This window comes from Pelecanus crispus, chromosome 8 (assembly GCF_030463565.1).
Source record: "Pelecanus crispus isolate bPelCri1 chromosome 8, bPelCri1.pri, whole genome shotgun sequence".
NCBI classification, from domain to species: domain Eukaryota; kingdom Metazoa; phylum Chordata; class Aves; order Pelecaniformes; family Pelecanidae; genus Pelecanus; species Pelecanus crispus.
In genome coordinates this window covers 21,713,840-21,847,888 of record NC_134650.1, presented here as the reverse complement: position 1 = coordinate 21,847,888, position 134,049 = coordinate 21,713,840, and the positions used below count along the sequence as shown (strand labels likewise).

The following is a 134,049-nucleotide window of genomic DNA, read 5'->3' as shown; positions in this document are numbered from 1 at the left end:
CTTGTGCACCTAGCAGAGCATGGGAATCTGAAGAAGTCCTTGACTAGTGTAAGCAGTACTTAGCAACAACTAAAACATTGTGTGTTACCAACATTCTTCTCATCCTAAATCCAAAACACAGCACTATGCCTGCTACTAGGAAGGAAATTAACTCAGTCCCAGCTGAAGCCAGGACACTATCCACCCCTTATTCTATAACATCTACGTCATGCCCAGTTCTTACCCTTTCCAATGTGTTCTAATTAATCACCACCACTTTTACTGTCTTTTGATATATACACACAGATATCATTCCCTTAGTCTGTGGGCCATCCCTCTAAAATGTCTGTTGCATTCATTTAGTCCATGACTTTGGGCTCGATCTGTCATAACAGCCTTTTGGGGTAGGAGAGGTGGTGTGAGGTGTTGGATTGTGGCATGTTGAAGCCAGTTCTGGTTCCATCACTGCTGCACTTTGCTTGGTTTTATTAAAGTTCATTCTTCCTTAGTCTGGGTGATTTTTATTGTAATACTGCTGATATGGTATATAGCACCCATAAAAGTGATAACATACAGTATTATATAGCAATTAATATCATACAATTCAGTTCATTGGCTATTTTCACCCAAAATCAAATCCCCTTGAGGTACACATTGGACTTCCCCATCCTTCCATGTTACCTACCAAGTGCATCTAGGTCCTTGAGCAAAAGTAATCCCACAAATGGGTTTGCCTTTGCCTGAGGCAGGAGTAACCCAGACTGTCTTCCCCAGCATACTTTTTACGTGCACTACAGGGACTTTATCACTTTCTACAGTATGTATAAGTTTTGATTGGGTGGGGCCAGCTTGATTGGCAGATCCCCTAGTGTTGACTAACCATGTGGCTTTTGCTAAATGTGTATCCCAATGTTTAAATATCTTGCCACACATTGCTCTCAGGGTAGTCTTTAATAGTCCATTGTATCATTCAATTTTCCTAGAGGCTGGTGCATGATAGAGGATGTGATACACCTACTCAATGCCATGCTCTTTGGCCCAAGTGTCTATGAGGTTGTTTCAGAAATGAGTCCTGTTGTCCAACTCAGTTCTTTCTGAGGTGCCCTGTTGCCATAGTGCTTGCTTTTCAAGGCCCAGGATAGTGTTCCAGGTGGTGGCATGGGGCACAGGGTATGTTTCCAGCCATCCAGTAGTTGCTTCCACCATTGTAAGCATATGGTGCTTGCCTTGGTGGGTTTGTGGGAGTGTGATGTAATCAATCTGCCAGACCTCCCCGTATTTATATTTCAGCCATCATCCTCCACACCATAGAGGCTTTAACTGCTTGGCTTGCTTGATTGCATCACGTTTCACATTCATGGATAACCTGTGCAATGGTGTCCATGGTTAAGTCCACCCCTCAATCACAAGTCCATTTATATGTTGCACCTCTTCCTTGATGGCCTGAGGTGTCCTGGGCCCACTGAGCTGTAAATAATTCACCCTTATGTTACCAGTCCAGATCCATCTGAGCCACTTCAATCTTAGCAGCCTCATCTGCCTGCTGGTTATTTTGATGTTTTTCAGTGGCCTGACTCCTGGGTATGTGAGCATCTATGTGATGTACTTTTACAACCAGGTTCTCTACCCGGGCAGCAATATTTTGCCACAATACAGCAGCCCAGATGGGTCTGCCCCTGCACTGCCGGTTGCTCTGCTTCCATTGCTGTAACCACCCCCACAGAGCATTTGCCACCATCCTTAAGTCAGTATAAAGTACTGGCCATTTTTGTCATTCAGCAATATCTAAAGCCAGCTGGATGGCTTTCACCTCTGCAAACTGACTCAATTACCCTTCTCCTTCAGCAGTTTCTACGACTTGTCATATAGGACTCCATACAGCATCCTTCCACTTCCAATGTTTTCCTACAAGATGACAGGACCCATCAGTGAACAGGGCATATTGCTTCTTATTTTCTGGCAGTTTATTATATAGTGGCACCTGTTGAGCACATGTTACCTACTCCTATGGTGATATTCCAAAATCTTTGCCTTCTGGCCAGTGCATGATTACTTCCAAGATTTCTGGATGACTGGGGTTTCTGATTCGAGCCTGTTCTGTGATCAGTGATGGCCCACTTACTCCACATAGCATCAGTTGCATGACGTGTAGAGGGGACCCTCCCTTTGAACATCCAGCCCAGCACCGGCAGTCAGGGTGCCAGCAGAAACTGTGCTTCAGTACCAACAACTTATGAAGAAGCTCAAATCCCTTCATATGCTGCCAATATCTCTTTCTCAGTTGGAGTAGAGCATGCCTTGGATCCTCTGTATCCCTGACTCCAAAACCCTAGGGGTCAACCTCGAGTCTCCCCTGGTGCTTTCTGCCAGAGGTTCCAGGTAGGGTCATTCTCCCCAGCTGAGGTGTAGAGCACACTTTTTACATCTTGCCCTGCCCGGACTGGCCCAAGAACTACTGCATGAACTATCTCCCGTTTAATTTGATCAAAGGCTTGTTGTTGCTCAGGGCCTCATTTGAAATTGTTCTTCTTCCGGGTCATCTGGTAAAGAGGGCTTACAATCAGACTGTAATTTGGAATATACATTCTCCAAACCCCCACACCACCTAAGAAAGCTTGTGTTTCCTTTTTGCTAGTTGGTGGGGATGTAGCTGTTATTTAGTTGATCACATCCATTGGGATCTGATGATGCCCATCTTGCCATTTTATTCCTAAAAACTGGATCACCTGTGCAGGTCCCTTGACCTTGCTTTGTTTTATGGCAAAACTGGCTTTCAGAAGGATTTGGACTATTTTCTCCCCTTTCTCAAAAACCTCTTCTGCTGTGTTGCCCCATACGATGATGTCATCAACGTACTGCAGGTGTTCTGGAGCTTTACCCTGTTCCAGTGCAGTCTGGATCCGGTCCATGGCAAATGGTGGGTCTGTGTTTCCACCCCTGGGGCAGTCGATTCCAGTTGTACTGAACACCCCTTCAAGTAAAAGCAAACTGTGGCCTGGACTCTGCTGCCAAAGGGATGGAGAAAAATGCATTAGTGATATCAATTGTGGCATACCACTTGGCTGCCTTTGACTCCAGGTCATATTGAAGTTCTAGCGTGTCTGGCATGACAGCACCCAGCGGTGGCGTGACTTCGTTCAAGCCACGATAGTCTACTGTTAGTCTCCGCTCCCCATTAGACTTTTGCACTGGCCATATGGGACTATTAAAGGGTGAGCGAGTCTTCCTGATCACTCCTTGGCTCTCCAGTCAATGATTCAGCTTATGGATGGGAATCAGGGAGTCTTGGTTGGCGCGACGTTGCCACCGGTGCAGTGTTGTGGAAGCGATTGGTGCCTGTTGTTCTTCGACCCTCAGCAACCCCACAATAGAAGGGTCCTTCAAGAGACCAGGCAAGGTAGACAGCTGTTTAATTTCCTCCATCTCCAAGGCAGCTATACCAAAAGCCCACTGATACCCTTTTGGGCCCTTGAAATACCCTCTTCTGAGGTATCTATGCCAAGGATGCGTGCAGCCTCTGGGCCAGTCACAATGGGGTGCTTTTGCACTCATTCCCAGTTAGACTCACTTCAGCCTCCAAAACAGTTAGCTGTTGGGATCCCCCTGTCACTCTAGAAATACTTCTTCAGGGTTCTGCCCCTTTATAACTTCATAGGATTAGGGTGCATGGTGCACCAGTGTCCACTAGAGCCTTACACTCCTGTGGGTCTGATGTGCCAGGCCATTGAATCCACACAGTCCAGTAAACCTTGTTGTCCCTTTCCTCCACCTGGCTGGAGGCAGGGCCCCTCTAGTCCTGGTCACATTATTTGTTACTCACTTGTAAATATGAATCAGAGATCAGGGGTATGATCAGCCCTTCTACTCTGTCTGGGGAATTGCCCACTGGAAACTGGAGCAGCAATTTTCCTGGAAGACCTCCCTTTTGTGACTGTTTTTCCTTGCAACTCACATACCCATGCCTCTAGGGTCGAGGTAGATTTTCCACCCCCTTCCTCATGACCTCTCTGTGGTCATGCAGGTAAAACCACAGGGTGGCCTATGGTGTGTATCCACTATATCCTCTCTCTTGAGGAGAGGGACGCTTACTCCTAATGGCTGAGATACTGGTCCGTACAGGTGGAGAGTAGGACATACCCTCTTTGAGTTGCTGGAACTGTCGGGACAGTTTTTCGGACGGTTGTTCCACAGCTGAGACACAGGCCCACAGGGAGGAAGAGAGACTTTCTTCGTATTGCCAGAGTTGGCCAGCCAATTCACCCACTGTTGGTTCCTCTCTGTCTTTCCAGATCATTACTGCCAATGAGTTTGCATGTGACAATAGTGCACTCTGTACAAACATCTGCCACATGGGTTGTGTGCACCTGACTTCATCTGGATCTTTGGATAACTGCTCATTGTTCAGGTCACTATAAATCACCTCCACCACAGCTAATTCTCTCAGGTACTGGATACCTCTCTCCATGGTGGTCCACTTGCCTGGGTGACATATAACATCTTCCTTAAAGGGATGCCTTCTCTTCGCGCCTGACAAGAGTCATCTTCAGAGGCTGAGGGCTTGTACCCCTTTTCCAATTGCTTTGTCAATGTCCCCTTCCCTAGAAAGGGATCCCAGCTGCTTGGCTTCCCTACCCACTAATTCCAGACTACTGGCCCTGCTATCCCAGCATCGGAGCAGCCAGATGACAATGTGCTCACCTGGACAATGCCTGAAATCTTTTTGCGTATCTTGCAGTTAGGGATAGGGATCAGGTAGTTACCATCTGTTGTGGTTTAACCCCAGCCAGCAACTAAGCACCACGCAGCCGCTCGTTTGCTCCCCCTGCCCCGGTGGGATGGGGGAGAGAATTGGAAGAGTAAGAGTGAGAAACACTCCTGGGTTGAGATAAGAACAGTTTAATAATTGAAATAAAGTAAAATAGTAATGATAATAATAACAATATAATAATAGTAATAATAATATACAAAGCAAGTGATGCACAATGTAATTGCTCACCACCTGCCGACCGATACCCAGACAGCTCCCGAGCAGCGATCGCTGCTCCCCGGCCAACCCCCCCCAGTTTCTATACTGAGCATGACGTCATATGGTATGGAATAGCCCTTTGGTCAGTTTGGATCAACTATTGTGGCTGTGCCCCCTCCCAGTTTCTTGTGCACCTGGCAGAGCATGGGAAGCTGAAAAGTCCTTGACTAGCATAAGCAGTACTTAGCAACACTAAAACATCAGTGTGTTATCAACATTCTTCTCATCCTAAATCCAAAACACAGCAGTGTGCCAGCTACTAGGAAGAAAATTAACTCTGTCCCAGTCAAAACCAGGACACCATCTCATTTATGGGTTCTGCCTCTTCCTCCTCTTCTTGTGATGGTCCTGGTTCATCTTCATTCCTTACTAAATGAGCTGATCTTGTGTATTTCTTCTTGTGTATAGGGGCAACTGATACCAGCATGGGTTGGTTCTCTAGTTCAGCCGCAGTGCCTGTCACTGGAGTTTGAGTAGCTGCAGTGTTTGTCACTAGGGTTAGATTCAGCCACAGTGCCTGTCACCGAGGTTTGAGTAGCTGCATTGCATATCGTGGGGGTTGGAGTAGCTGCAGTGCCTGCTGCCAAGGTTTGATTAGCCGCAGTGCCTGTCGTAGGGGTTGGAGTGGCCACAGTGCCCATCGTGGGGGTTGGAGTGGCTGCAGTGCCCATCCCAGGGGTTGGAGTGGCCACAGTGCCTGTCACGGGAGTTAGAGTGGCCGCAGTGCCCAACACAGGGGTTGATCTCTGGATGATTTTCTTAAATAATTGTTTAACCCTAAACAAGGCCTGAACTGCATTCAGGAGACATAGCAGTAGGAGCATGCTGGTTTGAACATCCCAAGGATAGTCAGAATTCTCAAAAGCTGTTGTAACTAGCCTGAAGGAGAAAGGGATGGTGAAGGAGCAGGAGAAAGTGTCCCTCTCTGTCTCCCCCTTAGATTGGTTCTCTGAGAAGAAGAGGTAAAAAGTGTAATTATTAATAGTTTCCAAGAAATGGCTCCCAAAGCTCCTGAAGTATGGCAATGATGTCAGTGCTGAGTACAATCTCACGACCCATAATTTTATCATTCCATAAGCCAGTGTTACACAGTACAGCAAAGCAATAACTTTAATCCAGCTCCCACAGGGGATAAACAACACCACAGGGAGGGCATACGGCAAGTAAGGCGTTACATAGCACAACTCTGAGAACAAGTACAGCTCTGAGAGCAAATGAATCGACATTGCAACCTTAGACTAATGTAATGAATGCTTATCACAAATTTGTTTTAACATGCTCTGGTCAGGTCTGTCGTTATCTTGAACCCTTCATGCCCCATGTTGGGCGCCAAAAAGAAGTCTTGTGGTTTAACCCAGTAGGCAGCTAAACACCACACAGCTGTTCTCTCACTCCCCCTGCTCCCTAGTGGGATGGGGGAGAGAACTGGGAAAAAAAAAATTGTGTGTTGAGATAAAGACAGTTTAATAGTACAGAAAAAGAAGGGAAAATTAATAATAGTATACAAAATAAGTGATGCACAATGCAATTGCTCACCACCTGCTGACTGATACCCAGTCAGTTCCTGAGCAGTGATCGCTGCCCTCCCAGCCAACTTCCCCCAGTTTATATACTGAATATGATGTCATATGGTATGGAATACTCCTTTGGTCAGTTTGGATCAACTTTCTTGGCTGTGCCCCCTCCCAGTTTCTTGTGCACCTAGCAGAGCATGGGAATCTGAAGAAGTCCTTGACTAGTGTAAGCAGTACTTAGCAACAACTAAAACATTGTGTATTATCAACATTCTTCTCATCCTAAATCCAGAACACAGCGCTATGCTGGCTACTAGGAAGAAAATAACTCTATCACAGCCGAAAACAGGCTTAATGTCCTTAGTGGAGGAGTGTGCTGGGTGTGCCCTACTTTACAGAGCTGTGTGATGATGATGGGAGAAAAGGTGTGACTTCTGGGATGTGAAATGTATCCTCTAGTAGGTTTCCATTGGATAAAATACTCTTGGGCAGTTCCTGGAGGAGAAGGTGGTGCTGGGCTGCAAATGTGAGATAGATGTTGCTAAAGTGTGGGTAAATGCTTGAGGATTGCAGAGATTTTTTTTTTTTTTTAGACTTAAGTTTAAGCCTTTGGTTTATCATAACTGAGATAATAATTAACTAAATCAGGCCATTTTAAAGTTACAGGATTTAGCAAAAATATTAGGTTTCATGTTTGTGCCTACAGTATGGACCAAGTGTGCTTGTCTATAAAAAGCGATGTTCTTGGACATTTATTGCTCAGTCAAAATTAGTGCAGTGGAGATTGGGGGAGGGGAGGAGAATGGGTTAATGTAGCAAAAGTTTTTAGCAACTGGGTATTCTGTGAGAGGATGATCTATCCATAGGATCTGTGGTGCCAAGGAATTTCTATCTGAAACATCACATTCCATAGACTTCTACGACAGTCAATTTTTGCTTGTATGTACTTAAGGGAATCTTTTTTTGGACAGAAAAGGAAAAACAAAACCAAACCCAAATCCTCAATTACGTGTTTGCTCAGGGAGACCTTTTCTGTGTTTTTAATTTTCACTTGTATTAAGATACCAAAGTTACCAAGAACTCAAAACATCTGATATTTGGTTAGGCCTAAAAGAACTGCAGAATTTGAGTTTTGTTTAGTACAAAATGGGAAATTTATGAATACTGATAAACGCCAGTAAAAACGCCACTCAGGGTAATTGATGAGTTGAATGTTCAGTGACTAAAATCTTGTAAAAGGCCATGGATCTTGCAAAGAGCACAAGAATGCTAAAGGTGCTGAAACAGGACTGACTTAATATTTTATATTGTAAACCCAATGACCCCTGCAACAATGCAGGCTAAAATGGTGGGGTTTTTTCTTATAAGGTTTTCAGATTTGTAGCCAGAATTCCATTTACTTGCATTACTCATTCTTCCCATACCCCTCACACCCCCAGCCCCCAAAAAAGGAAAAAGAAAATCTAGGCAAATTTATTCAAATAATTTTAATTTTGATCTATATGTCAGCCTGCTATTTATCTCCAATATGTTTACATAAAAAGAAAATTTGTAATATTTCAGGAATCATTAAAATGTGATGTTGTAAACACATTACCTTCTGTTGACTCAGTTTTCTGCTTTGTAGAATCCTAGTCTCATGGAGCATGGTCTATATCAGTTCTGTTGTCTGCATATATTCCTTGAAGTGAATCCTTCACTTGTTTGGCTTTTTTTGTTGTTGTGCATTTTTTGTTTTTGTTTTTGTTGAGCAATCATGAATACCCTAAAGAGAATTAAACTCTAAAGCTATTTGTTTTCAATATAGTATTGGTAGGAAGGAAATCTGGTGGAAAAAGAAAGTGATTTCTTCCCTCCAATTAGAGGAAATATAACTGCCACCTTGTCTCGCCTTTTTTGGGCTGGTGAAGTAAAATCACCCCTAGTAAATGATTTGTCTAATCTGAGTTGCCAGTTGGAATACCTTCAAAGGATTCTGGGCTGTTGTTTTAGGGTGGCTATTTGCATTTTCATCTTTGTTTTAATTTTATTATGTATTTGTCTAGGGATTAGCATTAGTGAGTTCCTATCTTCTCTTTTACAACACCATGCTTCTCTACAAGGCATTCAATCTCTTTAATGCCTCTCACCTTATTTGAAAAACTACAAGAAAAATTAACCTGAGCTAATGCAGAACATGGAAAGATGCCAGTTTGATCATGGGCAGAACATAGGTGTAGAATACAAATCTGCATTGAAGAATATTACAATTTTGGAGCTCTTAATCTGGTGAGGCCCTTTACTATTGCAATGTTATGTCTCATGAAAAAGCTTTTCTTCACTCAAGCTGCTCGAAGAGGATCCAGGTGTTTTTGGATAAAATCTGAACTATTGAGCGAGCCTTGGTACTGTAAGTCCCCATTGTATGAATTAATAGTTCATCAGCAAGTGGTTATCTTTTGTATTGTTTTTATTATTGTCTAGGATATAGGGTCAGTGTTCTTTAATGTAGGTAATTTTGGTGCTTGGAAAACAGCCAATATTGGTGTTAAACTTGGATGGGAAAAAAAATAAAAGCCAACCAAACAAAAACCACCACCTCACACACAACCGACAAAAAAACGCCACCAAAAACACAAGGTGGGAATTAGTAGTAGTTTTCCGCTACCTAATGGGCAATGCAGTGGTAGAAAGGGAGGAAATGGTTACAGACTGCAACAGGGCAAATTCTTGCTGGACATGAGGAAGAAATTCTTCTTTATGAGAATGTTGCAACCCAGGGATAACACCCAGAGAGGTGTTGGAATCTCCATCCTTGGAAATACTCAAAGCTTGACTGGACAAAGGTCCTGAGCAATCTAATCTACCTGTCTGGTTAGCTCTCCTCCCTTTGAGTAGGAGGCTGAAGTAGAGATCTTCTGAGGTCCTTTTCAACCTAATTTTTTTCTGTGATTCTTTGAATGTGGCAAAATGTAAACATTTAAAAGTTGTAATAGACTTTCCAAAAATGATGCTTTATTCCATTTTCAAAAGCTGTGCGGAGGTGTTTACAGGAGTTCTGAACCTACTGTATATTTCCCAATAGATACTCAAATCCCACTGTGAAAGATATGAAAATCATGTCAAAACATCTGAATTCCTTTCCTGTTAGATGCACAGCTGGTGGCATCCCCTGTCATGGATCCTAATGCTGGGTTGTACCCAGCTGTCTCCAGCGACAACTACAGTGATGATTGTATTCAAGTAACACAAGTTTAGGAAGCTATGCTTTGCCACACAAGCATGAGATCAAAATCATACATACCAAGCTTTAGGGAAAGTTTTGGTATCTAAACCAGTCAAAATTACTTTTGACTGCAACCTTGAGTTCTCTTCTGAAATAATCTTTTTCTGCAATAGAATAGCTATTTTCCTTTTCTAGAAAGCATTTATGCTAATAATTCAACTCCTATAGGAAGCCTAGATCTTACCTTTATCCTCAGGTACATGTAACTGAGATATAATTGAGAAGATTTTAATTTTCTTCTCTCTCTCTCCCCCCTTATAAAATAAAGATAGATAAAACAGCACTATATAAACAATAAGCCTGATGACAGAGTTGAAATAACTGTTGGTCGTGTGCGCACACTGTTCTAGGATAACTGTAAACAGGGAAGAGGAGAGATGCTCCATGGTGTAGTATCCTGTGGAAATGGCTTTACTGCAGCTATTAGTTTGTGGTGTACTATATAAGAATCTGTAGCTCAAATCCTACTCTACCTTTCAAATTTCTACTCTAAGAAAAAAGAAAAAAAGAGAAGTGGTGTTTTTCTTTTTCTAGTGCACTTAGATTACGTATCGCTCTGATTTAATGTAAAATTCAGTTTACTGGAAATCATTGTTAATACTTCAAAATGAACCTGTACCTACCTAGACCTATGCCTGCACTGTATCATTGATACCAGCTGAAAGCTAACTATCTGTGGTAGTGGCAACCGCACCAATCCTTCCAAACTGAAGTCCTGTAAGGAGTTTTTAATTCCTTTTCCCTTCTGCCAGATAGCAAGGAGTTTTTTGGAATAATTCATAAATCTCTCTTTGAAAATATGAAATGACAATGCCATCCATAAATTTCCTTTGTAATGCCCTTTTGAATGCTTACTTATCTACTTGCAGTCAAGATTCTAATTAATTTTATCAGAATTTATTCATTCATTGTACTACTGACCACAAGATTGTTAAAAGTACAAAGTACACATGGGGGAAAGAAAGAAACATCTGAGCACCTGCAAGCATATTTCGCCTCACTTCACAGCCTTATTATCGCCCCCTCACAGCAGATCCTTATCTGAGATTAACTATTATAAGACTCATGGAGAAGTTTAACTTTTACACTGGATTTAGTATTCAAGATTAGACAGCTTGCAGGTTTTCAGGACTACTGTTGATGCTATTCTGCCATTAGAGAAGGGAGATGGTAACTTGTTTAATGAGACAGCACTTCTGGACTTGGAGGACTTTGGGGGGTCTTGGATTCCATCTCATAGCAGTCCAAAACATTGAAAAAGCCAATGATACCTTTAAATGTCCTTATTCCCTCCTAACTGATTCTGTAGAACAGAAGTCATGTTAGAACAGAAGTAGCAGAAAAAAGGAGTTACAATAGCTATGGTTTTGTTGTGGGTTTTTTTACTGAAAACATAGCCATATTTTTTTCTCATTTGTTAAAAAAAATACATTGGCTTTAAATAAATCATTGTCTTGGCATAAGCGTTTTTCACGTGCACTCTGGAAAATCTCCATAACTTGTGGCCATTTAAAACACATTAAAAATCCCAAACAAATGTATATTACATTATCTCATAATGTATTTCATCTCTCTATACCAAGGGCTTCCAGCCACCAGAGATAGCAGAATTATCCTTTTTATCAGCCATGATGCTGTAGAATTAGACTGTTCCAAGTATATGTTTGGCTGCTGCTAATGCTCAAGCCTGGTTTGCTTCCAATAAAGCTGGAAGAATTTTATATATATAAGTGTTCTGCCTGAAATACACTTTTTAGTTGCTATTATAGGTAGTGTTGAGTCACGTCATAGTGTTGAGTCATGCATTTTTAATGTAATCTTAATTTTTCCATAAGGAATGTTTTTCAAAATACTTCAACAGAGAGAAACTGGACAGTAGTAATTACTGTATATAGTAGCATCTTGTGTTCAAATTGAATTTGCTTCTAGCAGCAAACCTATGTTGTTTATATGGGGGGTATTTTGCTTAAACCAAAGGATAGGTTAATGTGTCATCTGAAGAGAACTTGGTCACCTCAGTAACAGATGGAAGGAAATTCAGCAGTGTGAGCAACTTTCAAATTACTCTTTTTTTTTTTGTTTAATGAAAGCAATTGCAATTGGTTATCTTGGAGCTATGGACTTACATATTTCCAGCTCTGTCCATTATTGAATGAATGAAAACATTTCAGTTTTTCAGGCTGTGTTCATACCACTGCTTACTATAAAACTGGTCTGATGCTATTCATTATAAAACCCTCTAGTCTCTCAGGGTGGTCATATGTGTGAACCAGGGATTGCCCATTAGGCAAGTTCGACTGAACAGCTTGGTCATTCCTCAGACTGATGGTAGTGAAAAATACTCTTTTTCCCTATAATAAAAATATGTCTTAACTTTCTTTTAAAAGTCTTGCTGAAGTATATTTTGGAAAAAGGACTGGATATTTGTTATGAAGTCATCTTTGTGTCATGTTTGATAGCCATTAAGATATGCTAAGGTTGGCTGAATTACAAGCTTTTGAGAAATTCTTGTTCATTGTACCTGGTGGATACTCGGCAAAAGCTGGAAAGCCCAGTTCCCTCCGTGTTCTGCCAGAACAGAGCCCTGCTTCAGCCAAGAGCTGGCAGGACCTTCCTGTAATTGCTGTTGTATGATTGTGGCCCAGACCAAAGTTGGGTCTGGAGCTGAGAACAGGAAAACTGGGAGCAAAAAAGAAATGCCCAGTCCAGGACCAGGTTGCAGGCAAGGGGAGGGTCCCTAATTTCAGTGCAGAAGGTGTATAAATGCATTGCACAGGAGGAGACAAAGTAATCCCATGAGAAGAGCACTGAACTGGGTTGTGGGAGACAGACAGGATCTATTCTTGGTTCTCCTGCATGGTCTTGACATGTCCTTCTGCCATTGTGAGTAATTTTCACATTGTAAATTTGTATCAGTTGTGCTGACTGCTCCTTTGTGAAGTACTTTGAGATGTTCCAAAGTGAAGTACCAAATACAAGCCAAGTGTTGGTGAATATTACGCATTTCAGGGAAGTCAGATGAGAACTGGCAGGAGGAAGAGAAAGCTGGGAGATGACTTGGAGATGATAAAAAAGAAACTGCTGAAGGGAGAAAAGAAAGATGTGGAACAGGTGGCTAAAAAAAATTTGACAACATGAGAATCCAAATCTAATAGCAAATTATGTTAAGAGTTTCATCAAATCAAGAGTAGTATGTGTATTTGGAAAGCTGTTATATATATTGTCTTCTTATGGAGTGGAAGGAAAGAGGCTTTATGAAGATTTCATTGTCTGACTGCAGTGGTGTGAGTGGTGGGTAGAACTTTAGAAGAAGGGCTATTTATTTAGACATCAGTGAAGAATATTATAAAGTGCCACATGGGAAACCGTTACAGAAGCTAGAGATGATGACAATGAAAAGAGAAATAAAGAACTGAGTTTAAATTCCAGAGACATGTACTAGAGGGGAAACCATCCACAGGGATTTTTCTAAAGTAGATCCATATGAAAGTTCACAACAAAAAAAGGTAAAAGTATGGTTTGTTCAATACAGAAATATAAAAGATGCAGTTGCTACAGAGGAAGGCTGGCATGTCATAAAGGAAGGAGTACAAGTCTGGATGACTCAAGTGAAATGTGGAAGGAGAGGGTGTGGTCCTTTAAAGGTATCTGGTCAAAGGAACCATAAACAAGAACATACAGACAACCCTGATGGACAAATGATAAGGGAGGTAGTGATAAGAACAAATATAGTCAGTCACTTTAATTGGTAATGATATGTGGAGTGTAAGAATATTTGTTTTTTCCAGTGTCGTTGTTTAGCCTCAGCCAGCAACTAAGCACCATGCAGCCGCTCACTCACTCCCCCTACCCTGATGGTATGGGGGAGAGAATCGGAAGAGTAAGAGTGAGAAACACTCCTGGGTTGAGATAAGAACAGTTTAATAATTGAAATAAAGTAAAATAGTAATGATAATAATAACAATATAATAATGATGATAATAATAATATACAAACAAGTGACGCAAAATGCAATTGCTCACCACCCACCGACCGATACCCAGACAGTTCCTGAGCAGCGATTGCTGCTCCCCGGCCAACACCCCCAGTTTATATACTAAGCATGATGCCATATGGTATGGAATACTCCTTTGGTCAACTATTGTGGCTGTGCCCCCTCCCAGTTTCTTGTGCACCTGGCAGAGCATGGGAAGCTGAAAAGTCCTTGACTAGCATAAGCAGTACTTAGCAACAACTAAAACATCAGCGTGTTATCAACATTCTTCTCCTACTAAATCCAAAACACAGCGCTATGCCAGCTACTAGGAAGAAAATTAACCCTATTCCAGCTGAAACCAGGACATCCAGTAAGATTTTGTGACTAAGGACCTTGCCAAATTGGGATGATAAGGAAAGGGAGGGAGGCAAACACATGGAGGCATAAAACCTGACCAATAAGCATAACAAAGACAGTAACAGAAACAAATCTAGTCAGTCCCATTAACTGATGGGCTATCAAGAAACTGCAGGCAAACTGGGACTTTACACCTGTTAAGGATGTAAACCTGAGGTCCTAGCATCAGCAGTTCAAGGGGCCGTAGCCCTCTGGGTCTTGGTGGGTCCTACAGACTTTGTACTTGGAGTATTGGCTACTGGGGGGACCAGCATGAGTGGACTGGGTGCCAGTTACTAGAGTCAGAGCGGGGCTGTAGTTGCCCCTGGCCTGTGATGTGAGCAGCTGGAGTGAGTGGGGGTCTCCATGCCAGCTAGTGGGGTGGGAATGGTGTGTGTCTCAGAAACCAGCTTACTGCAGGAGTGGCATGAGTGAGGGGCTCAGCACCAATGGCTGGAGTGGGATGGCAGCTCACAGCCCACATGCCTGGTGCTGGCTGCTGGGGAGCGAGTGTCTTGTATCTTCCCCAAATGGGTGTATGTGGGGTATGCATGTATATTCACCAGCAAACTTCAAGCTGGACAGTACAGGGGGCCTTAGATCTGGGCAGGCAGGGGCCTGGTGTATCCAGAGGGACCCATGAGTGTGGGGCACCTATTGGACGAGTGTGTGAGTGCTGCATGTTTGCAGCAAGCATCAAGCTGTACCAGCCAGAGAGTAGGGGACCTGTGGGGTGGGTCAGGGGGCTGGGAACTGGGCAGTGGTGCCAAGCAGCAGAGGGGCCATGCTGGTACTTGAGGGATCCATGAATGTGTGATCCCAGAATGTTGTGAATCCTTTGGGGGGGGGGGGGGGGGGGCAGGAGTGTGTGTGTGTAATTTCACTAGTGACCTCCTGTCTCTGCCAGCCAAAGAGGTGAAGGGGACTTGGCTGTCTGTGCTTGTGTCTTATGCAAGTCCTGCATGTGGGTGGTGTTGAAGGCAGTGCCTGGGCTGTGGCAGTCTGTGGGACCATCTGCGTCAGTGTCATGTGTGTGTATCTGCATGTGTCTCTGGGATATGTGCTCAGCTTTGCTACTGGTTGAACCTGTAAACGGGAGAGCAGCAGCTGGGTCTCTCAGCCTGGGCAGAGACCCTGTTTTCCAGGACGTTGTGCTGGGTTCCAGCAGCCAAGCAGGAGAGGTGCTGATATCCCTTAACAAAATGTAATAAAATTTTGGGATAGAATTAAAATAGTTTATTTTAATACAAGTGAGGTTTCATGAATGGACTGTGGTTGAGGAGGAAAACACATGGACTCATAAGATGCCCAGAAGGTGTCTCCATCAGTGAGAAAATGTATCGGAGGATACATTAGTCAAGGTACTTGGGGGAGTATTGACAACATGGTACAAGGAATGGCAAGTTCTGATTTTTGCCACATGTGTTCAGAAAGAACAGCCAGAAATTTTAAGAGATGTTGCAAAGGGTTGTGTGTGGGACTGAGGAAAGAAGAGTCTGTCAAGCGAGAATGCAGTAGAAGGACTTGGGATGTTTAGCAAGTACTGTTTTATTCTCTAGGAGAAACTCCTTTAGCTACTTAGGCTAAATGGCAGTGCTTCTCAACTACAAATGGGCATAAAATAGCCATGATGCATGTAGACTGGTAAGAGAAAAAAGATCATAATAATTAGAAAGAGCCTTCCACTGGGGTTCAGCACCTACCAGCTTTTAAGAATGAGTTCAGTAGGAAAGGTGTCATACCAAGTGGTACCTGGTATCTCAGGAGATGGTGTTGAAAGGCTCAACCTCTCCCTCCAGTCTTATGTTCCTACTGCATGTAGAAGAGAGTTGAGTTCATACAGAACAAGAGTCCTTGATCCCAGGATAGTTCTGTTCTCCAACTTTGCAGAGCTTGGCATTGTTACTTTCAAAGATTTGTTTGCTGTATATTTTCTAATGGGTTACTTTTATAAGGTATATTAGAAACACATGTTTAGGTCATGTAGTATTTGAATTTTAGATCAATTGCTAACCAAAAATCCAATCCTTAGGAATATGCAAATGGAGGACAGTGGTGTAGTGAATACTTAATTAGATTAACTGAATATTTACTACCATTGTCCTCTATTTGTGTCTTCCGATGATTGGACATGTGTTTTGGCTGGACAAGGAAAATTGTTTTTTAAAATCTATCTTAGGAGGAACTTTGGCTCAAAATTTTAGAGGCTAGTAAGTCTTGAGGGTCAGTTACCACATGGAGATTCATCAGTAGAAAATGTGACATTACTTCTTGAACAAATAGGCCATTTGAAGCTTCATGTGAGGGACTACTTTCACAGTATCACTAAAAACACATTAAAGGAGTGTAAGAAACTAAGAATAGAGAAGTGAACAAATTGGAAGTATCAAAGATGATAAGAAATAAACAGAGCTTAACTAAGTCATTGCATGATGCAACAGTATAGTAATTAAACAGAAGTATCACAATGGAAGATAACAGCTAAAATGTTTGATAGCTCAGAAATCTAATAGCTTCTTATAATATTTTTACCTGGAGTGAAGATGCTTTGTTTCAGAGAGATTCTAGTAAGACTGAAAAGTGTAAAGGCTTTTGTATTGCAGCAGTATAAAAACCAGAAAATAACTCAGCAGTATTAACATTTGGCAGAGTTTCCATTGTGGGTGGTTTTATGTGCCAAAATTGTTGAATGAAGGACTAAAAATGAACTGAACGTCTTTGGTGAAAATACAACATCAAGATTGCTCCCAGTATATGTACAGCAGGAAGATAACTATGGTGTTCATGGTTGCAGGACTAAGTACCCACAGGAATACTGATTGGGTTGTGCCTCCCTGTCTTTCCAAACTGCTTTTTGTCTCTTTCTGCTTTCATTTGGTCCTCCCCAGTGCTTGTCCCTCTTTCCTCACCTTCTCCTGAGATCTAGTTCTTACTCCTAGAATTTTTTCAGATTGTACTCTGATTTAAAATATATAAACCCCTGAGAGAGGGACCAGGCCCAGTTTCCTGTTCCTAATGTGTCCTTTCCAGGTCATGGAACCAGGCTGCCTTTTTTGATCTCATGAACCTTGACTTTGTTGGCTGGAGACTGGCTCTGTTTCCACAGAAATGCCTCCCCTGACCACTGTAGTAATGGTTTGGGGGAATACGGCCTTCTTCTCAGTGGACTGGACTTAAAGGCCTCTAAACTTTTTGCTTTCAACCACTGTTCAGTGTGATAAAGCAGCTGAGGAAGCACACTGGTGCTGCTGCTGGATATTATTTTAGTTTTTTCCTAACCATGCGGACAGTAATAGTTTGTATTCCAAATGCTCAATCCTGAAATCTGTCTCCAAACAGGACAGTTTAAAAAGAATATTAAATAAGAAGAATCATGCTGAGACATTGCAGGTCTATCTGGTTGTGGAGGACCATGTTTTGATTAGTACAAGGAGTGGGGATTGATTTCAGTGGGTACATTTGATATCGTCATCACTGCTTATCACTCAGTCTCACATGTCCTGCTGTGGTTTCTCTGTTCAAGGATGGAAGAAATACACTGAGCTCAGCTGAATTGTTAAAAGCTAGAAGTCTAGTGTCATTTGAGGTATACTAGGGCTGACAGATGTATCCCTGGAAGGTTGGCAGATATGACCTGTGGGAGATCTGTGCCCTTCTGGAGGACCAGCTGAGGACCAGGCAGGATACCCTGCCCTCTGCATCACAGAACCATTGCCTACTGTTGCAGGAACAGGTACATACAGTGTGGGTTTCCCTCAGTACTAAAGAATGAGTTTGCCATGTGTATGATCCATGCAAAATGCATAAGGTAAATGTGCATTAATACTTAGTACTAACTAGTGCTAAACACTGCATATAGTCTAGCTTTTAAAAAAATAGTGTGTTAGGTCAACCACTCTGGCCTATTCAGTAAGAACTCTTGTGCTCAAGGAAAGAAATACTGAAGTCTTACTAAATTCAAAATGTAAATATTTTGTGTCACTGAGGTTTTCAGAATTCTGAAGAGAAGTTTGAAAACAGATTTGCTTAATGTATACTTTAAAAACCCAAACAGTTCTCTCCCTTCAGCACCCATTACAAATAATAAATTATACATATGTATATGTACCTTCTTCCTTGAGAATATCCAAGTATCCTTTACAGTAGTGCTTTAAACCTTGCAGTGGGCATTTGAGCCCAGATATTGCTGACATCTTAGGAGCCAATTAAGATACTTGCCAAAAATCATTAAGCCCTTGATGTAACAGTGAACAGAACCCACTTCTCCTGACTTCCTGCTTTTATGGCATGATCAACTGCTTCTGTCACCATCTCACTTTTGCCTTGTCCCATTTTCAAAAGCCCCAACTTAGCTCCAGGGAACTTTTTTCCCCTTCTTGTTATTGCGTGAGAGCCATTGCTTCTCAGTTCTTCCTCTGGGCTTCTGGTCATAATCTGGCCCACCACATACATTGCATCTCCCCTTTTCATCGCTTCCCCTTCCAAGTACTCTCAGATGCTCTTATGTGCTGTAAATCAGAGGTGAACTTGTTGCACTGGTGAATATGAACAGAACTATCTCATCAGTGCTGAAGCTGGGCATACAGGCCCTGAACTGGGCAGCTGTGGTCAGTGGCTTTCTGTCATCTTCTTAATAACTTGACCACTGTTTCACCCACAGGTGTGCCTGTCAGCCTGTGCAACACAGGATTTTTTTCATGCCATACTGCCAAATCCTTTTTTAATACTCTGTGCAATGTTCTTGTATTTTCTAAGCTCTGATCACCACTGCCTTATTCTCTGCTGCTGTTCCCATCCAGGTAGTGAGTTGAGAGATGTTGCTGACTGCTCCCATCTCATCTCCCTCCTGCTCTGCTCCTTGCAACCCCTCCAGCTACCTGGAGCTAGTCCTGTTCTCCAGCACCAACAGCAGCAGTGAGTGCTAGAGGCTGTGAGGAACTGTGAAGAAGGATACAGGAGCTGGTGCTGATGTCTGTATGTAGGTGGGGAAGTGGACCTGGAGCAGAGAGTTAATATGGCTGTGCCCTCAACCCTTTCTTAAAGTCTCTCTTGGTCGCAAAAGTTATTGTTGCTTGTTCTTCTCTGGGCCTTTCCACATAGTGTTGTCTGGTTTTGTTTTTTCTTTGTTCCTCACAGCATCTTTTGGCTATTGCTATGTCTCATCCTTTCTGACTGAACCCTTACCCTCTCAGGATCTGACCTTGGGTATGAATACTCTCTCATACAGAAGAATCTGGAGTTATGTAGGAAATTAGTAAAACAGAACAGAATGCAAGATCTTGTGGAAGGGAAAAGTGATTTTCTTCTGGAAAAAAAAAAGTTTCCCACTCTCACTCATTCCCTTACAGGTTTTGCTCACTCACACCCAGGTACTTAGAAGCATCAGCTCATGTGCCTGATGGTCACTGGTGACCAGGGTTACTTGTGTGCAGTGCAGAAGACAAGGGACACTGGCTATCTTGGCTCATAGGTTCTATTTCATTGGAGACAATAGACTGATCTGGGACTTGCCGTTGATTCCCTTTAGGAACGGGTGCTGTGGGATCTTTTGTGTCATTACTTTGTGTCACCCCTTTATAAGTCTTAGGTAAAATTCTTTAATTTCACAGTTCTCTTGTATTCCTCAGCTGTGCGTTTTAAGGCACTTAATCTTAAGTTCTCTTCTACATCTTCTTGACACCGTATTTTAGGTCATTTTATTCCTCTTCATTCATTTGGATTAAATCCACATATAGAGTGCTCTGTAGCAATTAATGCGTACTTTTCCTGTTAATCCTTATTTTGTATTTTCTTTGTGTGCTTTCACATGTACACATACTTACATTCATACTTCCTTTACAGTAATCTTAACTATATGGGTTTTTGCAAGTCTCTACATGTAAAAGGAAAGATATGGGTACAGGTAAAATACCATGGATTACGGAAAGGAAAAACTCAGATTAGTTACGGGTAATGAACTCAAACTATATTCACAAGAAGTGAGAAAGCAAAATCGGTGCTGGTTTTTTGCATAGAATTATTGGCAGAAAATCTTTTGGCATGTTATCAGCTACTACTTGTAAGTGTACAGTTAGAAACCAGTTCTCTGTGCTGCTCTGATAACCTTATTAAAGGGAAGATACGACTTAGATTGTAGAAGTACAATAAAGGGCATAAAATGTCTAGAACATAGATTACAAGTCAACAGAGAAAAAAGAACCAAGTTTTTGCCTGTTTATTTAGGAGAGAGTTGGGGGACAAGGAGGGTGTGGGATTCCATTGTGTGCCAGGACCCTGAAGAGAAACACAAATATGAACCAAAATCATTGGCAGAGAGTGTAAATCAGGGTCAAATGCTGTTCCTGGTTCTGCTGAGTAAGAAAATCAATGGGACTTGTCCTGAGGTCAGATAATATCAGTAGAATCTGCAGTATTAACATTTTGCCTATCATATATGTGGTTATAGGTTAAAAATAGTCCAAGCACAGCACAGTTTGGGCAGATGGACTTTTTTTTCTTTTTAATAGGATTTGAGGTAAAAATCTTCTAAGCTTAGAAATGCCTGCTGAGAATTAGCAGACAAACCAAAATATTTTGCTGCCCTACTTTCCCTGCTCAGCCATTCCTGTGCAGACACGTGAAATACAGAAAGCCATGGAGCAGCATACTGGTCTCATAAAAAATCCTCACAGACTCAGTATGTTTTATGGATCCTGTGCTCTAATCCATTCCTGCCTCTTTTATGGTTCTCAGCTGATCTTTAAAATAGTTGAAGGGTTTTCTTTTTCTGTCTGTGTACTTGAGATCATGGTACATGTACCAGAACTGTAGGCAAAGACCTGCAGCTGAAAGCGCAACCACAAGGGTGGTAAGAGTAGAGGGTTGTTAGGTATTTGGCCATGGTGCTGAGCAAAGTCTTTCCCATTTGTGCTAAAAGCTGGGTAGATTCTGTGATGGAGATTTTCCTCAATCATTTGTTTTCGGGGTGAAGTTTCTTCCTTCCCACCATATAAAGAATTGCAAGTCTAAACAGTGACTAATCCTAAGAGCACTGTGAAAGGCTGAAACCAGATGTGCAGAGGTTCACTCCACACCATATCTGGCTCTTCTGTCATAACAGGTATGCTGAATACAACCTGTACCAAACCTATGTTTGTTGTGGTGAAGTCTGGAAGCCCAGAGCAACACCTTAATTGCTCCTTTGGTTGCTCATCCATTCTGCAGCAAGGAACTTCCATGATATCTCTAGACAGTTCTGCCTACTCTGGCTTGGGGACAGTACCATAGTGCTGGCTGAGCCTCTGGCTGCAGAAAGCATGGGAATTCTGTCTGAGTGTGACAGCCAGAGGTAGAGGTGATGATTTGCCTCACTTCCATGTTTTAAAAAGCACAGGTCTAATGATTTTGATTTCCCGGCAAATTTGACATTGACTTTTTCCAGCATCAAGAAAACATCAATTACACAGTTAATCCTAAAATACAACCTTGAAAAGGAAAGTCATGTCTATACTCTTAACTCTGATTAAGTATATTTTGTTCTACTCATTTGAGAAATTGCTGAAATTTAGGGCAGCTCTGTACAACTCGGTACAGTAGCATTTTGGGTCTGATTTTAGATTGAGAAAATCTGTCCTTCATCATTTCTGTGCTGCTTTACATATTTAGCTTCAGGAGCAAGTTGTAGCTTGCTGCTGTGTAAGGATATCATGGTGGTTTGGAACAGACACTTGTAGCTCAGTACTAACCTCCCATATAGCTTTGGAGTGGAGATGTGCCAGGGAGGAAGGAAGGACTGTGACTCAACTTTCAGCTGCTAGAACAAATTTAGAGCAACCTGAAGGCAGCTTACCTGAAACCATTGGATGATCCATCCATCTTCACATTGTGCATCTTAGACTTGTGTCTTGGGCTGTCTGGGGTGGCTGCAGGCAGTATGTTCAATGTATATTGGAATGTATTCCTGTATAAATAAACACAAAACACTTAAGTCACATTTAAGATGTCACATGGGACTGAAGTTGCACATAGGTCTGCTTTCCTGAGAAAATGCACTTGGTATTGGCGGCCCAGTGCGATAGGTTAATACATGCTTCAGCTGGTGGTGTATATTTTTTGAAAATACCAGGAAGCAGCGTGGCAGCAGGTGTGAGACAGGTGAGTCTGGTTTGGATTTTTTTTTCTTTTTTTCTTTTTTTTAAATTTTTTCTTTAGTCAGCAGAAGGTCTGCAGCATTTTAGGTAACTTGAAGGTGTGTTAAGGATGGGTTAGTCAGGCTTGTAAAAGAAAGTTGCAGTGAAAGAATCTTGGAATAACAAAAGCGTAAGTTAAGCATTCAGTACAAGTGGTAATCCTGTTAATACCTTAGCAGGGCAACTCTGCTGAGGAAAAGAGATCTTCACTATGTATTTTTGTGTGGTTTTGTGGCTCTGAATTGAATATGATTGCCCAGATACAGGACTCAATAAATTAATCATTGAAATTAAAGCTTAAGGTATGCTTTTATGTCCTGATTTTATCATTTTCTAACTTGATATACTTTCACAGATTAAGAGAATTCATGGAGATACTATTAGGAAATGCAACAAACCTGGAAAATTCATTAGGTGAGCAGTAGAGCAAGAAAGAAAAGTGCAAATGAAGGAGGAGAAACACTGACCTTCCAAAATGCAAAATCTGATCTAGCACAAGGTTATAGTTAGGGCACTGACAGTCAATACTTCTAACATGCTCAAAGGCAAACTTAGGTCGTCATTAAAACAGTGTGACAACAATCCTATGTGATTGCCAGCTCCTTTTTCAGATCCAAATAGGCAGTTTCAGACTTAGGTGGTTAACTTCTAAGAGACACTTAAGAGTGAGCAGGGAGCAGAAACAAAGTTAATAGATGTAACTCAGTATGTTTTCAAGAGAGTGAATACACAGTACTCGGGTACTTGTGTAGTCTTTTATAATGCAAACCTGACCTCTTTTGCCTATTAAAGAGAGGCACTGACAGGCTGTAAAGAAAATGCTGTCAGCCTTTCCCAGCAGTGAAGAAGGTGACTGTTCCTCATATTACTCTTTGCCTGTACTTTTGATTCTCACTATCTATTTTTGTACCTAGGTCTCTGTTTCTATTGGTTCCGTGCCACTGTTTGGTGCTTAGCTTCCTAATTTATCTGAGTTGTGTAGACAAAAATGAAGGGAAAAGGAGACATCAGCATCCTTTATCAGCATCATTTGGGACACACAGTAAATTTCTTGTATATCCAGGAGGACAAACACAAAAGCCTTAGGACATTGAGGGAAAATAAATATGGGAAATCGACGTAAAGAGAGGAAGTGAGTGAGTGACCCACAAAAAAGGAAAGAGGTAGGAGGACTGATGGAAAATGGAATAGAAAATAAATGAATGAACTAGAGGTAGAAGATGGAAAGCAAAGAGGAGAATATTCAGTAGAAAGAGAAGATGGAGGAAGGAATAGAAAACAAAATGAAAAAAAGGGAGGATAGTATAAATAAAAGATGGAAAGTTGAAGTTAAGCTGTGGCTAGTAATAGGAAAAGAAAAAAAAAACCCTACATGGAACAAATATTTAAGAAGGAGAATAGATAGACAAGAAAAGAAGAAAACGATGGGTTTAAGAGCCAAACTGTGAACAGGAAGACAACACTGGCAGATTTAGAGCTGTCAGTCCAACTTGGATGTCCAGTTAGAAGAGCACAGGAGTCATCAGCAGAGACTTGGACTGATAGGACCATCCAAGTCTAGTAGAAAATCTTGTTAATAGGATGAAGCAGTGTTTGAAGTGACTGTGCCAGAACATATCTGTTCCTCAGAAATATGGCTTACTGGCAGGTATATACATGATGTTGGACAAGTTAGAAAATCTTCCAGGAGAACTAGCTTTCAGGAGAAAAAGATGGAAAACAGACTCTTCAGATTTGAGATCTTCTCATAGGAGGTGTAAAGTTAATAAAATACTAATACTGCTGAATGTGAGAATCATATGTATGAAATGCTTCATGTACAGGTATGAATGGGGCTCCCCAAAATATAGCTCAAGGACTACTTGGCTAATAATTAAATTTCATGGATAGGATAGGAAAAAGGTGACATAAGTAAAATTTAACTCAAACCATAGAGCTCAACATTTATGTAGTAATAAAAAGACTAAAAACACAGCAAAGAATAAAAGGTGCTATTGCAGATGTAATGATACTGGTTATACATTGTCTATGACACCATGTCATCAGGATCTGGTCTGTGAGCATGAAATGGGAGGACTTATGCTGTGAAAGTAGTTTATCATCACTAACAAACACAGATGTGTGTGCATAAGAAGTAACACAAAAGCTATAAAACATTAGAACTAGTTATACTGTGAATTATATCCCAAAGTCGTTTAGTATAAAGTTAAAACTTCTTAGAGCAAAACCAGGTTTCTACCATCATCTTCTCCTTTCCAAGTATTAGGATACAGGATGATACTTCTTATATTGCTGTTCTTTTTGACCTAGAATGGCATAAATTTTTGCCTTGTTTCAATAAGGAGGTAGAGGACATCCTGTGGCTTATGATGAAGGCAATTTCTAGGGAGATGAGGAAAGAAGTTTGAGCTCCTTAAAGCAGAAAGTGAAATTGAGTCTTCAGTTTCTGGGCAACTGCTCTGACACATTTGTATACAGTTTCAAGAGGGAGACAGCTACCTTGTAACTTTATCCCAGTTCTCAAACTCCAAAAAAGGGGTGTGCAACACATGTGAAGAAAAGCATGGGGTGAGGCAGTAGCCAGAACTAGGGAAACAAATGAAGTTATAATAATCTGGAAGAGATTTGTTTGACTAGAGTGTATCTCACAACCAGCTCACTGAGCTGAAATTTAGTGGAGATGGCTTGAGTTGAAGAATTACAGCCTGCATAGAAGAGTGACAAAGACTGTGGCTCTGAAGAGAGACAGTGGTGATAAAGGAAAACACACCAATGAAAACCTTCAAGAAAACATTTGGCAGTAGAAGTAGCACTTACAGGCTTTGTGGTGACTTTAGAAAGGTGAAAGTTATTTTGTCAACATCCAAGTTGTTAGTGTAATTCCATTTAGAATGGCACCGTATGTGACATTATGGTCAAGAAATTACTGAAAGGATTTTGAAGTCATCAGAAAAATATAGCAGAAGACAAACAAAATGAGTCAGAGAGATATCCATCCTTAAATTTTAGGCTAGAATTGAGAAATAATTGAATGTACACTGTCAACCAGGAGAAGCAAAGAAATGTTTTTTCTGTGTATCTTTGTTGTATGTGGTTTGTCTGAATTCAGGTTTACAACATGGATCCCTCTCCACACCCTGACCCACCACACCCTTTTTCTTCACATGCTATTTTCTAGAATAACAGCAAGTGCACTACTGCAAAGATATTGTGACCTGAATACAAATAGGATTTTTTCTGGCTGTTTAGCAGCCTTGGTTCCCATAACAGCAATGTTTTAAATAGTCTGGCTTCAGATGTTTGTGATACAAAATAAAATTTGCAACAGTTAGATTCATACGAATGTGAAAAATGGATTTAGGGAAACAAAAGAACAGGGCCAATCCAACTGAGCAATTTGGCACCATACCTATCTATTTCAAACAAGGGAGAGGCAGGTTGCATGTGAAAAAATGACTTCTCAACAAGTGATTCAAGTGTGGAAGATGACTTGAACATAGGAGCAAAGAAGTTGGGCATAGAAAAAGAAATTTACATTGCCTTGGGGAGGCATTTTGCAGTATTTTTAGGAAGAGGGAGAATCCTGTGTCCCCAGAAAATCCCATCCAGAGAATGCAGACCATGTACTGAAAGAGGTCTGGTTCAACTGCAGGCCTCTGTTTAAGAGGTTGCTCAGTGGCTCTGTTCTGACTGCAGACCCTGCTCTCTCATATTTTGGGATCTCTAAGCTCAGATTGCTAAATTGAGACTGATGCAGGCTTGTCAGGCAGGGAGCCATTGCAGGGTATGAATCCCTTTCACTCCTGCCTTTACATTGTCCTATCATCTCTAGGTAGTATCTTCCTCATCAGATAGTACTTGAGACATGGGAACTCACCAGAAACAATCCTGTACATATTCTCCTTCAGAGAAGGGGGCAGGGGCGGGGGGTGGGGAGCAGAGGTGTGACTAAAGTAATTAGGGTGAAGAAGAATGCAGGAATCCCAAGAGAGTGAAGTGAAAGATGGGGTTGGACTGAAGAAGTAGTGTGAGCATTCCCTGAAATTATGAAGATGTTTTTTCGATAGATGTCATGAGTACCCATGGGCTAGAAGATGGTGCTACAGTCCACCATCTCACTGGAAAAAAACTGTATGTAGGAAACTACACAAATTTGAGTCATTCCCTTACAGTTTATGGGTATTCTTTTCCACTGTGGTTGACGTAATCTGGCCTGTGACTGATGGATGTTGCTTTCCTCTGGACTTGATTTACTTCTAAGTAAGGCAGACAAATTGTAGGCACCACATGCAAGCAGGCACATAGAAAAAAATCTGTTTTTTTTCTAGAGAATGACACAGCTTACATGCTTGTTAATGGCTAAGCTACGTAGATTCTCTAGACTTGTCTCCATATTTTTTTGCACACTGTTTTATCAGTAGGCAGAAATTGTATGTGCATTTATATGGTATGCAAGTAATCTCATTGTTGCTAAAAACCTACATGCTAACAAGACCAGATGCAAAAATCTAGAGCCTGGTCCTTGGAACTGGTGACTTGCCACCAGTTCAGGAAGGAGCTACATCATGATATTGAATCGTTGGATATCATGTTTAAGGGATGTGATTTACTGAAGGTGAAATTATTTACAAAGCAGCAAAATGTCTTTTCAGATGTCAAAATACCTTGGAGTTCTTCAGTTAACATGTACTTTCACATCTTCCTATTTTCTAATATGTCTTTCTCTCTCCTTTTGCTGTGTGAGACTCAGAAATAACCAGAGAAGGACTCTGCATGATGTTCTGCAATGAAGCAAATTGAACACAGATTTATTTCTGCTCAAGCAAATCTAGGTGATTCTAGTTACAATGTTATATAAAAACATTCCTTGTACAGGTGTGATTTGAAATGGATAAATTTTGAAGGCCCTAAATACCTACAGGACTATATTGTATAATTGTATACATATATAAGTGTATAATTGTATCACTCCCAAGAGAAATATCTGCACAGAAATATTTCTGTGGCACTGCATTACACTGCTACTAATTCAGGCATATCTCTATTTAGAACTGTTTCAAGGAAGGCTTGCATAGGAATGTGAGGACTTTTCATACTAAAATAGTTGTATTATTACAACCTCTAGCATAGATGTTTGTCACTGTATTACTATCCTGATATATACTTAATTTTCTTCTGCAGGACTTGGTAAAATCAGTGTATTCTTTGCTACACCCGTATCTTTGTACTCACATTAAAGGACTCATACCATTTAATTTAACCAAGCTAATTAAAGTGGTGCAATTTTTGTATGTCAGCAAAGCCCAATAGGCTTGTGTATATAGATACTGCATATAGGCAGTATCCAATCACTTCAGGGGTTATCAGATTTATCAGCAAATGGATATTTGGGCCTGGTATGTTTTATCAGCTGTTTTTGCTGCAGGGATGGATTCTGATGGTCTTGCTCATGTGGATTGATCTGAACCCTCTGGGTACATTTTTATTTAGTGAGCTTTGAAGGTGTTTCAAAATTTGATGCTTAGATGAAATTTCAAGAAATTACTGGAAAACAAAACTCTGGGAAAAAGAAAATTAGAAAGCCCCTCAGCCTCAATTCAATTGAAACTGAAATTAAGTTTTTCTGTGTTTCAATTTTTGCCTTTCACTAGAAAAATCAATATTACTATAGACCAGATCCTGAAGTGTTTTATCAATGGAAGTTTTTCTGAATTAAAAAATGAGGCCAGCAGGACTGACTTAGCATTACAACTGAAGCTGATGGAAATAACTGAAATTATTGTGGCCATCAATGAATTTTATATAGATTTAAGGGGACTCGGAGAACATTTAATCAGAACAGAACTACAGAACAGAGACGTCTATCACTTATAAACTGTGTAGCCAGCATAAACTGTATAAAGCCAACATTTTGAGAAAGACTGTTACATTTGTACAGTGCTACTATATATAAGCCAAGCTACAGTATTAATTTGTAAAATGAAAATCAGAGTACCTGTTTTATTGGTGCTGTAAAACTTACAAAAAGGCAAGAAGCGAGACAATCCTAGAACTTACAGTTCTGAAATTAGGAGAAAAATTTTCTAAGAACCTGAGGTTTAGAAATAATGTTTGATGGGAATGCAAATATTATGGAATATGTTCTAGAGTGGCTCAATTAAGTGTGTGTGTTATCTCTGTTCAGTTTTACGTTCTGTGGTGTTTTGCAAAACTTTGGATGTGCACAGTCTTAGCTGTCCAGAGAGTCAGGATGTGAGGAAAGATGAACCTAGGTAGCATGTAAATAGTGAGGTGGGCCAGGATTTGAGCATTCATCAGCCCCTCCTTGCTGGGGCACCCAGCTGGAATGCACTAGAACAGAGCCTGAATGTCTATCGGAAGTAACTCATTGGGGTCTAGGAACAGTGTGAAAGATTCCTCGCTGGTATTAAAAACCCCTGGATGTGTGGTTGGTGTGTTTCATTCACACACTGTAAGTAAAATCAACTTGTGGCTAGAAAGGCATTGCCTACAGAGATGAGGGAGATTTTTCCCATCACCTTTTAGCATGGGCATTGTCTGTTTCCAGGACAGTCTATACCAACATGTTCCTTAAGGTAGGGCCTTAGATATTACCAATGTTGCTGTGGCTTTGGGCCTTTTATTGCTGTGCTGTATGTTTGTTAGAGGACTTTTTGGCTGTACATGTGGGAGGTGTGGGGCAAAGATGATCTGTGGACAGTCTGGATTAAATCACTATTTGATTGTCTGGAAAACTGAGGGTGTGTCCCTTCAGGCTTCTGTTTTATATGAAGACTGCCAGTTGTTTTGACACACAGCCACGTAATCCATGCATGTTAGTGCTGCTATAGCTTTTTAACAGCTTTTAATAGGGTGTTGTTTTGGGGGTTTGGGTTTTGTGGGTTTTTTTGTGAGGCTGTTGGGGCATTTTGGTCTGAATCCCTGAATATTGTGATCTTGAAGGTGGGTAGCTAGCCAAAAATTTGAAGCAGTGTGTTTTTTTTTTTAAGTGTTTGGCTCCTGTTTAGACAACTGGATGAAATAGGCACATTTCCACATGTTCTGGGCACTTGGCATCTCTATCTGCCCTTCTTGGTCTGCACAGACCTACCTTTATCCTACTTAAAAAGATAAGGAGGGTTGGATGGTTCCACAGCAGTATTTGCAGACAGTGGGGCACTGGGCACATTAAAATAAACATGAGGGCAATTATTTGGGCCACAAAAATGGACTAAGAAGTAAATTAAACCATCAGCCGAAAGATAAATGGGGTAATCCTGCTCTTAATGTTGTCTCTTCTGATACTAGTGGCCACTGATAAAAGCTGATAGACTGGTAATCATTCTTAGCAGTGCTGAGTCAGAATTAGGGCAATTGTTCTCTGGGTTTTGTGCATCAGGTACTAATGCTTACCATCAGTAAAAACTTTTGGGATTTATAGAGTAAGGTTTTGCTCTCAAAAGTTATCTCACATGGTAAAGAGTGCCCAGACCCACAAAGGGCAATGAGAGGGGTTTTAGCTGAATGTTGGGGTCACCCTCTCCCCTTGACAGACCAACCCAATCCAGAGAGGATTCATTGGACATGGCAAAAGACTTTGGGGGTAAGCAAGGAAAAAAAAAAAAAACCCAACCCCAAAAACCAACAGTGAGAGCAGTACTAGCAGAGAAGCAGTTTCTGCACTGGGTAGTAGGTACAACATAGATGCATCCCTGGAGGACTATGTCCTGTGGTTTGTCTCATTAAATACGTCAGGTTACTGACTTAGGGGTTGTACGAATGAATGCTTAAGTTTATTGTCTTTCCTGGGACAATTTGTGGCATTGGGGTAAAACTCACTGCAGCTGCAGCACCCTCATCCCCACTGCTGAGTTTGTTCAATTTCGTGGCCCTGGTTTTTGTCAGTCCTCCATCACCAGGGTAGAGGAGGAAAAAAACTAACTGGAAAACAGATTGTGTTGCATTTCTCCATCTTCTCTCCAGCTGCACTTGATCACCTTGAGCCTGTCTGTTGCATTGGATGAGAAACTGGAGCCCACCTTAAATGCTCATAACTCGTGGGTGTGACTTGCAGAATTCTACCAGCCGAGCTGCTGTCGGGGCACGCGGCTGCAGCAAGGGCGAGAGGGACCTGAGTGGGAGGAGGGTGGAAGTGGGGCAGGGAGCCCGCAGGGGTTGGGCAGAGGGATGGTGCTGCAGCAAGGATGAATCTCCGAGGGAGCAGAGGGGCAGGTCTCCAAGAAAGAGGCCGTCAAACATACTGCAGCAACACACAGACGGCACTAGACCTGGCTGGAGGCCCATTTTTTTTCGGAGCCCTGCGCTGATTTAACCCTCCCAAGCGGATGTACTTTAGCACTGCAGCAGCAGGTCCAGAAGTGCAGGCTGTTTGCGGCCCTTCCCGCGCCCCCGAAGGTTCAGCAGCAAACCGGGGCGGAGACGAGGGGAGGTGGCGGGGCGGGATCCCCACCCCTCCCGGCTCGGCGGCGAGAGCCACCCGGCTCACCGAGGGGCCGCAACACGTGGGTGAGGACGGTGCGGCGGGGCGGGCAGCGCGGGGTCCCGCCAGCAGCAGCGCGCGGGGGCGGCTCCCGCCGGCAGCCGTGTCGCTGTTCCCTGCCCAGGTGCTGAACCGGAGCCAGCCGCGGCTTAGCGTCCTCCCCCGCCTCCTCCCGCGCAGCAGCTGGAGCAGGAGAAAGCGGATCCGGCGAGTCCCGGTCCCTCCTCCTTCCTCCTCCTCCTCCTCCTCCTCCTTCTTCTCTTTCCCTCAGCCGCCGTCTAGGGCAGCCGGCGAGCATGGACCGGGCGGCGGCGCGGCTGGAAGCGGCCAGCGGCTGCTGCTCGCCGCTCGCATGAGGCGACCGGGCGGCGGCGGCGGCGGCGGGGAGTGAGGCCGGGTGAGGCGGCTCCGGCAGCTCCCCACCCCCCGCCGGCCATGGCGGCGGCTGCTCGGCGGAGCCGCGGCGGGGCGGTGGTGCTGGGCCTGCTGCTGCTGGGGCTGTGCGCCGGGCGGGCGGCGGGCGGGCCGCTCCGCTACTCCGTCCAGGAGGAGCTGCCACACGGAGCCTTCGTGGGCAGCGTGGCGAGCGACCTGGGCGTGGATCCGCGGCGACTGGCGGCGAGGGGAGCGCGGCTTACCTCGGGCAGCGGCCGGCAGTACCTGGAGCTGGAGCTGGGCCGCGGGGCGCTGCTGGTGCGGGAGCCCATGGACCGCGAGGCGCTCTGCGAGCTGAGCCCCACCTGCTTCCTCAGCCTGGAGCTGGTCATCGAGCAGCCCATCGAGGTGCACAACGTGGAGGTGGAGGTGCTGGACATCAACGACAATGCGCCACGCTTCCCCCGCCAGGATTACCATCTGGAGATCAGTGAGTCCGCCTTGCCCGGGGCCCGCTTCCACATCGAGAGTGCCCAGGACCCTGATGTCGGCACCAACTCTGTGCAGAGCTACCAGCTCAGCCCCAGCCACCACTTTGCCCTGGACCTTAAAGGTTTTCAGAGCGGCAGCAAGCTCCTGGAGCTGGTGCTGCAACAGCCACTGGACCGGGAGCAGAGTGCCCTGCAGCAGCTGGTGCTCACTGCTGTGGATGGTGGGGATCCCCCCAAGTCTGGTACAGCCCAGATCTCTGTGCGAGTTATGGATACCAATGATAACCCACCTGCCTTTGACCACTCCACCTACACTGTGAGCCTTCTGGAGAATGCCCTGCCTGGCACACTAGTGGTCAAACTCAATGCCTCAGATCCCGATGAGGGCTCCAATGGGGATGTGATCTACTCCTTTGGCAGCTACACCCCACAGAAGGTGAGGCAGCTCTTTAGTGTGGACCCACACTCGGGGGAGGTACGGGTTAATGGTACCTTGGACTATGAAGAGGCATCCTCCTATGAGATCTATGTGCAAGCCACTGATCAGGGCCCTGTCTCTATGGCTGGGCACTGCAAGGTGCTGGTCAACATTGTGGATGCCAACGATAATGTTCCTGAGGTGGTACTGACCTCCTTGTACAGCCCAGTGCCAGAGGATGCAAAGGCAGGAACTGTGGTGGCCCTGATGAGTGTCACTGACCAGGACTCAGGGCTGAACAAGCAGGTGAGTCTGCGTATTCCCTCTGGCCTCCCCTTCACTCTCAACTCTTTCAAGAACTCCTACACCTTGATCACCCACGGCAAACTGGACCATGAGAAAGCAGCAGCCTACAACATCACAGTTACGGCTACTGACTCTGGAAGCCCCCCTCTGTCCTCCCAGAAGGTGATCTATGTGGAGATCTCTGACATCAATGACAATCCTCCACACTTCGAAGAACCTGTGTACTCGGTTTACATCCCTGAGAACAACCCCCTTGGGGTCTTGCTGTGCACTACCAAAGCCACTGACCCAGATGTTGCCGAAAATGCCTATGTATCCTATTCTCTACTAGATGGGGAGATTGAAGGGCTACCTGTTGCCTCCTATGTCTCCATTAAATCTGATAGTGGCAACATGTATGCTGTCAGGTCCTTTGACTATGAGACACTAAGGGAGTTCCAGGTGGTTGTCCAGGCTCAGGATGCCGGGATCCCACCACTGAGCAGCACTGTCACTGTCCACATCTACGTAGTGGATGAGAATGACCATGCTCCACAGATTCTGTATCCTACCTCAACCAACACTTCAGCAGCCCTGGAGATGATCCCACGCTCGGCTTATGCTGGATATTTGGTAACCAAAATTATAGCCATTGATGGGGACTCAGGACAAAATGCCTGGTTGTTCTTCCACCTGGTGCAAACCTCAGATCCAGGTTTGTTCAGGGTAGAGCTCCATACTGGGGAGATTAGGACTACTCGCAAACTGGGGGAGGACAGCACACCTACTTTCAACCTGACGGTAGAGGTGAGAGACAATGGAGAGCCACCGATGTCCTCATCAGTAGCCATCACTGTTGCCGTAGTGGACAAAGTTTCCAAAATCATCCCTGATACAAGAAGGCACTTTAAAAGTCCAAGCAATTACTCAGAGATCACTCTTTATCTCATTATCGCTTTGAGCGCCATCTCCTTCGTTTTCCTTTTCACAGTCATTGGGCTTACTGTTATCAAGTGCTACAGATATAGTCTGTATGGGGACTCCTGCTGTGCAGGGTTCTGTGGGGTCAGAGAACGGTGCCCTGCTGAATTGTATAAGCAGGCCAACAACAACATTGATGCTAGGTTGCCCCATGGTTTAAAAGTACAACCCCATTTCATTGAAGTGAGGGGCAATGGGTCTCTCACTAAGACCTACTGCTATAAGGCATGCCTAACTGCAGGATCAGGAAGTGACACTTTTATGTTTTACAATACCTGTGGCCCAGCAGGAACTACTGGTCCCTCTGCAGTGATGACTGAGAGGCATCTGACAGGACAGAGTGGGCAGAGTGCACAAAACCTGATCATATTTAAAAATGACTCCATTACTCCTAATGAGGTGAGGCTACGTTGATAAATGGTCAGCACAGTGCTCTGAGCAAATCTGTACTTAAGCAGACGTTCAAACTGGAAAACTCAGGTTAAGTGTATTACCTTTTGGGCTCACTGACAGCTACAAAACATGGTGCTAATGAATCTAATATGTGTAATGCATTTTGTTTCTAGGTAAATACTGGGACTTTCAGGGTCCATTTGGTAAGTTCAGTATATGCATCTGTTTGAGATTTGCTTAGTTTTTGCAGTGTATGCTGTATAGAGTATTGCCTCCTTCCCTTTTCTCTTACAGATCTAAAATTGGTTGCTGCCACAGAGTGCTAGGGAGTGACATATGTGGTCTTAAAGTTTTAATGTTAAAACTAATATTGCAGGAAAAAACTTTTTAAAAAGTGATTAGCCTGGAAATCATTACATTACTTTATGGCAGTTACAGATGTTTGCTACTTCATTGATTTCATACCTAGGCAAAGCGGTTGAATTTAAATCATTGCAATAATATGCTTTGCTTACTAATGTCGGCATGCTTTAGTTGTCTGAAAACTGCAATCCCTCCTTTGATAATGTTTGTTATACCCAATGCTACATTTCATGTTTTCTGGACAGTGACAATCCAGTGACCTCTTTGTAGAGAATTACAGCAAGTTACCATTGTTATGATACAGTGTGACAACTTCTAACCTGCTGGGTTGCTACTGAAAATTGTTTAATGCCTATGGTTTGACCAGCAGTATATTAACCTTTTCAATATTTTCCCACAGTGAAGAATTAATGGTTGCTTTATGCTAGCATACAGGCAGTCTGCAGTTAGTGTGTGGTTTGCATGCACTGTAGTTTCCTTTCTACACATATTGGAACTAAGCTGAGAAGCACTCACAGGAGAGACTAATTCTGGTTCACAAAAGGAAAATTTTGTAATTACTATGTATTGTTTGTACCCTACAATTGTGGCAGACATAAGATCAGTTTGTACATTAGTGTGTGCTATGCCTCCAGACGTGGGAAAGCTAGGGGAGTAACTGTGGTGGGATAGAAAGGAGCCTGACTTGTGTATTCCTGCCACAGAAATATAACTTATTTCTTTATAGTTGTTCATATATGAAGATGTTAGCATCTTTTGCAACTGTTGTTTAGTTACACAAAGATGTTCAAATTTTATGGAAGACTTGCCAGTCCTTAAGAATGCTTTTAGAGAGTAATGATCATCTATTCAAAACTAATCCATTTAAAATTAATGCAGTGTTTTCCTATAAATCACAGTGGCAGGGTATGGGGGAGGTATTTTTTTTCTTTTTCTATACAGTTTTTGTACCTTAAAATCTTTCTGAGTATTAAAAAATGCCTGGAATCTGTTTGATATAAGAGGGAACATGAGACATACTCTATAAGCATGTATGCTGAAGAATCAGAGTGGAATATACACCTTAAATCTGATTTTCTGGGGAAAAAAAAGAGAAGCAATAATTGAAAATGGCTTCACTTTGGATGCAAGACCGGTAGGAAATTAGTTTAACAGACAGATTCCTATCTCATTTTAGGGGTTGCTCCATTGAATGCAATGAATTAGCAAATTTTGAACACCAGTGCAGATCAAACAGTGGCAGCAAAGCCAGCCCAAACTTGGAGTACATGTACATAGAGTACATGGAGTACATAGAAAAATGTATAGAACAAACTAATGAATGCCTGCCTTTGTGGAGTTATGATCCAAAAGAGGAATCGATTATTCAAATAGTTCTGTATGATATAAAAAGAGGTGAAATTCTGACAAGTTCTACTCATCACAAATTCTTTTCTTAGGTCTGTGCTTCTTAAACTGTCCTGTGGTAGTACATGCTATAAAGATGTACATAAGAAATGGGTGAATGTAATGGTATTCACTGATTACTAGTTCCTAGCTAATTACATGCTGTAAAATCCTGTCTTTCTCTTGTTTCAAGCTCAGCATATGCACTTAAAATGCCATCTGTTGCTTAGCAACACCAATTCTACTTTTTAAGGATAATGATCTTTGTATTACTAGATCTTCAGAGAACTGTGTTTCTCTTTTTAGTTAAAGTGAACTTTTAATCAGTCTTTAGAAGCCCATGCCTTCACCTGTGAAGCACAGCAACAGACATCGTTGTCCTTGCGTTGATTTAGAAAGTTAATCTGTGATGTCTACATTACTTTTGGATAATGTGAACAGGTTTGGGTTTTTTGGTTTTTTTTTGGTTGGGTTTGGGGTTTTTTTCCAGTTTTTGGAAACTGATCTGGTATTAGTCAGTGATGAGGATGGAACCAGGTGAATGGGCTTTTATGCATGCATATCATACATAGGGTTTCACAGAGGCTAATACTTCGCAAATGTTTATACAGTGAGAGGAAAAATATTTCAAAGTTATTTGGGATTAATCTCAGTAACATTTGGTGCAATAAGGTCTTAGTCCTTTTCATATTTATTAATGAAGTCAAAAGTGCTAATAATTACTTTACACTAAGTTCTGACTGACTTCATTCGGTCATTAGAAGGGTGCAGTGGAAGGGAAAACCCAGTGCCTTAAAGTTAGGTAGTGAATTCTTTGTATCTGTTGAAGCTCTGACACCTGTATGACTATCCTGACTTGTCCTGCTAGTGAGATGGTGGAATGGCAGCTTGTTTCTGCAAGACAGCCTGTGCTTCTGCATTCACCCAGCTTGCCTGTATGATCCTTTATAGATTTATAAGAATATCTCAAACCAAGGGTGTTTTGTAAAAGAAGAAATGTACTAACTCAGCTGCACTTAGAAACAGTTATTGCTGGCAGGAGTCTGGTGATAAGGATCAGAATGTGAGGTTAATGGGTATTGCTGTCTCATCAGCTAAATAACTACTGCAGGGTGACAAGGCAAGCAGGGTAGGCAAAATATAGAGATAGCAAAATACTGTGGCTTCATTTCTGGCACTGTGTAAGGTTATGGGCAGCCTGGATTCCTGCCTTTCAAAAGAAGGGTACATGCAGGTGTGAAGGGGGTGCATGAAGATGTGATTTTTTTTTTTACTGGGCACTGCTGCAGTGATGATCCATCATTTTCACGAAAGGTTTCGGTGCTTTAGTCTGGAGTCCCTTTCCTCATATGCCTGTGAAGATTCCAAGTGGTGTCTGAGTAGTTAGTATTTGTTCCTTGGTTTGTCTTTTCATCTATCCTGTCTTGTTCTTAATGTTCTGTGTGATTAAGCTCACTCATTATGTCTTGCATCTCATGACAACCTTTTCCCTTCAATGCAGGGAATAACAATCAAACCAACATATGTTTTAACTGAAGTTTTCTGCCCCAGAACGCAGCCTGGCACATTCCTAATGATGAGTGGGCAGTCTGGATACTTGATAGAAATAGATGCCAGCTCTTCTGATTATACATTTCCTTGTACCCTTTTTTGTGTGGTGACATATGTAGCTGACAAAATACAATGTTTCATGTGATGTTTGTAAATGAATTTGCATGGTGGTCTATGCACGCTTTTCAGAAAGAACAAAAGCTGCACATTAGTGATGGTAAGACCCAGGGGTTCCTTTGAGTTTTACGTCTGTTTGCTCTGCTGCTGGCTCTTCCTCTATTTTGCACTTCAAAACCAGCTTGCTAAACACATGGAAAAAAACAAACAACATTTGAGTTGAACACATCTTGATACTGCTGTAAAATGCAAGCATGTTATGAAGTGTCTAAATCTAGCAAACCCACAGCATTGTCTGGAGCAGTCTTTCCAAGAGATTTCTCATAGAGGCTTTAAAGGTATTAATGGTGGAATATCTTACAGTCTCAGTTCAAGAACTTAAGCCTGTAGGAAATTCTCCAGCCCCACTGACATTGTAAAGGTTAACTATAAATGTTTGTTCTTTTGTTTAGTGGCAGCATCTGAACCTGTTCTGCTAAGCAGAGACAGTGCTCTGTGAATCAGGGCAGTCAGACTCGGTCTGATGCTTACTGCTGTGCCAGCAGAAATTTGCATCCAGTATTAAGCAGAGGAGTTTTCCTTCTCTTGGAACTCATTAAATGTACTTTACAGTGGACAAGGGAAAAGTAATGGATGTCATCTGTTGGGACTTCTGTAAAGCCTTCGGCATGGTCCCCCACAACATTCTTCTCTCTAAATTGGGGAGATATGGGTTTGATGGGCGGACTGTTCAGTGGATAAGGAATTGGCTGGATGGTCGCATCCAGAGGGTCGTGGTCAATGGCTCGATGTCCACATGAAGACCAGTGACAAGTGGAGTCCCTCAGGGGTCCGTACTGGGACTGGTGCTGTTTAACATCTTCATCAATAACATAGACAGTGGGATCGAGTGCACCCTCAGCAAGTTTGCAGACGACACCAAGCTGAGTGGTGTGGTTGACATGCCAGAAGGATGAGATGTCATCCAAAGCGACCTGGAAAAGCTGGAGAGGTGGGCCTGTGTGAACCTCATGAGGTTCAACAAGGCCAAGTGCAAGGTCCTGCACCTGGGATGGGGCAACCCCCGGTATTGATACAGGCTGGGGGATGAGTGGATTTAGAGCAGCTCTGCAGAGAAGGACTTGGGGGTACTGGTAGATGAAAAGCTGGACATGAGCCAGCAATGTGCACTTGCAGCCCAGAAAGCCAGCAGAATCCTGGGCTGCATCAAAAGAAGCGTGGCCAGCAGGTCGAGGGAAGTGATTCTGCCGCTCTACTCTGCTCTGGTGAGACCTCACCTGCAGTACTGCGTCCAGCTCTGGACCCCTCAGCACAAGAAGGACATGGACCTATTGGAGCGGGTCCAGAGGAGGCCACAAAAATGATCTGAGGGCTGGAGCACCTTTCCTACAAGGACAGGCTGAGAGAGTTGGAGTTGTTCAGCCTGAAGAAGAGAAGTCTGTGGGGAGACCTTATTGCGGCCTTTTCAGTACTTAAAGGAGGGGCTATAGGAAGGATGGGTGTAATCTTTTTAGCAAGGCCTGTTGTGACAGGCCAAGGAATAATGGATTTAAGAAGAATAGATTTAGACTAGACATAAGAAAGAAATTTTTTACAATGAGGGTGGTGAAGCACTGGAACAGGTTGCCCAGAGAGGTAGTGGAGGCCCCATCCCTAGAAACATTCAAGGTCAGGTTGATTGGGGCTCTGAGCAACGTGGTCTAGTTAGAGCTGTCCCTGGTCACTGCAGGGGGTTTGGGCTAGATGATCTCTAAAGATCCCTTCCAACCCAAAGCATTCTGTGATTCTATGATTCTATGCACTTGCCTGTTCCCTTCACCTTAGTTTTCTCAGAGTTAGGAATGCAAATGAACACTGCCAGGAAGAAAATCTTTGGGCTTCTGAATTACACCCTTTTCCAGTTTCCACTTTGATTTCTTATAAGGAAAACACATGTTCAGTCTATAAATAGATTGTTCTCCACATCAAATTAGTTCTAAACATTTACAGAAGGAAATCAGGAATAGAAGTCTCCGTTTCCCCACATCTGTCAGCATTGTCTCACTGGAAAATAAGCAGAGCTGTATGCAGTCAGGGGTTCTAAAAGGCCTTTTATTATTGCTTCAAAGTGGATATATTTGATAAATATACCTTATGTCATTCTGGTGTGCATTTGTGTGAAAATAGGAATGGAGTGGGATGTGGAGTGGGATGTTTTTAGCAGTCTCATCATCTGGTAACTGTTTGTAAATGTTTGATTCACACTTCTCTACCTCAAGCAGGCCGTTATTCTAACACCCACTGAAGTGAATGGTAGGCTTTGCATTGATTTTCATGAATACGGGATCAGGACAACATTAACAAAATTTTAGAAATTCCTTCTATACTAGGGACAGATCCTTACTGTGTTAAAGTATTAGCTAAAATAGTCAACTGAGCAAAATGTTTGTAACAATGTATTTTCAACTAAATTTATTCTCCAAGAACCAATGAAATGATTCTTAAATTAACCCATGCTGTGCAATTTGAAAATAACCCTGTGAAATTTTGCATGAGCTTTTTTGCTACTAAGGGGGCTCTGTTTTATATTATACATTCATTTTGTTTATCAGACTTTCAAATAGGGTTTGTTGTCTATGACTAGTCACATTAATGCTTGTGGTTATGTGGTTGGCAGAATGTGACCCTGGTGCCTGGAAGAACCAGCAGGAGCAAACTGAGGTGTTCACCTAGTACAGTGACAACTGCTTCTGTAGGCACCTGGACAAATTTTGACTCATCTCACAACTATGATGATGTGTGCTGTTAATGAATCAGAAAAAGCAGATGATGAGAGACACAGGGAATGGTTGATTACTTCTGTGCTGGATCGTGTGATTTCCCTCACCTCCGTTGATGAGTGATAAGGACAGGACCCCTGAACTTGATACATGACCTCCAAAAATCTCTGAGGGAAATGGTGGGCTAAGATTACCTTAAAGTTAGTAGAATGGGCTGGCATGTGATAAAAAGGGTCTTGTAATGACTTGGGAGCTGGGAAGGTAAAAGGAACAATATTATCTTCATCAGCATTGTGTGACATAGTGAGAGTATGGGGATATACAACTGGGAGGCGTCTGGACCACTTCAGAGTCTGTATTCTCTTTGTGCTTCCTCTCTGTACTCATGCTTCCTGGCCAGCTGTACCTTGTCCTGATGGTGCTAATTTATGACACAGCTAAACTTCTCACAGCAAAGCCTGGGACAGGGCTTTGCAGAGGAGCCCATTAACAGCTGCTGTGCAGACTCCTGTCCCTGGGACTGTGCTGAAGAAACTGCTTTACTTTGAGATGGACCATATTGTGTCATGACACAGTGACTGTGTGCTGTGTGACAGCACATGTCAATGTAGCAGGTTTCAGTAAGTGGTCTGGTAAAGGTGGACTGTTTGTAGCTGACCCATGCATGCAGACTGTGAATGCCTGATGGATCTATAAGAAGCAACACTGCTACATCTGAACTAGGGAAAGATATTACTGAACAGGTTTGCTGCTTCTACTATGCTGTCACTTCTATTATTGGTCAAGCTTTCTTGCTTTTCTCACTTGTAATTGCCCAATCTCATTTAAAGGTGTATTGAAACAACTTTTCTCTTAAGAGATCTTAAAGAGGGTCTTAAAGAATTATAGCTTGTAGCAGAACAAAAGGAGAAGCCAGTTACACTGACAAAATTGGAATTTCACTGATTTTGCCAGTTGCAGGACATTAGCCTGTGATAACACAAGTGTGGGATAAAGGTGCATCTCTTGCTGAGGTCTGAAAGTTCCCAGTCAAGGAGTGCACATGCAGTAAAACTGGGTGATAATAGGTTTAGACAAAGGCAGACTGCTGCCCAGCTGCTTCCTCCTCCTCTTCTTCCTGTGAAGACTTCAAAAAGTAGAGAAGTCCCAGACATTGATTTTTTCACAGTTAAAAACAAAAAAAACCCAGCCTCTGAAAGTGTCTTGAAGTCAACTGTGGCAATAGATCTTTGCATCTCCAGAGTATATTTTTCCAATCCTGTCCCCTCCTTCCTTCTTCTGCTCCTCTGAGGGCGGTACTACAGCTCTGCCTAAAGAGTTATAGCAAGTAGAGAACTGTCTGGGAGTAGCCACAAGATGCCACAGCCTCTGTATAGTAACCTTTGAAAATACCACAGTCTCCTAATTGCTGCTGTTTCTGTTATATTGACATGGTAAATGTTGGTCTGTGCATGTGGAGTCAATGAATGATGAATTTCTCACTGATGAGTTTCTCCTGCCATCATCACCCATTTATGATCTGGTGTCTGAAAGTTCCCACTGCAACAAAACATAGGGTTTTGTCTTCTAGCCAAGAGCTGGAAAGCTCTCAGCTGAAACCCAAAAATCTATATGCTCTGAGCAAGTGGCCATTTTTCTCTTTTCTCATTCCTACCCAACTCATGTCAGACTTTTTCAGCTCTTTGGTGTAATCTCACTTCATCTGTGTTTTGCCTGGGACTGTGATAAGATTCCTCCTCCTCACACTGCGTATAAGCCTGTACAAATTAGTAACCTGCGCCTCTCCCATTGCAAAAAGAGCAAAGGGGCTTTCCCCCCACTCCCAGTCCAGCAGTTCCCCTGGTATAATAAAATCCCCAGCAGAGGAAAAGCCAAATCTTCTGGTGTCAGCACCCTTTGTACATCAAGAAAGGCAAACTCAGGAGAGGGTCTGATCAGGGTGTGTTATTTTCTATCCTCTTTCATTGACTGTTACAACATGGTTGACTTTAGAGTTGCTTTGACATCCCTGGGACTATGGCCAAAATGGAATGAATCAGAAAATAGTGAAACCATGCATAATGGGCTCCTTATCAAGCCACTTTCTGCTGAACACAGCAGAAACTGAGCATGCCAGAGAACAGGGGGCTAAATGGGAAGGAAATTGCTAGCACAGATGTTTAATGTGTGGTTGCAAATAGCAGCCTCCTCCCTTTTGTGTAACTCAGACCATAAAGAATATTAGCATGTGCATCATGCAAGAGCAACTCTTGAGTGATGCTGGACCCGGGAAATATGGTGATAGAGTGATAGCGTAAGTTGTAATTGCTACATTTTTATTTGAATAAAACCCATTGATCCAGGAAAAAGCACACCCCACAACTCACAAGGAAAGACAGAGTTGTCTTTAAATAATTCAGAATATTCAATGTTTTCTTCTTCTCTTTCAAGTAATGGGACAAAATTCATTTCTGATCTGCCTCCAATAGCTTGAAGAGAATTAAACCATTACTGTCATATATTATTTGTGTGTTTGGCACTGTACAAGACACACCAGGAATGAGCGTAGTCCATTATGTTTCTGGACATAACTTCTCTCTTTGAATTCAAGTGCCTGAAGTTAAGCACTGGCTGCAATATCACCTACAGAATAATGTCTTGAGAATCCTGAGAAATAACCTTGTTATGTGTTCAGGGCTTAATTTTAAATGACCTGAGCTTGCATTCATTGGCTGTAGTTGAAAATTATTGTGATAGTCCCCTGACAATGCAAAAGAGATTTTCTTGAGCAATTTTTGGTCAGCAGAGGATTTCTTTATCTCCCTATTTAGCAAGCCATTCTGCAGCAGATCAGCATATGCTGAGGTTTGTTAGTCAAAGAGTATTGCTGGCTATTTTCCCCTTCCATCTCTTATGCCCTCTCATGAATATGGAGAATGTAGTAGTTCTTGGTATTATGAAAGAACATGTCTGCCTTTGATAAAAGACTTGCTGCAATCTGCAAATCTGATACAATCTAGTGCAGTCCTCTGCAGTACACTAAATGCCAGCAGAAACCTCACAGCAGACTACCCCACATATCCCCTTCACAGTGGGCTATATTTTATACATTGTCAAGCAGATGCTATTCAGTGCAGGATTTCAAGTTTCCTTGGCTTATCAGGTAAAAAAAAAAAAAGTGTATTATAGATTTCTGATGGGTTTTTTTCCTATGCCCAGAATCTTGATGAATGTATGAAATAACTGTCCACCAGTTTCCAGCATTAGATGTCATTCCACAGAGATCATCTCTAGCCAAAGGCCTTGGCATGCAAACAAGTTTCTTTGTTACAGAGACAATCTCTGTGTCCATTTCAAAGTTTCTTTAGATTTGTAGAAGGATTTGGCAAGTTCTGAATGTTCACAAAAATTGAGTAGCTCCATATAGACTCTTCTGACAAAATTAGTCAGATGCATATGCTTTTCAGCATGTTTAACATACATTAACAACTATTATCCTGGGCTTTTGTTTCTACAGCCAAAACACCCCAATCCTGACTGGCGCTACTCTGCATCCCTAAGGGCAGGAATGCAAAGGTAGGTATGGTGTTTCCCCACATGAAGGGGAATTCTGTCTTTGTCCTCTGTGAAAAGGACAAAGTTGTCTTGCTCCTCTGATGTCCTAGACTGATGATATCTGTACACCGAGATGGAAGGCACCTGAGTTCTGCTGCTGTCGCTTCCAGTCTCCGAGTGTTACAGATTCAGCCGGACTGCATTTTATGCTATTATTATACTACCATAGATCTGTGGGGTTTTTGTGTTTGCCTCCTGCCTTTTTATACATGGACTGTCAAGGTATAATTGCTCCAATTATTTAATTGTAATTATACACTTTTTGTTTACTTTAAAGCTCCTAGTAATAATCTATGCTGATATGCTTCAATAGACTGCAGCATTGATGCGTTTTCCATCTTCTTGTCTCTCGTTACCATAAAAAGTATGCTGCTTCTGCAGTCAGTTTATTAACCATGTGGTGCAATCAAGATGATTAACACAGTTTAAAGGACATTTTGAAGACATGAGATGCATTTTCAAAGAAGGAAAAGTGAGGCTGTGTCCAAATCTCTTTAGACATCTTTGAAAGTCCTCTGCCTAACATCACAAGCAGTGTCTGCTATAATTTGCTACTCAGTACACCTGGAAAAAAGGAATTCTAATAAAGTTGGTTTTGTAGAGCCTAAATAAAATAATATCTTTGCTCTCCCTTCCTGAGCAGATTAGAAAACTGGTTATATATTCAGGTGTAATCTGACATGATTAATAAGACTACCTTACAGGTTTAGGTGCAATTATAAGGCTGCAGTAGTTCCTAGTGGCACTACAAAGTGCAGGATGATATGCTTTTCCCAAAATTGTTGGTGCAGTGGTACTATAGTCGTGACCTTTTATCCATTATCCACACGACTGAAGAGTCTTCATAAGGTTGAAGTCCAAAACTCAGATTAAGACTGTCCCTCCCCTGAGACTGTGCTTCATGTGGGTGAGGGCACAGTGTACCTCTGCAGCTGAATTTGGGCTGCTGTGTAAAAAGGAACCTAAACCTCAGGGACCAGAAGGAAAGGAAGAAGGAGCAAGCTTGATTCTGGCCTGTTGGGCAAACTGTTTTCTTTCTTTTATATTCCTGCTGTTATTATTATTATTTTTTTTTAATCCCTGACTGCTTGCTTCAAAATGAATAAACAGTCTGGGGAGCAGGATCCTGAAGCAGGACTGTTCCTGTCTACCTGAGCATCTTATCTACCAGTCCTCAGAGTCAGGCCTGCTCTTGTATATTCCCAACGTAATCCTGTGGATCTGCTTTTGTTTCTATACAGTGTTCAAGATCTTGCCTGAAGTTACTTGAAGAATTAATGAAAAGTCAGAGCTCATTTAAACCAATTCATCCCACAAGCAGGGGAACTAATGAAGCCTTTCTGGGAAATTGTATGTGTTCCTCTGTTCTGTCACATTGGCAGCCCCTGTCCTTACCTGAAATCTCAGGTTCTGACCAAGTGTGACCTGCCCAGCTGATGATTTTCATAAGATGCTAATTTTTAATAAAACTTGTAGAAATTTTGTATCCATAGGACCATTGACATCTGACACATTTGGTTGAAACTGCCCATTAAGTTCAACTGGGAGTGTGGAAGGGAGCTGAGAGGAGGGACAGAGTCACAGAATCCTGTTTCTCTAAGGAATTGCACACAAATATGTGCTTAGTTTTGCTTTAAAAGTAGCAGATTTTTTCTTTTCCTTCCATTTGAGTTGCTGGCTAATAGCAAAATTGGTGTTTTCAAGGCCAAGTGCTCATGATGTGACACTGTAAAATTTGCTGTGTTAGTTTCTGCATTTGAGAAAATGTATTTCTCTTTCTGAATTGCTCACGAGAAGCGTGCAGTAACCCAGGAAAGTGGGATCTGATGAAGCAGCATAATGACAAAATTTCAGAACTAACTCTGCCAGCTTTTTATCATTTGCTTTAATGCTAATACATCATAACAGCAAAGAAGGTGTGTAACTTCCTTGTTAGCAACTTCCAGTCAATGAAACTAAAGTGTCCTGCAGGTATGTTTGTTTTATAAATTATGCCACAACTGTGTTTTAGTAAATAATCAAAGATAACTTTTGCAAGTCAAAATAGCTAGTTCTCCAATGCTCCAGCAGAATTTGTTAGCATCATGCAATACTATAGTAGTAGTTGCAGAGCAACAAACAGTTATGACCTTTAAAGAGCAGCAAGAAAGGAAATGTTATAAAGCCCAGGGCAGAGGGGAACTGTATAATCTAACTATGATATATACTTATTCAGTGCTGTGCATATGGAGGAGGCAGGAGTCCTACGTGGAGGACCAGGAGGGCCTGATCAGCAGTGGCCAACAGTCTCCAGTGCTACTCCAGGTAAGAGTGTGAAAATCCAGAATATATGTGAGGAACTAATGTTAACTGAAGTAGACTTCCTAATGCTTCCATCTTAGTTTTTCTTCTGTTTTCTGTCTCTGAGTAAAGTTCTTGTAAATTAGTCTGTGGAATCTAGAGTGGAATAATAAAGCATAAAATACATCTTTTTCTTTATTCAGTCTCTGATGAGCACTGGAGATAAGAGTCCTTGATTCCAGCTTCTACCCTGCCTTTAGAGGTTATTGTTTTGTGTAGTGAAAGGCCTTTAGTTCTGATGTGTGTTTTCAGATTCAAAATGCTTGGGTCTAGAGCTGATTTGCCCTCCATTTCAAAAGAACAGTAAAACTGGGGTAGGAGGTTATCAGTTGTCCCTTTGTAATTTTTACAAACCTAGTAAGTCTCCTTGAATGTCTCTTCTCATTTTCTGTGGTGAAATAAGACCTATTTTTTTTTGCTAGCACTAGTACACGGTGATGGAAACTAAACTACTATTTGCTTGTCAAAATAAATGACCAAAAATACGTTTTAGAATATAGCTTCATTTACTCAGTCACTGACTGATGACTTACACAACAGTCAATAAGAATTGGCAAAAGGTCCTCATTGATTTAAGAAAATAAAATTGCCTGTATCTTTTGCAGTGCAGGCAATAAAATAGTCTCACTTTTTATGTTGGAGCAGGAATAATACAGAGAGGTAATGGAGCAGCCGGCCACTGGTGTGATCAGTGGTTTCAGTCATGGCCAAACTAAGCTGTCAACTTAGTGAGTGGATACCCTGAGTAGGGATGTAAGCCCTGTATGACAGTTCTGTGAGCATTGAGTCCTCCAGAAATTCAAATGAGGAGTGATGCTCATACCACAGAGGCAGGTCAAAGGCCGAGAAGTGGGGTCTCCAGCAGAAAAGATCTGAGAGCTGCTTTATTTAATAATTTTTGGTACAAAATTTTCCCTTGGAGGAGCAACTTCAGTATTTGCAGTCACAGTTACAACATATCTGTGAATTAATGGTGCCCAGCAAAACCTGCACTGGTGTTGCAGAAGGGTTGTCTGCAGAAACAGATTTGGAAATTAATATAATATATAATGGGCCCCTAGGCTATAATTACCTGGGTTTTGTGTGCTCTTCCTTCTGTTGCAGGCTTTTCAGGAAGACACGGCTCATGCATGTTATGAAGGGCATGTAATTGTTGAGCTTGCATTTGAAAATGTCGCCACAGGTACACTCTAACCTTTACAAGGGGTTCCCTCAGGCTTTTCAGCTGCACTAATCATCCTTGACTGAGCGCTTAGTGTATTACCTTATACCAAGTTCAGTATGGATGCAAATATTCACCCAGATGTTTCCATGCTGGTAATGCAGATTTCTAAGTACCTGAATGTAAATGCAAAGATAGGATGGTCGTGTCTTGTGATGAGGTCCATTGGCATTTGGGTCCCTTTTGAGTCTTAACATTTTAGACTCACTTTGGGAACCTGAACATCTTTTTGTTTGAGGAGCAGCAGTAATCCTTGGCTCTTATTGCTCTTTCCCTCCATGGCCATGCAATGAGGCACTTGTAAAATAAATGCACCCCTGTCACACATGCTGCTCTCTATGTTGGTGGCTATGTAGGGTGGAGAAAAGTGTAAGGCATAGTGAGAGGAGAAGCTGGCAGGAGGCCCCATGGAGCTAGGCAGCTGGAGAGGTGACAGTCCAAGTGCCAAGGCTGTTTACTTTGGCCCTTGGGCTGAGCATTGTAGATCATTGTTTCTCTGTGGTTTTTATTTCTAGGTAATGTATTCTAACAGGTTTCAAGAAGTATCTTCAGCAACAGGAAGTTTTCCTGCCATACAGGAAAATGTGACTAATTAAAATTGCATTATGGAATATCCACACTAGTTACAGCTACCTTTAAATCCAATTTTTGTGAATCAGGTTCCTCATAAATGAATATTTTTTCCTGCACAATGAAGACTCATTTGTTTTGTCTTTGTCTACTCCCAAGGGATTAGTGACCCTGACATAACATTAACTAGCCCTTTTTTTAGTGGGTTTCAGGTAATATTCTTCTCTTGTAAGCAAAAGCTACAGATATGCCTGGTCCTTAATAGCAAACAGGCGATTCATAGGGAAATCTCAGTTAGGATTAATGATTGTGTTAATTCTCATAGCTTAAGTAGATCATCATGCATCACATTTTCACCAATTTGCTACCACTGTTTTAGACTCCTCTCTGCAGTTTCCCACAAATATATCTTTCAGTGATTCTTTCTTTTTCTGGCTTAGGTTCAAGACCTGTAATATTTTTCATCAGGTTAACATACACAACTGATGCTTTTCAGAAGAGATTCAACTCATTATAGTCAATTGCAGATGATTGAGTCAACCAATCCATTTGCCTCTGACATATCATTTGCATATGAGTGGAGTGCACCTGTGTCCAGATAAACTCCTAGATAAGCTATTTGTTATCTCTGTTATCATCAGCACATGGTGGCAGCTGCAGGTCTTGACTTCTGATTACTAGAAACCACTTCCAAACCTGTTCTGTGCACACATTCTCCATGCAGTTGTTTTAGTCAATTGATTAATCCCAATCAGTTTCTCACTAAACCATTCATTTAATTTAACAGTCCACAAAAGCCATGGATAAGATGCCTCACAGAGACAGATTCAGAGAGTTAATCAATGAGAGCATTCAAAGATGAAGTCATAGGAACACTTTAAGAAGGATGAGCAAGTCAAGTGTTAAATCAGTAAATCCTTAATTCCTAATGCATAGCTGTACTTGAACATCACATGATGTTTCAGCAAATACATGTTCCCCAAGCAAAACCTGGTCGTCATTTGACTGACAATGTTTCTATTGACTTTATTGGATATTTCACCCATGCAGGGGACAGTGAATCTTGATTCATTTTTTAATTGTCTTTGCATTTTCTTATGCACCAGTCCAACAGTCTGTAGGTTTGTAGTCAGGATACTTCCAAGTGAGGTGGGACAAGAAGGCTCAAACTCCCTCTGGGTAGAGGGTAGCATTGGGTTTAGCTCTCTGGGGCATCTCATTTGTCCCCCACCTGCTATATAGTGAGTCCAGAAAATGCAGACATAGTTCTGGTTTCTGCACTATATCTCTGATTTGTCTTATATCAGACTTTCTATAGGTGACCGCTAATTTGAGTGAACTTTGTTTTCTAGATGCCTAACTTGGAATAAATGGAGCTTGATTTGCAGAAATGGTGGGAGCTCATGATAGAAACTAAGATGAACAGAAACTTTGCTCTAAACGTGCAACAGCGAAGATTCTGAATAAATCAGACCTATGCATGGTTCAGAGCTTAGAATTAGTTGGCATTAGACAAATACGTATGTACTTCTCTATGCTCCGGGTTCCAGTCTACAAAACAGACCTGGTAATGCAAGTGCTTCACAAAACAGTCTAAAGATGCATTCATAGCACATATAAGACTCAGGAGAATGATAAGGTTTTGTGATGAAAAACAGCCATGAGGAATTTTAAATCCTTTATTCAATGTAGGCTTTACACATGTGCAGTAAATAAGGCACTGGGCCACACACCACATATATAGAGGGGAAAAAAATACTTTCATTCAGACAACTCCATAAATAAAAGAGGAAAGGACCTCATGGAAAAATCTGCATCTGAAATTTGGAAGCATGTAGGTGAAGACCATGGGTGAAACACTGGCATCTCTGAAGTCCATGGCAAATGGCCTACTGACTTCAAGGAAGCTAGGATTTTAGTGTCTAGCCTTACAAACATGCACAAGGGACTGAATTAAGGTTGTATAGGCAAATGTAATCCTAAAATATGTTAATTTTATGCTTCTAGTTTTGCAGTGGTAACATTCTTCTGAGTATGTATGTCATTTTTGTTTCCTTTTCCCAGGTAATTAGCTGGGGAAGAGAGGTAGTAGCCTTGATTTTTTAAAACAGTATTATGAAAAAAGCAATTATACTGTGTGAGAATCTACTGATCTCAACATGGGCAGTCCTTCATGCTTGACATTCATGGTGCATATGTTTATCCCTTGAACTGGCCAGGTAAACAGCAGTAGTAATATTGGTTGCTATTCCTTAAAAGAAATATGCAGGAAAGACAGGTTAGCTGTGGGTTTCATAGCTACTTGAAAAGGCAGGAGAATATTATAACCAAGAAACCCAGAGATCAGCTCTAGGTCTGAAGAGGACTGTATATGCTATATATGTATGTCTATATAATATATATGTGTGTTTGTGCGTGTATCTAAAATCTTTATACAAAGATGTATATAGCTCCTTCTTTCCCATTACCCCAAGCCTGACTCTTTCAACGTTTGTCCTCTGAAGTTTGTGTCTATCACAGCTTTCCTCTCTTTATTCAGTTTTTCCTGCTGTTCCTTACCTCCTGCCTAACTGTGACCTTTTTACACATGCCATGCTAGCTAGGGATATGCCATGCCCATATACTCTCAGACTGTTCTGAAAGACTGTAGAGACTCTTAAGTTTTATGCTGGGAACTACAGTTGCTCTGGAATAGATTTATGTTGCTGTCAGAGAATGTTTCCTGCTCCAGTCAGCCGGAATGCAGATGGGGCATGGGCTGTAGAATAAGTGACAAATACTGAAAATTAAATGAGAAGCAACTATAAATATGGCAAATAAGCAAAATTATCTGAAAGGTAAAGTCAGTCTTCCTAGTGAGTTTTGTGCTGCTCATTTGGGATAGAGTGTTGTGAACTGAATGACTGTGGGCAAGCTGTGAAGAAAGGGAAAGCAGATGCTTGTGTGGATTTTAATAAAAATGTCCAAGAATGCCTTGATAGGAGAAGAAATTATTATAATTGTCTAATATAAGTTGTGGTATACACAATTCTGTGTTTCACAGAATAATTTGTCAAATAAATCCTACTTGAATAAGAACATTCTGTCAGAAAGAGACACTTTCTTCCAACAGAACAGTATGAGAATGGCCCAGGTGAGAGTTGGGGCATTACTGTAAGCAGGAGAGATCTGAGCAGAGAAATCTAAGGACATGAGGGGGCACACCAGTAAAAATCTTGGAATAGGAAGGTGAACACAGAGGATCTGGAAGAGGGAAACAATTGGAAAAGGGTGTTAGGTCTACAGGAGGCAGATAGCATTGGAAATGGCACAGTGTAGACTCTTAAGTGACTACTGGGCATAGGTCACTGGAAAGAAGATTGGCACACTGAGATTGGGTAATAGATTGTGATGAGGGGGACAGAAAGCTGCACTGAATTTAGTTGTTCTTTTCATGGAATAATCATTTGATCTCTTTGTGTCTTTGAGTCCATTTAACATCAGCACAGAAGGGAATGAATGATATATATTTTTTTTTTTTAGTTTGACACTCTGTTGCAACAAACACTGTTCTTGAAATTCAGCAGGCGTAACACTCCAGTAAAAGCTCACAGGGGACCACAATACTGTCACAAGTCTCTTGGATTCTGAAATATTTTTCTAAAAATTCAGTTTAAAGAGAAAGAGCCTAAGAAAATAACTAAGAGCTGTAAGACCTCAGGTACAACATATTTCATATGGTATAGCTTTACATTGTGGTTGTAAATGGAGAACAATTTCTTCTTAAATGTCAACGAGTTTCTATTCACCTTCTTCAAATGACTTTTCTTATCTACAGAAAAAGGGGCTAATTAACACTTGTAAAGCAGTCACTGAAAAGAATGTGCAGGGGCCAAAAGTGCTGCTGCTTTGAGACTGTGAAAGGTTGATTTACAAATGACCACACAGAACACTGGTCTGGTTTTGCTTTAGCACTCCATTGATTAAAGCTGTAAAAGATAATAACTAATTAGCAACCCAGAATACAAAACTAGGATCTTGGTTTGTTGCAGAATGTTGTAGCTGTTTAAAATGGAAGGAGCTAGAAAATGCAGCTGTGCACATCTGTATCCTCTATACTTATTTTAATTAATAACCATTTTTCTATGAAAATTCATAATTCCAACTTTCAAAACCAGAAATACCTAGATATAAAAATACCAGCTCTAAGAACCATACCTAAGTGGTCTAAGAACCACTGTAATAATATGAGTAATATTTTTAAAGGAGAAAATAGGGAAAATACAGAACAGCCAAGTTATTCATGTTTGTCATGAAAATTAGTCTTCAAATCAGTGATATAATAAATTCCCAAGGTCATAAGCAGTTTAACTGGTTCCTAAGCCTATATAGTAATGTATCATAGAGATTTGGTTCACAGCTTCTTGTAATCATGGAAAAAATCACCCCCATAAAATCATTATTTAAAGATGCAGTATCTCTACCAGCTCAGTAGAGTCCAGAGAAGGAAATCCTGTGAGCTTTCTTATTTAGATGCAGAACAAGGACACTATACTGAAATAGAAATAATCTGCTCAGACCATATAAGGCTAAATCCCTTCCTTTTGTCTTATGTTTTGATCTTGGTCATGGAATTCTCAGGTTAATTCCACCTAGTTGCTAAGACCTTCAACGTGATGCACAGTCCTCAGTTTTGCCTCTACTCCAAGTATGCTTTATTCCCAGGATACTCCCTGTGTACTTCCTGATCTTCAGCTTTCCCCTTCTGTTTCCTCCATTTTCACCTCTTTCCTGTTACCTATCTGTTTTGCCAAGTATGAACCTCTCTCTTCCCTATTTCTCTTCAAAACTTGTTTTTTCCTTTCATCTAATGACTCTGGTCTGTTCCTGCTCATCTGTCCACTGTGTCTCCCCTCTGTATCGTTATTCCAGGAATGCTGAAATGTAGATCACTGGCTTGGCCGCACATCACCTTTTCAATATTTCACACTGAACTAAGAATTCTTTGTGATAAATGCTTCTAATTTCTGACAGCCTGATGGAAACTGGGGAGGGCTGAGAATTTCAGATGCTGCTTGGGCTTAAGCATTTTGAAATCAGAAAGATTTTTCAAAAAAAGGTCAAAAATGTAAATATTTTTATGACAGATGCAGCTTGACATGCTGATTATTATTTTTTAAAAGGAACTGACCAGGAAATCGTCTGCTTCACCACATGCAAACTATAGTTGAACCAGCACTTTAGGCTTTCAGTATTTGCAGCCAGGACTAGGTAAATAAATAGATTGGTTTAGGTTTCTGTTCTGCTGAGTGTGCAAAGAAAGGAGGGGAAGATGGATTATATTATACAGAAACTGCAGTCATGATTTGGCTACTGATAAATTTACTTTCTGTTATTTTGTTATTTTCCTCTTAGCTCCAAAAAACCTATGACTGACCTGAAATAGCATTTGTGATCTTTATCATGGGGTCCATTATTTTTCAGTGGAGTGTACCAAGTAAATTAGAGGACATGGATGAGAGATTTAATAGTGTGTGATACCTTAGTCCTTGAAGACTCAGTGTAAGGAAAAAAAAGGACTCATCAGAATTTGAAAAAGGCTAATTCTGCAAACTTCAAAGTCGTGTGGTCTGTTTGCCTTGATATATTTGACTATTATATTATATATTTGTTGTATATAATATATATTTGTTTTCATTTTGACTATGAGAGAGAATGGTCTTCAGAGAGTTTATGTCTTCATATACTGTGGAGAATTCTTGATTCCACCTGCTGCAAAGATTTATGAGAGGAATTAACCTTTCTCATTAACCCCAAGCAATGCAGAATGCAATTGTGCATCTTGTCAATTAGTCAAGTGCCTATGCATGTGCAGCGCTTTCATTTAGATTAGGGCCACATTTGTCCCTGACTGGAGCCAGTTGTTGAATTGGGCAAAGTGGAGATGAACATGTCCAACTTCTGATCTCTACGTGGGGTGATTGTTCCAATGCAGATTTCTTGAAGGTTAATGAAGGTTCATAATAGCTCCATCTGAGGTACTAGTAACACAGGAGACCTGCAACATTTCTAAAACCTGGAATAAAATAAGAGTAACAGGAGCAAAAGGCTAGTGGTTTTCTGTGACTGAGTAATATGAAGCAGGTGTTCCCAAACTGCACACAAAAGTTGCTGCAGCTCAAGACTTTGTCATTTTAAGGAGTGATAAAGTAAGAGGTTTTACACAAGCAGTTTAGCTGGCTGGCTGGCTATAATTTCTGTATTTAGGTGCTAGGAGAAAGTTTAATGACAATAACTCATTGTCTACTTAATTCATCCTTTCCTTCGCTTCCTCAAAAGGGAAGTTACAGTTGCACCTAAAAAATGTTTCTCATTTGATAGCTGTTACTAACTCTACTCTTTGTTTTAAGAACAAAGTAACATCTTTTGAAAAGTACCTGATTTTGATTATGGTTAATTTTGTTATGTCTGTAATGGCCAATAGTTTGTTAACTCTTTTGAATCAAACACCAAAAACTCCAGCTAGTTTATCAGGTTTCCCACCCTGATTAAGCTACTACCTAGAAGTTAGTCATACCCCAAATGATATCCCCAAACTAAGCAAAACGTGGGGGAATGGGGCACAACGCTTCATACAAAAAAATAGATTTGTGAGATGATGCGGCTGATTCCTAGACATTTGGTAGGAAATTATTTTGTAAATAAAATAAAGATTTTCAAATCTAAGCAACTTTTTCACTTGTCTATTGCTCTAGGCATGTGCTGCTTTGTGATGTTGGTAAAAATACCAGGGGGTTTGTCCTGCATGCCTGCTGGTAATATTCTGTAGCTACACAGAAGGCATGGATTTTGATTCCCATCCCTATTATTTTCTCACAGGTTTCAATAAATAAATAGAAAAATCACTCATTTGCAGCTGTACTACTTTGGGTTGTGATCTTGTCAGAACTTTTAAGCTAAACAAGTGTTTTTCTGGTCACTACTTCAAGGGATTGATCATAATCAAATTGTTTCCACAGGAGCTTACAGCTGCTTTATTTTCTCCCTGATGTGCCTCCCTTTTCTGTGTGTGGTTTAGGGTTTTTTTTTCTCTTTCTCTACTGCTGTGGGCTTAGTTTTATTCTTTTTAGATTTTCTTTAAAAAAAAAAATATAGTCATGTAAATGTTAAAACAATCTATCACATTCATGATCGCAGAGGAATTTTAACCCTGGTCTCTCTTGCAATATACAATTCACTATCTGATAGAAAATAGGTAGATAAAATAAGGAAGGTTCTAAGCAATTCTAAGAAATTTTGATCTAGAATGTATTTATATTGCAAGCGATGGAAGGAGAAAAGAGGTTGAGGGAGTACAGACCACTCTGTGGTATTACATCTTCCCCTAATGGATGTCTGCCTGTGTGCAGCACTTTGCTGTACACAAGGGTCATGAATGTACTTTTCTTGTGTTTATTTTTGTAACTGGGCATTGCTTCAGTGTCTGTTATTAATGTTGTAGAGTGGCAATGCCTCTCAGGTCACATGGCACTACACAAAGCCCATACAAATAGCAAAAGACAAGCCTTGCCTTAAGGAACTTACGATTTACATGAGCAGAGCAGACAAAGTCTGGGAACACAAAGGAAAGGGAATGATCATTATCCTGTTTTAAAAAGGAAAAAAACAAGGTGCAGAAAAATTAAAATTATTCTTATCACAGAGTGCTCAGTGGCGATCCTGAGGACTGGATCAGCACCCACCTGACCCCAAATGCTCTCACTGCAGCAGGGGTGAGCAAAGAATAAGAGAGCTGTGAGCCTGTTTTGGGGCATCCTTCCCTGCTCCTCTCCAGCCTGCTGAGCCATAGAGAGCCCGTGAGGTCAGGGCTTCCTGAACACTTTGTGATTATTGTTTCAGCCTTCATGTTTTGCTGCTATGCTTACAGACCCTTTGCCTGCGATGTCAGACCTTTAGCAGCTCACAAGCCCTGCTTTTAAAGAGGCAGGCAGAGGCTGCTTCACATTCCTCATGTCCATTATGTTTCTCTCTTTTGCACCCCCATGATCTCTGCCGTATCCTTGCTTCAGTGGGACTGCCAGAATAGAACTGGGCTGCACAAAGCAGAGAAAGCAATACTGCAATACTGTGCATATTTTTCCATCACACATTCTGACTATTTATGCAACATTGACCTAGAGATGCTGAATTTACTTTGAGAGCTAAACTCTGAACTCATTCGGTCATTACCTGAGTGCACTCAGAGAGTGTAATGAGAGATGTAAACCAGTAATAGCAGCATGCAAAGGCAACCCCTTCATTATGGGGATTTAATTCTCAGAAAATCAAGGCTCTGACTGTGGAGGGAATGAATTTAAGTGCAGCTTCTCTGCTCCTGTCTTGTATAATTTGTCACCCACCCCTAAAAGCATCCCCTCTTAGCATGCACATACAGCTAGCAAAATAAATCGGTTAATTAAGAAGAAAAAAACCCCAACACAAACCCTTTGTGTTCTTGTGGAAATTGTTTCTGTGTGTTTATGCTGAGAAAAATAGTGTGCTGCTTCTACTTGCACAGGTAGGTAGGGCAGGTTAAGAGAAAGCAGGGGAGACTTGGTGTACACTACGGGACCTTGTGCAGAGCCTGCATGCCCCAGCTCAGCATGCAGTGTCAGGATCAATTACCAAAAGGTAACCAGAGCAAAACAGTTAACAGCAGCAGTTCATCCCACAACAAATGCTATCAAGGAGGCTGGAGCTAGAATAGAATCCATTGGCAGTGGTTTGAACATGATGAAATTAAATTGCTTATATTTTGATCAAGTTTGTTACTAGGAACAGAGCAAGTGCTTCATTTGCATTCGTTAGTGGCCCAGTTCTGTTTTGTGTCTGCCTCCTATGACTTGTTTTTTTGACTGTTAAGAAAAGGAGCTGTTGAAAAAGAAAGTAAGATTTGTTGACAGGTAAGCAAGTCCTACACCGATGGTTTCACAGGCTCTCTTGGAGTGTGTGTGCTATGCTGTTGCATAGAGCGGGGTGGGATTTGAGGGGTTGCAAAGGGAGTTCAATCTCCATGTAAAGGTCAGATCTCAGGCATATAATACTGAAACACACACAAGGCAGGCTGCTGCCTGGGCTGGGAGTGGCACTGATTAAATACCTAATTGTGCAGCTGTCTCCTTAGGCTCACTTAGACAATTAATGGCAGGAGATGTCCTCTGCCCTTCCCTCTCTGTATTTGTCCCTGTGGTTACTAGAGCTGGCCAAGGGATTTTGCCTTAGGTTATACCTTCTTATCCTGTAATCTAACCTCCTTGGCCTAGTGCCTGGTCCTATGGATTACTTATTCTAGCTAGGTTATTCAAACCTTGAAAAAGAAATACCTAGTTATTTCCAAGAGGCAAGCTCTGGTCTTCAAGTAATTGCAGGTTTTTCACATTCAGATTTTTAATACATTGGGAGGTGCTTGGAAATCAAGAAACCATAGACTGAGCTCAAAAACAATCAAAAAAGTCCTGAACCTTCTTTAGTTCTCTTGATTCAATGTTCTGATATTTTTATTGCACATAATCACTTGGATATGGTAGCTGAGCTTAAAGGAAGAACAGAATGTTGTAAAACTCAGAATAAGATCAGACGGGTTTTGAACAAAGGCACTGAGTGAAAAATAGCAAAACTTGTATTGAAAATATGATCATAATGCTGAAAAATGCAGAATGAACAATTCCTCCCCCAGGTTTCATTCAAACACTACCTGCAGAAGTTACAACATTGCTTTTAAGACACATAATCCAAACTGGATTTTTCATTACCAAGGAACATAACACATTAAACACATCTCAGGACCTGCAGTTGCAAATTACATTCTCCTCCCTCCGGCTCTCAGTTTTTCTCTATCTCATGCTGTATTACTTTTCCATGATCCTGTATGCTCCCTGGAGCAAGAGGCTGTCATTTTAGCGGTAGATCAACTTGCACACCTATAGTGGTGTTTAAGTGGCCATAATTAATAAGTACAGTAACTGAATAATTTGTCTTCAGTGTTCACCATACCATTTCAAACTGCTCCCATTGTCATCTCAGACAGTATAAGCAGACACACTGTAATGGTAAGCAATGTCCTTTCCAAATGCCTGGAGTCAAACGTATTCAGTCATGTATAAAGAATAAGCTGGCCCAAAGAAGTAACCTGCAACTGCAGCATGCATAGACTATCAGCAGGAAGAGTGTGCTAGCACCACACTACTCATTAGGTTTCCAAGGGATTTGTTCTCTCTAGTTATCATGCATAATGTCATTTCTTCATGGCAAAAATTACCTGATCTTCGTAGATTATTATCTTGCTGCAAATTTATGCTATGTAGGTAGCAGTCTCCCACATGTGTGGCTGGAAACAGAAGATTTAAAATAAATGAATAACATTAGTGTCAGATTATCTGCCTCAGTTATTCCCAGACTTCACTGCATTTGGAAGAAATAAAGGCCCATGATCAACATCACATTTTGCTTTTAACTGAGTTTATTTCCTGTGGGGCAAGAAAGGTCACAGAGTTTCACAAAGACCACACACACTGTGGTCCACTCTGGATCCCTGTCTTTACCCGTCTGAAGAGTGCAGGTGCAGATATATAGTAAAACTATTTTCAGTAGTGAAGTTTGGAGACAGAACAAAGCACGTTTCTGTTGTTCTACACCGTAAATCAGTATATCCATCTCAGTGTGCAGACTTTCAAACTGCAGCTAAACCTATCTAGGAGACCCATTAATGGGAAACAGAACTAATTCTGGGCTGACAGGCAAAATAATTTGGTGATCCTATCCAGTCAGGTCAACTTATGATCTTTTCTGAGGCATGTTGGCTAGACAGCATGATGGGAAGCTTGCAGCATTTCTGCCAGCTTTGTAGCTGTTTTCAGTGGAAAATATATTCCCAGCCGCGAATACTGATGCTATGATTGTTTATTTCTTGATGCATTTTTATGACTTTCCAAATTGTATGTCAAATATAATTTTAAAAGCTTAATCCTCATCAAGGTTTACAATTAACCTCCTTATTCTTGCCTGGTATTTTGCTTTTTGCCATTCCCAGGTGGCAAGTGTTTGTAACAGACATTGTAGAAACTACATCTGGGTCCTTCATGGCTACGATGTGAGGTCAGCCCTGGCTGGAGATTTTTGATGATAACTTCACTCTAATCTGCAGAGTCTCCTTTCCATTTGTTAATTTCCATGATTAATTGGAATTAAATGCTAGCTTAGCTCTTCACACTTCCTTCATGTGGAGTAAAAAATCATCATAGGATGGAATGCAGGTAAAAGTAAAATGTAGGTGTTTCTTCCTGCTTCATGCTAATCTTACAGGCAGCCTTAGAATGCATTCCACTTGTGCATTGAAGGAGAAAAAGAGGCAGTTAATGACTGTAAAGTATCTCCTTGGGAAGAGCTGCAACAATCCTGTGTTGACTAGTGCTCAGTACAAAATCACTGCCAAGTTGGCCTGCAGAGTTGCTAGAAAGCCAAAATAAAAATAACAGATTTTTGCTGCTATTTAGTTTTGGTTTTGTTGGGGGTTTTTTTTGTTGTTGTTGTTTGGGTTTTTTGGGGGGTTTTTTTCTTGGTGATGGTTAAGCAAGGTTGTGGAAGATGGAGGGAGGAGAGAGACTGCACAAAACAGTGTTTGGAGGAAGCATTAGGAAGCTGATCTCTGTCCTGATGTCCCTAGTCCTACCTGTGTAGGACCAGGCTTACTGCAAGTAATTTTAATTTAAAAAAGAATTCATTTTAAACTTCAGGACAATGCGAAACTTTCCTGCTCTTACACAGCTTGTATTCCAAGAAACATGGAGGCAGCTGGCAGGGAACATAGAGAGGCTTGTAGCAGAGGAGAGCTTGCCTGCATTTCAGGAAGGCTATATGGACTAAATATATGGGCTTTGTGTAGTTCCATATCAGCTTATACCAGTCTAAGTCTGGGATTTTTGGTTTTGCTTTTTCTTTTAGTTCTCGCCATACATTCCGGTCCTCTCTCAAATCAGCATTGTTTCTCCTCTGACTATAGAGTTAGCTGGTTCAGGGAGCTGATCTGCCTGAAAAGGCCTGTGTAGGCTTAATTTTCAACTCAGATGCTGATGAGAACTAATACTGGCACAAAAAGGGGTAGGGATACCACAGACTAAATGGTGGAGCTTCATCTTCAGAACAAAGGACAGTTGTGCTTGTAGAGAATCAACCTTGCGAAAACATGGTGGCAGAAAGAGGAAACAAGAACTGATCTTGTAGAGTTGATCATAACAGATAATGAAAAGGAAGGTAAGGAATTTCATTATCTGAATAAGAAGAACACAAACAATGAAAGAGATACTATGTCCAAGAATAATGAAGCATTTGATAAGGGGTTTGAGAAGTATAGTAATCCCCTGTCAGAATTAATTCTTCTAAAATATGTTCTTTTTGAAGTATATTTATGAAGCAGAATATTGAATAGATATCTGCATGAAGAACATAGGACTCCAGCACCGGAGACAGTGATTTCAAAAACTGGAGATGAAATACAGATGGGTTACAGCTATGCTGTAACAACAACTTAGGCTGTGCGAAGAACATAGGACTCCAGCACCGGAGACAGTGATTTCAAAAACTGGAGATGAAATACAGATGGGTTACAGCTATGCTGTAACAACAACTTAGGCTGTGCTCAGCATCCACGGCTCCTCCATATTGCAGTGCACTTGCAAAAATGCTGAACATTTCTCCCATTTGTGCTCCCTGGTTTGCTTATGTAGAGCCTCAGGTGTGGATAAGCATTGCAACAGGCAGTCAATCTGGCTTTGGGGCCACTCAAAAAAAAAAAAAAAAATCAGAAAAAACCCCAGATACAACATGAAAGAAATGCTGAGGTCTTTAGGAGACGGATCAACAGTTGACTGCTATGAACACAAGACAAGCATACCAGGCCAACACGTAAGAAACTAAGAATCAGGAAAAAACAGAGGGTGAGTTTTTGGTTTAACCTTAGTCGCCTGTGGTGTAAACGATAGCATCCCAGGTGGTCACACAAACTTGTGAGCTCAAGCAAATTCTGGTGGAGAGAAATGACATGTTACATTTAGTGTATCACTTCCTAGAGCAGGTAGCTAAAACAGATAATCTGAATTATGTTCACCAAGTTTCTTTTTCACTATTATCTGAGTAGCCTATCATGACCACTGGAAGTGCTGACATCTCTGGTGTAGATGGAGGCCAAAATACCAGAGCCATGACTTCTGTGTTCTTAGTTAAGACTATAACATTTGCCCTGTGCTGGGAAAGCCAAGCAGTGACACTGTGTATGGAAACAGATTTACTCTGTCTGGATACTGTAGCCATCCAGCCTAAGAAAAACTAGGTACAAGAATGCACCTGGTTATGTGGAAATTTACAATGAAGATGAGACCTATGGTATGATTTTAGCAGACCCAGATATTCTCAGTAGATAGGCTAGTCAGAAAGAACTGCCAGGCATTCAGCTGCCCTACGTGCAGCCAGTCTATTTGATCAATGACCAATTCTATTTCAGATGGATTGTACTGCCAGCTGCAATATAATCAGCAATACTGATAAATAGCAATATTGTATTGGAGAACATGACCAAATGCTTGTGTTGTATTAACAGAACTATTTAATGACTAGTGGGCAATTGCAGACTGTTGAGAAGAAACCCACTATCCATGAGATACTATTGCTTGGAAATCATTGTAGTAGGCAGAGTAAGCATTGCATGTGGTTGCAGTGTTGCATGAGCATATTCATAAGAAGAGCAGAGCCAGAACTTGTCATGTGTTCTTTCTGCCCTTCTCATGCCCTCTAAGGATATGTTTCTAAGAGGAAGTTGAAGTCAAAACAGAATTCACTGTGAAGTCCATGAAACTACTGACATGCAGATGGTGATCAGATGTAGTAATACCACTGTAGAAAGACTGGAGTCCATGAAGAAAAGAAATTGTTATATCCACTAAAATTAGAAAAATTGATCCACAGCCAAATAATTATTTAAAAACTTACAGGTAAACTGAGAATCAGCATTGACAACTCATTGAAAAAAAAAATCAGCTATTTCCACTATCTGAGGACAAACTGATCTGCCCAAGGCAGTCTTTCCTGACTGCGTTGCAAGGACCGTGTTCTGCCAGACAGAATGAGAGGACTCATCAGACTATCTGACTGTCTTTGTCTTGGCTTTTGGTAGGCATTTCTGTGAGTAAATGCTTAACAGCATTAGGGCTTGAAAGATTTTTTGCTACTGATATATGCAGACAATAGGGGAACTCCAAGACATCTGAATGGCACCCATTTAGAGATTACCATTTTAGCAGAAAAGAAAGAAAGCCTGGAGAAAAATCCCCAAATCATACCCTAGAAATGCATCTTTCTACTGATTGTAGAAAGGATGTAACCAACTATCTCCCCTTCATTTCAGACTCAGCTTTACAGTATATCTAAGTGAGATGAAACCTGCCCCAAGACAGGAAAATTTGGCTGGGCAGACAAGCTGACAATGAGTGCAGCAGAAGAATTCTGAATAATGCTAACTTCTGAAAACTCCAGTACTCCACAGGAGACTGAGAGCCTGAATGGACAAGCCCAAATGAAAGGACAGGAAGGGAGTAAGCAGTTTACAGTGTCACCAATTGCCTTTCCAAATTCTGTACTTTCCTATCAGTATCTAGGAAGCCCTTCAGATTGTTGACTCACAACAATACAACAAGACCAGATTCTTGAAAGAGTAATAAAAACATCATTCAGAGTTCCTGCCTGTATCCACTCTCCTTCCTACTCTATTAATAGTGTATTTAGCTACAGATTTTCTGATGATTTCTCAGTATAGAGGAGATCCTTGTGCATTGATCCTTTACTTCTAGTGAATTCTAGTATGTTCACCTAGTGAATTCTCCATCTACTTGGCCATAAATTTTTTTCTGTAATCTACATATGTGTAATATCTTGCTCTAGATTTCTCTCTCTTTCCTTCATCCTGTTGAAGTGACAGTGCTATTTTCATGCATCTGTATCTCACTTTTAGGTAATCAGCATTATTTTAATGCACTGAGCTATTGCTTTTAGCATCCTTACCATTTACTTGAAAGAGAGGACAGAAGATCTGAGTGGGGAGCCACAAACATGATATTTCTATTTTGTTCTCTTTGACCCACAGCTTGTGCTCCTTGTCCTCCCCAACCCATAGCTGCCTTGTTGCCCTTGTTGCCCATAGATTCCTTTCCAAGGACAGGGACTTTCATTCCCCCTGGAGAGATGAATAGCTATGCTCGTGGCTGTGGCTAGGAGTTGGAAGGGCATTGGCATGCCCTTCCTCATGGCATCTTTGAACCATTGTGATTCATGCCATGCATAGACTATCACTGCATTTCATGCTCTAGGAGCAGTCCTAGACCAAGACCAGTAAGACCTGGACTTCTGTGAAATCTCATTGTTTTCTGTTTCTACTGAAATGAACAGGTTATCCAGTTACTGTTGTGGACAAGCCCCAGGTTTTCTTCTGAATCCTGGAAATGAATGAAAATCGTACATGCATGTTTAGCCCATGCTTTCTATGGGAAGTGAGGCTCTGTACTACTCAAGCAAGAGGCTGTTCTCTCCTTACATGGGCTGACCAGTCATCTTCTTACCTGTACCTGCTCATGTTGAAGAACTAAAATGCTGAGGTTGTGGTCAGGGTTGTTTGCAGAATCCCAATTACCTATATCTTTTAAAATTTTATTTTTAGCTCATTTATGGAATGTAGATTTCCCAGTCTAGTTGATGTCTTCCCTTAATGATACACAGTGCCTGGAAGGCCAAGCAATTTTTTTTCCCAAACATTTCAGCAGTCTTTGACACCACTGCCTGGTATTTGGGTAATATGCTGATGGATTCTAGCAAAAGTAGACAAGATTGCATTGGCCTGGTCGTACATCTACTTTTGAGGTACAAGCTGGGAATTGGAGAAAATAGTAATTAAATATTTGCTCTACCATTTCAGCTTCAGAGCAATAACCTTTCCTGTGACCTGTGCAGAACATTATACTTGAGAAGTTCCTTGAAAGCTAATTATTATGAGTCCCATGTACAGAGCTCAGTAGTCAAACATCCAAAGATCATCCCATTTAAAAAAATTAAACTTCTTGTTTGGTTTTTCCTACATCATCAGAGTTAATTCTTTTTTCTTTCTCCCCCCACCCCCCCAAGCTTTTCCTAAAGCCATAGGGATTATAGTTTAATTTTGTTAAATTCTGAGATTATATAGTGCTGGAGCAGTATTTGAGCCTTCAAGAAATCTAGCAGCCATCATGTAGCATGCACAGAAGGAGAGAACTGGCAATTCTGCACTTCAGAGCAATTACTGCTAAAAAGTGGAGCTGTATTAATTCCATGGTATTAATTTTTGTGAACATATGAATGCAGTTTTCTACAACAGTTTTGGTACACTGGTCAAGCCAATGTTCAACATATAGTGCTGCTGCTGAACTGTGAATTTTTAGATATCTTTGGTCCTGACTTTTGGATGCACAACTGCTCACTTCATATGTTGGGTTAATAGTTAAGGTCAGCTCAGGTACTGAGATTGCTCTTGAAACTGGTGAACAGGTATTCTTGTAGAGCAGAGCTTGCTTTCTGCTCTGCCAGATACTGAGTTTGTGGCCTTCTAGGCTGTGTACAAATTCCTTCTACTTTCACAGAGGAACTGAGGAGAAAAGAGAGGATTGTTTGTGTTTTGAGTGGCCTTTATTCACTCTGAAAAGAGGGAACTGTTGCGGGGTTTTTTTCATAGAGAACATGTGGTCTGAGACTGTGCAATTCTGATGATAAATATGAAAAATATATAACACGGATTAAGGTAAGAGGAATATTTGGTTGCTGAGATAAATTTAGTATTTGTGAAAGGGGGCAAATTGTTGCTCCTGGCAGTGAGATCTCCTGTTTACTGCAGAAGGAGAGGTGCTGGGAGGAAATTTCTACCTCCTTTGCAGACCTGCTTGTGTTTCATCTTTGACCTGGAAGAATCAAGGGTGGTAGCCCCTGGCTATTTCTTATTTATGTGTTAATCGTTCTTTTATTTCTCTGCTGGGGTTGGCAGTTAGGGAAAAAGATGTTGTAATTGTTATTTGCAGTGTGGAGGTTTGTCCTTCCCACCACTTGACAGAGACCCATCACTTCATAACACATAGGCTGGGAGGTGTAAGTTGCAGCAGATGCTGGAATCTGGAGGTGAAATCTTCCAAATCATACAGATCACTAAAGTTTTTGAGATACAGACAGTACATCCTAGCAAACATTCAGCTGGGTTTTCAGAATAACTTGGGTACACCTTTATGCCAAGACAACAGTTTGAATGTACAAACAGAGTTTCCAGATGAGAATGTCACTGCCTAATTGGGAGAAACATATTCAGGTCATGTGCCAGATACAGTTATGCAGAATAACCATGTTGGTCCACACAGCCTTTAGGGAAGCAGCATAATACTGGAATACTGAAAAAGAATCCTGCAAAGAGTGAACAGCTTTGAAGGAAGACACTGGAAGATATTTTTCTGTCTTGCAGACCATGATCATTGATTACTCAGTTCTGTGATTCTCAGACATGAACTTTTCATTGGCTGGAATTAGATTTATGAAGGCAGTTGCTTTCTCTGCAGCAGTAGCGCATGCATGGTGTGTTGTGTTTGTCACAGATGCCTGGGCAAGGGAGAGCACCTGTTATTAAATGCATGATGGTGTAGAGAATAGGATGGATAAACAGACCATGAAATTGCATTGGGTCAGTCCTATGCTGCCAATCCCAAATGTTCAAAATTTAATCCTCAGGTAGAGATTGTTTTACAAATTATCATTTTTTTCTAAAACAAAGAATGAGTTCCTTTTATTTGCTTTCTGGGGCATTAGCAGGCAAAAGTAACTTTTTTTTCCCCTGTGAAAACTGAGATTCTCACATAATCACAGAACTACTGATGTTTAAGTAGTGACAAATGTAGTCAAATATAGTGTTTAAGTGACAAATATTCTGAGAATTGGCAGGATGAGTGGGCATGACATAATCCTACAGTGCAAAGACTAGAGACACAAAAATCCCCCATGGGTATAAAAAGCTACATGAGAAAATTCAGGCTGAAGTTTATGCTCTTTCATTATTTAATTGTGATTAAAATACAACAGCCACAAAAAACCAAGCTTGATTCCATTCTGTGTGTGTTAGACTATCCATTCTGTGTGTGTTAGACTATGGCAGTGCCACCTGCTCAGCATTTTTCTTTCTTAATGCAGCTTTTGTATTGAGCCCAAAGCAGAATTACCTGGGGGAGCAGCAGAAAACATGCAGCAGAAAACATGCAGATAGGCTTGTGATAGTTGAGGACTAGGAGGCAGGAAATGGGTGATTCACTTAGGCTTCTGAAGCCTAGCACTAAATCAAAGCTGCAGGCAGGAGCAGGAAGGATATTTGGGAGAAGTAGGAAGTGATTCCTAAGTTATTTATAGAGGGGGGGAAATAGTGGCTTTTGCCTTAAGAGAGCTCTGCAGGTTTGGGTCCCAGTTGCAGACGTAGTTGTGCAAACAGGTGGCTTTGGGTCCCAGTGTGGCCTGGAATCAATGAGTTTATCTCAACTTCTTCAGTGAGGGGAAAATCATCCCACCTGGCACCATTTGGTGTACTTTGACAAATGAGGCCCTGAAGAGAGCAGCTGGGCAATTCACAGGTTTTATTGGCATATTGTTGGCTTCCCTTCTCACTTTTTTTTTTTTTAATTGTATCTAAAAAATATTTATGTGCCAAAGGGGAAGCTGTGGCCCCTGCAAAAGAGGAGTAAAGCCATCATAATTCATTTCTGGTATTTGTTTTTCTCAGATACTACAGGCAAGGCTATACAGCTCATGTCAGTATTTGCTATTGAACCTAAATATTTGTCCTCTCTCCAGGTTTTGTCCCCTTCTGAAGACTGACACATCAGCTCTAAGCAACTGGCAGATTTGCTCATCCACAGAGATACAAATCTGTTTGCCTGTTCACTGAGTTGTTTTACTAGAGATGCAAAATGGATAATTACTGATGCAAAAATTGTCGATAGCTGCTTGTCGAAGATCTACATGCATGATTATACTGTTTTTACAGAAAGAGGTATTAAATATTAGTGCTAGTTTCAGTAATATGCACACACATTTGAATATAAAATCCCAAATTGTGTGCCTCTCTGGTGAGTAGAATGAACTAGATCAAGCACAGCATTTTAAAGCATCCTTTTGCTGTCTTTTCTCCTTGGTACACAGTATATGTGCTTTGACTGCACTTCCTCCAGTCTCTAAGCCACTGCAGAAACTCCAGCCACTGAGCAGCTGCATGTGTGCTTGAATGAAGTGTGTGCTGTTCCATGTGTCAGCAGGAAGAGATAAAAATAGAGCTTTTTTCTCCTTGTTGTCATGAACTATGTTTCTGCTGGCTACCCCAAGCTATTTCTTGTGGAGTGTCTGGTGTGAAGGGAATACATTTAATTTAGGTTCAGTGCTGCATTTGTGGATCATAGGGAGACTATGAAGCAGTGTAAGGATTGCAGCCATTTACAACTTGTGCTTAGTGGGACAAGGCATAACAAGATTAATGAATGGCTACTCTTGCTACTCTCCAGGCAACAGGCCTTTTGCTGCAGAAGTTGGTTTTTTTCCCCCTTTCCAGTGAGGGAATATATTTAAATAGTTGTTAAAAATCCCCATTTATGAAGGGGGGAATGAAGCTCTTTTGGCCTTGTGCTCCCTTGATGACACATGCTAGTCTCATACCTTTGCAATGAAGAATTGCTACTGTTGCCAACTGATACACCAAATGCAGTCAGCTGAGAGCTGGTGGGTCAGTTGGGTTGCCTGGCACCGGGGACCCCTGAGTGGGAGAACAGTGTTCCCTGGTTGTTGTGGTTTAACCCCAGCCAGCAACTAAGCACCACACAGCCGCTCACTCACTTCCTCTGCCCCAGTGGGATGGGGGAGAGAATCGGAAGAGTAAGAGTGAGAAACACTCCTGGGTTGAGATAAGAATGGTTTAATAATTGAAATAAAGTAAAATAGTAGTAGTAATAGTAATATAATAATGATAATAATAATAATAATGATAATAATATACAAAGCAAGTGATGCACAATGCAATTGCTCACCACCTGCCAACTGATACCCAGACAGTTCCCGAGCAGTGATTGCTGCCCCCTGGCCAACTCCCCCTAGTTTATATACTAAGCATGACATCATATGGTATGGAATAGCCCTTTGGTCAGTTTGGATCAACTATTCTGGTTGTGCCCCTTCCTAGTTTCTTGTGCACCTAGCAGAGCATGGGAAGCTGAAAAAGTCCTTGACTAGAATAAGCAGTACTTAGCAAAAACTAAAACATCATTGTGTTATCAGCATTATTCTCATACTAACTCCAAAACACAGCAGTATGCCAGCTACTAGGAAGAAAATTAACTATCCCCACCAAAACCAGGACACTAGCATAAGTATTACTTAGCAACAACTAAAACATCAGTGTGTTATGAACATTATTCTCATACTAAATCCAAAACACAGCACTATGCCAGCTTCTAGGAAGAAAATTTAACTCTATCCCAGCCGAAATCAGGACACTGGTATAGCAGGAATATGCATTTATCATCATATGATCTGACATATGTGAGCTGCACCACACATCAGGACTCTGTGAACTCGAGTGGTCTGCATGGATTAAAATGGACTGGGACACAATACCAATTAAGCTACTATTCCAGATACAGAGTTGATAATGTAACAAGCCCTTCCCTCCATGACCTGACCTAGCAGTGGTGTGACTGAGGAAAGACTCTGGGAAAGTAGAATCTGAAATGGGGTGTTCATTGAGGTGGGAGAGGGCTTGGCCCATCCTGGGAAGCACAAAGACTGGCTCAGGAGGTCCTGGTTGCATATGGCTTTGATGGAATTGCAAATTATGTGGTCCTACCTCACATTTCCAACTCAAATCAACCTTTAAAGTGTTCCTGAGGTGTAAGCATCTGATTTGGCCTACACTTTCTGAAAGAAACATTGTCTTTACACTATTACATATGTCCACCTCTGTGCAAGGACTACTGTGGGTATTAGCAGGCCACCATTTATGCAAAGAATGTATCAATGCACACATCTCCGACACTGGTTTCCTTTCAGATAAAGAAGTGCCTTGCACAGCCCCCCATCTGCTGCAGTTCAGAGAATTGTCCATATTATGGATTGGCGTACATGAGACTGACACTTCACGGTGGTCCCTGTTGCTGTTAGGAGTTGCTCTCTGCATTGTTCTGAGTGCACTTACATGTAAAGCATATATGTAATAATTAAGAAGCCAGTCACCTCCTCAACAATCACAGAAATTCAAAACAAATGAACCAATTGTATATTAACATGTATTATATATGCACAATTACAATGGGAAAACAAAAGTTTGAAGTTTAATTCCGTGTTAAAATATTTTTAAAATATTCTACATGTAGATCCCACCAGATGGTAATTTAAAACTCCTTTTGAAGTGAAGGATTCAAGAAACAATAACATCACCTTTTAGCCTTTATAAACACTAAGATCTTTTAAATGTCTCTATTCTTTGACAGCTTGTCATATTTACCTGAGCGTATAACACATTTCCTGGAAGGAAAATAACTAAGCTATTAATCCAGATACAGTCTGTCCTTGATTTTCTCCCTGCCTTTTCATTTAAAGGAATCACAGCTATAAGAAATGTGAATTTTCTAAAATTTAATCAAGATAGGATTTTGTCCTAAGTCTGCCTCCATTAAGCAGTTATGTAGAAATGAAGTTAATTTTCCTTACTTTGCTTTCAGACATCCATTTTACATCCATTACACTTCACGTGTAATAATTCATTTCCCAGATTTGATATTCCTGTTCATTTCAAGCCAGTTCTTCCATTTTTAATATTTTCTTCAGAGAATTGGAATGGCAGGCATATTATATAGATAACTTTCTGATACGCTACTACAACTGTTTTAGCAATGCCATTCTTGAAAGAGAGTTCATTAGCAAATGAGCAGTTCCTGAATATAATGTAAAGCATCATTTTACATGGAAGGACAAGCCTGAGAAATTTCTCCAGTTGTTGCATTGAGGGAACAATTCTTGGCTTAAAGCATGACTGGGGCTATAAAATTAAAATCAAAATAATTGAAATTATGGAAGTAGGTAATTTACTAACTCTTAAACTGGGATTATGAGAGCTCTATTCCGAAAAGGTTAAAGTGATCAAAAATTAACAAAGATGGCTCTACCCACTTTTTGTTTAAGTGTTAAGCCTCCAACACTTAATACTTACCATCTGATGAATATTTAAGAAAGCGTAGTCCTAGAGACAAGACACAAAAGGCGTCTACAACTTTGTTAAAATGGCTGTTGCAATGTGGTACCATCCATTTCAAGCAACTGCCAACTTTGATCTCATCTTTACTTAGATAACCATACCTTAATATTCCATAATTGTGTATTATCACTTCTAGGTAATCTCTTTGTTAAATTTATTTTGTTTCAGCATTTTATGGCCTTTACAGCACATCACCTAGCAGTATGCAATTTCAATTTATGTGACCAAGTAAAATAAAGCACTGAACAAGTTAGGAGGTTCATAAACATGTTTAAATTGGCTTTTAACAGCCAGCCAGAGAAGAACTGCATGTGGCTCTATAAAATTCAGCAGAACTACACAGATACACATCTGTTGAAATCTAATGCAAACTTTTCATTATATGGTTCAAGCAGGTACTGTCCGCTCAATTAAGAGAGGACACCTTTAGCTGCAGGGAAGGACAAACAGATAGAAGGCTTGGAGCCATGATACAGTAGGTCCAGATTTCCAGGGCAGTCAGTCTGGTTCATCTCATCAGTACAAAAATAATCTACCTTAAAGGGTTAAAGACACAGATGACTCTAAATGATCATAATATCTGGATTTACCTACAACCTACGAAAAAGTCCTCTAAGTGTGGATCTCGCAACCACTTGAAAGAGCAAAGCTGTTTCTGCAGTAGGAGAATGGATGTGGGGAGTCTTCGCAAAGTCACCTCCATTTTCTCCTTGGAGAATATTTAAAGGATTCTGAAAAATGGAGAAATTGTGTAGCGTGCTTATCCAGGGGGCTTATCATATTGTATTAGCAGTTACTCATGACATTTAATTAAGATTCTTTTTTAGCTGATGTGAAATATTACTAGCTCCATTCATCCCCTATCAGTATAAAGGAAAAATAATGAGATGTGATCCTAACAGTAGATGATAGGAAGCTGCTAATGTGACATACGTATTGTGGAAGGGAAAGAGGGCTGTGACTGTCAGAGTCTATTTTGAGGCCTGCAATGTCTTCAGTTTTACAGACCCTTCCTGTGGAAAGTACTAAAGTAACACACCTCTTTTAGGGCAGGTTGCTGGCTAACAGCCGTATCGCTGAGAATCAAAATAGATGTTTGTTAGTATTTAGTTAATTGGCTTTTGAAGGAGGAGAAGTTTGCAGAGGTTTGGTAATAAACTATTCGGAGTACGCCAGCTAAAGGATTATGTAGGTCTAAATTAATTTTATATACCCATATGGTATAGTTTACTTTTAAAATAAAGAAATCTGTTGAGGATAAAAACCTAAACTAAACAGTAATAGTACCCTTTCTTCCCCTTTATGGCCCAGATAGACAAAAGGCCAGTTTCAGCTTTCATCCATAAAATACCAGTAAAATGATCCCTTTATTAGTGAGCAGAGCCAGAGGGAGCCAGGGAACAGGTTCCAGCTCACAGGTTCAGAGCATGGAGCTACCTTCAACCTCTGAAAGACAAGACACTGCATTTTCCATTCTCTGAAGCTTTGTGTGCTTTTTGAAAGGAAGATCCAAGCAGATAGCTTCACACAGTAGTCATCTGGCCTGGAGATTACAATGGTTTGGGCTGCTGGGCTAGGAGCCATGTACAAGAGGAATGGTTGAAGCCTGTAAGCTAAACATAGGTGATGAAGAAAGAAAAAAAACAGTTATCTTTTAAGAGCATTTCTTAGGTGTCCATGATCCATTACTATGCTATCCTTTCTAAGTGGCGAAGCTCACACATTCATTCCTGTTTAAAATAATTGCCTCTAAAAGCACTGAAATAAATGTGTCCCTTTTTCTTTCAATTCCACTTCAAACATCCAACTAGTTTGTTAAAATTAGGTTCTGCTTCGAAAGACTTAAAATGGATGCTTCAAGTTTCCATAGTTACTGTCTTTCTATTAACTGTGCTCAGTTAAAAAGTGGGGATTCTCTTGCTTACCATCACTGGGTTTTGGCAGCCATGCTAGGCTCTTTCCTCTTTATGCACCAGCAACAATATGGACTGTGCTAAGGTAAGTTTACCTGCAGAAGGTTTTCACAGCTGTAGGGACTTGTACTTGGTAAACAGTTTTGTTGCGGGTAAGCAGAAGGGACCAAATTCAACTGAATTATCTTAAGAGTGTTCACTGTCCAAGGTGGACACAAATAAAAACAAGCTAGTCCTGCCCAGGAGATCCAGCGTTAGGAGAACATCTAATCCTGCCTTCTGTCTTCCCTTCAGGTAACCTGAAATTGCTGACTTGAAATTTTCCTTCTTTGGGGAATCAATCACAGCCAGCCATCGAGATGGGGGCTGAAGGCAGAAGGTGGCTGTAGTGGCTGTAGACAGGAGTCCAGGCTGCTGATCCTGTGATCACCCCATAGAAGCAGAGTGGCCTCCAGTGGCAGGAGGCAACTGCATAGATAGTGTGTCTGTACTCTTGGCCTCAGTTAATAGCTCATCTAGCAGAGAGCAAGGCCGAGGCGGGGGATGGTGGTGGGGGTTGGCTGTCTGCAGAATACTGTTACAGGCTGTAGCAGCAGCCAGGAAATGCTTCCTCCTTTTCACCTTCACAGCAGGATTTATGATGATGTGTGAGCCTGTTGTCTTTCACATAAAAGTGCTTGTATGTAAGAATTAAATTATTTTTTATTTAAATTTGACAGAACACAGTAACCAGACTTGGCTTTCCATAATACTGACTAAGCAGTGCACAGATCTGTTCCTGTCCTCCTGACATTCAGAGCTTTGTCTTCTGCAATGACTTCTGCTCTCTTTGCAATATTTCATGTCTTTATATAATAGAGGCAGCACCCCCACACAGCACCAGTCAGCTGAAAGCAGTTAGAATGCCACCTCCCTCCTGGTCACATCCAGAGGGAGATTTGAGCTACAAATCAGACATTCCGGTTTTTAAAGATTTGTCTCAAAGTCCACGGTTTTGGGATGTGTCACCTAGCAATCCTAAAATCAGCCCTCAGCAGAGGCCTGGGTAGCTGTTTGCTACTCCAGTTGGTTCACTTTAGGACATTTAAGGAGGCTACATAGCACTTGGTTTGACATAAAGGCAAAGAAAAACCTTTTATTTGGTGAAGGTGGGGCAGATGGCAGCAAGGCCAACCCATGTCCAGTTTTCCTGCACTATTCACTGCCCTTTAACCTTACTGTTTGCAGTAAAACAAGGGCAGAATGTCTGATGATCTAGCTGCCCACACTTCATTTACAACACGTTTATGAGATGAAAAATATCTGGGTGGTTTGTTTGGTTTGGTTTTGGGTTGGGTTTTTTTTTTTTTTTCCTATTCTCAACTATGAACTCTTAAAAATGGTCACTGTGGGCCTGCAGACATGGTGAAATGCCCAAATAAAAATCCATCTACCTTATATTGCAGGAGTAGTCTCTCCCTAACAACCTCTGCATGCGACACAAACATTCATATGCTGCATCCCCCAGAGTCCAGCATCTGATTAGAGCTGGAAAGATGATATGGAGCATCCTGGATGTGTGCGCATGCTGTCTCAGTGATGCAGCAGATTAGTCCTCAGTTTGGTGAGGAAAAGGTTAAAGCTTGTCCTGAGCAAGTACTAACAGGTGCTTTCAAAGATAAATTCTAGTGGCGGAGAAGGACTGGACACAAATACAGCACTGGAAGGATGTTACCTGAGAAGGTTGATGTTTTTGTAGGAGGAAAAGCCTGGTTTAGTGAAAAAAGAGTGAGAGGAGCTTGGGGCTGCAGACACTGGGCTCTGTTTGCTTCTTCAGCAGCTGCGAGAAGCCATTTAGCCTGTGTTGTGCTCTGGCCACAGCAGGCTGTGGTAGCAAGCAAATCAATTTTTGCTTTCACATATCTCAGAATATGCTGCCAGAGCTATTTGGTAGCTGAGACAATTGCTTTAATACACAGCCATGTAAGATTGTTTCTTATAATGAGATAGATAATCTCTATTTAAATTCAATTTCCATGTCAGCATAGACAGTAACCTGAGACAAAGCTGGAAGTGACCTCTGTGCCCACCCCCTGCTTTGTATCTGGATGTTGGAGCAGTGGGGGGGTTACAATGTATGTGCTGTAACTACCCCTTTCAATGTTACTGACTTTAAATCCAAGCAATGGATTAAAGGTACAGGCTCCTTGGCGGGGAGAAGTTTTCATTTCGTTCATTCCTCCTGTCTCTGAATCATTAGTGCAGAACAGGTCAAGCAGATGGAAGGGCAGAGAGGAAGAATGATTTGGTTTTTTTGAGACTCCAAATTTACATACTCCTTAGACATGGTTGGGATTGTTTGGCAAACTGATAGTTAAAATGGTTCAACTTTGCTCTAACCAAATCATTTCTCTGTCTTTCAGTTCAATATCTGTGATTTTATCATGCTGATGACAGATTTTTATTTGCTTGCTTTGTTGTGTTGTTGGTTATGGTTTTGGTTTTGGGGTTTCTTTTGTTTTTCAAAAAAAAAAGATTAAATGGACATTTTAATCCCAAAAAGGCTTAGGGATGATCAGTGAAGCCAGAATGTCCACAGACATGCTCCAAGTGACACAGAGAGGGTTTTTCAGTGCACACTGTGTGCATTTGATGTGCTGTTTCGGAATCAGTGCAGAATGTCAGACTCCATATAACAGTGGATATTCATTAAGCTTGCCAGAGGCAGAAGCTGCAGTCAGTACAGCATCAGCAGAGGAGGCAGGGAGAAGAGAAATCAGGTTAATGACTATCTCTCTCTGCAGTTTGCTTCCTGCTTATTGCCTGATCTCAGTTTTAAATAAATTAATTTAATTAATGTTTTTTGCTACTCTGACCTGCGGACAGAAGGGTCTGTGATTAATGATGGGGTGTTCCTAGTCTCACAGTGGCTTTAGTCGACATGTTCTGGTGTCTAGAATAAAACATTGAAAAATATTTCCTTTAAACTTAATAATAATAGATGTTTTGATTGAAAGCTTTTATCTAAATGATCTCCTGAGTCCATGAGCCACCAAATTTTTAAAGACAGGGACAAAGTGGTGAGTGTGTGTGTGGGTGGAACAGAGTGAAAGCAAGCTGCTGTCTTGGCTGAGCATGTCACACAGTCAAAAATGTCTCTGCAGGGGGAGAGCTACACAGAAATGCTTTCCTCTTCTCCACCTTGAGCAGGGGCACATCTGTTTTAACATGAGTTAGCCTTCTTCTGACAAAGGTTCTTTAAGAAAGCAGCAGAGGCATAGGAGGTAGAGACAATGTACCTGACACTTAGAATATATGGCCAGCTCTCATTATGGGAAGTGAGCACCACCTGTTCCTAGTAAACACCAGATTGGAACTGTGGGGCTATACAGGGACAGGAAAAAAACACGTGGCCTCCCCAAAAGAGAGAGAAATTAGTGAGATAGAAACTGCAATCTTAGCCCAGACCTGATGGGATATCAATTTGTGGGCTTAGTGATGACATGTTCTGTGAGCAGGCATTTTGTCCCAAATTTAGAAGACATCTCAATTTCAGACTGTTTGTACCCATCACTCAGCGTTTCAACTTTGTTCCACTCACGTGTCAGTTTGGATGGTTTTACAATCTGATGAAAGCCAACCCTTCAATTGAGTGAATTCACAAATGCTACATCTGAAAAGACAGCACTGTACATCTCGGTGACAGACCTGTACTTTGGAGTTTTGCAGCAGAGTATCACTTCTGACCTAAAGAGTACTGGTGTTGCTGTCATAACTAAAATGTGTCCATTTAAGGGGTGGAAATGGTGCAACCTTAACAATATGGCTGAGCTTTCTTGGGTATTTCTGAACAGAAGATGCCAATGGCTGCCTAAATGAAAATCCCATAAAGGGATTAAGGCTGAGAAAGTGCCATCATCTTGCAAATAGTTGCACAGGGGTTTTGTGGCTGTCACTGTTAGAGATTAGTTTCAAACTTCCTTTTTTTTTTTTAAATACTCTGCTATGATCATTAGTACAACATCTCCCAAGCCATGATGCTGCTTAGCTTGCTCCTGAGAGTGGAATTCAGCTCCTTTTGCACTAGCCACCCAGAAGTTAGCTGTCTAGTTTAAATTGGCTATCCAGGATTTATCTGTAGTTAAAGAAGCAAAGGTAATACAGCTCCAGCAGAGAGAGGAGAGGAACAAACAAAATTTCTTACATCTAAAAATTGGTGTTTAAGCTAGGTGGGTTGACCTGCCTTCTGAGGGTGTCTGTCTCTATAGACTGTAACAAGAACTAAATTAGACAGTTTGGATTGGACACCTACTTTTTTGGTGGCTGAATTTAGAAAAGGGATACTTTGTGGATGACATCTAAGAAAAACAATTTAGGTTCTTACAGCTACTACAAGCTAAATTTTAGGACCCTGTTCCTTGTAACAGGTGCCTGGGCTGCCTGCACAGAGCACAGGGAGAGTTAGGTGCCTCTGAAAAACCTGTGTGCTGAGATCAGGACTGCCTGGAGCATGCGAGCAAGAAGCTCTGTGCTCAGTGAAGTGACGCAGCTCACCTGCAACCTGCTCCTTTTCTGGGATCTTGGAGCCTATGACACCCACATGGCACTTTCTATCTGACAATGTGTAGGAAATCAAGTGCTTTCAGAGCAATTAAGACTTGTTGAACAAGTGCCTAGTGACTGAGATTTATATGTTTTTTGAGTCCTGTGAGAGGTAGAGGGCTACAGCATATGACCCATAAATGTCTCTGGAAGAGAAAAAAGTAGTTAGAACACTGTACCCTACTGCTTCAGGCTTTCACATAGGTGATTTTAGGATGCGGGGATTTTTCATATGTAGATCTGCCTGTGTGTTTCAGACAGCAGTCAATGGATAGAAAAATAAATATTTTGAAAGGCAACCTAGAATTCCTTTCCTCCCAACTAAATATGTGATCTGCTTGACTGCAGAGTCTCTGTTGCTCTAGGTTCCATTTAAAGTCTACTGAGGCACCTTGTATTTTGGTGAGAGTACGAGGAAATGGAAGGGGTGAAAAGTTCATCTCCCATTTTAGCATGCAGACACACAGGCGAAGAAGCATCAGGAGCTGCAGGTGCAGCCTAGATTTTGGTTTCTGCTGCATGCATGCATTTTAAAAATAAATCATTTGGTCATTGAACATGAAGACTGGCGTATTCCTTGAGAATAAAATGAAGGGGAAGTCTCCAAAGTAATCATTTGATTTGCACCAGGAAATGGCTAGACTCTGTTCTTTTATGTAGGAACACTGGCAAACCCCCCCTGTATAGCTGTAGGAAGAAAAGAAGTGTAGTGTTTTAAATTAAGTGTTATAAATACAGCTGGTGGATTTGCTTTATTAAGATTTTCCTCTAAGTTAAATAAACAACTTTAAAGCATTCAATAAGATCCAGAAAATATGCAAGAGAACTACAGCTAGTCCTGTTAAATGTAAAATAGCATCTAAGTAGAAAGTTTTCGTTGTTAAATTCCTGTTGATAAGAAAGAGAAGAGATGTTTAAGGAAGCTTTGGAAACTAGGTGTAGTGACATTTATCCTTGATCTGAAATGCCTAAACATACAACATTGTTAACACAGCTGAACTGTCACCTTCCAGCCTGCCAATACAGATACACAAGCATGTTATCAGGTAAATCATGCAGAAGGTAAATTTCCTGAGTAGGCTGTTGAAGCCCCACTCACAGAAAAAGATGGCTAACTCATTAAGTTCTGTCTGTCTCTGGCTTTTTGTATGTGAGCTCTTCACACAGCTGTAAGGATAATTAGTTTAGTGAGTATTAAGGAGTATTAAAATGCTTAGTTTGTACAGACAACAAACATATTCAGTGGCTGGGAAAAAAGCACACAGAAATGCAAGCAACCCCCCTTAGTCTTTAGCTTGACAGAATCCTGATTCCAGGGTAGATATGATGGGTTTGTTGTGTTTGGATACATTATGTCAGATGGCTTTGTGATAAATGTTACTGACTTCATCTGGTGAGCGGATTTGTCTAGGCAGAACCAGATTAAAGGGTCAGTATCCTGTTCTGAATTAGATTTCAGTAATGCAGACGTGTATGTGCACTGGCAAGAGTTTTCATGCAAGGAAAAAAAGATGCTGTTCCTTAAGGTTACCCTCTATTCTTGCACGTTACTGTATTTGTGCGGTAAAATGGGTAATATAAAGTCACTGTCATTGGCTCATGTCCTGTCTTCGGTCTAATATGGTCACATCAAAATGGCACAACCACACACCATGTTGTTTCCGGTGTGCTGTGGTGGCACTGCGATCCATAGTGTTGTAACCCTGTATACTTCAAAGTAGGTTTTGGACTATTAACTGGTACAGGGATCTCCCCAACCAGCGCAAAGATGGTTCAGAAATGATTTGAGGTCACCTTCAGCTGTTTTTTTCCTGCCAGGAACAGGAAAAGAGTATTGGGTCTGGGCCAATGTTGTTTGGAATGAATGTTGCATAGGCTTGTTGGGAAGGAGAAAGGATTTATTTGTCAAATAGGGCTTAATTTACTACGTATAATATGAAAGCTCACATTTTTCTATTGCTGGAGAAAGACAATTTAATAATTTGGAAAAAGGCCAAGAGACAGAACATTCACCTTCGTAACTTATCATCTCAAAGAAACAAAAGCGATATGAAACGTGCCTGACCAAAATACTTTATTAAGCAGAAGTGAAAACTGGTTCATGTTAATAGATTTAGTATGAAAGGACTTGCTAGGACATTGCTGTTACCAACAACGAACAGGAAAAAAATCTGAAGCTGATAGTTAAGACCATCGGAAATTTACAGAAAAGCTACAACCAATGGAATAGAGGAACTTCCACATTAATAATAACTTCAAAAAAGGTCTTTGACACTAGGGAAGTTAAGGTCACTAAAACAACTTCAGCAGTTCCTGGAAAGAACATAAACTCAAAGTCAAATCTTCTTCATCATTAAATACAGTCTTAGGGGAAAAAGAAGTGTGCAGGCCCTTCTAATTCTTGATTAAACATCAGATTGTAAAAGCAGTCATATCACCTCCTTTACAAAGATTCCATGTGCCAAACGTAGTACACAGATGGTCTCAGAGACAGTTCTGCAGTGTCATGTATACACATTTCTTTGGCTCTGTAACATGGACGTACTGCATAAGTATGGAAAAGCTTGAAAGGAATCACGCATTCCAGTGGTGCTTATTTTGCTGCCAGGAAAGAGAAAGATTGTCAAGCAGCAAAATGTATTCTTTAGCTTTTGAACCAGGAGAACCTTATGTCTGCATGCATGACATACATTTTATTTCATAAAATAGAAAATTGTATGAACAAGATTACAGAAGATGAAGAATCATAAGAGAATAAGAAGTACAGGAGATGCTGTTCATTTCAGGAAATGACTGCAAAAGCAAATGCAGTATTCTTCATTACTACTACAGGAGTACAGAGCAGTCAGTAGCTGAGGTTTACCGAATAGCGTCTTCTGGTCTGGCAAAATGTTGGAAATCCCCCTCTAGACTGTCTACTTTGTTTCCTCTTCCTGCCCTCTTTCACCAGTGGGACACCTAGGACTCCTGTTTCTTCTCCTCCTTTCTGTGCCCTTGCCTCCTTTTCCAAGGGATATGGAGTCCCTCTTGGCTGGTTTTCAACCACTCCTTGTAGCAATGCAGATCCCACCTCCTTCTTTCCCCGAACTTCTTTACCTATTCAGCTGGACAGCTCTGATGCAGAATGCAATGATGTTGAGACTTAATCAGATCAGTGGTAATGGCATTGCTCATGTGTTATTGCAAGAATTTGTGTGTGGCTAGGAGTTTTACAAGTGTGACAGGTCCTATGTTTGTGATACTGCACTTTTAGAGTGTAGATAAAATGTTTTCATCAGATTTGAGGGCTTTAGCATCAGTGCATAAGCATTGACCTTTCCTCTGATCACAATCCCTTAAACACTTAAAATGATACACTAAAATGAATAGGCTGTTCCTATTCAAAATTATGAGTTATGTAAATTACAAAGAATTTTCAAAGTTTAAGAAAAAAGAGAACAGCTGGGTTTTAAGACTTTCTCTCATAGAAGAACCTGATTTGTGTTGCATCTCATTATGCTAGAAAATTGTCCTTGTCAGGACAACACACATAAACATTTCAATCTGATCAGCTCAATCTTGGTAAAATCATGGAAATAAAATTAAAAACTTGCTTCATACTGGAAGCCTGAAGCTGGGAACAGAACATTACTTTATATTTGCTTATATAAAATATTGTGATCTACCATTCTACCATGTCATTCAAATAACCAGGAGTTAGTCACCAGTCTGGTGTTTTTCATCCTTTATCTTGTGATATTGCAATAGGAAAAAAGAAACATAGTAGTGAGGACTTTCCCAGTTTGAGAACTCACTGCAGTGTTATTTACTTGTGAACCATTCTTGAGAGCTTACCACAAAGTTGGCACCAGCCCTTTCCGATTTCCCATTTTGCTTATAAGTTCATAGTTTAGAAAAACTTTACAACTCTCTTACAAGAGTCACCCTATTTCCTGGCAAAGGGAACACGTTGTTAGAGCCTTGCCTTAAAGAAGACTATGAATATTTCTGAGACCAGATTCTGCACCCTGATTGAAGGAGTCCTGTGGTATCTTTACCCAGGCAATTCAGTTGACTCCTGGTTTTACTCTAGGGCTGTGTCTGCTGATCATCCACATTGCATGTATACATAAATACATACTTACAGGATAGTTGGCGCTCAGGTTCCTCTCTGGGATGCATCAACTCATTCCCTCCACAAGGAATCCTGGACACAGCTGACAGGATGGTTTGCTAAGGTATCCAGCATGGATGTGCATACTACCAAGGCTGACTCCCCCTGCCCTGGACACTCTTCTAACCCTATCCCAAAAGACTTGACAACCTCAAACACACCCTTATGCCATGCAATACACATGCTTGTGTTTCATGCTATAAAACACTACAGTGGGCTGCATCACAGTGATGTCTTATTCCAAGTACTTCAAATTCAAAAGAAACATAGAGAACAACTGTATTTCAAGGCACAACATGGGATCCAGAGCATATTGGGCCTAGCAGTATGTGGAGTGAGTCAGTGCATACTAGCATTGAGCAGCCTCGACAAGAAGCAATCGGTAACACCCAGATGAGCAGCCAGGCAACCAAGAGTTAATGTAGAGCCAGGCTAAAGCCATAGCTTTCAAATAAGAAGCTGATATTCACTGAGTGCTTGTATTTAATGATGCTTTAAGCTTTTCTTGCTGTTTTGACTTTTTCAGAACCTGAGGCCGGAGAGGTGTCCCCCCCCGTGGGAGCTGGTGTGAACAGCAACAGCTGGACCTTTAAATTTGGACCGGGCAATCCCAAACAAGGTGGTCCTGGTGAGTTGCCAGACAAATTCATTATCCCAGGATCTCCTGCAATCATCTCCATCCGGCAGGCGCCACCAAACAGCCAAATTGACAAAAGTGACTTCATAACCTTTGGCAAGAAGGAAGAGACCAAGAAAAAGAAGAAAAAGAAGAAGGGAAACAAGACTCAGGAGAAAAAAGAAAAGGGCAACAGCACCACTGAGAACAGTGACCAGTGAGGGGTTTATACTGAAAGAACCCACTTAGCCAGTTTTTGTAATAATGGCAGATTTCTCCTATGTAGCAACTCCCAACTTCTTCCTACTGTTAACAAATTTCCTGTGTGTACAGACTTGAGAAAATCAGCAGGAAATTCACAGTGTCTGTCTAAATTGCTTAACAGGTTTTGTCTTAAAAGCTTTATTAAGTCTGGTGTTAACTCTTTTTCTCCACTCTGGCTTGTTTTCAGAATCTAAAAAGCAGACACAAGTTTCCTTTCTCCTACGCCGAAAAGGAGAATCTTCACAGTACAGCCAGTGAGAGGTTGGACTCTCTGCACTGTGGTTCCTGTGCTCCTGTCTTGATGACACTTGCAGGACAGGTTTAAAAGTTTTAATGTTGTGCACCCTCTATCTGATTGGAAGTAATTGTGTCCAGATGTCAGCTAGGTGATATGAGATCAGATTATAAAATGCAAGAAGAGCTGGTAAATATGCAACAGAGGAAACACCTAATGAACACAAATGTTCAAAGATGTTCAGGCTGGGAAGGAACTGTCTGAAAGGAGATGACCAGACTTTTCAAATCTTGAGAAGTCACTGTGTGGGAATACTGAGTCCTATACATGATGTATTGTACACACTTCTGCAAATAAAACCTCACATTTACAGCTCTTTAAGATACCATATTTTATCTCTTACCAAGCAAGCCATTGGGGAAAATTGTCCCTTAAAGCCCAGCATTACCCTGGCAAGGCTAGCCCTCAGAGTGTAAGAAGGGCTGGGCTGACATCCCAGGAATGTAACTGACTGTGATGCTCTGTGCCCTATTTCCACTCTAACATTATTTTGCACATTATGTCTCTGAAAAGGTCAGAGTTATTCCACGACACTTATGCAAAAGAGAGAAAAAAGAAACGTTAACTATGCTATTTGTTATTTGAGATACTTATTTATAAAGAAATATAGCTGTAAATGTTAAAGAAATATGCTGCCCTTTAACCCAAACAGAAGTCAATCTAGAGCCATTATAAATTACAATTGCTGCTATTAAAGTGCTTTAGAAAAAATGCCTGAAACATCTGTATTATATCGGCCACTTGCCAATAACAGCTTTATTCTGTCGGGTGACTTGGGGGCTGCCTCTTGCATGTATTAATAAATACAAGAATATCTTTTTTTGGGTTTTTTTTGCATTAATCTGCACTTTGAGTACACCTTTGCAAACAAACTGTCCTAATGTGAAGAAGCAGAATCAAATTTCTCACACAACTGGATTTACTGACCTGCGAGCTCTGTGCAGTACCTTGGTGTTACCTCCCACACAGCCTTTTCTGATTTAATTTTACTTTTCTATGAGATTATGAATTTCTGACCCTACTAACACTCATTATGTAAAATTCAAGTACTATGTGTATGCTGTATGCTCTTATAAGTATCCTGAAATATTTATTCTGTGCTTGTGTATGTGAATGTCAATGCAACTATTATTAGAGTGGACTTTAAGCTTTACCGTTGAATGTAAATTCATTATTTCTTTTTTGTACACTTGTGAAAAAGTGGAGTAGTGTTAATTTTTTAAGCCACTGTTGATTATCAGTTTTTTGTGTATGAAACACAAGTAAAATATCTTTCTTAAATCAAGCCATGCATGCATTTTGGGATTTATTGGTAAGAATCTGTAAAGCTAAAGTTCTGTGAATTACTAAACCTAAGGGTATAAATAGAGTATTGAATGTTGTTGAGGATATTGATATAAAACCAATACATGTATTTTTAAATAGAATATAGCTGATGAGTGGATTCCAAGGAGTTTTCCACATTATTGTACATTCACAGAATAAAGCTAAGTGTCGTATTATTTGGAACAGTGTAAGAAACTACATAGCTCTAAAATTTCTAACAGGCCCTTTAATCTAGGATCAAAGACAACAATTGGATTTCTTGAGGCATGTCCTGTATGTTTTAAGTTTCCAAACTGCTGACAGATCAGAACAGGACAATTCCTATTCATTTTTAAGAACCTGCAGCAAGTCTGAAAACATCACAGAAGGTAAAGCTCTAATAAAAGAATTCATATCTCAAAGCATGAACCACCAATGGCCTTGTGGTCTATTTAGAGTTTTCTTTTGCTACCAGTCTTGTTTTACCGGCAATGAAAAAGATGCTACTTGAGGAGAATCCTTGATTCAGTGTTAAAGGCTAGCCAAGAGGAAAAAACTCCAGATTTGGGGAGAGAACTGTTCTTTTATGCAAATGTACTATGCAAGTACATTTAGACTTATTTTTTTATTTGGTGACTAATCCAACAGTTCCAAAAGTGTTCATAAACAGGAATTACAGTGGTAAGTTAAACACACAGAAGGATACTGTTGGTTTGTATTCATCATAAAATAGTTCTCCTCAATGCCTCTGGCAAAAATCTAGCACAAAAATTAAATTCTTACAGGAATCTTTAACATTTTATTATTTTTAGATTTTAGTTGATTTTTTTTTTTTTTCTTTTGAGTACTTGCAATCTCCCCTATACAGGCCAATCTGATTCATTCATTTTTCATTAGTGGTCATACACAGCTGGTTTTCCAAGGCTTACTTCTATCAGAATGAACCAAGAGCTGCAGTATGTCTCTCATTTGCCTGTTTTAACACTAAATTACATTTGCCCATGCTGGCTTTGTTGCAGGTGCTTACTGCAGGAGGACTGTACACTTGCATGTCTTGGTAGACAAAACAGAATATCTGAAGATAAGCATTCCAGCATGGATGTGTGATAGAACAGAGAAAAAACTCTCAGAGGAGAGGAGAGGAGATGCTCTTGCTGGAATTGTTTAAAAAGACACTGGATTGCACTAGTAGAATATACATTACACTGATGCACTGTGTTTTCAGAAGACTAAATCAGGCACCTCACCAGATTTTAAACATATTTTTCCATATTTGAAGCCTCTAGTACAACTGGAATGCTGAGATGTCTTAGGTGAAACTTGGCCATTTCAAAACTAGTATACAAATGATACCATTGACATCCTTGATTTTGGGTGGAGGAGGAAACCCTTGGCATGAAGTATTTTTGGAGGACTGGGGTGGGGTGGGGGGAAGAATTTGCACATTCTGCCAGAGTTTTGGGGGTTACCACACAAAAGTGGGAAATGAGGATAAGAGGTGGTGGCCAAAACCAACAAGAATCAAGAAACAAAAGTTTCTTTTATGCTCTTGCTGAGAATGAAGTGAGCCAGACAAAAATACACTGCAGAATTTGTTAACAAGGAAATTACAATCTGGGGGCTTTTTACCACTTGAGCAATTTATTCCTCTCAGACTCCATATATTTTCTGTGAGCATATTGTCTTTGGAAGTCTGTTTTTTATGCATACATGATCAGTGACCAAAACCATTGGGCTTTTATAACAACTAAGCCTGAGTTATGTTGTATATTTATTACATCCTGTCATTAAAAAGATATCTCATTTTATGTTAGGCTTCTAAGACTTATTTAGGCTTGTGCAGTTTCCTTCTGCTCAGTATTTGGGTCATTGCACATCACAGGAGGGGGATGCAATTAAAGTTTCCCAATGATCTTACATAAGGGGAAGAACCCAAAATGCATTTCCCAAATTTCATCTATGAAAATCCATTATGGAATTAATTGCAGCCAGCTTTGATATCTTTTAGGATCATCTCCCATTTTCCCTTCTTCTTCAGCCATTTGATGTGTTTCAAGAATCACTTCCATTTTTGGAAAAAGCAGTTACACTGTTAATTGACTTTCTCTCCAGGAGAAATGTGAGTAAGCTACCCTTATAGAACAGTGCTTATTAATATATGATACAGTGACTACAATTTCTATAGGATACATAATCCATGTTGGCTGGTCAAAACCAGACCTGCCCATTCTGGGGGTTAACAGTCTCAAGGTTCCAATAAATAGCATTTCCTCCAGGAAACTTCATTTTATTAGCCCCCTAATCTATATGTAACATATGTAACATATTTAGCTACAAAATGAGTCCATGATTTTTCCTGCTTCATGCCACCAAACACTTCAGTTAGAGCTTTCTGTGTCTCTAAAATCACCTGTTCTCAAACTATAATTACATTCTTAAAACGTAAAGTCAATTACTGCCTTTTTTTTAACACACTTGGCCTCACTTATTTTAATCCAGGTTATAGCCAAGTTTGTGTCAACAACTGGGTAAAATAAACCACGTACAATCTTCCTTCCTTATCCTATTCTCCCCTAGCAGGAGTTTTGTGGATTTTGTGTAAGACAAGTATTAAGGAAGGAGCTGAGCCGTTATCCTCATTTGAGTCCTAAAGAATGAGTAGATTCCCCAGTTTTGCTGTTATTTAATTGTTTGAAACTACTGGCTGTTCCTTGACACAGACACTTTTTGAAGACAGTGCCAAGAGGCCCATGTTCTATTAAGACTCCTGTAAATATGCAGAAGTATCACTTTGATCAGAAGTTTGGCTTTGGTGAATAAATGTACACTGAAGTCCTTTGGTTTCTTCCTCCACATGTCTGAAGGAGAAATGAGTGAACAGCTGAACAACATTTTGATATCATCACACATAGTTTAATCTGCATGAAGCAAATGTATGCTCTGGTAAGTATAGGTCAGGCTGAGAACTCCAAGCAATGCAATAATAAATTGTGTATATGAAGGGCTTGGTATGGCAGTTGGTATATATTAGGCCCTGTATGATGCCCACACATGCCTGAGTGGCTGGCTTTGCACAGTACTCACACAGCTGGACTTACAAGAGTGCATAGAATAGCTGTAATGAAAGAAATGTTTTATCACATTTTAATGATCTTATGTAGCTCAAACTAGCATACTAGAAACTCAATATTGCTATATTAATATAGCATATAAATTAATTTTCATTAGCTCTTGGTATAGGGATGCTGTACTCTCTATTTTCCTGAGTTCTTTCTCCTCTCTATGGCCTCCATCCCTCACTAGAGGACCCAGTGATACTGCTCTGCATTTGCAGACATGTGTGTGTATATACAGATATATATATATGCAATCATTTACATAGATATATATAAAAATCTGGGACCTGATTATGTTGCTATACAGAATACTGCAACACCTACTGTCAGTGGTAATACTGCTTAGGTAAAGCCTATTATGCAAATCTATCTGATTTTTCAAGGTGACGCTATTATGGGGACATTATGCACCTACTTCTGGAACATGTGTTGTTCAGTTGCCTTTGGCTGGTTTAGAAAACTAATGAAAGGAATTCTTCAGCATGAAGTACCACAGAATTTCTTCTGCCATATGGTGAGAAGAGCATATCTTACACCGCATTGTGGATTCCCCTTCATATCCCAGGACTGCCTCCATGCAATCACTCTGACACAGGTTTTAACATCAAAAGATGACAGAGATGTAGTGAAGCAAACATCTGTCAGAAGCCAAACAGCTTGGCAAATATTAAAAATGGTTGGTTGCCAGTGGCACCCAGAGTGATGTAGCTGTTGTCTGAATAAAGACAGCAAGTAACTCATCCACATTTAAGAACTGATGTCTGGACCATATTACAAAACAGACACACTAGGCTTGAAAAACAGATTTCAAAACCAGGACCCTGACAAAGAGTTGGAAGTATTAAGCTGGACTTCATACCAAGTAGAGCAGCCGTAAGTCTGTTGTCACTCCAACCACTCAACTCACTTGTCCCTCAACATAATGATCTCCATGATGGTGGGGGGGAGTTGGGCATGTCATGAAGAGAAAACCCCATGTATGCTGTCAGGTGGGAAATGTTATGCTACAGGCATACATACCATTGCAATAAGGCACATGGGTCAGGTGTTGTGCATACCTATGGGGCTTTGTGTTAGGTGAAGGGTGAAAGCCCGTGTTACCAGTGTGCCATTCCAGCAGGAATAATATCTGAATCTCCTACCAAATGTGAGACCCTGAAGGGCTGCCCTATGGACTCAGCAATGGGTATTGCATCATTGCTGGGGCATTACACCTGACTTCAGGTTTCAGCACTGGGATTGGATAGCATTAAAGCTGGCCCTGGCAGCCCTGTTCCAGCTCATTCACTGATGTTTTATGGAAGGTTCAAATGTCTTGGCACCCCTTGAGCACCACTGAGGAGAATTAGAAAGTCCTTGTCCAGAAATTACAGGAATGGCATCTCACAAGAAGCCTGACAAGATGTAATAGTTATTACAATACATCAATCACAGCCACCCTAGACCTGCAACAGTATTCCTGTTGATAAATCCTTCAGCTTCTCTAGGACTCAAATTCCACTCAGTGCAGCCTTAGTGGGAAGAATGTGTGTAATTCTGAGGAAAACTAGACTGAAGATGTGTGTAGATGTAATCCTATGTCCTAACTAAGCCCCCAGTGTATCATAGCCCTCTTTTGGGAAGACATGAATCACTCTCTACCTTGAAGAACTTCTGTCAGTGTTTAAAGAATCCTACCTGAAGTGTCTCTACCTGTGAAACAGTGTGCTAAGCAGTTACAGATCAAATCAATCCTGTACAGTAGGGCTTATGGCTTTTCAGACATTACTACACCGCACCCCCCCAATTATGTACACTGTCAAAACCATTATTGACTGGTGTCTACCTTCCTCTTCATCACCTGTGTGCAAACAGCCTTAGGCTCCATGAGGACAGAAGACCTCATTCCTGTGGGCCGGCACAGCAGGCTCAGGCCCTGCCTAGAGCAGCTATGCCAACCTGGGCCTTCCTAGATGCTACGAACCCCAGCTGTGGGCAGCTTCAGCTGGTACCCAGGGCTGCATGGTGACAGGATGAAGGGGCTTAACTTTGCTGAATTTGCTCTCAACCCCCTACCTCACAGTGTGGAAATTACCTGCGGTGCAGGCTTTGCCACATGTTAGGTAAGGGGCAAACCTAAACCCATGAAATTCTGCTTGTCATCTTAGATGCCTAAAAGGGGATTTTGCAACATTTAGGTACCGACATTTGAGAAAGTGATCCACAAAGCTCCTTATGGGCATTTACCTAATAAAGAGGAGCTGCGTAACCCCAAGGGTGTGTAAATTGCGTTAGACCAGCTACCTATAGACTCAGAAAGTTCTTTGTAGCTGTCCTGGTTTTGGCTGGGAGTTAATTTTCTTCCTAGTAGCTGGCATAGTGCTGTGTTTTGGAGTTAGTACGAGAATAATGCTGATAACACAATGGTGTTTTAGTTGTTGCTAAGTAGTGCTTACACTAGTCAAGGACTTTTTTCAGCTTCCCATGCTCTACTAGGAGCACAAGAAGCTGGGAGGGGGCACAGCCAAGATAGTTGATCCAAACTGACCAAAGGGCTATTTCATACCATATGACATCATGTTCAGTATATAAACTAGGGGGAATTGGCCAGGAGCAGTGATCGCTGCTCAGGGACTGACTGGGTATCGTTTGGCAGGTGGTGAGCAGTTGCATCACCTTTTTGTTTTTCCTCCTGGGTTTTCCTCCTGGGAGACATTTATCAGCCAGAAAGTAGTGGGAGTGTTATGTGCGTGAATTTTTCCACAACATTAGAAGATACCAGAGATTCAAAGTGTGACAGGTCAACCAAGAGCACTAAATACAGTTTCTTTCAGTCAGAGGGAGGGGCTATTCCACCTATAGATCTTGCTAATGGCCCCCTGGGTCAAGCAAACTTTCACAAATGGACAGCCCATATCATCTGCAAAGCTGTCAAATACGCCGTTTGGCTGATGGCAGGAACTGCTGACCTGTGAGTTATATTGCTCCAGATGTCTATACCTAAGAAAAAATCAAAATTCCTGTGAAGTATCTTTGCTTAGGCCCTTACTGTGCACTGCTGGGCTCCCCCTGAGAACCTGCCGAGCCAAGTTATATAGGTGCTGACATTCATTAGTATGCACACAGGCTAATGCAAAGCAAGCTGAAAGTAACAGGATATTGCAGTGCCATGATGCCAAAGCATTCACAACTGGATCAATGTTGATAGTGCAGTTAGTTCTGCATTGATTAATTTATAAAGTGAAATCCCTACAGCAAGTGAATTTTGTGGTGAAGCACTCACTGCCACAGTGCCTACTAGAATTGTGCGGCTGTATAAAATAATAAATAGGTCACAGGCAAACTGCAGGTGTAAGCACGTGCAGCCCAGATGGTACGCTGTGCAATGAACACTTACAGGATGATTGCACACCCCACAAGGTAGACTGAAAAATTTTGATGTTATGCTAGGTCTTGTCTCTCCCCAACACAGAGGTATGTACTAAAAACTCTTAACCCCAGAGGTTCTTGTCCATGCTCCCTGACACCACTCTACAAGGTCATGGGTGTGCTCCACCATACATATCTATATTGCTGACTGTAGATGCCAGTGGGCTTTGGGCTTTTGGGTACCTGCTCTGTGTAAAGGCATAGCGTGGGCTACAAAATCCATACATGCTGCCAAGCAGTGGTGGGATTATGGTGGCAAATGGGACAGATGCCCTGATGTTCACCCACCCACATGGCAGATAGTGATTTGCTTGAACCCATCCTGAAAGCTCCCAAGGTCTCTTCATGTCTGTACAGATGGGTGAGGTCAGAGGCTACCGTTCTTCTCCTCTGAGAGGTTGTAACCTAAAACATAGAGATATATTTCTTACTGGATGAAATGGAAATAGTATAGCAGTTATTAGCAGTTAAGAAAGGATCACAGGTAGGAGTGGAAACTAACACATGAGAATTTTAGAATATTCAAGGTAGCAAATGCTGCTTAGGCCAGATAAGGTATTAACAATGCATGCTGCACTAACTAGTACTTCCTCAAAAGAATACAAATCTGTAGAACTTCAAGGACTGACAATAGAAACATGCTGCTACAAAGAAGGTTGCGAAGATAAGGGAAGGCCACAAACGTGAAGACAGCAGTGATAAAAGGGAACATCTTGCTCCAGAAGATGTTGAGAAATTGGGCAATTGCTGAAGCACGGACACTGGGGGAAAGGTAATTCTGGCGGGGGGAGAGTATGACCACCGACTCAATTGAGGGATGAAAGGACTACCCCCCTCACTCCTTTTGAGTATGCACAGTGAATTAAAATCACACTGTAGCTTTAAAATCAAGCAGAAAAGATACAGACCAATGGAAGAATAGGATGCTCAGTTAGTTTAATGATTATGTATTAGATAGGTGTGGTGTGTTAACTGTCATGCATAAATGTCAAAATTAACTTCACTGGGTGTGCCTGATTTATGGAAATACTCCACCTTGCACCCTGCGCAAAATAAAGCAATGTCTCCTCTCCAAACATAATTTGTGTGTTTCAGGAGTTATTTTAAATTATAGGTAACAAGGTTAGCTCAACCACAAGTCATATGTTCTCTTCTAAATGTATGGGGGAGATTACATCTTTCTGTATTTTCTATATACTGCCAAAATAAATAATAGAATTTGGTGTTGAAAACCATGCACTACCGCCTCCTGCCCTAGTCCAGTTCCCCTAGCCTCCTCCAAAAACTTGTTTTAAAATGCAGAACTGGGCAAGTTTGGCAAGACTGGATTTGTGTCCATGTCCAGACACACCTTCAAAATGAAGAGACTGTCCAAACACTTCTTGTCTAAGCATATCATGTTGGCTTCACTTCTGTTCTCATACTCACCGACCTACCCCAAGCTCTGTTTCAGAAAAGTATTTAAAATGTTTTGGAAAGCCATGTACCTTCCTTCCTGGCAACTGATGGCTCACAGATTTTTAGCCATTTGTAAAGATGAGTGGCCAAGAGCTGATATAGACCAAGAAGGCAAATATCCCCAACCTCCACCGACCAGTGTCCCAATCCTTCCCTGGCATGCATGGGCAACGCTTATACATCCAGGGACAATCCTAGCTGACATATTGAGCATAAGCTCCCAATGGAACTGGTTTGCTGACTAGTCCAAAGCCCTTGTCAGTACATGCCTGTTACGGATATGATTCCTCTAGTCAGACACATGACCTACGTTCTTGATCATATACAATAATGCCTTTGGATGTGGTAAAGTACATGTGTCTCAGCTGCTCTCCACCTTCCAAACAAGTTCAGGTTAGTCTGTATAATTGATCTAAGCATCTCATTTTCTATTCTAATAGTAAGTGCCATCTGTATTTTTTTTCCTTAATTAATTTTATATCTTCTTCTACATTATTAATTTAGCAGCATTTGGTGAAGAATAAATCCACTGGAGATGCACAGAAGATCCCAGGGAAAGATTTACACTTACTTGCTGCATTCTGTCTGTTGTAAGACATTTAGTAGCCAGTTTACAGCTTTACTATATATGATCACTGTTGTGTAAAACTAAGGCATACAAATTGATCTGTTCTTTTGGTAGCACAGTTTTCTCTATAAATCAGGCCAATGATCCATTAAAAAAATGGTATTGCATTTATTTGACAAGACCCATTTTTCATAAAACTATAGTTTTATTCTTTACTGTTTGCATAATATTGTATTTGGAATAAGTATTTCCTTAAATTAAATAAGTATATATATAATATATATACTTATTAGGTATATATACTATATATATATATATATACTATATATACTATATATATATAATATATATATATTATTAGGTATATATAGTATATATATACTATATATATACTATATATATACTTCTTAGGTATATATATAGTATATAATAAGTAATAAGTATAAATAAATAAGTATTTCCTTAATTTTTCCTGGCACGAATTTCAGGCCCTTTGCCCTATAATTTTCTAGCTCTTGCCATTTGGCCTCTTTCACCGGTCTCTTTCCAGAGTTCCAAGAGGTGTTAAAATAATCAATCACTGAAGGGACCTGAGCCATTTCTTGTATTGTTCTTGAATGAAGGTATTTTTACCTCACCTGCCATCAGCTCCAGGTTCACTTACACATGCAAAAATGTAAACACATGTAAACAGATGCTCACTTGTTGCACTTTGTACTATTTTATCTGTTTTGACTGTCATCACAGCAGAGGTTTATTTTATACTTAACATAGCAGAAAACTATTTCAGGTGAAGCTGCTGGGCCAATACTTTAATAAAACAACAATTGCTAGTGAAAATCCATGCACATTAGAAACCTGTCTAGAAATGTTCTCATTTCTAACAGTCATTTTTCGCAGATACGTATCTAGCAATTTCTCATCCCCTTCAAGGCTCTGCACAATGAAGCGCGCTCAGCTTCTCAGAGCTTGTTTCTTATCTCATAAATAGTTACCCTTATATTGACAGTGGGGTGTACTGAAGCTAGGATTCTAATGAAATGTTTTACTTCTAATGAAATGGGCCACAGTGAAGTGTGATATTCAATATAGTGCCCCTGCGAAATGCAGTTTAGTGGAGGTAGGGAAATGTCACAAATCTAATTGTCAAGGACATGTACACACTACTGCAAACTGAGTCCTAAATCCTACTTTCAAGTATCTAATTCCTCAGTCCCTGGTGCAAAAGACTAGAAATTTTGCAGTGGTTTCATTTTCAATTGCTCAAATAATCAGTACAGTTCTTCTGAACTGTTTGCTTTAATATTAAATTACATACATGACATACTTATCCTTTCTTCTCAAGAGCCCTGATTGTCCTATTCTCAGAAAATAGTCTCACATAAATTGTCAAAAATTATTAGAGAAGAATTGCAGCTTTTGACACATTAAAAGATGTGAGAGGGAGTTGTAGATAAGGGAGCTTTTCTGTAAATGTGAAGAGAAATGAAAGAGTTAAAGATATTAATTTTTGAACTATTGATACAGAATGTAAGATCTATCCTTTTGCATCAAAAGTTCGGCCTGTGACTTTAACTCTCAGTGGAGAGAAACTGCAGACTTGTTTAGAGATTCTTTGAAATGGCATCTCTGTACTGTAAGATTAACAAACCTTGAACAAGTTTGTTAAGAACCAGCAAACACCAACATTAGAGGAACTAGGAGCATCGCCACCCAAGATAAGTGCAGAGAAACCACTTAGGACTAGCACATACTGTAGCAAAGCTGTGATAAGCTGCTCAGTGAGCCAGCTCGTGATTATATATGGGAAAAGGATCTGGAGTTCATGGAAAGGACACTGAAAGACCCCTCTACAAAGACCACTAGGGACCCCCAAGGACCACTGACCCAAATCACTGAGCATGCACACCTGAGGAAATAATATGTAAATCAGTTCCAGGGATTCCTTATCCTAAGACCGCCTTTTCCAAGAAATATGATGAATATGTATATTTTGTCCTACATAAATTGTATGTCTTTGGTTGTGTGGTATGCACATTAGGTGGAAGTATCCCCCGTGCATCCGGCACTGTAAATAAATAATGCCTGCTTTCTAAAGCTCCAAAATGCATCTTAGAGAGTTTTTGTAAGCCGTAATTGTTGGTATCACTATGAATGTTTCATTTCACCATTTTCAGCTCTTTGAGATGTGGCAGTTGGCTGGCTGGTGACTTAGGACAACCTCTTCAAAATGTAGACATGCTGTCAAGATTGTCTTCTGTTATGACAAGGACAAGCAGGAAATAACAGAAATACAATAAGAAATTTGATCATGCCGTGGGGAAATGCACAAGGTCTTTCATCAGCCTCTAGCTTTTAACAGTAATGAAATATAACATGCCACAATAAAAGCTGGGGGCAGGTTTGCCTTCGCTGACATGTTTTGAAAACAGTGCATTATTACATGCACTGCTTTTCTCAGTCAGTACGGGACATTTTCAGCTACAGTCGCATAGATGGGCTTCTTCTTCAAATATGTCCAGCAAGGTCACTGTGATCATATTGCTTTTTTTTCTGCTAAGATCGTCATGACTCACTATGAATATGGCTAGAAAAGGCACATGTAGACTCAAGGCATTAACAGGCACTATTGCTTTTCCGCCTGAGCAATGTTCATAACAAAGCGTCTGTTCTTTGTACGTTTCTGCTGCAGGCAATGACCACACCAGGTCCTACAAAGAAATGAGTGCATGAGCGTCTGCATGGGCATACTGCTGTTAGAGAAATGGTCCAGAACCAGCAATTTTAGGTAGCTGCCTGCTTAAGAAGGCCAGCACTGTGGGAAAATACCTGGAAGTCCCACTGAGCCAGGGTGTATTGTGTGGGAGGTCCCATCCTGAACAATGAAACACAATTTTAATGTTTTATCTTTTTTGTCCAAAACAGTTGATCAGGAAATTGCATACCATTGGGAGCAAAAGAATTGTTCAGCTGAGCTTATTGTTTTGAATCAGGTTAGAAATCTTATGTATTTTACTAACCTAGTTTCTCCATTTTGTGACTTTAAAATTTGATCCTTTAATGCTTTATCTAATGTGCTTCTCACTCATGTAATTTTTTAAAAGATAATACATTATTTTACAAAAGATTTGGTATTTAACAGGCAGCTGAGCTTCTTTTAATGCACAGCTTAATATATTTCAGACTAGAAAAGAAGGTTATTCTATGTCAAAACCCTGAGGACAGAGGAAGTAGAAAAAATTGTTTTAACATAAATGTAAAAGAATAATTTGGTCACAAAAAAGAGAGAAGAAAACACCTACTGAATAACATGTGGATGTTCCAGGTCTTAAGTACCTAATAGCTCAAATTTTATTATTTCTGTACAGAAGAGCAATATTTTTGGCTATGAATTTGAAGTTCCTTTTTTAGATTTTTGAATCCTGGGAGAATGATTTTTCAAGCTTGAGAAGATCCACTTCTAACGCTTAAAAACTGTAAGATGAGTGAACAGGTAAGACATTCTCTAATGAGAAATACTGTCTTGGACCACAAAATACCTATTTGTAGTTCTACTAGTGGGATGTTGAACTTCAAACATCAATATCCTCCAAAATAGGCAAGGAGAACAATGATTTGCTAACAGTGCTTTCAACTCTGTGATGTGAGTTTTCTGATACATACAATTCTGCAGCCTTTCCTTTATATCCCTGCAGTCTGTCTTTCAGCCCTGCAGTCTCCACCAGGCTCTGGGACAGTGCTTTCACCTCTGCACCCAAAGTCTTCTAACCCTCAAAGCCTTGCACTCTCAGACCTTACCTTACTATCTCAGTCCTAAACAGCCTGTGCATTTCTTGTTGTGAGAAATATCTCCACCATTGCTCTTGGTTTTTGGCAAGTAGCAGCTCTTGACTGCAACAGCAAGTATTTTTGCATTTGAAGTCTATATTTTGTCTAGGGGAAAAAAGACAATTTCAAAGAAAAAAGTGCTTTCACCTAAACATAAAGAATCTTAGATTTAAAGGAAATGAATAATTTAATTGTGCTTATTCACCTTAAGTCTGGTAGCAATATTGCAGAGAAAACACATCAGATCAAGAAGCACATAGGCTGGGAGGATAACTGCAAAGACAGTGGGATAAATTGCTGAGCAACATGTGCTTTGATGATACCAATTAATTAAAATGTTTCCGTTAGGCTAAGAAACATCCGGTTTGATTCAGCTTATCAAGGTAGACAATTGTTCCATTCCCTAAATGCCATAATGGAGTCTGAGGTGAGAGAAAATGAGAGAAACTTTGGTTTTAAGAACAATAAAGCCACCAAGTTGTCTGTGGTTTTCGCAGGCAATGGCTCTTTCAAAAAAGAGGGGAGAATTTTGTTTCTGTGTAATCTCAAATTGATTATTGTTTCAAAATCTGGTAGTACTTCTGCCTCAAAAAGAGACTAGATATTAGGTAGGTATGGCAAGCAGTTAAAAACAGTCTGGTAGTTCCTATTGTTAAAATAACTATATTCAGTTAGCTGTTCTCAGACTTTCCAGATTAGTCTCTCTCTTCTTTTCTGTAATAGTATTTTAAATCACTGCTTAAGTTTTTATGCCTATAAAAAAAGCAAATGTAGAAGTCTCACTGAAAAACAGAGTGAGCCATGAATTCAAACAGAGCAGCTTGAAGGATGAAGTCATGTAACTTGTAAATAAGGCTGTTATTTCTTCATTAGTGTAATGAGTACTCGTATTTTTGGACAAGGCACTTGAGACTGATAGCTCTTTCTAGAGAAGATGAAGCTTTCAAAAATTCTGGGGCTTGAAGGCACCTGTAGCCAAATCAGAGGCCTGTTGCACCCCTGGAATTAGGAGCTCCATAAGCAGGATATAATTAATATCAGCTTGTTTTAAATTCAAACATGAGCATACTCATATTGCATAAGTATTAAGCAGTATATAAGCATTTTTTGTACCCTGTATCCTAGTAAATGTAGTATTGCCATTGCTAGGAACAGGCCTCAGACTTTATACTAATTGTGCCAGACTCCTTTCCCTGCCTGTTAGGTTTGTTAGCAGCTTGTTACAAGAACTTTGTCTGTGAACTCGAGCTTGAACTAGTGCCTTTAGCTATATACACAATTTAAACATAGGATAGCAGTGAAGGCCTTAAAAATATGGTCACATGTTGAAACAGAGCCCCTAGAACTATGAGTCAGCAATGAGTTGATCATTGGTGATCAGCCACTGGTGATTAAAAAGGCACACCCTGGAAAGCTGGGAAAAGACTGCTTTTGCTGTAAGGTGGTGGGGAGCGGGGGACAGCAACAGCAGCAGCTTATCAAGAGTTTAAAAAAAGAAAAAAAAACATGAAAACAAAATAAAAACCAAGCAACAGGCCAAGACACATGTAGCAGCCTGGGAAAGTAACACCCCCCAGCATGCTGCAATGCACAAGTGAATGGCTAAGAACTGTCTAGAAACGGAAACACTTATTGTCATGGTTTAACCATAGCCAGCAACTAAGCACCACACAGCTGCTCTTGGGGAGAAAATCAGAAGAGTAAGAGTGAGAAAACTCCTGGGTTGAGATAAGAACAATTTAATAATTGAAATAAAGTAAAATAATAGTAGTAATAACAACAATATAATAATAATAATAATAATAATAATAATAATAATAATAATATACAAAGCAAGTGATGCACAATGCAATTGCTCACCACCCACCAACAAATACCCAATCACTCCTCAAGCAGCAATCACGGCTCCCCAGCCAGCTCCCCGCAGCTTATATACTAAGCATGATGTCATATGGTATGGAATACCCCTTCGGTCAGTTTGGATCAACTATCTTGGCTGTGCCCCCTCCCAGCTTCTTGTGCACCTAGCAGAGCATGGGAAGCTGAAAAAGTCCTTGACTAGAATAAGCAGTACTTAGCAACAACTAAAACATCAGTGTGTTATCAGCATTATTCTTATGCTAAATCCAAAACACAGCACTATGCCAGCTACTAGGAAAAAAATTAACTCTACCCCAGCCAAAATCAGGACACTTATAAAAGTAGAAAATCTTGAATTCAGGGGTTGTAAAGAAAGAATTTTCCCCTTTCTCAGAACTGATCACCTTCACTTCATGGAATGTGATCACCAAGGACAGGAGCCCTTGGCCCTGACTATATGGTACACACAGTAGTCTTTATTTCCCTAATTAGTACAGTTGTATGCAGTTGCAACACAGTAAGGGGTCTACTAAGGAATTTTATTCTCAGTAGTGAAGGAATCAAATACCTAATATTTAATACTGTATCTAGTATTTATATATTTCATGTAACATAGGAAAAATGGGAAATAGGTGGACAGGATTTAGAAAACCTAGTGGGACTCATCTCACCTAATCTGAGAAGTCTGCAGCATAGATATTTGCATCTGATCTAATCTTTGTCTCCTTTCATATTCAGTGGAGGGAAATAAACTCTCCTGAAATTCTAGTCATTTGTGCTATCTTTGAGTGAGATGAAGTGACCCTTGAAAGCCCTGTTTCTGTCTCTTTGTAAAGAGAGCCCAGACATTGAGTTCCAAGGTGACAATCTGCACCACAGACATCTCCATTTTGACAGGGGAATCTCAGATGTCTGCTACTGGAAGCTCATCTAGCCAAAAGTTCCTCTTCTGTCTCTTCACAGGGAAAGCTACTAAAATCTTGTTTCAGACAGAGTAAGAAAGCCCAGCGAGATTAGTCTTGTTTGCTATTATTAATCTTCTCCAAGGAATCCAGTTTTGGGGGTCAAGTAGATATTGATTAGTTATGAATAAGTCCAGAGTAAATGTGTTATGCAATTTTTCTCTTTTCTTTTTTTTTTTTTTTTCCCCCTGCTTAAATTGGTGTTCCTACTCTCCCTCCTCCTTGAGCCTTCCCCCCCCAGTTTGGATCCCATCAGAGTATTGTTTGAGTGTAGGAGAAATATGGGTTTCTATGTTGATGAAAAGATTAATAGGTTATTATTCTGGGGAACAAGGTATGATGGCAATGCAATCTACATGGGTAAAGGGAGAAGATGACTAATGGAATGAAATTCAGACTCTCGTAGAGGTCACTAGCTCATAACAGGATAAACAGGCACAGAAAGAGACAGTGCTGGAGAAGTGGTTGTAGGGGTGATTATGTGCACTATAAGGGGAGGCAGGAAACTACAATGCATTCAGGGAGCAATGAGAAAGCGAGAAATGAGGCAGTGTGATTCCTGGGTCTAAGAGATTTCCTTTTCTCATGATTGAAAAGTGATTGCTGACAAAACAGGCTGGAGCTCGAGATACAGACATGAAAGACTGCAGTGGAGGAGACCTGTAATAGGTCTGATCCCTAGCACAGGTTCTTGTGCCACTCCTTCCCCAGGATCCTTTGGCTGCTGTGAGCCCAGTACCACTTTAAACTCTACTAAGCTGCTGTGGCCAATGCTTTATGCCATAGGGGATGATCCAGGAAGTAGTGGGGAAAAGGAACACTGCAACAGGCCATGGATTAACAAAAAATACATTAAAAGGAAAAATAGTTGCCACCAGTTTCTAGCCTGTTGAAAGAATATGCATATGTAGGAGTGTACCTCTCATGCCGGCTGCTCTTAGGAGCCTTGGTCAGAGCATGTGTGCTTGCATTTGCACTAAAATAGCTTCCAGCCAAGGGAAGAAATAAATTTAAAGTGACAGCTGCTAGAAATCAAGGACTAGGAAGAACTCTAGGGATGTATTCTTCTACAGATTGCAGACAGATTAAAGGCATAGAGTAAACACAGGTGGTTTACACCAGCTGTGCTTTGCTGACTCAATGAAAAAAAAGTTATGCTCCTTTTGCCTATATTCCAGCACCATCACCATCTCCCTGACCTGTTGTACAACTTGGGAACGTGATGCAATATGCCTTCTTTTGGCTTAAAATCGGAATTATTGTAAACACCACATGAAGGTACAGCTAATGAAAGACTACATATATTGTCAGAACATTTTCTGCCCCCTTCTTTCTCTCTCTATCACCAGGCTAGTAGTGTGCCTTTGGATTCTCTGAACAATTCCAGCTCTTGCAACCTAGTGTCCCAGTCTACCCTTCCCAAGACTCATGAGGTGGCCTGTGCAGACCTTAGTGTGTACTTCTGGTCCTATCATACAAATACAATGGAACTCAGTCCTATTATTATGGAAGAGAGTAAAGAGCACATATCCCAACCTGTCCTGTTTTTATTCCTGAGCTGTTGCTGTTTTTTCTCTGAATGAATAACTCCAAATACTAGGTGAAAGCTGAAAACTTTTGGACTGGAACAAAGTGGTTGTTCCTTGAGGTAATAAAGGGACTGGCAGTCAGTTAACTGGCTAGCCCAGCTTTTAAAAGAAATCCTTTCCTATCTAGACCCAGAGCAAAGCACAGATGCTCCTAAAAGTGTTTTAAAACAGCTTGTACTTGCTGGGTGTCTTTGTGCTATCAGGGTTTTTTTTGTTACAGAGGTAGAGAAAAAGCACTTTGATTTACTTTGCTCCTACTAGGTATCTGAGGTCTTTGAGAGCAGCTGATGAGATAGACTTCTTTTCACAAGCTTAAAACAATGGAGCTCAGTATATAAACTTGTGAGCTCAGCCATTCATTACTGCAGTAATTGAGCTGGCTTATGTTTGGGTCAGCCTGTTGTTCTGCAATGTCTCATGCACTGAGACTGCTTTGCTTTGTATTTCTTGGGACTGGGGGGGGTGGGGGTGTGAGAGATCTGTCTTATGATAAGTAGCTATCTAATTAAGGCTGGATAGACAATCTTTTCTTGCACCTCTATCTTGTAATAATATTTGGCAGACATTTTTTCTTGCCCATTATCTCCCAACTTTCCTCTTGTGGTTGCAAGATCTTGTGTTAGCTGGAAGTACAGTTCTCTCACCTTGCTGTGTGCATCACTGGTTGCTTGTTAAAATAAGGGACCTGCAATGCACAGAAGTGAGAACTGGGTTGTGAAAGGAGTTGTTGAAGGAGTCATTAATCCTTGGGAAAGAAAGCATGTAATATATTTTTTAAAATTCTAACAACTGTGCTTGCTACTGGCATTGCACAATAAAAGTCCCACAAAAGGGGCAAGTGAAAGATTATGAAAATCAAAGATGACAAAATCATTATCACGGCACAGTATGAGCAGATTATTTACCTGTTTATTTAAATTTAATTTATTCAAAGCCCTTGCCTTGAACCACTAGACACTCTTATAAATTTTTTGAAACATAAAAATCCAGCAAACTTAGTATCCTTAAAATTCCTTATTCCTCTGCAAAGTTTAAAGCTCCTAAGCTCAGTGTAATAAAACACACTAACCACACTACATGTTAAGACACTAGCATTGTGTCTTGTCATATCTAGGAAGGAGATGAATTCAACATGCAGGTCACCAAAAGAAAATATCAGGTTAACCATTTCCTCCCATTTGAAAAGGTTGTTTTGTGTCAAAGCAGCTCAGCAACTAAGAATTCACTTAGTGTCACATGGGGAGAAAGAGGATTTCCAAGGTGAACAAGACACAAACAACTGAGCTTTATAGATAAAAATCAATAGGTTGAAATTCACAAATGTGAAAACATTGCACTTCAAAATATAGGTATGATGTACTCTCTGTGGCTATTATTTGACACACAAGATTTTTGGAAATTAGAGAAGGCCAGTGTCAAAAATACTGTAGCAACCTGTTGACAACGTCATAGACCGCTCTAGCAGGACCTGCCCTGTAATAATTTACTTTCATATTCTTTTCAGGTTCATAATGAAACACTGTCATAAAATAGTGTTGCTAATGATCCTTGTCAGCATGTGTGTAAATAGCGCATTATATCAAAGATGGCTGGAATATACTCAATTATATAATTTACCAAACACTTAGCAAGCTTCTCACAAGAATTCCTGTTAACTCTGCAATCAAGATGCTCATCAATGTGAGGTCAGATGCACGGCCTGGTCCAGTATCATTACATATAGAATATGCACAGATGCAGTGGTAAAATTACATCAAAGGTGCAAGAAATGACCAAATTACCTTCTACCTCACTTGAAACATTAAATACATGCAGCTCCTATCCTTGACACATCAGCCAAAATTGTTCTTAAAACTTCTTATTGAAGGGATCGTACTACCTCTCCAGATAGCCTGTTCCAGAGCTTAACTAGCCTTATAGTAGCAAATTTTTTTCTACTGTTTAACCTAAATCCTCTTTGCTGCAAATTAAGCAGATTACTTCTTGCCCTTCTCCAGAGGATGCTGAGAACTGATCACTGTCTTTGTTGTAATAACCTTTAGTAAACTGGAAAACTCTTCTCCCCTTCCCTCAACCTCCTTTTTTATCATCTAAACAATTCTTCTTTAAAGATTGTGGTTTTTGAAAAACCTTATTTTTCTCACTCTCTGTTGGATAGTCTCTATGTTCATGCTTCCTTAAATGCTGAGCCCAAAGCAGGAACCAAGCTCTCACTGGTAACAAGTAGAGCAGAATAATTACCTCCCTTGTCTTGCATACAACACTTCTGATAATATACCCCAGAATGAGATTTTCCATTTTTTTAAAGTGGCATCTCATAGTCTGTGAACTGGTATAACCCCAGATATTTTCTGCAGTACTGCTCACTCATTTATTTCCCCATTTTGCTCTGTTGTATTTGCTCTGACCTTCCTGACTGTACCTTTTTGAAAAGTATGATTATGAAATTTTGTCTTATTTCAGACTCTCCCTCCCGAATTGTCAAGGCCCTTTGGAATTCCAAAAATCTTCCCTTTTTCCCTGTCCCAGTTTGGCATCAGCTAAGATTTTGTGTGCGTGACAGTTGCATACAAGGTGTTAGTAAAACACTTTTGTAGGGTTGGATGCATGACAGATTCCTGTAGGAGTATACATGAAATATCATAGATTGACAGTAAACCATGGCTTAAACAATTTCTTCAGAGTCAGTTAGTTATGAACTTTATGGTGGTTTAATCTAAACCATTTCTAGGGTGTAACCAGGTTGCTTTTTGCAGTTTATGTGCTTGAGTTTGCAGGTAAAAGTTACCTGTCAGGTTGAAAGTTGAGGGGGGGAAAAGGAAGAGGTCAGATTTAGAGTTAATGGGTCATTAAAAGGTGACTGTTGATCTACACAGCATCAGGAAAAGAAAGTATACTGGAGAAAAAGAAGATGAGGCCAGGCACAAAGATTCATAGAGGCTTTCTGGAGGAAGAGGAACAGGAATATTAGCAGACAGTTAGCAGAGACATACTGTAGGTTGGGAAGTAAGTGTGAAAAGAGATGCAGTTTTCTTTAGTCAGGCATGGACCAGATTTGAAGGACAAAATTAATTTGGGAAGTAGAAAGATCATGTTACCAAAAGACTTCTTGTGGAATTGCTAAACATCATTGAGCAAAAGCAGCAGAACTGTGTTTGGGAAGTAGACCCTGCTCTTGCTTTTGGAAACAACTCCATTTCGGACAAAAGGGTAAAACATCTAAGGGGAACAGAGAAAACAGGCCAGAAACAGTAACATTATGACGGAGCGAATTGTAATAGGGGATTGAAAGTGTGGATGACAGATGAACAACCAGATGAAGGGAAAGAGCAATAAGAGATAATAGGTCCCTCTTTATCTTCTCCAAAGAAGACGTCACTCTCAATAGCAAACATGGAAATTGAGATGGATTATGTGCAGTGCAAGCTTAAATTCACATAGACATTTCTGAAGCTGGCTTGCTAAACTGGAAAGATTTTAAGGAGTTTAACCCTTGAAGAAACTGTATGAGATTTCCCATTTTTGTCTGCTAACTGTCAATGTCAATGGCCCAATCAAGATCATTGCTAGCAGAAAATGTATTAGGAGTTGTACTTCTACGCAAAGGACAAAAAACTTCTTGGGTAACCACTTTTCATGACACAAACCCCTCCTTTATGTGCCATCTATCTTTGTTAAGATCCCTGTAATCAAGGGGGACAGCACAGTGGGTTAAGCCAAGCCCACTGATGCACATGTAATTGGATGCTGCTGTGCACAATAAGCACCTTTTACTGCACGGTTCACAATGTCTTTCATGTTTTGCTCATGCTTCCTTCACTCTGCATTGTTTTGTGGCTGAAGCGCATATTGTTCTTACTTAAAGAAGCCTACATCTTCCTTCCTTTTTAAGCTTCACTGTAGTTTATTTATGTTTAAGAGCTGAAAGAGTTGAATCTTAATTTCAACTCACAACTTTTAGGTTGTCCTTATCTGCTTTCTGGGGCACTAGTCAGCACAAACTCAGTCTTCGTGTATAAGTGACTAGCTGTAAGAAAGGTCAATGCTTTTCAGTCACATACACAAAGGCATACAGGCTTCTTTAAGTAAAGGAAAATAAGGAGGTGGCTTTATAAATGTTCTACGTATCCAACTGAGACATCAAGACATGTTGGACAACTGGAAAGATTTTCCTGATAAGATTCTGGGCACAGGCTGTGCTAGAGATCAGTATGAGGGGTATCAGGTAGACAAGATGTGAGGAAAAAGATTCAAGCAGAGATGATGTGGTCAGAGACCGAAAAGTGGTTTTTCACATCTGCATTTTGACTCTGTGGCATATGTCACAATGCAGATGTCATGAAGAGCAGTACTAAGGAGCACCCAGAATCAGTGATGTTCTGAGGAGCTCTATATTTCTGAGTAGAGAACAAATGGTACAACTTTGGGATGGGGCAGTGCTGACTCATTTGACGCTCCTGAAGATAAGCCTGAGGTAGGTCCCCAGGGAAGCCCTGGCCTGGCTTGGCAAAACTATTCCAGTGCTAATCAGGCTGAGTCCATGCTCCAGGAAGTTCTGAGGACAACATGGGCTACAGTGAGGAACTGAGTGGGGCAGATTTACAGTGCTCAGAGATGATGATATACAAGCAGAACTGAGAGGTACTGCAATATCCAGATATGAGATGAAGCTTTCTTCAGGGATTAGGCCTGGGGGGAGGAGGGGAAATCTAGTTGCCTTATACTCACAGCCTATGTTCAATATATTCCCCTTCCAGTCCCCAGTTCCTTTCAGAGCTCAGGACTCAGGTCTGGTGAGCTAGTGCAACTAGAAAGCTGTGACTGACTGGTTCCCCAGATGGGTTGGGTAATATGGTCTGTGGTAGCCATAAAGGAAAACATGTCCAGTTTGGTATCTTCAGCACCAATCAGTTGTGGGATTTGCTTTTTGACCTTCACTCAGTACTGCGCAATACCCTCTTCAGGTCTGTTGAGCAATAGCTGTACTTCCATACACATAAATATTCAAGGACTGATCATCAGCTGGAGGCACTTGTGGTATAGGAGTGCACCACAACATGGTGGCATGGAAGCATTCCTCCTCTGGCTTCACCCCTCCATTCATAAATCACTCCAGAAAGGGGATTTACGCATCTTCTTCCCTGAGGAATAATACTGACACAGGGTTAGATGGTGCAGCTATGTGATGCAATGCAGCTTTGACACAAGTACCCTACAAAGCATATAATTAAATGCCACGCTAACACATGGGTTTTAAAATGTATTACAATGTATATGAAACTACAGGACTAAACTTTCCAAGCATTACTTAATGTATGTACATTGTTATTACATTTTCTTAGTAAGGAACCCACTGTCTTCCTTTTTGTCTATTAAATGACCACAATATCAGCCTGACAGAGATTAATGTGTTGCTTTCTTGCTGCCAAACTGAGAGGTCTGAGAGTCTGCAAATTGAACTCAGAATGTTATTACAGAGAATAAATGTGTGGCCCCAGCTCTGATCTTCAGAACAGATAACTGTCAAAGCCTGCATTTAATTTCCTTCCAAATATTAGGCTATTTTAAAATTATCTTTGTAACAGATTACATTGCTGTAAACACTACTGTTGATAAAATAAATGAGTAATTCTTTAACTTTAACATTCTTTGTTGTTTGGTTGATGTTATCTAGAGTGACTGCCTTCAACTTTAACAAACTTTTCTCTAGAAACATTTTGGATTTACACAAATAACTTCAGTGTTAACTGACATACAGTTCTGAGGCCAAAGTCACCAAATTTTGTTTCTCTTAAGCCAAGTAGGGAGATGAGTTTTAGAGCTGAGGAGCATTCAGTAAACAAGTTTTTCAATAAGCAATGAACTGGAGCTCCTCTAGAGCTACTTTCTGGGTAGTACAACAGCCTCAGCTGATATAATCCACCAGAGGGTTGTATGAGAAAATTACCAGTTTTTTAGGTTATAATTAAGTCCTTGCATTCAGCTGAACATAGGGTGTGCTCCCTCCTGCTAAGCCCTGGCATATTAACCATCCTAAAAAATAAACAGAAGCTGCTGTCTAATTTCCTCTTTGTGCCACACAGCAGCATGGTAAAGATAAAGCATTAGAAAGGATTTTTGTTGGCCACGGGTTTTCTGAAGAAATAGTGCCTACTTGGTTATCTACTAGTGTATTCTCAGTGTAGTTATGTACCATTGTATGTCCTTTCACCCCAGCTGGCACAGTTACCACACTTGACTACAGTATAAGGAACGATGGCCAGAAAAAGCTCACAGATTTTTCAGTCTTTATCCACTCTGATATTTGCTGAAAGGGCAACAGAGTGAAACACAAGCAAGCCAGGAGGTTGCTGGAGTGCATTAATGATAACTGCCTGATACAGGTGACTGAGGAATCAAGGAGAGGAAGTTCTTTGCTGGACCTGATACTTACAAAAAAGGAAGAACTGGTCTGGGTTGTGAAGGTTGGGGCAGCCTTGGTTTTAGGAACCATGCAATGGTGGAGTTAAGGATTCTGGGAGGAGGGAACTGGGCAGATAGCAGCCTCTCCACCCTACGTTTCAGCAGAGTAGGCTTTAGCCTGTTCAGGGACCTACTAGTAATAATCCCATGATGATTAATCAGAAGATGGTCCTGGAGAGAAGAGGAGTTCAGGAGATGTCAAAGTTTTACCTTCTCCAAGCTCCAGAATAGTCCACCTCTATCCATAGAAAATTAAAGGAAGGTGGCAGAAATCCTGCATGGATGATCAAAGAGCTCCTGGCACAACTCAAACGTAAAAAGGAAGCATACAAAAGGTGAACAAAGGGACAAGGAATTCCCCACAGGAATATAGAGACACTGTCCAATATGCATGCAAGGATGGAATAGGAAAACCAAAGCCCATCTGGAGTTGAATGTGGTGACTATGGGAAAGGCAGCAGGCTTTTACAGGTGTATCAGCAGCAAAAGGAAGACTAGTAAAATGTGGGCCTGCTGCTGAATGACACAAGGGAGATGGTGACAAAAAACAAGGAGGCACTTGATACCTTCTTCCCCTTGGTTTTTATGAGTATTTGCTTTCAGGAATCCCAGGTCTCTGGTAGCAGTTGGAAAGTGTGGAGCAATAAAGACTTACCCTTAGTAGAGAAGGATCAGGTTAGAGAACATTTAAGCAAACTTGATATATATCAGTCCATGGCACCTGATGGGGTACATCAGAGTGCTGAGTGACCTGGCTGATGTCACTGCAAGGCCACTTAATCTTTGAAAAGTCATGGTGTTTGAGGGAGGTTCCTGAGAACTGGAAGAAGGCAAATATCACTAGTATCTTCAAGACTGACAAGAAGGAGTATCTACAGAACTCCAGCCCACCAGATTCACCTCAGTCCCTGGGAATATGGTGAGCAAAGAATCCTGGAAACCATTTTGAAACATATGAAGGTGACTGGGAGTAGTAAGCATGGATTTACGAAGGGGAAATCATGTTTGATCATCTTGACATCTTTCTGCAATGAGAAGGCTAGATCACTGGATGAGGGAAGAGCAGTGGATGTTGTTTACCTTGACTTCAATAAGGCTTTAATCCTGTCTCCTGTAACATTCCTACAGACAAACTGATAAAGTGTGGCCTAGGTAAGTGGACACTGAAGTGGCTGAAAACTGGCTAAACCGCCAGGCTCAAAGGGTTGTGACTAGAGGTAGGAAGTTCAACTGGAGACCGGTTAGCGTTATGATGAGGTGCTCAGAATGCTGGTAGAGCTCACCCTAGAGAAGAGAAGTATCGGGGTGGGGGGATTATCAATCAAATACCTGATCAGAGGGAGTAAGGAGGATAGAGACAGACTGTCTGACAGGACAATAGGCAGTGGGCAGGAATGGAAATACATGAAATTCATTTTTAAACATAAGGAAAAAACTTCCGTACTCTAATGGTAGTTGACCACTAGAACAGGTCACCCAGAGAAACTGCGGAATCTACATTCCTGGAGGTATTTGAAACCCAACTGGCCAAGAGCCTGAGCAATGTGCTTTAGCTTACCCAGCTTTGTGGAGGAGTTGAACTAGATGATCCCCAGAGGATACATGCTAACCTCAACTCTTCTGTGGCTCTGTGAATGATAGGAAAACTTTCCTGACAAAGCAGCTCCCAGGAAGAAAAGACAAGACCAAAATCAAAGAAAGAATTGGTCACGTTTAGATAATGTACAATTTATGCACTTCTAGTTAGAAGACAGGAATTCATGTTTTGCTGAAAGTGGTGTATTATGCCTCTAAGGTTATTTGACCAAAAGATATTAGGATTAGGCAGATACATTTAACTTGATTAAGCTGAGTAAACTAAAATTTGGTCTACACTTCATCTTTTGATTTCATATATTTCATTTCAAAGCCAGCTTTTTCATTTTGCAAGCTTTTCATGCTGTATGTACCTTAATGATTAACTTTCTAATTTAACAATATGCAGTACAGTGTCAAATCATTTTTATGTCCACAGTTTCCCTCTGTGATATTTGTTACCACTGTGAAAAGTTCTGTCAGATTTGATAGGAATAATCTCCCATGTGTGAATCCCACTGAGTCAGTCTCCTTAATTAAATCATAACACTCCAGCTGGCCTGCTCCATCTCAGCTTAACAATGTCCTCTGTTACACTTACTGCATTTTTTTATTCTTGTATTTTCCTTAGTGTAAAAGACAGGTGTTACACTTGAATCTTGCTAAACATCTCCTTGCTTCTGGAAGTGTATTGAATACATATGTTAATATTGGCCCAGTTATTTTGGTATTTGCCTCAGGATTCTGCGAATGAGTCTTCTCATTTTGCACAGTTGCTTAATCTTCAAATGTTCTAATTTTTTCGTTTAGTATCTTTTCTTTTTTTTCTTCTTTCTTTCTTCCTTTTTAAGTACCAGATCTGGCAAGATTCTACTTTCCTTCAGAAGGTTTTGTTTTCTAAAATAATAACATCTGCTCCTAGGAACAGTGGCTTGCTTTAATGATTATAAGTTTTTTAGTAATTCCCATGGGTGTTCTTGTTTCTCATGTGGCTGAAATACTGTTGTCAGTTATGCTGATATCATGATTACTGCTGAACTGTCAGGCCATGAGCTCTTTGTCAAAAACGTATGCAGTCTGGTCAAAACCAAACTTGTTCAAAAATATGATATACTTGATGGTGACAAAAATAAGGTGGTAGCACAAACTTCCTTTGCATTATGATGACCATTTAACAAGTGATACATATAATACAAGATGTAACTATTAAGGCAGAGATAAAACTTCATAATTTTTACTCGTACATTTCCTTATCTTTGTACAGCTGGACAAATTTAAAGCTGAGGTTAACCCTGGAATTCTGATGTTAAGAATACTAATTTGTTTCAGTAACTACAGCATTTTGACTTAAATTTTAGGTACTTCCTTGTGAACTTAATATTTTTCTAATACAATTGCAGTTGGAGAAAAGGTATTAGAAGGCAAATGATCAAGTAGGTCAAGAAGATTGATTGTTCTCTTTCATGGTCTCTGTTTCTCAGTTTTACTCCAGAACATTAATGAAAAAATCTGCTATAATCAATTTCAGAATGTGCTTTTACATGGAGATTATGTTTGGACTTGCAGGGATCTATATGTAAATAAACCCCAATAAACACTTAGCATTCAGTTTACATCTTCCCCTAAGTCATTTTGTGCACCTCCTTAGTTTTGTACCCCTGTACCTCTGCTATTTCTTGCTTCATTGTTGACATGCTTTTGATTTTTGTAGACTTACATCTCACCTCCTCGTCTATTTCTCCATAAGCTTTACATTTTTAACTCTCTTTCCTCACATTTCATTTCCTTCAAGCCTTTTATCAGTTGATAATATTTCTTTGGATCAGCTAGGTTTATGAATATGTTGCATTTGAGCTATCCTGTGTGATGTGGCCATCCATTTATTATAAAACGGATATTATAGAAACAGAGAGAATATAAATCAGCCAGAATTACACATGGACCTAGGAACTGTAGTTAATTAAAAATATTACAAAAGCTTCATGTCTGCTGTTTAGAAAATAGGAAGCTTACTGGAAGTTCATTGTACTAAACAAGAGTACAGAGATGCAGGGGTGTATGTGAACTTCTTGTCTTTTTAATTTATAGTGAATACTATAAAGAAATAGATGAACAAAGGAGCAAATAATGATGTAGGAAATTGCCAAAATACACAGTTGACTTGCAGGGTACGTTGCCTTTTACATTAGATTACACCAGCTAAAACCGAGGTAACAGCCCAGATGATGCTACTTTTCAGGATATTTCAGAAGTGCTTCACGCAATCAACATTTACAGAGCTGGCACAATATATAAGGGTGTTGCCTAAACTAGAAATAACAATTATATGAATTTTATAGTGCAGTGAAAAACCATTTATGAATTTGCATTTTCTTTGGACTGGACAAACCACTAATTATTAGCAGAAGTAGCTATGTTATGGTAGAATAATTTATCCAGAAAGGCTATTCTGGGGCTAATGCCACATAGGCCTAGGTAGGTACAAATACAAACACAAACAAAATATGACCATTTGGCCAAACAGCTGAAATTCCAGGTAGTAACTAACAACATTTGAAGTTTGTCTATCTTTAGTGGTATGTTTCCCCCCATTTGTGTGTTACCAAATCTCAAAGTACCTTTTAGTACAATAAATGTGACTTCAAAAACTTTAGGCAAGAAAGTATCTCCTGAGGGATGCTGGTTTTGTCTCACATCCTCTTTGTGAACCAGTCTGTGGATTTCTCAAACAGGGTTTCTGCCTGAGACATTCACTTTTCTAGGTACATGTCCAAAGGCCTGCTACCTTCATTGTCTGCTCTTTCACTTCTTCTGGAACTCTTCATCTTCAAATACAACAAATTTACCCTATTAGATTATGTCAGGCCATACTGGAACAGTGATACCATCACTGTGTCAAACTCTTGAATTTTTAGAAATGGGAACTTGCACAGTCTAGGATTTGGAAGATGGCTGCTTTGGAGAGGCATTCTTCTAGACTGCCAAGCATCACTCACAACACCTGGGACTGCTATATGATACCTCCTGGTGTAAGAAAGCTATGCTTGGTGTCTTGGAGCATGAAAGGTCCCTGAATATTAGAATGAAGCTCACTAGGAAATCAGATTTGGGCAAAAGAGCTGTTTTCTTATACATCCTGTCTACTCCTTTTACCAGTTCCTGGTGATTTTCACAATCTGTCCAGAAACCCTCCTTGGGGACCTTCCATATCCTTGCATGAGGAGAGAGATAATGTAGATTAAGTATAGAGTAACCATATGAAGTTCATAGCTCTCTCTGCTCCCCACTGCCATCCAGCACAATACGTCAGCTACATCCTGTTCAGGCTTGGAGGAGAACATTATGAGTAAAGGACCGTGAGTAGCCTTTGGAGTGCAGAGAGGTGATTGGGTTTGGTATGAACATACTTGATGAGTGGCAAGTATCTGGGGACAGTAGGTTCCTTCTGAGGGAACAGACAAAGTATTGTTTAGAAGGGCAAAAAATGACATTGTAATAAAGGCAGAAAACCTCTGTGGAGATCCCCTTGATAGAGTCATCAAAACTAATGGGTATGCATGGATTGTTGTTGCTCAGTTTCTCCTCAAGGGAAAAATGGAGCTCTGCCTCTCCTGCCCAGCTGTCCAAAAAGTTCAATATTACCTTGTGGTCAGTGGTGTCAGTGACAGATGATACATGTGAAACCTAAGAACATTCTTTCTTTGTCAGTGGTCAGAAGATCATCAACGAGTGAAGATCATTTGACAAGTGAAAGATTCTAGTATGAGATTACCTATAAGCAAATCTGGCCCAGAGTTTGAAGGAGAGACTGGGCAAGTGCCGGCTTAACTGATCTGTGGTGAGAGAAGAGGAACCACTGCCATGGGAAAATTTCTGCAGAGTATAAGGCTGATTTAAGCTTCCAGGTACCGCTAGCAGGGAATACTAAAAGTAAAAGTAGGACACTGCTGCATTCTGGTGATCCCAAACTCATACTCAGGTCCCTTAAAAACTTCTACCAGCCAGCAGAAAACAGATCTTGGAAACATTTCTGATTTGTCCTAGAAAGCAAACTTGGTCTTAGTGCTGAGGAAGGAGATGAGTTGTTATATCCCTGTGTTTTATCATAACATTGCAATTACAGCAGAGAATACTTACATCGTGGTCCTCAGGCTTGTCCCTCAAAATGTTCTTGGAGGCATGTTTTTTCTCATTGCTTTTACATTTCTTTATTCCTCTGAACTTTCATCTGAATTTCTCAAAATGCACCAGACTGTCTCTGGGAATTTATTCCATATTTTGCAGAAAATCACTGTCTCATCCAAGTTGCTTCTTGCACCTTATCCACAATCGTTCTTCATCACATTCTTCTATTAGGGTGGGATGGGCTATTACTTCACTTACAAATGTATTTGTCTTCTTTAAGGAATAGCTCACTGAGTACTCTTGAGTTCTAAGGAGCAGAGGGAAAACCAGAACTACAACTGGTATTTTTTAAAGATAATATCAAATTTTTCGCTGTTGGAACAGATTTGTTATTGCAAGAGATGTGCCAAGGGTTCAGTTTTATGCAGAGACACAAGGCATCACTAGAAAACACCCAGTGCTTTCAGATACCAGGGGCTGATTTGTCTTGTGCTTGGAAGGAATGGACAAGCTCATGTTGCTTAATTTCAAATGCACTTCATTATTCTGAACATGATGGTATGATCTGAATATATCATGGTGAGCTGGTGTCCTACTTAGGAAAGAATGTGAGAAAAGGAGAACAGAGAGAAGAAAAATGGACATAAGCAAAGAAAGCTGCCAGACAGAGCTCCTGCACAAACATACAACCATCCAGGTCTCTGGCTGCAGGGAGTGCCTGAGCCTGTCACTCATACTAGAGGGCAGCACAGACAACAGCTGTTTTCAGTGTGACCAGGTGAATGATCTGCTCAGCCTGGTGGCAGAGCTGAAAGACAAAGTGGAAAGGCTAAGGAGTACCAGGGAGTGTGAGAGGGAGATAGATTGGTGGAGCCACACCCTACCATGCCTGGGGCCAAGGCAGCAGATGGAGGCTCCACAAGGAGCAGAGGATCCCCTACCCTCTTGCCAGCCACCAGAAGGAAGGGACCTAAGACATGGGGGGGAATGGAAACAGGTCCCTTCTCAGGGCGGCAGGCAAATCCCTTCCCGGCCTCTCTCACTTTCCCACTTGCACACAACAGATATGGGGCTCTGGAACTTGAGGGCCAGGTAAATGAGGATGTAGATGAAGGTCCATCCAGGGGGTTGCCTAGGGTGAGTCAGTCAGCCCCACACATTACGACTGCTTCTGTTTAGAAAAAAAGGAGGGGAATTGTCATAGGCAATTCCCTCCTGTGGGGAACAGAGGGCGCAATACACTGTCCAGACCCACCCCACAGGGAAGTCTGCTGCCTCCCTGGGGCCTGGGTTAGAGACATCACTAAGAAACTCCCTGATCTGGTATGGCCCTCTGATTATTACCTGCTGTTGGTTATGCAGGTTGGCAGTGATGAGGTTGCAGAGAGAAGTCCAAAAACATTCAAAAGGGACTTCAGGGCACTGGGATGATTGGTTGAAGGATCTGGAGCACAGGTAGTGTTTTCCTCTATCCCGTCAGTGGCAGGGAAGAATACTGAAAGGAACAGGAAAGCTCAGCTGTGGCTTAGAGGTTGGTGCCATTGGTGGAATTTTGGTTTTTTTGATCATAGCACCGGGCCTGCTGGTGACAGATGGAGTTCAGCTGTCTCCAAGGGGGAAAAGGATTCTTGCTCATGAGTTGGCGGGACTCATGGAGAGGGCTTTAAACTAGGTTTGAAGGGGGAAGGGGATATAACTAGGGTCACTAGAGAGGAACCCAAGGGTGGCATGGCAATGTTGGCGGTGAAATCAATAGCCCAGCTCAAGTGCATCTACACCAATGTATGCAGTGTGGGCAACAAACAGGAGGAGCTGGAAGCCCTTGTGCAGCAGGATAGCTATGACTTAGTTGCCATCACAGAAACATGGTGGGATGACTCTCATGACTGGAGTGTTGCATTGGGTGGCTATAAGCTCGTCAGAAGGGATAGGCAAGGAAGGAGAGGCCATGGGGTGGCTCTTTATGTTAGGGAGTGTTTCGAATTTATAGAGCTCAACAGTTGTGATGATAAGGTTGAGTGCTTATGGGTAAGGATGAGGGGGAAGGCCAACAAGGCAGACGTCCTGCTGGGAGCCTGTTATAGACCACCCAACCAGAATGAAGAAGTAGATGAAACATTCTGTAAGCGGCTGGCAGAAGTCTCACAATCACTAGCCCTTGTTCTCATGGGGGACTTCAACTTGCTGGATATCTGCTGGAAATACAACACAGCAGAGACAAAACAGTCTCAAAGGTTCCTGGAGCATGTGGAAGACAAGTTTCTGACGCAGCTGGTAAGTGAGCCTACCAGGGGAGGTGCCTCACTTGACCTGCTGTTTACAAACAGAGAAGGACTCGTGGGAGATGTTGTGGTTGGAGGCCATCTTGGGCTTAGTGACCATGATATGAGTTTTCAATTCTTGCTGAAGTAAGGAGGAGGGCCAGCAAAACCACTACCACGGACTTCCAGAGGGCAGACTTTGGCCTGTTCAGGACACTGGTTGGGAAAGTCCCTTGGGAGACAGTCCTGATGGGCAAAGGGGTCCAGGAAGGCTGGGAATTCTTCAAGAAGGAAGTCTTAAAGGTGCTGGAGCAGGCTGTCCCCATGTGCCGTAAGATGAACCAGCGGGGAAGACAACTGGCCTGGCTGAACAGGGAGCTTTTGCTGGGACTCAGGGGAAAAAAGGAGAATTTATCAGTTTTGGAAGAAGGGGCAGGCAACTCAAGAAGAGTACAGAGATCTCATTAGGTCATGCAGAGAGGAAATTAGAAAGGCAAAAGCCCAGCTAGAACTCACTCTGTCCACTGTTGTAAGAGATAATAAAAAATGTTTCTACAAATACATTAACAACAAAAAGAGATCCAAGGAGAATCTCCATCCTTTATTGGATGCAGGGGGGCAACATTGCCACCAAGGATGAGGAAAAGGCTGAGGCACTTAGTACCTTCTTTGCCTCTGTCTTTAATAGCCAGACCAGTTACTCCCAGGGTTTTCAGCCCCCTGAGCTGGAAGACAGGGACGAAAAGCAGAATAAAGCCTCCATAATCCGGGAGGAAGCAGTTAACGACCTGCTACGCCACCTGGACGCTCACAAGTCTATGGGGCCAGATGGGATCCACCTGAGAGTGGTGGAGGGAGCTGGTGAAGGAGCTTACCAAGAGACTCTCCATCATCTATCAGCAGTCCTGGTTAACAGGGGAGGTCCCTGATGACTGGAGGCTTGGCAATGTGACGCCCATCTACAGGAAGGGCCGGAAGGAGGATGTGGGGAACTACAAGCCTGTCAGCCTGACCTCAGTGCTGGGGAACATTATGGAGTGGTTCATCCTGAGTGCCCTCAACAGGCATGTGCAGGTCAACCAGGGGATCAGGCCCAGCCAGCATGGGTTCATGAAAGGCAGGTCCTGCTTGACCAACCTGATCTCCTTCTATGACATGGTGAACTGCCTAGCAGCTGAAGGAATGGCTGTGGATGTCATCTATCTGGACTTCTGTAAAGCTTTTGACACCGTCTCCCACAGCATTCTCCTAAGGAATCTGGTAGCTCACGGCCTAGGCAGGTGTATTCTTCGCTGGGTAAAAAACTGGCTGGGTGGCCGAGCCCAGAGAGTTGTGGTGAATGGAGTTAAATCCAGCTGGCAAGCAGTCACAAGCGGTGTTCCCCACGACTCAGTTTTGGGGCCAGTCTTGTTTAATATCTTTATCAACGATCTGGATCGGGGGATAGAGTGTGCCTTCAGGAAGTTTGCAGATGACACCAAGTTGGGTGGGAGTGTCAATCTGCTTGAGGGTATAAAGGCCCAGCAGAGGGATCTGGACAGGCTGGATTGACCGGCCAAGGCCAACTGTATGAGTTTCAACAAGGCCAAGTGTCGGGTCCTGCACTTCAGTCACAACAACCCCATGCAACACTACAGGCTTGGGGAAGAGTGGCTGGAAAGCTGCCCAGAGGAAAAGGACCTGGGAGTGTTGGTTGACAGCCAGCTGAACATGAGCCAGCAGTGTGCCCAGGTGGCCAAGAAGGCCAACAGCATCCTGGCTTGTATGAGGAATAGTGTGGCCAGCAGGAGCAGGGAGGTGATTGTTCCCCTGTACTTGGCACTGGTGAGGCTGCACCTGGAGTACTGTGTCCAGTTTTGGGCCCCTCACTACAAGAAAGACATTGAGGTTCTGGATTGTGTCCAGAGAAGGGCAACGAAGCTGGTGAAGGGTCTAGAGCAAAAGTCTTATAAGTAGCAGCTGAGGGAACTGGGATTGTTTAGCCTGGAGAAGAGGAGGCTGAGGGGAGACCTTATCGCTCTCTACAACTACCTGAAAGGAGGCTGCAGTGAGGTGGGTGTTGGTCTCTTCTCCCAAGTAGTTAGCGATAGGATGAGAGGAAATGGGCTCAAGCTGTGTCAGGAGAGGTTTAGATTGGATATTAGGAAAAATTTCTTTACTGAAGGAGTGGTCAAGCATTGTAACAGGCTGCCCAGAGAGGTGGTGGAGTCCCCATCCCTGGAGGTGTTCAAAAAACAGGTCGATGTGGCACTTTGGGACATGGTTTAGTGGGCATGGTGGTGTTGGGTTGATGGTTGGACTGATGATCTTAGAGATCCTTTTCAACCTTAATGATTCCTAGTTTTACTTTCATTAAAAAATAATCCAGCCACCAAGCCAGGAAACATGAAAGTAATTATTACTCTACCCTTAACTGGTTTAGTGGTGGACTTGGTAGTGTTAGGTTAATGGTTGGACTGGATGATCTTAAAGGTCTTTTCCAACCTAAATGATTCTATGATTCTATGAAAACATGGAGAACCCTGGAAGAATGAAGAGCTAAAAAATAATGCATAAGGGAAGGGAACAGAACCTAGTATGAAAAAAACTCATATGGTATTTATTTTATATATGAAGTTCCCCCTTTATGTAAGCTGAGCTCCCTGGTAGCCTCTCTTCCTTTAATGCAGTGTACAGTTCGCTAGAGTCTGCTGGTTAAAATGAATGGGTTGTATATAGAAGACATGAAAAGGCACACAATCAAATTAAAAGGAAAAGTTTCATGCCCTAAAACAAGTTGTAGAATGACACACACGCACAAAAAGAAAAAAAGAAAAAAAAAAGGATTTGAAGCATCCTCGCTTTGATTAATGGACAAGTTTCCCTCTGCTTGTGTCATAGCTAATCCTAATGGAGATGTAACCGTATCATTAACCAGAAACAGCTCCTTTTTCCATTTGCTCATAGGACTCTCCCTACATTTTTGGGCAAGAGGTTTTGTGCTCTGGTGGTGTGCAGAGGCTTTCTGCCTTTAACCTGCTCTTCTTCATCTGCTCCTTCACGTCTTTCTGTATGTAAAATGAAGATGTATATTGTTCAGGTTAATCACTCCTACAGAGCCACATTGAAATAAATGCCAGAACTAACAGCTGGGGTACCTGGTCTTTTGATAAATAAGAGACTGAATAAGGGAAGGAAAGAGAAAGCCAAAAGCTGGTATGTCATAGTTCTTCTGGCAAATTAGGTGAAAAAGGTGCCGAATTGATAAGTAACCAGGAGATATCAAACATCAAAATAGTTTTTTATTAGTAACTTATTAAAGCCAATATAAACAGCTTTGGCTTGAAGAGTTGTGTCTGGACAAGATTTTTTGTTTTGTTTTGTTTTGTTTTGTTTTGTTTTGTTTTTAAATAGAGATTACCTATCCTTTTCCATCTATTTCATATGCATCCTAGTATTTTGCTATGAAATATCTTCCAGAACTTTCCTCAAACTTGGCTATCATTAAGACGAAAGACAGAACAGGTGAGAGTCAAAGATCAGGACATGGGAACTAGCAGTGTTGGAAACAAATGATGCTATGATATTTTGGGGAAATAAGTTAATGAAGTCATTAGCAAAGGACACAATGAGTAATATCTGGTGACTGCAGATATCTTATTTACTTCTAATGGACCTCTGTGCTTTAACATACAGAACAGGGATAAAACAGGAATACAGATGGTGGTGTTACAAGTAGAATAATCCTTTCCTGGCTAGTTTGTAGGAGTTAGAATTGTAAACAATGCCTTTGAGGAAACTCGAGTAATTAAATCTTTCAGCTTGCATAGGTAGTATATTAAATCCTCCATCCTGTTTCCTTTTGGCAGTATTTATGAATTTGTGATTGTATAGCCCTTCGAAGCAGCAAACGTTAACCTGTTTTGTTACCACTCTATATACCAGCCTGTTTTACCCACATCCTGATCACATTCCCTAGAAAATTCTGCCCAACTTACTACTGCAGTGAAGGGCAAAGGACCCAGGACAGACCATTGATTTTCAAGTACAGCCTCCTCAGAACACAAGTACCATTCCAACACATGGGAAGTTGAGCAGGAATAGCAGAAACCAACATGAATAAGCACCAAACTCCTGACTGAGCTCAAATGCAAAAAGGAGTTACACAGTGAAGAGTGGGGACAGACTGCTCAAAAGGAATATAGAAACCTGACTTGACTGTGCTGAGGTCAAGAGCAGCTGAAGCTGAGCTGGAGTGGGAACCTGTGAGTGATATCACAGCAACAAGAAGGCTCCTAGAAGTACATCGACAACAAAAGAAGGCTAAGAAAAATAGGGGCCCACTGCTCAATGGGGCAGGTGTTGTAGTGACAAAAGACATGTCAAAAGCTTTCCTATTCTAGTTAAGGCAGATTAAACTCATATTTCACTTTAAAAAGCAATGATGAAAATGCAGGATTTAAGAATCCCATGTTGACTGACTGAACACAGATCAAACATGTTCCTAATGTAAGCAAGAAGTAGTATGTTTTCTATTGCCAGGAAACACCATTTCTGATTAAAGTCAGAGCGTTTGCACTCTCTGGTGGATAGGTACAATAAGAAAGATAATATATAACACATCACATTGAAATTTATCTTCTGAATGATCATCATTTCAGAATATACAATAGCAAACAGGGAAGTAGCTGGATACAGCTGTTACTAAGGCCAGCAGCTAGCCCTGCAGATGCATATTCATTAACACCTCAGTTGATACTTGTGATACTGAACAGACAGAGCAGAGCTGGTTCTACAGATCTCAAAGGAAAAAAAAAAAATAGCAGAACCAAATATAGCTAGGGGATCAGTAGGATATCTACTCTTCAGAAGACAACTGGAATTGAAAAGAGGTACTTCCAAAATGACAAAATAAAACAAAATAAAAAACCACATTAACTTATTCTACTTAATACACATGTATGCAGTCCCTGAGGGATAGCACAGAGGTGAGTCTGTCATTTGAAAGAATTCTGTGGGAAATGGACTCACAAGAAGCAACATCTGATGCTTACATGTCTTGACCAGAATGAGAGAGATGTGTGTTTGTTTCCAAATATATGAAGGTTGAACTTCATTTTCTTTGTTATTTCAGTAACTTCTGTGAAAAATGTCTAGTTCTCTTTATCTCTGCTAGGGGCACAAAGCAGAGTAAAAGCTGAACTTGGTTCATTATATTGTTTAAAAATGTAATTCCTGGGGAATATGAGTGTTAATTAAAAGATTAGATGATTTTGAAAGCTAGTAGTTACGTGGTATTTGGGAATCAAATGTGGAGAGGCTAAATACAGAAGACATAATACATGACCTGGGGCATGTTTGATACCAATGGATATATTTCATGGGTGCAAGATGAATTTTGTGATCATCTAATCTGTTCTGTGCATGTCATACACCGCATATTTATATCCACTGCTCCCTACAACAAGACCACTGACTTGTGACAGAATTACAAACTATCTTTAGAAAGACCCCACCTATTGACTTGAAGGTATCAAATGAGAGGTAACACACCATATGCCTTGGCCATGTCCTCCTGGTGTTATAAACTGTGCTTTATTCCTTGTGTTCATTTCTTTAAACTTCTGGATCATAACAGGGACATGTCAGATGTCCTTGCTAGGTTAAAAAGCCATCTAACAGATATCTGGTCATCAGAGTCTGATCAAACTACCTATAACTTCATTATGGTAAGTTGGAGACTGGAGTTCTTTCAGTCTCTGTGTCCTGTTCTCTAGACCAGTTATCACTCTCACTGTTCCTCTGTGAACTACCAACAGTTTTGAAGTGCACACATGGAGGTTGTGTTACAGTGGTTTCTATCAAAGAAATACTGTATTTCTATTCAGTGTTCTGTAATAATCCATGTTAGCCTTCCCAGTGGTGTTCAAGAGATTGCCTACAGAAATTTTCAGTCTGTCCAGAGCCAATGGTTGCTGGAGCACTGCCCAGAAATGGAATCTCTGCATATGAGTCTTTGTTCCTCCAAGAATGACGTTGTGTTTTATTGTATTAAAAAGTGCCTTGGTGTGCCATACCAAGCATTCCACAGCTCTGTGAACTGCTCATTGGCTTTCTTGTTTATCACCATCCCAATATTTATATAATCTGAAAACTTTCCAAGAACAAATGTATGTTTACACTATCATTATATCTCTATATCATTGCAAAAGAAGATTATAACTATATAAGAGCACAAGAGAAAATCTTTACAGGACATTACTAGTCTAACTGCAATTATTTGATGCATCCACATCAATTGCAGTGAGACTATCGACTTGACAAATGTAATTCAATTCAGTATGTGCCATTCTGATTTTCCATGGTGCTCTTGTTTTTACTTTTTTATCTGAATGTTAGAGGTGTAAAGCCAGAAGTCTTACAAAAGACTGATTATATCAGCAGTACAGTCTCTGTTATCATTCATATTTGTAATCTTGTCAGAGAAAGATATGAAATCTCTGACATAATCTTCTTTCCATTAAGCTGCACTCTCTTCATTAGACCTGTGATGAGAGTTTAAGCTGTGCCACACAATAAGAGGAGTATCTAGAAGAAAGTAGTGAATAAGATATGATGCAGTAGGAATTGGGGGGTTGACTTGTTCATTGCTTCTGCTTTCTGATGGCTGAAGGCACTTCTTGCCCCTTGCTTGTGACTTTTGCTACGTTTACCCTTGTGTCCAAGCCCAATAATTGTGTTTTAGAAACAACAGGTCGGACTCCTTTATCTGCTGGTTGGTAGACAGTACCATAAGCAACAGTAACCAGGATATCCACAGAAGACTGGAAGATGTAACACAGGCTCTATTGGAGACCCATGTCCTTCTGGCACTGAAGACAAGGCCAGGCATCCTGTATGCTGTGTATATATACACTAGGTACATCGTGCTGTGTTTCACCTTGAATAGCACTAGGCACCTCTATTTAAGCACTGAATGTCACTCAGTGTGCTCACTCTGTCTTGTAACTGGGCCCCAGCAATACCTTCAAGATACAGATCATTGGCTTGGCATGCCTGAGCTGGCATGTTGGATGTGCCATTTCAGAGGTGGCTGGACCTCACAGCTTCCACCAAGAGGTTCCCTCCTGCCCTTCTGATGATCTGGCAGCATCCATATGGAACAGACACTGATATGCAACCCTCTAGGAATAGTGGTAAGGGCCATACCAGCTGAGCCTCCTGACATGCTTTCTATGCAGGATCCCCTTCAGAAATCTGATTCTGATGATGCAATCCCATTAATATTTATAACCTCCCAGCATTGGAAGAAAGGCAGGAGTAGAACAATGGTAAATTTGTTGCTGGATCTCTGAGTAGGGATTATGGGGATCCATGACAAGAGGAAATCTCTAAGGCACTGGCAGGACAAGAGCAGTAGAGGCAAGGTCAGGGTGGTCCTCAGCACTGGCACAGCTGCCACCTAAATATTTAAAAATGGTAGGTAAGTGTTTCATGGAGCAGGAAGTGAAGGAACACACAATATGGGGTGCTTTTGCTATGAAACATGCAATCTTTGCCAGCATGGCTATTTTATCACTTTCACGCATGTTTGTCCAAAGAATGATGATCATTTTTGGCCTAACCACCAAAATATCAAAATTAAACTGACATACACTTCTACAACCATTTTTTAAATAATGGATCACATGGTTATGGTTGTTGAATGTCTGCAAAATTTGGCCATTGGCAATGTTCAGCTACTTAGTTACAAAGCTAAGAGCCAAATTGTAGTCTGTTATCTGTTTTGGTTAAATGTTTGGTTAAATGTTTTGCCCCTCAACAGCTGTTGTAACTGTTGTGAAGAACAGAAAACTGACAGTGGGATCATCTATCCTTGCAGAGGAATACCTTTAGAGGCCTTGTTCAGAATGTCACTCACTCAAATAAAAACTGTGAATTTCTATCTTACTTTTTCTCTGGCAAAGGGATATCTATAGGTAAGGTATAATGAGTGACATGGAAATGTACGGTGGTTTCCCTTAGTTTTTTTTCAGAGGTTTTCCTGTATTCTGTCTTAACTTCTCCATTCATTCAGATAACAAATGTAACAAAAAAGAAACAAAAAATAGATACACAAAGTCCTAAGAAGCTAAATGGTCCTGAGAATTTAGGAAATTACTACCTGATTAAAAAAAAATCCCATTTCCAGTTTCCCTGTAAAAGTACATAAGAAAAGACTTATGAATATATTTTCTGCTCTGGTTATAGCATATGTAGATCAATACTTCTAGGGAAGTTTACAATGTTAATTCAGAAAGCTTCAGAATAGTCTTAGGATTTTGTTCCCATGGGACAAGAAACCAGTATCTGCAGGCCTCTGAAATGTCCTCAGTGTCTTTCACTGTTTCATTAACTGACAGAAGAATCACTTTCCAAGCTTGATCTTATTCTTAATTGTTTATAGTCTTGCACATTTTTATTTCAGAGGCAAGTGCAAAGGTCTGTCCGATAGGAAGGGTTTCTCCCCCGCTCCCCCCAATTTGATGTGAAACTTCAAGTGATGCATGAGAAGCTTTTGTTAGAACAGTACTTTGGCTTTTTAAAGAAATAGATTTGACCATTCATATCAAGTCTTTTTAATTTGAATATTCAAGTGGATTGGTAGTTATACCAGCTTGGGGTTTTTTTGTTTGGGGCTTTTTTGGAGTAAAAAGGTTCTGTGGTTTCACTGTTTGCTGTCAGCTCACAAAAGTTTATTCCCATGTGAAGGTTTCACGTTTTGATTGATTCAGCTATGATAACACAGTTCTGACAATCTCTTACAATTCCTTCTTCATTCTCTTGAGGACCCATTGCTTGTTTTCTGCCTGGCATTTACAGGTGTCTTCTCTTTGCTGGACAACATTTCATTATACCCCTTCATCATCATCTTAGTACAAAGCAAGTCTCTCTTTAAAGCTTTAGAAGCTTTAGAAATATCCTACAACACATGCTTTTTTTTTAAAAAAAAAAAAAGTTTCCCTGTCTTATCACATAGCTGCTGCTCTAATCCATCTTTATTGCTGATACTAGGCCTCACTGGTTTTCTCCTTTGCAACACCCTGGAACACATTGGATGTTTCCTTGTGGAAGCTGTATTTTCAGCCAGCTGTGTCTCACTGTTCTGAAGCTGGATAGCATTTAGGCCCTCAATGAGGTAAGAATGAAAGCGAGCAAGTTAAAAATCTCAGATTCTCAGAGACATTAATCAGCTTGTCTGAATGCTATGTAGATTAAAAGGTTATTATCATGTTTGCTTTTTTTTTTAGGCAGCACTGCTCTGAAGAATTTTTTTGCTGTATTCTAGTGATGCTGGAACTCAATTATTTGTGCAGTTCAACATCTATGTTGATTTTTCTAATATTTTGCTCATGAGGCATGTGAAGGTTATGTACAAATCAAGATTCACTGCACAAGTTTATTCTGTTCATCTTAAAGGTTTTGCCAAATAGTTTTTCTGATGTCTTTTTGTTATGTGTATTCACTGGGAAGTTATAATAAACAAAGAGACTGGATAGCTAGGAGTCTCTTGGTTTAGCATTTTTATGTAAAACTAATTCATACCCCATCAACTGAACAACAACATAATAAAAATTTATCTGTTCCTGTCACTGTATCCAGTGCCCCATCTCGGAATGGCAGATGATTGTGAATTGAGCACAGAGCTGCTTTTTCCATATGTTCAGAAGGCTACACATTTAAACTTGGGTTTGGAATTAAAAGGTTCAGCTTAAGGGGCATGCTTTGTATTCATACAGGCAGCCTGTATTAATTCTTAACCTCTCTCAGAGTCACCCATGAGTTTGTACTGGGTTTTGGAGTTAGGGTTTTTTGAGCATTTGTTTCTTTAGTTACCTTGATTAATATAGCAAGAAAAAGAATGAAGTAGATAAAAGAAAGAAAATGAGGAAGCAAAGAGAACGGATTTAGTTGTTAACTACTACCTGCCAATGAATATAATGTACGTTTTGAGAGGAAGGCTAAGGAATCACTCCAGTTCCATGCCAAAGTTCTTATCTAGAGGTGATTTTGAACACTTTTAGGCAGAGTTTAACTTTGAAACCTTAAACATAGGATGGTATTAGAGAAAAAGGGGATTGTACAATATTCTTCTAAATTTTAGAGTTTTAAAAGAAAGCACTGTACTTTGCATAGCAGCACTGCATTTTGCATGGGCAAAGTCTGCCCTTGAAATGCCAAGTGAACCCAATCCCTTCTGGAAGACAGACATGGGATTACAAACTTCTGAACACCACCTGGGCACTTAAAGGAAAAAACAAGTTGCTTGGTAATGTCACGACACATCCACACATGCAGAAGCAGAATTTTGTGGGCTTATAGAACTCTTCTATATAGCCCATATGGTTCTATATAGAACTATATATGGTTCTATATAGAACTCTTATATACACTCTTCAGCAGTGTATCTCCAAGTTCAGGAGACAGGAAGCAGGGCTTTCAGGATTACACTTTAAGAAATCTGTCCTTAATTTCCAGTTAAGGCATATTTTATGTAGTATCTCATCATCTGGGCCTTCAGGGCTAGTCCTAACTACACACATGATGATTGGTGAGGTTAAGACACACATTTTCTATACATGTAATTTTCTTCAACAGTGGAAATATTATGTACCTGTGTAATTTGAAGTATACAAATTAATTTTCCTCTAACACAATACAGAACACACTGCCCATTTACATTTTAGATATTTTTGCCTAACTAGACTTGCATTTGCAAGTCTAGAGAACTAGAGGACTAAACTGTACAGCCCAAAGACTAGAGGACTAAAACCGTACAGCCCAATTAAAATGGAACAGTAAACTGATCTTCAGCAGAAATTAAATAGTACTGTGTATTGTATGCTTTCTCTATTTATTTGATTTGCACAAAAAGTTTTTAAAAGAAGAAAAAAAAGGAGACAAAAACTATTTTGTTTGTACCTTAAAGATCTAAATGGGACATTTATGGTAGCACATGATAAGCTTGCTTCTTGAAAATCAGATTTGCTTATTGTGCCTTGGCTGAAACTACTTGATCTCAAATGCCTCCATATCACTAATCTTATTTAAAAATTTTGGCTTAAACTTTTAAAGTATTTTCTTTAATGTTAATCAATCAGTCATGGACAAACCTGTGAATTTCACTTTAAATTGAGGTGTGTGATCAGGAATAATATATATATATATATATATATATATATATATATGAATTCCTGCCAATTGTCTCTGTCTCTAAATAGGTGTCTGTATCCCCTTTCTTTGTCTTCTGTAAAGACTGAAACAGATGAAAAGCATGTAATAATAAATGTGAACACAATTCTTTAAGCATATTTAAAATGGTATAAATGTTTTCTGCATTAGACACACTCTAGCCTGACAGGGAAGGAAATTAAGAGATTATTCAGCCCTGGTGTCTCCTACAACAATCCCTGATTGCCAGGGTTTAAGCTGGCTGCTGTCCTCACTTGCCCTGTAGTCCTAGTGCTGCGAGGAACCAGCACACTGCTCAATACTACTGCAATTTCATTTTTGATGTGTGGCAAGGGCAGAAAGCCAGCATTAGGGACCCCAAGCGATAAAATGATGCCCATAGCTGCTCCATGACCTATATCACCTCCCAAACCTAGCTCAGTCCAGAGTGCTGAGTCCCCCCTCACAATCTCATCACATCACCAATAACCTCATAACTCCCCTTTCTCACCAGCCTCCTGCTCTGAGTCTAAAACTCTCTTGATCTGAGCTTGCTTCCCTGGCTCTGACTTGTGTGCTCCTTTCCCCAGTGTGCCAAGCAGCACAACAGGAGCCAGCTCCTGTGGACAAAGGCACAGATAGATAGATAATAGATGGATGGGTAGGTAGGTAGATAGATAAATTGATAGACGGGGGGCGGGGCGGGAGGTAGGTAGGTATGTAGATAGATAGATAGATAATAAAGAGACCTGCCTCTCTCCAGGGGACTCTCTCCCTTGTCCTAGCCGAACCCGGGTTGCTGCCGAGCCTGGTTGTTTCCAAGCCGGTTTCTGCCTCTTCTTTCCGTGACTTGCAAATTCGCCACTCGGTTTTTTCCCTGGTGGCGGCTGCCCTCCGCCGGCGCGGAGCGGGGATTGCAGCAGCAAATCCCCCGCCTGTCGAGCCAGGGACAGGGCAGCCGGATGCGACCCCCGCCGGCCTCTGCTCCTCCCTGGGTAGAGCTCCGGGCAGGGGCCGACTTGCTGGTGGACAAAAAACTGCATTTAAGTGATCCCAAGGCGTGCTCAAGTCCCATCACCTTTTTGGGTGAGCTTCAGCAGATAATATTTTTATAGTGACAGTGCTCACGGACTACAGGTTGTTTTCTATTAGTCCTCCCTAGCATTTATGGAATCCAGTATTTTTAATATACAAACAGATTACCTTTTTTTTTTCTTTTTCTTTTTTTATTTTTTAAGATTTATGAACCCATCAGTAGAAGAATCTTGACATCAGAGGTGTGCTGCACCTGTCTAGGTATAAACTCTTTGGAAAGTAAATTAGCTGTGATGCACATTCAGCTAAATGCATTGCTTTCATAACTGTATGCTTTATAATTATTCACTAGGAATTGTGTGTGTACATCTGTCTTTAAGTTGCTGTTCAAGTTTTCATTGGCAGTGTGTCCACTCTATTAGTAAATGCAATGTTGGTGTGACTATATGTCTGTTGCCTAAACCGTGAATAAACCCTTTCTGGATTTCTCCCCACAGTATGGATGTTTTCTGCTCTGCAAATCTTCTTTCTTTCAGAGTATCTGCATGTCGTTGGTCAACAGTGCAGAGCACGTCAAAACATCGTCTGACAGAAAGATGGCTTTTCACAGCTCAGCTTTGACAAGATGCAACAGGTATAAAACAAAATAGGCAAGATACAAGGGTATGTTAAGATACCGAGAATATAAATCTCGCTACTTTGTGTAAAAGATGTCCTGGGAATACTGGTCACCCTGTATTTCTGGGAATTACTTAGTTGTGTCAGAGACGCAAGGGTCATCCTGTGATCCTGGAAGGTACCTGGTCTGCCATTGCTGCTGGAACCATAATGCGAGAGGAAGGGACCTGCAGCTGAGGGCAGAGAAGCAGGTGTTGAATGGAGGGCATAAAAAGCCTTTGTTTTCCCAGGTATCCTCCCAAAACAGGAAGTCTCTGCTGCTTCTGTAAAGTATAAGCCAGATTTCTCTTATACTGGGGTTATACAGCCTATATAATTTAGCTAGATTTGGCTTATGAACAGTGCTGGCCACTGAATTAACTGCTGGACTGGTCACTGTAACTTCAGAAGCATTAGACATGAAGTTGGGGGTGGTGGCCTCATGTTGATCCATCTCTCTGTTCACCTGTAACATAAGTAAACATGACAACTCCCTTGATCTCTCTGTCTCCTTTGAAAGCCCCAGTTAAGAAGCTCTATCTTCTTTCCAGGCAGTGACCATGCTGTCTATGAAGTTGTGCTTGAATTAATTCTCAATTGACCTCTCTTTTAGGTGTCATTGGGCCAGGTGTTTCCACCTGCTCAATATGTTCATGCCATCCAAGCGTCACAGGATCGGGAACTTAGCTTGAAGATGGGCCAAGCCTGGCATCAGAAGACAGAAAGTTGGGCACTGATGCTTGCTTTCTGTGGGCACTTCATCCTGTTAAACTGGCTGAGATACTAGGGTTCCCTTTGGTTTCCTGATACCTTCTGATTATTTTCTTGCTCCCCAAGTCGAAAGAGAGACACTCTGAGGGAGAAAGATGGAAAAGAGGATATCTAGGTCCTAAGCCAGACACTGAGAATGGGGGAAAGACAAACACAAACCTAAAGGACTGTACCTCAGCCTTTCTTCCTCCTACCTTCCTCTCATGCCTAACTTGTTTCTTCCTTCTTTATGTCCATTTTTGCTCCTTTCTGACCCATGCACCTGTTTTGACTTCAAAACTGCATCAACTGCCCTTCCTGCTTTTCTCCAGAACTCCCCATACCCTTTTCACTCTTGCTGTTTGGGCCCCACTTTCCCTTTACTAATGCCCATTCTGATACTTTTCTTACAGGTGCTACACCAACAAGCTCCTCCTAAGTTACCTTCAGGATGGATCCTACATGTATTTCCCATCCTTACCCTCCTAGATCAGCCTTGTCAACCAAACAGGTTCATGCTTGTCCTCTCTTGGCCCCTCTTGCATAGCAATTTTCCCTCCTCTAACCATTGTTATCCCCCCTCCTGCTCTCCCTTTCTCTCCTTCGCTTCCAGGTGTGCTTCTCAGCTTAATCCCTGTTTCTCTCCTCAGATTACCAGCTAGAATTTCAAAATTAGCCTGTCCAAGGCCAACCTCTCCCCATACCCTTTCCTTCCTGGCCTGTCCATTAAAGAGAAAACGTGCTATTTCTGTGCCCAGAACAGCATACAGTCTGGCTATTTCTCACTTTTTTATTAAATTGCTGAACTGTTTTCCTTCAATCATTTCTAGCCACTATCTTCAGGTAGCCAACTGTAGAAACATTTCTTCACAATCTGGAAGTTTTTTGTACTTGTTCATCAAATGCCTGTGTAAGACTTCTGTTCATGAAGTCTCTTTTTCAAGGCTGTCACTGAGAAAACCATCTTATTCTCCTCTTGCTTCATGAAAAGTACACGGAAAGCCAAGTTTATTCACACAATGGACTTGAATTGCCTGACAACCTTGTGCTGCTTGACTGTTCATCATGTGATTTTGCATGTGTGTCTCCTCCTAGTCAACCAAAACAGCCACTGCAGAAAACTGTGGAAGGAGTCATACAGAAATTGGACACAAGAACATGAAAGAAAAACCTCAATAGATGACATTTTTCCCCACAAAATATGTCAACTTAGAGTTAGAAATTAAAATATTATTTGTGGGCCATTTAAGACCTTAAGACACAAGAAAACACATGGTTCTAGAGATTTATGAAGAAAATTGTCTGCTGTGTATTTGACATAGGAGTGAGGTTGAGGATGGAAAAAAAGGATCCCACTGAGCACAAAGTTTACAAAGATTAGAATAATTACTTAGTCAGCTTCAAAAGCATTCACAGTAGTGGTGTTGAAGCCACGTAAGATTTCTTTTCAAATGAGAAGTACTGACATTGTCATGGCTAGAGAGGAGAGAGCAAGAATTCCTTGTCTTCAAAGATGTGGGATGGAAAAGGTCTGGGTAGACATCTGGCAGTTGTCTTCTGTCCAGCATTATCTTTGGAGCCTGGAGAGTGCAGAATGTCTCTGAGAATGTTTGTGAACTTAGGCTTTTGAAGCAGGGAATTTCCCTTTATTCTTTGAAGTTGGAGGGTATGGAGGGGAGATTTTAGTGCAGATAACCTCACAAACTGATGCTAGTAGAAAGGAAGTACTGCTACGTAGGAGGAAATGTGGTCCACATTGTGTCCAAGGAGAACGAGAAACATTTCTGCCTCAATCAAAACACCGCAGTCCTGATGGCAAAAGAGTCACTGGACTGAGAATAGGCCTTTCCACAGAGCAATACCTGCACACTCTTCTTTAAGATATTATTTGAAAATCCATTGGAGCTGATCCAAGGAGTGGTGGAGGTTCATGCTGCCATTAATACTGAATTAATTTTTAACTTCAAATTATTCTAGGAGAAGTCACTCAATAGTTGGAGACCTCCTTGTGAAATAGAAACCAGCCTGTGCTTGAAAACTCCTCGATTGTCTCTCTGACTTCTGGAAGATGTAGTGCACAACACATGAGCAATGTTGCTACATTTGCCCATAGCATCCATCTTTGTTAAGCACATTTAACAGAAGGTTTGCATAGGATACCTTCTAGACGTATCATGCTGGCCTGTGTTATTAGTGCCAAATCAAATGTCTCAATGAGTACTAAGTGCGTTTATTTGCCAAAGACTTCAGGTAGGAAATGTTTTTCATAATTTGCCCTAGCAATAGCCAGAACCTAAAGGAGGAGATGCATGCTGAGACTCGGGGGTAGACGCCCATGTGCAGTTCCTGCATTGGACGCCCAGTGCCGCTGTTGGCCAGCACTGTGCGTGTATTGCTGGTGCTGGGTGGGGAGCTTCCAAGCACGGAGAGACCAGTGAGCCACCAGTCACATGCTGCATGGCTGACTAGCTGAGAGCTCAGCCAAAATATCCCGGTTGCACTGGAATACGCCCTAGTTCAAAGCCTTTCCAAGTGATGTGCTGGGAATTGCCGCATCGAGAACCGTCTGGAAACGCCAAGAGCACAAGGCAGAATGGGGAAGTGAAGGAGTGAGACGGTGTCCTAGGCTGTCCCCAGCCCGCTGATGCCACACTCCATCCCTGGGAGATTTGGGAGGATTTCGCTGCCGGTCTGGGGTGACTCAGGCAGAGCCCCTTGGTTGGTAAGCACCAACTTAATACCGCGAGAAAGAAATGTTTACATTTAACAGAATGATGGGAAAAGCTTTAACTGGACTGAATGCAGACAGAGAGAGAAGGCCGGTTTATGTCTTGGAAAATGAACCACAAATAGCATATGTGCCAGTGGTATTTACAGCATAACGGAAAGCCAGAAGGTTGGAAATTATTCCCCCGGCTTTCCTCACTTTTGCATCCAGTAGAGAGCTCAGGGCAGCAGTTCTGCGGGACAGCTGGGAATTCAGGCGCTGTCTGAGTGCTAGAGGTGAGAGGAGAAATCCATCCTGGGAGCTGGCTGGGAATCAGAGGATGGGAACGTTGGTCTCTCTTTGCACACAGGCATGGAAACAACAGTGACTCAGGAAAGCATCTGTGCTTTTGATCTGCAGGCAACTGCTCCTCCCAAGCTATGCTATCCACAGGGTGTGCTGGAGTTGGAAGGGCAGTGGCTCCAAGGATGAGGAAGAAGCCTTTATCCAGGGGGAACAGAACGTGGCATGTGGCCTCTGAGCTTTCACCCGGCAGATCTGAACTCCCATCTGTAAGACCAAGAAGGGGATTTTGGAAAGTGAAACTGCTCAGGCTGCAGAAGTGCACGGAGAACCCTCTTTTAGGAACACTGTGTTCTGAAATACAGAGAAGTACCAGGAACTGAGCAGAATATGTTGCTCTAGCTCTTTTCTAGCATTGATGTAAATCTCAGATTAAAGATGAAAGTGAGTTTCAGTCATTTAAAGCTACCTTCTTAGGATACAGACATCATCACTAAACCAAAAAATGAGGAAGCCTGCAACATCACTATGTGCTCAAAGAGATAAGTGAATTCTCTGACATGTTTATGCAAATTACATTCTTATTATGGCTATGGTTCCTTAGACTGTCCTAAAACAGAGTGTGCCTTTGTCTGGCAGTATACATACTTCTTTTTTCCACTCATACACATCCGTTTTATTGTTGTGACCCAACGGAAAACACCAGCATTAGCTGTCCAATGGTGCGTGGTAAGTGACCCTCTTTATTTTGCATTTTCCTAAAATCTGAAAGAATATGAACTTCAGTCTAAGAGCAGCATCTTCTGATGTGGAAAGATACAATGATAGCCAAGAGCTCCATTATCGATCACTGTTCAACTTACACCCTTCTGCACCTGAAGCTGAAGGACACCATTTTCCTTCGGAAATGAGGGGAGTAACAATTACAGAGTTACTGCAGTCAGAGTGGGAAATGTCTGTGGAAGGTCTTCTCAGCTCGTGGCTGTTCCCTGCTGCGTAGCAATACCAAGGATTGGGTTACAGGGAATCAAATACACCTTCCCCTCTCGGAGGTGCCAAGTGCTGAGCAGGGGCACTGGTAAGGGCACAAAGCAAATGGATTCCAGGTGTCACTGTTATTTTTGCATGGCATGAATGAGGAGAGAAGCCACATTCCCAATACATCTACTGCTGTACTTGGCCTATGGCTGGTTTTACATCAAGCTTCTGTGTTGGTGATAATGATAGAAGCTCGAGAGATGGGCACGTCCCTGGAAGGGAAGAAAGGAAGAAAGAGCTGATCTGGCCTTTGATGTAATTTTTTTAGATCCTATCACACTTCCAAGTCAAAGGGCTGTAAGAGGAAATCACAAAAAAATGGCTGCATCCGTGCAAAGTCCTCTAGCAGCTAAAATTCTGGGGAATTCTAAAGTCAACCCTGGTTGCTACTTTCTCCGACTGATACTGTTGTCCTAAATAGGGCTCGTTTACCCGGTGTGCAGTAAGCCAATCTTCACACACTAGGACGAGTACAGTTTTATTCTCAAAGTTGCGCAAAGTGGTGATTCCACAAAGCTAGCACACTTACCACAGTTTTCTCTAACTTTTATACATTACAATTAACACACCACACCTACCTACTACATAATCATTAAATTAGCTAAGCATACTTGTCTCTTAATGGTTCATATCTTCTACACTTAAATTTAAAGGCACAGTATGATTTTAACTTACTAAGCATGCTCAAGGAGATTGGGGGGGTAGTCTCTCTAGTTTTTAATTGAGTCAGTGGTCGCAATCTCCCCCTGCCGAAATTACCTTTCCCCTACTTTCTTTCTTGGCAGATCCTTAGTAACTCTTCATAGTTTAGTAGTCAAGACAATACATCACCTTGTGTCCTTTTTCCTGGACAATTTGTCATTAGCAACCTATTAACCAAACAAAGGCATAGTTACGGTAGGGCTTCACAATGGACATTCTATAGCAGCATCAGCTTTGGATAACAATACGGTCGCGAAGTTTTTATTTAAAAACAAATGAAGGCATCAGCGAATTTCTAGGACTTCACCTGGTGAGTATTGTTTGACAGTGTCAGCTCTTTTAGAAAAAAAAAAAGGGGGGGGACATCTAGGAAATTAAAGGAAAGGTGTCAAAAACAAGGAGGTTAGGATACTTTCTATATAAAAAATGAGCGTGGTTCCTTTTATAGTAAAAAATTAATTAAAATTGCCTGAATGGAAAATATGTAGTGCAAGCTGTATTTCTTTTTCTCCTGCATTTTTTTATTCTGTAAGAGGAAGACTGGTCTTGGAGGCAGCTGTGAGCATCTCCAGTACATTGCGTGTGCGTTTGCCGGAGCTCGCCGGTATGTGTCATCCTCAGGGCCGGCGATGAGTGCATGACCCTGGCGTTTTTATCTGGTCTCCGGTACGGATCCTGGCTTGCACTACCAGGCCGTGCTCAGGTCACCTCCCTCTCCTCTCCCACCTCCGCTTCCCCACGGTTGTTTTTCCCAGGTCCACCCTTGACCTCTCCCTTTCACCGAGTTTGATCCTGCCTCTAATCATCCCATAATAAGCTTTGCATATTCCTAGAACCCCCCTCAAAGGTCTCGTAATCAGTTTGCTCTTTCCTATGAGACCCTTTCTGATAATCCATGGTAATCTTTTTTTTCCCCCTTATCATTTACAAAGTTTCTGTTTGAACCTCTTGGAGTTTACACTTGAATGGTTCCTTTAATGGCCCATCGATCAGTGGCGTTAGATCCCTGGTCTTCGGTATTGTCTCCGTTAGCTTCTACTCGTTAGTATTTGTGTATCTGGGGTTTAATTTATGAGCTCTCCTGTTTGTTTCCTTGCCTTTTGTATTAAATAGCTGTTGGCCGTATATTCTTACACAGGTACGGGAGTTCAGGTTTGACCTCTGAGTACAGGGACCTTTAAAGTATTTCTAAGCCTGCGTGGTAACATTAGAGGAGAAAGGACTGTAAACATCCAAAACATGAAAACAGGTTGCAGCATTTCGATATTTAGATGTTTGTGTACGGCTGGGGACATTTTTCACAAATGTGTT

At 41.1% G+C, this 134,049-nt stretch overlaps 1 protein-coding gene across 1 annotated transcript; it reads left to right on the top strand.

Moving 5' to 3' along the window:
• Positions 1-31,259: 31,259 nt before the first annotated feature.
• On the top strand, positions 31,260-81,501 carry LOC104028047 (protocadherin alpha-C2). The gene is given in 4 exon segments (XM_075715820.1): positions 31,260-33,773; positions 43,440-43,509; positions 45,753-45,847; positions 81,199-81,501. Coding segments are annotated over 4 exon segments (2,982 nt in total).
• Positions 81,502-134,049: the final 52,548 nt, after the last annotated feature.